At 36.7% G+C, this 144,179-nt stretch overlaps 1 protein-coding gene across 25 annotated transcripts; it reads left to right on the top strand.

Annotated features, from left to right (window-relative positions):
* Positions 1-18,660: 18,660 nt before the first annotated feature.
* C2CD5 (C2 calcium dependent domain containing 5) lies at positions 18,661-115,830 on the top strand. 25 transcript variants are annotated; one of them, XM_053555567.1, is made up of 30 exons: positions 18,666-20,655; positions 20,832-20,950; positions 28,610-28,696; positions 37,598-37,769; positions 40,375-40,470; positions 42,096-42,251; positions 42,923-43,121; positions 48,474-48,625; positions 53,462-53,547; positions 54,178-54,210; positions 59,749-59,857; positions 73,078-73,192; positions 76,106-76,201; positions 79,870-80,061; positions 81,761-81,947; positions 85,236-85,400; positions 88,867-89,007; positions 91,087-91,150; positions 91,505-91,566; positions 91,788-91,886; positions 92,668-92,757; positions 93,235-93,322; positions 94,748-94,834; positions 99,171-99,260; positions 103,655-103,705; positions 104,594-104,695; positions 104,967-105,020; positions 106,058-106,248; positions 109,441-109,587; positions 114,530-115,830. In XM_053555567.1, the coding sequence occupies exons 2-30, from the start codon at positions 20,861-20,863 to the stop codon at positions 114,659-114,661; spliced, it is 3,333 nt and encodes a 1,110-aa protein (XP_053411542.1). In that variant the 5' UTR covers positions 18,666-20,655; positions 20,832-20,860; the 3' UTR covers positions 114,662-115,830. The 25 variants fall into 25 exon arrangements, with proteins under 25 accessions (XP_053411564.1, XP_053411542.1, XP_053411545.1 ...); XM_053555570.1 differs by lacking the exon at positions 99,171-99,260 and having other exon boundaries at positions 18,667-20,655; XM_053555571.1 differs by lacking the exon at positions 99,171-99,260 and having other exon boundaries at positions 18,667-20,655; positions 104,624-104,695.
* Positions 115,831-144,179: the final 28,349 nt, after the last annotated feature.

The raw sequence follows: 144,179 nt of genomic DNA on the forward strand, positions 1-144,179 counted from the left end.
AATGTCCTAGACTCCAGTATGTCAGAATATGAACTTATTTGAAAATAGGGTCATCGCAGATTTAATTAGGTAAGATGAAGTCATATTTGAACGGGATGCTCCCCTAATCCAATGTGATGGTATTCCAATAAAAAGAGGGAATTCTGAACACAGACATCTGGACAAGGGACATGCTGTGTAAAGGTAAAGGCAGACACTGGGGTGATGCTTCAATATACCAAGGAACACCAAAGATTGCCAGTAAACCACCAGAAGCTAGGAGGGAGGCAAGGAACAGATTCTCTCTCACAGCCCACGGAAGGAACCAATGCCCCTGACACCTGTTCTTGGAGCTATACCCTCCAGAACTATGAGACAATGAATTTCTGTTGTTTACGCCACCCACTTTACAGGTACTTTGTTATGGCATCCTTGGAAGACTGATAAGATGTACATCAATTTTTTTTTCCAGTTCATTGTTGCTAAAAGGGCTTATTATGAAACAAAAACTCATTACCAAACAATAATATAAACAATTGTATGTATGAATCATTCAATAAATGACAAAATACTGTACCAAAACTTCTCAGACTTCTCAATACACTTGATAGCAGGACTATGCTGCCTCTATTCCCTGCCTATACCTCATGTACTTCAGCAATTTCTCATGTTTCTCACTCATCTCCAGAGACTGGTAGCCAGGTCAGTCTGTGCGTCTTGCAGGCTGAAGCACGGGCTGGGTGTAGGTCACGACACAACTGGCTGATAACCTAAGTGGCTGTGCTAAATACTTCTTTCATTGCTACCTGAGACCAAATTTGGCTGACTTTAGCCACTCGTGTTTGAGTGGTGTACCTTTTTAAATCAGCAAATCCCCTGAATGCTGCCTTAAAAGGTAGTGCTTGTTATTTCATACCTGGAAAGGGTTAGGAAAAGAGACAAGTTGTCGCTGATTCTATTTAAGATTTAACGTGTTGTTTAGCTGAGGACTCTTTTTAGTGCACACACATCTCACACAACACTAGCAGAGATCATGGCAGAAGCTGGAAGTATGAAGGGGAGGCTTTCCAAAAATATGTATGGATTATAATAGTTCATTTTAAATCATGATCACACTTCATTTAAAATGAAAAATTCAGGAAGATGCTAAAGTGAATGGGATGCCCAGTCCATGAGTACACATAGGAAATGTTGTAGGGAAAGTAGGGTATATGGTCACCTATTTCATAAGCCTTTGTTGTGAATTATTTCTGTAATGGCACCAAGTGAACCATGCCACTTTGTATCCATACCAGCAGTATACACAGAACATTTGACACACAGAGCAATTTCTTAAAAAGCCAAAAATCACTGGTGATGTAAAAGAAACCATCATTTAATGTCCACCTTTGGCACAGGTGTGAGTTTCCTGTTACTGACTTTACATGAAGTACAGCAAGTTTTTCTAATTTATAAGCTTAATTGGTTATCCTTTTTATTTCTCTTTTTTTCTCAGCGATGTTTTTCTCAATTATACCTTTGATTATTGCTTCTGTCCCAGTTGTTCTCTTTTGCTTTACAGGCCATCCTGCCATCCCATCTGTATCAGACTAGAGTTTTTATTCACTGTCCTCCATCCTCATCATTGTCTTTCTCATTATTTTGATCTGCTTTTGTCCTTTTCCTCCCTCTGGGAGTTTTCCAAATCTGGCTTCTCTAACACAAATCCCATTTTTTTTTTTTTAATGACAATTCTGTTCTTTACTACTTCTAAGTAGACTCACAAATAAAAGATAGTAGATCCCACCTCCAGAGATTCCAGTTTAATGGTCTGGAGTGTGGCCCACATAGTTTTTACAAAATTGTGGTAAAATATACATAACATAAAATTTTTCATTTTAACTTTTTTGAGACAGAGTTTCACTTTGTCACCCTCAGTAGAGTGCTGTGCCATCATAGCTCACAGCAACCTCTAACGCTTGGCTCAAGTGATTCTTTTGCCTCAGCCTCCTAAGTAGCTGGGACTACAGGCACCCACCACAACGCCCGGCTATTTGTAGAGGTGGGTTCTCGCTTTGGCTCAGGCTGGTCTCGAACCTGTGAGCTCAGGCAATCCACCCGCCTAGGCCTCCCAGAGTGCTGGGATTACAGGCCTGAGCCACCATGCCCAGCCCATTTTTATCTCTTTTAAGTGAATAATTCAATAATTCAGTGGCATTAAGTATATTCACATTGTTGGCAACCATCAGCAACATCTACCTCCAGAATTATTTTTTTATCTGCCAAGCAGACAGATCATTTTTAACAACTCCCTCTTCAACATGACAAAATTATTCTCAGAAATAATCATTAAATAAAATGAATTATACTTGTGGCCAGAAAAGAAACATAGTAAAAATTTTCTTCTATTCAACTTTTACATGGTCATGCCAGTAAAAAAATATAGAGAAAATATACAATTAAAAACCACAACTGGGCGGCGCCTATGGCTCAGTCGGTGAGGCGCCAGCCCCATATACCGAGGGTGGCGGGTTCAAACCCGGCCCCGGCCAAACTGCAACAAAAAAACAGCCGGGCGTTGTGGCGGGCGCCTGTAGTCCCAGCTACTCGGGAGGCTGAGGCAAGAGAATCGCTTAAGCCCAGGAGTTGGAGGTTGCTATGAGCTGTGTGAGGCCATGGCACTCTACCAAGGGCCATAAAGTGAGACTCTGTCTCTACAAAAAACAAACAAACAAAAAAAAACCCACAACTATTTGTTTTATGGTTTTTAAATCTACCTAACAATTTAAATGTTGATCCTTCGGGTTTAGTTAGATGTCATGCCACTTTATGTCATCAATTGCCTAATGACTGAATATCGATAACACTGACATGCCTACAAAAGGGGTAATTTAGACAACTAGTACATCATTAATGTTTCTTTTCTCAATTTGCTCTTTAGCTTTAGAACAAGAAGTAACAATTCTTAAAGGAGAATATGATTTTAAAGATGTTCAAATTGAAGAAAATAGTTCATGTGTAAATTAAAATGTATACTTGTCAAATAAAAACACCTTATCTCACAGTTAGTACTGTTCACTCTAATTTTAAACCAATAAGAATTCTAACCAGGCACACAGTGTGACAAAGTTGAAGTAACAAGTACTGTTCCTTCATCTTTGCTATCACTTTGCCATTGTTTCTTATTTAGTATCAATTGTACAAATCCAGAAGTGGGTAATACCACAGGGAGTGGAGACAGAAAGTGTGATCCAAAGAAGCTCAAATTATTCATAAACGTTACAAATTTAATCTTGAAACCAACACAGGCAGCTGAGGCTATGTGCGTTGAAAGTGACTATATAATTAGAAGTGACGATATAATTAGCTACCATGTATAATAAAATGCTTATTTCAAAAGTAATAAAAATGTGGCCAGGCACAGTGGCTCACACCTATAATCCTAGCACTCTGGGAGGCCGAGGTGGGAGGATCACTTGAGCCCAGGTGTTTGAGACCAGTCTGAGAAAGAGCGAGACCCTACCTGTACTAAAAATAGAAAAAAATTAGCCAGGCATGGTAGCATGTGCCTGTGATCCCAGCTGCTCGGGAGGCTGAGGCAGGAGGATCACTTGAGCCCAGCAGTTTGAGGTTGCTGTGAGCTAGGCTGATGCTATAGCACACTAATCTGGGCAACAGATTGAGACTCTGTCTCAAAAATAATAATAATAAGTTAAAAAAGTAATAAATTCAACCATATATAGGTTAAAGACAGTGTCTGTACCAATTGTTTAGAACTTAAACCAACATAACAATTTCTTAGGAAGGAGAATGTTATTGCTATTGTTTAAAATCAATGGCTCATGGTGCCGCTAACAATCAAGCCATCATTTTATAGGTTTTGTTTCAACATGCTCAATGAACAGTATGTTCCTTTAGTCCCTGCTCCCATTGTCCCACCCTTGACACACCACCAATCTGCACCTTGTGTAGACCCCTCTACACTGACTCTAGGCTTGGCCCTGTGATTTGTTTTTCTCTCTCTTATAGCCTTGAGATTGCCCTGTCAGGAAGCCGGAGTTAATCTGCTTCATGCTGGCACATAGCCCAACCAACAGCAGCACTAGCCATCAGGCATTTGAGGGGGTTCTTCCTAGGCAATTTATCCCCAGTCAAGCTACCAAACAATTTCAGTCACATAAGTCACTGCAGGCAAGACCAGCAAAAGAATCTCTCATTTAAACCCCACCCAAATTGCTCTGACCTGTGAAATTATGAAAAAATAAAATGGATTGGTATTAAGGCACTAAATTTTGGGGTTGATTTTTATGCCTGCACTATAACGGTGGATACCTTATGAAACTGGTAGTTCAACTTATGCTATAATTCATCCAAGAGCATGGTTGAGAACATGTGTTTGATTTTCAGCAATTTCAACTCTGTGGCTATAGGAGAGAAAGCTCCACCTTAGGGCACACCTAGATTCTCTTATGTCATAGTGCCTGAGCTAGGAATTTAAATCCCTGAGCTCATCCCTTTCTTCCATCACTTTATCCAGAGACATTCAGAGCAGCCAATCAATGCCAAATTTCTTAGTTTTCCATCAGTGTTTAAAAGTATCATATACAGAGTTACATAGCTCCTGGCCCTTTATAAGTGGTTGACTAGGACCATCCAATGCAAATACTTTGCACATTTCTATGAATAGTTCATACCGTGGGCTATCAGTACTTTCTTTACTACTGAAAATGGGATCCTTAGCATCTTTAAATCTAATCAGAATGAAGAGAAAATTTCAGAAACCTCAAAACAATGTAGAACATTCATCTTTAAAATTCTGTTCCCCGGGCGGCGCCTGTGGCTCAGTGAGTAGGGCGCCGGCCCCATATGCTGAGGGTAGCGGGTTCAAACCCAGCCCCGGCCAAACTGCAACAAAAAAATAGCCGGGTGCTGTGGCGGGCGCCTGTAGTCCCAGCTGCTCGGGAGGCTGAGGCAGGAGGATCACTTGAGCCCAGCAGTTTGAGGTTGCTGTGAGCTAGGCTGATGCTATAGCACACTAATCTGGGCAACAGATTGAGACTCTGTCTCAAAAATAATAATAATAAGTTAAAAAAGTAATAAATTCAACCATATATAGGTTAAAGACAGTGTCTGTACCAATTGTTTAGAACTTAAACCAACATAACAATTTCTTAGGAAGGAGAATGTTATTGCTATTGTTTAAAATCAATGGCTCATGGTGCCGCTAACAATCAAGCCATCATTTTATAGGTTTTGTTTCAACATGCTCAATGAACAGTATGTTCCTTTAGTCCCTGCTCCCATTGTCCCACCCTTGACACACCACCAATCTGCACCTTGTGTAGACCCCTCTACACTGACTCTAGGCTTGGCCCTGTGATTTGTTTTTCTCTCTCTTATAGCCTTGAGATTGCCCTGTCAGGAAGCCGGAGTTAATCTGCTTCATGCTGGCACATAGCCCAACCAACAGCAGCACTAGCCATCAGGCATTTGAGGGGGTTCTTCCTAGGCAATTTATCCCCAGTCAAGCTACCAAACAATTTCAGTCACATAAGTCACTGCAGGCAAGACCAGCAAAAGAATCTCTCATTTAAACCCCACCCAAATTGCTCTGACCTGTGAAATTATGAAAAAATAAAATGGATTGGTATTAAGGCACTAAATTTTGGGGTTGATTTTTATGCCTGCACTATAACGGTGGATACCTTATGAAACTGGTAGTTCAACTTATGCTATAATTCATCCAAGAGCATGGTTGAGAACATGTGTTTGATTTTCAGCAATTTCAACTCTGTGGCTATAGGAGAGAAAGCTCCACCTTAGGGCACACCTAGATTCTCTTATGTCATAGTGCCTGAGCTAGGAATTTAAATCCCTGAGCTCATCCCTTTCTTCCATCACTTTATCCAGAGACATTCAGAGCAGCCAATCAATGCCAAATTTCTTAGTTTTCCATCAGTGTTTAAAAGTATCATATACAGAGTTACATAGCTCCTGGCCCTTTATAAGTGGTTGACTAGGACCATCCAATGCAAATACTTTGCACATTTCTATGAATAGTTCATACCGTGGGCTATCAGTACTTTCTTTACTACTGAAAATGGGATCCTTAGCATCTTTAAATCTAATCAGAATGAAGAGAAAATTTCAGAAACCTCAAAACAATGTAGAACATTCATCTTTAAAATTCTGTTCCCCGGGCGGCGCCTGTGGCTCAGTGAGTAGGGCGCCGGCCCCATATGCTGAGGGTAGCGGGTTCAAACCCAGCCCCGGCCAAACTGCAACAAAAAAATAGCCGGGTGCTGTGGCGGGCGCCTGTAGTCCCAGCTGCTCGGGAGGCTGAGGCAAGAGAATCGCGTAAGCCCGAGAGTTAGAGGTTGCTGTGAGCCGTGTGACGCCACGGCACTCTACCGAGGGCGGTACAGTGAGATTCTGTCTCTACAAAAAAAAAAAAAAAAAAAAAAAAAATTCTGTTCCCCTAGAACCATTTTTGTTTCCAAAATCTGCATTAGTTAAGGTTTCCCAGAGAAATGGAATTGATAGAATATATAGATATGTAAGAGGGAATTTGTTATGGAAGCCGGTTCATAAGATTATGGTGGCCAAAAAGTAGTATGATAGTGCTATTCCCAAGCTGAAGAACCAAGAAAGTTAATAGTGTAATTCCCTCTGCACCTGAAGGCCTGAACCAGGAAAGCCAACCGTATAACTCTCAGTCTGAAGGCCTGAAAACCAGGGAAGGGCGAGAGTAGGATGTAGGGGTAGCTGCTGTAAGTCCTGAGAACCTGGAACTCCAATGACCCAGGAGGGGAGAAGATGGACGCCCCAGCTACAAAAGAGAATGAGAAATTCGCCCCTCCCTTGCCTTCTTGTTCTATCGGGGGCCCTCCAGTGGGTGCTGGGGCTGATGTTCACCCACGTTGGTAAGGGTGGATTATCTTTACTCCATCTACTGATTCAAACACTAATCTGTTCTGGAAACACCCTCCCAGACACACCCAGAAATGATGTTTTACCAGCTAGTGGAGTATCCCTTAACACAGTCAAATTGACACAGAAAATTAACCATCATAGCACTGGTTGAAGAATGTATTCTAAATAAGTGAAAAAGTTCCCACTTCTACTGAAATAAGAGGTAGTAAACAAAGACAACTATAGGCAAATTTGTAGATTCAGCAGCAGGAAACTGAGGGAGTATCAATCTAATGGCTTCTATTTTCACTTTGAAGTAGGAGTGAGGCATCTGTGGAACTGAAGTATTTGGAGGCTTAGAAGAGTGGACAAAGTGAAAGGCTGAGGGAAAAAAGGAGAGAGAGCTGACTAGGAAGGTTTCCAGGTATTGTTGACTTTCCAGGTGGGGCTAGAAATCATGAATGTATTATGGCACCAATCTATATAATTGATGGATTTTCTTCAGCAAATATTTAACAGCCCGGGTGTTAGTAGAGAGAAGGTACACTGTAAACCTGCTGGACCAGGGTTAGGCAAAAAAAGACCCAGATAGTACTTATATAAGATAAAGTGAATGAAAAAAAAAAAAAAGGGCTAGATAGTACACATGTTAGGATTTGTAGGCTACTGTGGGCTACATAGTCACTATCAATGCTAGTCAACTCCACCTGGGCTGTTAAAATCAGCCATACACAATATGTAAACAAATGAGCATGGCTGTATGCCAATGAGTAATTACTGATGCTGAAATCTGAATTTAATTCAATATTCATGTCAGAAAATATTACTCTTCCTTTGATATTTTTCAATTGTTTAGAAATGTAAAAGCAATTTTTACTTTGTGGGCTCTACAAAAAAATATGTAACACGTGGATTCAGTTTGTGAGGATGAGTTTGTGAACCTCTGCCCTATCTTCCTCTAAGTAGAAGATTAGAGGAAGGTGCACCTCTGGAATAGACCCACCCAAGGACTGAGTAAAACTTGAATTTGTTTCCATCTGTTTCCTTTGCAGAGTGTTCTTTTAAATGTACAACCTGCTCCTATGTTTTTGATGGTCCTTGCAGATTTGGGTCTATCGGGTGGTATGACAACAGGAAACAAAGTGTGGGAAGTGAGGATATTGGCACCAAAAAAGGTTGAGGTGACGTGTCACTGCAGCATAATCTGGATGGTGTGGAAGGAAAGGTGCTGATGGACATCCAGTTGAGAGGGGTCAAGGGCCATTAAGTAGTGAGGAGTTGAAGGAGTGACTGAGTGAAAAGTTGGAGGATTAAAGTCCTGGAGTGGTATTTTTGAGATCCAGGTAAGAATAAGAAACAGTGGGTGGCTTATCCAGGGTCAAAGTCTTTGAGGAGAAAGAGGAAATGGCCATGTTGTCAACAAGTGACAGTATCCACAAAGATTAGGAGTTGACATGACTGATGATATGAACCATAAAGGAAATGATGAGAGTGAAGGTGTAATGATCTGGAAATGGTTCAGGGACAAAGTCAAGATCCATCAATTTCTCTACCACATGCCTGATACTCTCTGGTCCTCTCTCTTCCAAAAATCAGCTCCCAACTTTTGTTCCTACACCCCCAACTTAGGACTTTTTAGATCCTTTTCCTTCTTCTCAAAGAACTGGTCTGGTAAGGAATAACAGTGAAAAAATTTAGAGGCTAAGAGATAAGGAACAGAAGAGCTGGAGCTGATGCTTCATTATACGTCTATATTTCAGCTGCAAATTAGAATCTCCTGTTGAAGGTATGAGAGGCTTCTTGAGCTCAGTTTTCACTTGGATCACAGAGCATCCTTTTAACAAACTCCCTAATAATCCTATCTCTATTTAAAAATTTCTTAAGTTGTTCATCATGGATTTGGGGTCATTAATTTGATTTTCTAAAATACTGCCTTACAATATCATTTATCTTTTTTTTTTTTTTGAGACAGAGTGTTATTCTATCACCCTCAGTAGAGGTAGAGTACCGTGGTGTCACAGCTCACAACAACCTACAACTCTTGGACTTAAGCGATTCTCTTGCCTCAACCTCCCAAGTAGCTGGGACTACAGGTGCCCACCCCAATGCCCAGCTATTTTTTGTTGCAATTGTCACTGCTGTTTTAGCTGGCTGAGGTCGGGTTTGAACCCACCACCTTCAGTATATAGGGCCAGTGCCCTACCCACTGAGCCACAGGCACTGCCCACAATATCATTTATGTTGATTACTGTTTTGATGCCTCTTTTAAGTTTTGCATAGAGAAAGCAAGTGCTTCCTTCACTTCATGCTTATCCCAGCCCTGCTCCCTGACTCCATGATCTCTCTCAATCTTTTTTCCATTCAGCAAGAATAGTCAACAAAAATACTTATGTCATCAATCCACATTCCCTTTTAAAATTCAACAATGTATCCCCCTTTGCTTAATCCAGTAAGATCAGTCCTTTTCTGGTCCCTGCTTACTTCTCCAGCCTCTTTCCTAGATTTCCTCTTCTTCCTCCTTCATTGGTCATCACAATGTCTAATGTTATTATGTTCTGGCACAGAATGAACACATAATGTTCTTAGAGCTGTCTGTGATGAGGTGATATAGATACTATTATATCATTTTATTTCTGTACCATTATTTTCTTTAGACATGAGGTCTCACTACGTTACCCAGACTGGAGTGCAGTGGCTATTCACAGGGTAGATCCCAGTATCGATCAGCAGGGGAATTTTGACCTGCCCCATTTCCAACCAGACTGGGTTCACTTCTTAGGCAACCTGGTGACTCTCCACTCTCAGAAAGTCACCATATTGATGCCAAACAGTGTAGACGCCTGATAGTACAGTACCAACACCCTGGAACTCCTTTGCTCGAGTGATCCTTGTGCCTTGGCCTCCAGAGTAGCTGGGACTACAGGTGCAATACCACTGCTCCCAGCATTACTTCTGTATTAATTTATAGCCACTGAGCTATACGGTTCTACAACTCCCTTCCTCTCAGTGATTTAAAGCCTTTTCCATGTTTCCTCACTTAGCAGACTCTGTTTTCCATCCGTTCTTACTTCCTATGGTAGGGTGAATAATGACCCTCTTAAGACGCTCACATCCTCATTCCCGCGAACCTGTTACCTTATATGGTAAAAAGGCATTTTGCAGATGTGATTAGATTAAGAATCTTGAGCTGGGGAGACTATTTTCAATTATCTGGGTGGGTCCAATATAATTACCAAGTTCCTTAGTGAGTGAGGCAGGAGGATCTCAGTGAGAGAGACATGGTAACGGAAGCAGAGAGATCAGAGTGATACCATTGCTGGATGGGGGCTGTGAGGAATGGTAGGTAGCCCTTAGATTAAAGTTTCAAAAGTTAAGGTTCCAATTCTGCCCTGGAGCCTCCAGAAATAACATGACCAGCTGACACCTTGATTTTGGACTTTCAATGTCCAGAACAGCAAGTTAGTAAATTCATGTTGTTCTAATTCCCTAAATTTGTGGTAATTTGTTATACCAGCAATGGGAAACGAATATATATTTTCTTGAATGCCTTTCCTAATCTCAAGCTGTGTTAGATGCACTTCCCAGAGGCTCCCACAACTTCCCGTCTTTGTGTCTCTCCCCTACTGGTCCGGCTGCACTGCATTTCCTGGTCAGGAGCCCACCTCCAGCCCGTAAGTTCCTCAGACAGGGATCATGCTGTTCTTTTGTATCTCCAGAGCTCAACTTAAAGATACACAGTTGGGACTCAAGAGATAATTTGCTGTATGAATAAATGAGCGTGAATTCTCAATCAAAGAGGATTGAGATTATGGGTTTATACCAACATTATGTGTAAAATGATGACTTTTAAGTTTAAAGTGCAATTGATTTGTCTTTCTGTCAAGGAAAAAAAAACGTAAAAAGGCACTGAATGGGCTTTTTCTAAATATCTCATGAATATGGAAGAGGGGATTTACCTTAACAACACCGGGAACCTGCTTTCTTCAGAGAAACAAAGGGAAAAATTAAGCAAGAGAGGGTTAAGTAATGAAGAAATTTTGAAGTTTAATACAAGTTTCCAGGTGTTTTACACAGTAGGGTACTTAGAAACGACAGGTTTGACTCATGACAATGGAGGCTTGAGTGTCACTGTGGTGCTGGTTGCTACAGAATATGACTTCAACAGGAGTCAGGACCATATGACTTTTTGTTTTGTTTTTTTCCTTCTGTCATAAAATTTTGTAATGCTTGCCCTGTATCAGTCCATTCAGCTGCTGCAGCCATAAACTGGATGACTTATAAACAACAAACATTGATTTTTCACGGTCTGGAGGCTGGAAAATCTAAAATCAAGGCTCTAGCAGATTAGATACTCGGTGAAGGGCCACTTCCTGGTAAGCTGCGTGTTCCTGGAGGGGAAGGGCAAAGAACTCTCTGGGGCCTCTTTTTCAGGGGTATTGATTCCATTGAAGAGGGTTCCACCCTTCTGACCTAGTCACGCCCCCAAAGGTGATTAGGTTTCAACACATGATTTGGGGGGTGGGGCTGGGAACACAGACATTCAGACCATAGCACCTTAATTTCACTATGTAATTTTCAGTATACTTCTCAAAGTTAGAGGTCATTACAGAATCATCTTGAGCTTTTCTTCCCTATTCTCTACCCCACCAGCTGTTCAGAAGCCTGGCATGAAGTGGCTGGGTTCCCTGCTCATAGTTTCACAAGGCTCTAACCAAGGCGTCAGCCAAACTGAAGCTCTGGGGGGTAAGGTGGGAGAGGATCCCCAGATGTGTGTTAGGGGTGCAGTGGACAGAATCAGTTCCTTGCAGTTGTAGGGCAGAGGTCCCTGTTTCTTTGCTGCCTATCAGCTGGGAATTGTTCTCAATAACTAGACACCACAGTTGTTGCTTCACAATATGGATTCTTGCTTTCATTTTAGGCTGGCTGAAGTACAGTGTTCAAACTGCCTCTTCAGTGAACACCCAGGAAAAAACTCTCTTTTAAACTTTTTAAAGGGTTTATATGATTAGCTCAGGCCCATACAGATAATCTTCCTATCTTAAATTCATCTCTGCCATATTACATGACATAATCACAAGAGTTAAATTCATTGTAGTCACAGCCTCAGGGACCTACAGTCTCAACATGTAGGTGGAAAATCTTCGGAGCCATTTCAGACTTGTGCCCGCCATACGGCTACCCATGAAAAAGTTTATCAGAATTGGGGAGTGTATTTAAAAAACAAAACAACTTAAGGTTTTTCTTAGTATTTTCTCTAAATACCCGTAGAAAACTATGTCTTTAACAGAATTAAACTTCAACAATTCACAATCATATATTTACTTTCATTCAATATGATTAATATGACTAATCAGATTATTCCAGCATGACTCTTAACTTCAATTGGTTACCTGATTGCAGCAGGTAACCAGCCCATGCAGGCCACCCCTGCTGGCCAATGAATGCATCATTATTTCTTATAATTGCATATGAGTCTCAAAATTTCATCTCAAAATGAAAGTTTGATTTTAAAACTATTCATTTTTTTGGTGGCACATTAGATCCAGATGGCAGATGGAAGTATCTGAAACCTAGGCATTACTTTTGCTCTTTCTAAAAAAAGAACCACGAATAGAAGCAGGATAAAAGCTTGGGGAGAGTGGAAGGAGGTTGGAACAACCTAAGTGTGGAATCTAGTAAGAGGCTCAGTGAAAGATGAACAAAAGCTTTAGACAAATTCTTCTGTAGCTAACCTGGCAATTTCTAGGTTTCCCTGAGAGGGCAAATGGGTTTTCATATTTTGAACTTTGTGCCTTATTTAGAATGTCAGACATCCAAAGCTTTTACTAAGTTTCTATTACATTATGCAGAATGATATTTTAAGCAAAAACATTGTGACTTTATGATCACTTAAAAGAGAATGATTAATAAAGATAAAAGCCCCCAAGGGAGAAGATGCTTTGTTCTTCCTAACCACCATGTCCGTGATTCTACTCACCACCATGAGACCACCAAAGCCCAGCAGTGCGTTCTTCTCTAAAGATAGATTCTATCGAGGCAAAGTCTGAAGAGTACTGAGATAAGCCTTTGCTCCCTAAATTAAGATTTCTGCTGTGAAAGTATTTAGAATAACAATTTTAGCTTGTTACATAATGACACACCTAAATAAAAGTATTATGTTCTGTGATTGGCTTCCATTCCTAACTTCCTTGCTTTATTTACCCTAAGTAAAAACTTTCCAAGTTCTAGGTGCCATCCATGAACTATTTTTCATTATTTCTTAGTTCACATCTTGTTAATATAATAATTGAGATCATTGATTAAGGTGTCATCACTCTGATCATCTGCTTATTTTTCACAAAATTTCTAATCTTTAATGAATATATCAAACCATTGTTTTTATTTTTTTTCTTTTTTTTTATTAAATCATAACTGTATACAATGATATGATTATGGGGCATCATACACTCACTTCATAAGCCATTTGACACATTTTTATCACCAAACCATTGTTTTTATGTCTAAATCAGAAAAACAAAACAAAAGGTAGGGAAAGTTGTGGATGGACTCTTGAAACATTAAACTTTAACACGTCATGTCGCAATCTCTCCTTAACCAGTAAATCCTGGTGATTACACCATTGTCATATGTATATGTGTTCTTTATTAATTTTAAGCTGCAAATTATTCAAATATGCAACATACTAGTTCAATTAGTTTTTTTTCTGGTGGAGATATGCAACTGTCTTTTGCTATTACAAAGAGGGCTGCCATCAATAATCTTGTACACAGAATTTTTTTGTGTTTTTGTTAGTGTTTCCTTGGAATAGGTTCCTAGAAGTGAAATTACTGGGTCAAGCACAAATCCATACTTAATTGTTTAGATATTGTCAAATTATTCTTTATACAGGGTATATTATTCTGCGTTCCCAGCAGCAATCTATGACAAAGTATGTTGTCAAACGTTTGGATTTACACCCGATATGTAAGAAACGACATCTCATTTGCATCTTTCTTATGATAGTATCTGTTCATGTGGTAAAAGATCTGTTTTTTTTTTTATTATGGTAAAAGGTCGTTTAACTTTGTTTTTCTATTTATATTCCTTGTCCATTTTTCAAAACAATTTTAGCTGTTTTAGAAGTTCTTTACATGTCAGAGCTATTAACTTTTTCCCTGTGATGTAAATTCCAAGCATTATGAAGTGAGGAACACATTGAATTATGTATTTTCATATACCTCTACAGTTACTCTGGTATCAACTATTAAGAAATAGAACATGGTGTGGCGTTTTTGCAGTTGAAATATGACCAGTGTAGTTGGAATAGGGCAGTTGCATAGATAATTGCTAGAAATAAAGCTAGAAAGTAGGTAATGTAGACCATAAGACTCTATGATCTGAAGGTTTTATTGGTTTTTATTTTAATAACGGTAGACAGACTCTGAAGAGTTTTAGGTAGGTAAACAGTAGACAGACTCTGAAGAGTTTTAAGCTAGGTAGTATGAGTCAAGGGATATTTGAGCAAAACCTTTCTCACCTTGGGGTGGTGATGGTGGATTTCTTTGCTCAAGCTGGAGGCAAGACATAGATTAGTTACCTGGCAGCCAAGCCACAAGGGGGAGCAGTAGTGACTAAAGTCCCAGGGTATCACCACGCTTTTCACAATGGCAAAATAAATACGGGATAAATCCAAGTATCCCTCACCAGGGGGAGCAGTAGTGACTAAAGTCCCAGGGTATTACCACGCTTTTCACAATGGCAAAATAAATACGGGATAAATCCAAGTATCCCTCACCAGATGAATGAATAAAGAAAAGGTGGTGTACATACACTGTAGAATATTAGCCGTAAAAAAAATGAGATCACGTCTTTTGCAGCAATATGGATGAAACCGGAAGCCATTTTCCAGAATGAAATAACTCAGACACGAAGTCAAATACCTCATTCTCACTTATAGGTAGGAGCTAAGTGAGATGGGGCCATGGAGAGTGGAATAATTGATTGGAAAGTAGAAGAGATGAAAGGGCAGGAGGGAGGGAAAGGGATGTGAGATGAAAAATGACTTAATGAGTACAGTGTACACAATTTGGGTGATGGTTATCCTAAGAGCTCCAAAGTCACCACTACACACTGTATCCCCCAAATATACAAAAAAAAAAAAAAAAGAATTTTTTTTTTAATGTAACTTACTTTTCTTATTCTAATATGGTGCCAACAAGTACTGCTACTTAAGGCTAAAATTTCAACTCTACCTCATCTGAATTACAGTAGGTGCCTGCGTGCATGGTACCTATAATGTGGTGCTACTTATTCCTGTGTGTAGCAACATAATCTATGCCAAGTTTAGAAACTTCTCATGTGGCTGTCTGGAACAGACTGGATAGGTACCATATCACATAAACAGTACAGGGAAATAGCTATGCACACAGTTCACTTTCCTTCCTCCTGTCAATGGCAGTAACCTGTAACTGTCCACCTGTCAGTACTTCTTTAGACCAGGCTAGTCTACAGTGAGTTCAGCTTGGGAATTGTGGTATACTGCTCATTACAGATTTAGTGCATGTCTACCTTTGCTTTCCAAGTGTACCTTGGATACATTGTTACCACGGTCACCAATCCCTGGGCTAGGCGCTGTCCACAGCCTGTGAGGAAACAGGCCACAGAGCATTACAACCTGAGTGTTGCCTCTTGTCCCATCTCCTCAACACTTGTCTGTGGAAAAATTTTCTTCCATGAAATCAGTCCCTGGTGTCAAAAAGATTGGGGACTGCTGCATTATTAGGTGGCTCTTCTAACAGGAAAAGACTGGAAGTTAACAAATGAGTTTGGAAATTATGTGTCAACTTAATCTAATTGATGTTATAACTAGTGCCTCTGTGAAGATAATGACCTATAGGACTATAAAAACTCTAATTATTAGTACTCCTTAATTGGCAAAGGAAAAGTGTAAGAGGATATTTGTACAATGTTGGGTTAATTATACATATTGGGTAAACTGGAACTTTCTTCAGTTCGTAGACAATGTTAAAATAAAATGGAATGATTTAGCAGTAGGAGAAAAGTTAACACAAGGTCCATTAAAGAAATCCAACAAGGCAAACATAAAATAAAAAAGTGACTCTGACTGGTGTGTCTCTTGACTTTCTGAACTTTTAGTTTTATTTTTTTGAGATAGGTTCTTGCTTTGTCTTTCATGCTAGAGAGCAGTGGTGTAATCGTTGCTCACTGCAGCCTCAAATTCCTGGGCTTGAGTGATCCTCCTGCCTCAGGCTCCCCAGTAGGTGTGCAACATGATGCTCAGCTAATATTTCTATTTTTTGTAGAGACGGGTCTTGTTCTTGCTCAGAATGGTCTCAAACTTCTGGCCTTGAGCTATTCTCCTACCTCAGCCTCCCAAGTGCTAGAATTACAGGCACGAACCACTGAACCCAATCTAAATTCTGAACATTTTAAGTACTTTCATATAAAGAAAAGGTCAGACAGCAATAAAGGAGAATCTCCTGGTCTTTGGCAAAAAATTCTCCTAGAACAAGTGCTACAAGTTTGCTATTATTTTCAATAACATATTTTGATTGACACACAGTAGATGTGTAAATTTCTGGTATACAAGTGATATTTTGATACATATAATCAAATCACTGTAATTGGGATATTCATCACCTTTGATATTTATTCAAATTTGCTTTTTAAAAATGCTTGCTTGGGCTACTTTGTGGTGAATGCATTACAAAAAAAGCAAGAATTGGTAGTAGGGGTATTAGTCATCCGGGTGATAGATGATGGTGGAAAATAGATGAATTTGAGACATCTTTGAGAATTGTAAACAAAAGGATGTGGTGATTAATTGGTCGTCAGGGCTGAAGAAGAATCAGAGTTAAAGATAGTTATCTTTGTGGTTAGAGTCTTCCACGAAGCCTTTAAGTAGACATACGTGGAAAGTCTTCACATTTTGCAGCACAGGTACTAACAAGGGAAGCTTGTCTTGGTGCTGGCACAATAAGAAAGTACCTGCCCGTGATACCTGGGTACCACCGCTCACTGAGTGCACTGATGATACAAAGCAATGTGTTCTATTTCAGTTATCTTCTAGTCTGAAGGATATCTTATTCAATCTGGCCTTTATCCCCACAGTACATCAGGGATGCCTTCATGAGCTAGGAGAAAACCAATGGGAAAATGCATCTACCTCGCTGCCTACTCATTACATTTTCAATTTTAGCACAGCTAATTTACTGCTTTGGAAGCAAATCAAAGCAAAAGTAACTGAAGTGAGTCCAGGTTGTCATTTCTATCTACCTTCAAACTTAAATCAGTGAGCTTTTGGCTTTAATGGATTACATCGTTGGTGTTGCCACTGTTGAGGTGGAGAACACAGCAGAAGGTGGTTAGTATTTTTGCTGTTGTGGTGATTGCTGCTGTTGTAGCTATGGGGAAGATAAAAAAATCAGGTTTGTTTTGGACATTTTAACTTTGAGGTCGCTTTGATACTCCAAATGGAAATAGGAACTACAGAATTACATGTATGGTCAAGATCCAAGAAAAAAAGAGGCTAAAGACAAAACCTTGAGAGTCCTTCCCTAAACAGATGGATGTTGAAATTATGAACACAGATGAGATCACTTAGGAAGAGAGTATAGCTGGAAGAGAATAGGGCCAAAAACTGAACCTGAGAGCAACACATATTTAATAGGTAAGGGCGATGAGTAGGCTGAGAAGACAGATGTATACACCTGGCTAAGAGAAGCACGGTATCCGAATACCAAGAGGAAGAGTATTTTCAGGAGTGTGGTTGATAGTGTCAAATGCTACTGAGTCATGTGACATGAAAACTGAAAAGTGTCCATTGGATTTAGCAACTGGGGATTGTTAATGATTAATGAAAGCTGTTTTTTGTAGAGTGATGGTAGCTAAACACAGATGGGAGTGCTTAGGAGGTGAGGAGAGAACAGCAAGTACAGAACCCTGTGAACAGTTTCATCTAGCGAGACCAGAGAAAGATCAGGAGGAACACGTTAGGAAACGGGAAAGAAGAGAGAGCAAAGAAGTGAGGGTATCGGTGGTAACTGTTACTCAGTATAATTCGACAAGTATTTGTTGATTGAACGAAGGACACAGGGCAAAGAACTGAGAATTGAGAGATACATGAGAAATAATCTTTTCCCTCAAGGTCCTCAAAGTTTAGCAGGGGAGAGAAAGATGAATAATTACCATATGAAAGTGCAATAATACATGTATTAGATTCAGTAGTAGATAGCTGACAGTGGAGGGTGGAAGTTTATTAGGAAGGAGATCAGAGAAGATGGAGAAGTGACTTTGGAACTGAGTTATTAATTTATAAGTGTTTACTAGGATGACTACGCACAAGATATTCTACTGTAACCTGTAAAGAGCATGGGTTCTTGGAATCACATTGCCTAAATTTAAATCCTGACTCCAACATTATCAGCTCTGTGATCTTAGGTAATCACCACAGCTTTGCAAAGCCACAGTTTCCTTATCCATAATATGAAAGCTGATAATTTCTATCTCGTAAGATTTTAGGGAGGCTTAAAAGCTGGAAAGCACAGAATTCAGTAGATGGTACACAGCAAGCAGTATGTCAACTCTTGTTGTTACTGTAGAATTTAAAATGCAAAAAGAAGGAGGGGGCAGGATAAGGTACTTAGGATTCAGATGATGTTTTCAGGAAATTCAGCACTCTTCCCAGCATTAATTAAAACAAACTAGTACAATTATTAGGAAACAGTTAAACTAAAATTAAGCTTAATTCTACTAAAAACAGCCTTCAGGAAGCATCTTAATTATAATCTCCTTTTGACGAAGCCTAGGGCAACAGGTATGTACAAGTACCTTACAGTCTACTAATTAGGAAGCTGAGCGCTAACCTCTAATTGTGCAATTTGCAAATATTTTCTACATTACAACATCTTGTAATACACTGCATTATCTTTTATTAAGATTAATGGTAAACTTCATTTTTTTAAACTAGTTTTTCTTTTTACATTTCTGAATTTAAAAAACGAAACTGGTAATGCGCTAATACTTTAATTTCTTTCTTTCTTTTTTGAGACAGTCTATGTTGCCCTTCGTAGAGTGCTGTGGCGTCACAGCTCTCAGCAACCTCAAACTCTTGGGCTTAAGCAATTCTCTTGCCTCAGCCTCCCAAGTAGCTGGGACTACAGGTGCCGGCCACTTCGCCCAGCTATATTTTGTTGCAGTTGTCATCGTTGTTTAGCCGCCGGGCCGGTTTCAAACCCACCAGACTCATTGTATGTGGCTGGCGCCATAACCACTGTGCTACCGATGCCGAGCTGTAATACTTGAATTTCATTAGAAAAAGCTATTTCAGTCCTACCACCAATACAAAAAAAAAAAAACACTTATCACATATTGTAGCCAATCTTCAGAATTTGGCAAGGGCATTTTAAGGGAAAGGTCAGGCTCCAGAAAAGGCTGCAGGTGGAAATTTGCATGGGAACTATGGCCTCTATCTTTTTGACATAGTTTGGATAATGGTTTCTCTAGTTCAAAAAGCCAGCAATTTATCTTTTTAGATTTTTATTTTGAGGAAGTCATTTCCTTGTTCTTTTGGTTATGGTTTCCTTTACTCTTACATCTGTGAACCATATTCCTTCTATAAAAGGAATTTTTGCCCTGCAAAGGTAATTCTACATCACTTTGCTTGGAGTAAGCTACCCTGTTGATACCACACTGGCATCTTCACTTGGAAATTTTTCATTCCTGCCGATTCCAGGGTTACAATCTTTCCACCCGCACTGTGAACGCTGATTTTGGCATTTGGTATGGGTACACCACGTATTGTTAATGCTGGCTTTTAAATTCGGTTTGGAGTGCTTTGTGTTACGTCCTTTGTTTAATTTCCCTAATCCTTTTCAGATAGTCTGATCTTATAGATAATGCCTCCTTTTAGCACATTTACCCATATATATCTGGGTCAATTCTTAAAAATGTTTAATGCTCTTCGGATTCATTTCTTGAGGTTTATTAAACTTTCCTACGGTCGGAGACCCTGAACTACCTCTGCCAGCAAGGTAGGTCTTATCTTTAAGCCTGTAGTTGCTTAATAAGCACAATGAGACAGTTTAAAAGTTCAAGGGCCAGTGACTTTGGATTTCAAAAAATGCACAGATCAAAAGATTCACTAAATAACACTTAATCCATTATCCGAGATGTCCCTCATACTTCTCACACTATTTCGTAGAAAACAAAAACCATCACACGCACCTGTACCCTTCCGGGTAGAAACCAGGCAAATTGGTTTTGAGTCAATATCGGCTCATTAAAGGCCGACTGAAAACATCCCCACGTCTGCTGCTTCTGTCACAACCCTTCCAACACGCGGCGCTCGCGGCTCGGGAGGCCCCAGCGGAGTCGCTGCCCTGAGGGGAGAGCGCGTTTGCCAGCTGGGCTGCAGCACCGCACCCACCCCCTGCCCCCTAGGTGGATGATGCAGGACTCGACCCACTTCCCTGTCCACCAGCTTCCTCCAAGTTAGTCCCGCCGGCTTCAACCAGTTTCGGGGAATTTACTTTCTCCCCTGCTAAGTGGGCAGAGCGCCGAGTGATCGATGCTTCCTCCACGCCCCGAGAGCCGCCATTTTGGGGGGAGGAGAAACACTAGCTGGGTGGCCGAGGCTCCACGGGATGCCGCCTGGGTTTGGCTTCTCTTTCCAGCACGGTGAGGCCAGAGTAGAAGAATCCATCTGGGCTTTTCCTCCGGCCGCTTCTCCGGAATGAGGTCTCGGCGCCCGCGCGGGACGACCCTCCTTCTCCTGGTAGACTCACAGTGAGTGGCGCCCCGCGCCGCGGCATCCCGGCGTCCGCGCTCGCCGCCGCCCCCGCGCGTCCTCGGCTGTCAGTTACCCCGCGCGCCCCCGCCGGCGCGCGCCGCCCTCCGCGCGCCTGCGCCCCATCCCCGCCGGGCCCCGCGCTGGGCGCAGACTCGTTTGTTTGTTTCTGCAGGAGCTTAACCAGAGGCCGAAGCCGAGACGATGCCTGGGAAGCTGAAGGTGAAAATCGTGGCCGGGCGCCATTTGCCTGTGATGGACCGTGCTAGTGACCTGACTGATGCCTTCGTGGAGGTTGGTGCAAGGTCCTGCCCCTCAAAACACAGGGAGCGCCAAGCCCTGTGAAGGATCTACCACCTCGCCCCCAGCCCCTCGCGCACATTTCCCTTTCCACTGTCCTCCCTGCCTGCCGTGCTCGGCCAGCTCTCCCAAGAGGGGTGACCGCTGAGACCTCTGCCTATGTGTTGGGCGCACGGCTGCCCGGCGTCCGCGGGGAGCTTCTTGCTGTTCTGCATGCCAGGGTGACCCTGATGTCAGGACTCATTAACGGGCCACCTGCGGGTCAGGAGAGCCCAGGGCGTGGCCGCGCAGCCACGGAAACGCACACCTGCACACAAACACACCCAGGGGGTGATTCCTCAACCCCGAGTGGTGGACATCGTGTTTAAGAACGTACGCACAATCCTTTCTGGGCAGTGGAGCCCTACCATTGGAGGAGATTCTCCCTTAAGCCTAATACTGTTTGAATCATCAGTGTAAGTTCTAAAACACAACTGTAACACTTTCTGCTCTTGTATAGACTGGTAGGTCTGATGAGCTGTTTTGGGTAATTTAGTGCCTTGAGGTAGAAAGTCAATTAAGTGCCATTGGTTTAAATTGCAGAATTGCTAATGACTACTTTAAAAGTCATGCAAATTAGCACAGGCCTAGGGCCCGGAAAGGGAAAGTAATAACACAGAACCTGAAAGAAGCCAAATAAAAATTGTGATGAGCCAGAGCATTAGAGCAATAATCACTTGAGCTATTAATGCTTAGAGATGATAAATGGTAATGTACAACTTGATTTCTACTCAAAAAATATTCTTGATGTTCCCTAAAGGTTCTCTAACTTAATAATTGCAGTTCTTCCTGTCCCCCCAACACCGCCCCTCATACTGTCATCATGATTCTTTAATCCCAAATTTCATTTTCATTTGAGAAAAATCCAAGTGCTCTTGTGCCAGATGTTAGGTAATGGGGATACACAGATAACCAAAGGTTAGTTTATACTTTCAGGTCTATTAAATCATTTCTTTATAGGATGACTGGAAGGGTAATATTATTGATGGACTGGACAGATGAGAAGTGAGGCAGGGATCTCACTTAAGGTGGTAAAATTATTTAAGCAATATATGGGAATGGATTAAAAGAGAAAGTTTCAGGGAGGCACCTGTGGCTCAAAGGAGTAGGGCGCCGGCCCTATATGCCGGAGGTGGTGGGTTCAAACCCAGCCCTGGCCAAAAACTGCAAAAAAAAAAAAAAAAAAAAAAGAAAGTTTCAGAGATGTTTCTTGAGTATTTAAAATAATTAGGTTTTGATAACTAAGTGGATTTCGCTGGAGAGGAAGGGGAGCATTCAAGAATGACTCATTCTTTTAACAAATTGCTATTTGCAGGGCTCTGTGCTCTAGTCACTGATCTAACCAATGTATATAGATGGTGAAAATGACAGGGTTCCCACTTTTATGGAGCTTATATGTTAGTGGGAGAGACAGGCATTTAAAAAGTAAGAAATGATTAAATATGTGATTACAAATAGTGATGAGTGCCCTGAAAGAAAGCAATAGAAAGTGACTAATAGGGAACATCTTTAGGTTGAGTAATCAGGTGAGGCCTCTGAGAAAGTGTCAGTCAAGCACAAGACCTGCTGTTCGAGAAAAGAGGCAGCTGCTGAGGGAGTGAGTGTATCTGTGTAGGGGCAAGGGTGAGCAGAGAGAGGCTGAAGAGCTTGGCAGCAGAGGGAAGACCCTGAGGAGACATGGTGTATTTTAGGAAGGAGAATGTACTCGGCAGCATGTATGTAGTGAGTGAAGGAGAGGGTAGTGTAAGATGAAGGTGGAGAGATAGTCAGCCAATTGGGCAGGGCCCCTTACAGGCCACGATTAGGAGTTTGAATTTTACTCCAAGTTCAGTGGGAAGCAGTTCAGATGAGCACTTCCGTTATGTGGAGAATGGATTAAAGGGGACAGGGAGGAAACAGGCTGGTTAGGAAGTTTTATTATTGTTCAAATAACAAGTGATAAGGGCTAAGATGATGGTTTTGGTGGCGGAGAGAAGTGGATGAATTGCAGATATATTTTGAAGGTAGACTCTAGAGAGGATTTGTTGGTAGACTAGATTTGGGGACCTGGAAAAGGAGACTAAAAGATGACTCCAAGCTTTCTGGAGTCATCAAGTAATTTTCTGAGAATCTAAGTGGATGGTAGAAATTGAATGAGGAGAATTGATTTCCCCTGGAGCTTGTTAGCGATATCTGTAGGACCTTTAATTGGAGTTGTCAAGAATGCAATTGGATTTGTGACTTTGGAATTCAAAAGAGAGGTCTGAGTTAAAGATGAGCTCATGCAGGCCCTGATTTCTCACCTCTGTGAGACCTAGCACCCCCTGTATACAGGCATTTTGAAATCTACCTTTTTCTATCCTGGCATGATGTTCTTTAGCTAATATAACCTATCTATACTCAACCAATAGAACAAATCAACATAGTGGTTAAAATACCTGAAGTAAAGGTATTTTTTGTTATTATTTCAATATGGAAGTACTTGTTCGTGACCACAGCGTAAAACGTGAGGTAACAGATTGAGTTGATGATGAGTATTTTTGAGTCTCTGTATGTATCAGATACTGTACTAGGATGAAGATACAGCAGTGAATAAAACAAAAATTTCTTCAGTCCTGGAACTTAAATTTTAGTGGGAAAAGAGAGTTCAAAAAAGAAGACAATTTAGTAAAAGTATACTAGATAGTAAGAAGTGCCTCCTGTGGAGAAAATAAAGCTGGGACACAGCACGGTGCCTGACCCCTATGTAAAATCATGTGAATGAATAAGACTGCTCCTCACATATAGTGAGAAAGTTGTGTAGTTTTGGTGTCTCAGATCTTCATTGCCATTGGTTATCAGATTTCCCCAAATAGTCAACCCATAGGAAAAAGCTTACCTCTGGATTTACTTGATGGTTATAGTTCTTAACAATTAATGCATATTGAAATCCCATCATGATACTTTTATCTGTAAAACTGAGTTAGGGTCTAGGTAAATTTCTTGCCCACATGACTATTTGGTGGGACATTTTAAAGTCTTAACATGGGAGTACAAATCTTCATTGTTGGGGACTCTGTTATTGTAGGATACCTAGCAACTCTGGCCCTTCATCACCTAAATGCTACATATTAATGTTACTTATAAATAATGCCACTATTTCCCCCCGAAACACTGGTAGAATTTTTTAAAGCTTTTTGGGAATTGGTCCTATCCCTTTTGCAGACCTCTGACTTAAGGGGGGAAAGAGAGAGAGGAGGAGGATAGATTCTTGAAAAAACTTGACAGCAAGGGGGGAAAGAGAGAGAGGAGGAGGATAGATTCTTGAAAAAACTTGACAGCAAGGGGGGAAAGAGAGAGAGGAGGAGGATAGATTCTTGAAAAAACTTGACAGCAAGAGGTCTGTTAGAGGAAGAGGAAGTCTGCCGGAGGGAAACTGAGATGGTGAGCCAGGAGATGGGAGAAAAATGGAGAAAGTAATGTCTTGGAAGGCAAGAGGGGGAAGTTTCTGAAGGAAAGAAGCCCTCAACTATCAAATAGCACGGAGAGAGGTCAAGTATAAGGACAGAGAAGTCACTGATTAAATACTAATGGGTATTTTACTAATCCTGACAAGAGGCATAGTGAGGAGGGAAGCCTGTAATTAAAGAGAGTTAAAGTAGGCAGAAATGAGGAAGTAGAAACAGCAGAAGCAACTGCTTCAAGAAATATGGCTATGAAGGGGAAAAAAAAAATTGTGCGGTATTTGAGAAGTATATAGCTTTTAGCACTTAAATAAATTAGAAGATCCTAGAACATACTTGTGTAGTAATAGGAATGGTCTGTTAGAAATAGGAAAATTAAATCAGGAAAAGGATAATGAAAGACAATTCAATATAGGTATAAATTGGTGTAGACTAGTATTATAAGCTCATAGGAGAGAGAGAGAATGAAGCTTATGCTAGTCATGAGAAATCTTTTGGCTGGGCTTGGAGAATGGTAAAATTTCCATCGGCAGAGAGAAAAAGAGGTGCTTTCAAGGCGAATAGGATAAACTTTGTAAAAGCAAAAGGCAGGATAAACCACATGTAATTGAAGGGAGGGTTCTTGTTGAATAGAAGTGGGAATTAAATCTAGCTAGGTAAGGAGGATACAGATTACTGAGCAACTTGAAAATTAGAAGTCTGTATAGCTGATGCTCTTAACCAATTTCCATTAGCTGGCTTGCCGCAGTCCCCAGTGCTCTGTATTCCTCCCATAACGCATATTCTCAAATACCCCTATGACCTGGACTACTCTGGTGTGCCTGGAGTCTCCCATTAGTTGGCTGATACACTTTACTAAGAGGCATTTATTTTTATTTCAAATCTGCATATGTCAGCCATATTTGTTACTCTAATCTATGTAAACCTTATAGTATAAGTTGATGAAATGAGTGGGAAAAGGAGGTTAATAATGCTATGTAAAGACTTACAGAAAGAGTCATTAAAAATTGCTCTTGAATTAGATGGAGAAAAGATTGTAAAAAATATAAGATTCTTTGTTCATATTTTTTTATAAGTGATTTTAAGTACTGTCACTACATCAAACCGAAAACACAGATGATACTTCATGAATGTGGTTTATGTAAAAAGGATACAGTACTCTTTGTCAACAGTGGACCCTTACTGAAAGACAAAGTCTTAAACTTACCTTAAAAGAGAAAGGAATTTTTTTTGTTTTATCTTAGAATGTTTATGGTTTACATTTTTTTTTTTTTAATCATTTTTTGTTTTAGTCAAGCTATTCTATTAACTGACCTAAACTCTGGTCCCAGTTGCACTGGTTGAGAGAATTTTTACTGCATATGATGTGAGGAATTTAAGGAGGCAGGGAAGAGCAAGTCATGCTTAAAAGATTATTTTTGCAAGAATCTCTAGGATGAATAGTATGGGGTTCTGTATAAAGGAAGTATTAATGAAACTATATCTCAGTATTAATGTGTGTGTTACAAACTGGCTGAATTACGTTGTCACTTTGTGTTTTTCCAGGAGTCATTGAAGGAATAGGGAGAAGAAAAGAAATGAGTATTTAATGGGTATTTTCTAGGCGCCAGCCATTTTGCTGGGTAGCTTTATATGTATTATTTCAGGTAATGCCTTCCACAGTCCTGCTTTTCAGAGGAGGAAACATTTAAGTAAGTTGAATAACTTTCTCCGAGTAATTTAGCAAATGAATGGGGAAAGAGAAGGCATTGCTTTGCTGGAGGAATCTTCATTAAAATCACTGATGTTCTTTAACAGAGTTGTAAGGCATTAATTGAATTACTGAGTAATAAAACTTACTTTAAACAATACCAAATGAACTGTGATTCTCCTTTACTAGATGGGAAACCATTACAATGTTGCCAAAATACACTCTAGCCTTTTTTCTTTTTCTAAAATACTGTTTTTTTGTTTGTTTAGTGAGGTTTGGGGGCTATCCAATCTTTACTATAGCTAGAATGGACAGCTGACCCCCAAAAGGGCACAGTATAGCACAGCTGCTATAGTGTGACAAAAATGAAGAGGGTTCTGAACTTACAACTGAAAAATGATGTGTTGCTTTGGCAATTGAGCCAAAACCTTTAAATCTATTTGCCTTTTGAATGGTTTTTGAATTGTTTTATAAATCCCAACATTTTACTTCAAATAGAGCGGTTTTAGATAAACAGTTCAGTGTTTTACTTTAATATGAAAATGTAATGAGAATTAAATTAATAATTTATTAAATTATTCTGAACAAGAATCTCTCTTCCGTTTCTTTTCTGTCATTCAGTTTCATTTAACATTGTGGTTTAGAACAAAACACAAGTAATACACGAATACTTTCATTTTAAAAGATTGGAATACTCAGGAGTATAACTTGAAAGCCTTGCTTCTTTGTTACACTGTCCTGTATTCCCTACACTCTATTAATCCCTTCTTCAGAGATAATTGCTGTTAGTTCTTTGGTTTTTATTCATCTACTCTCCCTCTCCTCCTTAAAAAAAAAAAAGAAAAAAACAAACTTATGTGCATTTTATTTTTACAAACAAATAGAATCATAGTTTATATAATCTGCTACTTTTTCAGTTATTGTGTGATTGATATCTTCCCATAATAGTACATATGATTACTTCATTCTTTAGTAGGGTTGCATCTGATTTATTCACTTACTTTCCCGTTGAATGACTATTTAGGTTTTTACATCATTTTGGGAGGAAGGCTTCTGTGGGTTAAATTCCTGGAAGTGGATCTGAATTCTAGGACTTGAATCAAAATAAAGTTATTGCCACTTGAATTTTATTTTAATTTTTAATTTTTTACTTTTTTATATAGAATTTGTACATATATTTCTCTTCATTTGCATATTTTACTCACGATTTTTTTTTTTTTAAGTAGAGACGGTCTCTTTCTCTGTTGCCCCAGGCTGCAAAGCATTGGTTGGATTATAGCTCATTATGGTCTTGAATTTCTAGGCTCAAACAGTCCTCCTGCCTCAGCCTGCTGGGACTACAGGCATGTACCAACATGGCCTGCTAATGTTTATTTACTTATTTTTTTCTAGAGAAAGGGGGCTTGCCTAGGCTGGTCTCCAACTCCTGGCCTCAAGTGATCCTCATGTCTTGGCCTCTTAAAGTGCTGGGATTACAGGTGTAAACCCTTGTGCCCAGTCAAATTTTTGATATTTTTGAATTTTAAAACAATACATTAAAAAATAGATAAAACATATGTATGGTTCAAAATTCAAAAGCTACAAAATGAGTCAGCCTCCTTTCACTGCCCTTCTTTAACCAACCTCTTTTATATATTCTTCTAGAAATAATCTGTGACTATTTAGCCACATACCTATTAGATCTGTTCCAACTTTTTTTCATTTTTCTCCTCCCCAAGGAATGCCATATACACTGTTCTGCAGTAGAAAGGTGTCTCTTGGATATTGCTCTTCATCAGTGCATGAGAGTCGCTTCAATCTTCTGTTAGCGTTGCTTTGTGTTATTTTATCACGGTTAATTTAACTAGTTTGAAAGTGATGAATGGGTCATTTTGATATATATCTTTTGCTTATATAATGCTGCTTATGTATGTCATTGCAAACTTCCGTGTGATAAATTCTAAATAATAGAATTTCTGGCTTAAAAAGGTATGGGGATTTAGAATTTTGATATGTTATCAAATTGCTTTCCATAAAGATTATTCTAGCGTACACTCCCACCTACAGTGTCTCACCAATACTATTTTCAAACCTTTTGATACTTGCCAAACTGATAAATAAAAATAAAAATGTTTTAGTTTGCATTTCTGTTGTATGAAGCTGATCGTCTTTTGATATGGTTAAAGATACTATATTTTTGTTTCTGTGACATACTTGTTCACATCCTTTACCCATTTTTCTATTGGGCTGTTGATCTTTTTCTTACTACTTTAGGAGCTTTTTAGAAATTGTGGAAATTAGCTTTTCATGAGCTGATCAAGCAGAACAGTGATTAGTCCCTTATTTCAGGTATATTCTACAAACTTACCTGGACCCCTAATACTTTTACCCTTGTCTCTGAAGGTGACAAGTCTTTTCTCCCCCTCCATGGTTAATCCTTCTCCCATTGATTGGCCAACATTAAAGTTTACTTTAATTCACATTTTTCATATTTATATTTGAATAATTTCTTATCTGTTGTAGGTAAAATTTGGTAATACTACCTTTAAAACAGATGTGTACCTCAAGTCGCTCAACCCTCAGTGGAACTCGGAATGGTTTAAATTTGAGGTAAGTCTTTAAATGTCAGCATTATTGATTGTATTTTTTTGAGGCAACCCTTTTTTTTTGCTCAAGAATAATAGGAGTATGTTTTATTTCAGTTATAGTAGTTTTTCTACACCATAAAATACTTCCTTTCTGCTTAATCAGGAATACTGAGTTTTTAAAATACTGAGTTTTTCTTACAGTAAAGAAAATATAATATTTGATAATACAGGTAAAAAAATAGACATCTTTAAATGTATTACATTATTATTGTAGTTTTTTCTGGATTTTTGCATATAACAAAAATTATGTAAGGACAGTGTTTTGATTTAAAAAATTTAAAAAATATTATAAGATGTATATCATAAATATTGCCATTTTAATCATTTCTAAGTGTACAGTTCAGAGGCATTAATTATATTCACAGTATTTTGTGACCATGATGAATTCCGAAACTTTCTTTACGCTTAACAGCCATATACCCACTAACCAGTACCTTCCCGTTCCTTCCTCGCTCCAGATGCTGGTAGACTTTAGCCCACTTTTTGTCTCTTTGAATTTGCTTATGCAGAGAATTCATATTCATGTTTTCAAGGAGGTCCATCCTTGTATCAGAATTTCATTCCTTTTTCTGGCTGAATAATTTTCCATTCTATGTATATTCTACATTTTACTTACTTTTAATACATTATTTTTCTTTTTAATGTTGAGTTGAAAAACTTTTTTATATATCCTGAATATTAACTCCTTCTCAGACATAGCATTTGGAAATATTTTCTCTCATTCAGTAGGTTGTCTTTTTACTTGAATATTTCTTTTGATGAACATAAGTTTTTAATTTTGTATTTTATTTTATTTTTTATTTTAGACAGAATCTCAAGCTGTCGCCCTGGGTAGATTGCCCTGGCATCACAGCTCACAGTAACCTCAAACTCTTGGGCTTAAGCGATTCTCTTGCCTCAGCCTCCCAAGTAGCTGGGAGTATAGGTGCCGGCCACAACACCAGCTATTTTTTGGTTGTAGTTGTCATTGTTGGCAGGCTGGGCGCCCTAGCTGCTTGAGCTACAGATGGCGAGCCAAGTTTTTAATTTTAATAAAATCCAATGTATTTGTTTTTATTTTGGTGACATATTAAAGGATTCATTGGAAAATATGAGGTCATGAAGATTTACTGCTATGTTCTTTTAAGAGTTTTATGGTTTTAGCTCTTGTATGTAGAGCATGATTTTTTTTGAGTTAATTTTCATAGTTGTGTGAGGTAATAGGCCAATTTCGTTCTTTTGTGTATTGAAATCCAGTTGTTTTAGCACTTCCCCCCCCCACCCCCCCATCGAATGGCAGTGTGTTGATGGGAGGTGGTTTTATCCAAACAGCTCATGGCTTAGGGATCTGAGGAGACTTCTTTTAGCGGGGGCTTCCCACTTCCTCCCTCAGGTCCCTTTTCCTTCCTCTCTTCTTACTTGTTCTTCCCAATCAGGCCCTGATGCTTCCTCCTTTGGGTGTTCTGCCCTCCCAGGCTCTCCCCGTATGCTGTCCTCAGGAAGTCTGTTTCGTGTTGTGCCCAGCCACCACTCTGCAGTTCCTGCCCTTTTTCTCTGCACATGTATTAATTGCTTATGATTTAGTCTGTCAGCATACCCAAATTTTCCAAAAGATCCCAGGCACTGTACTTGGCTTTGCAAACAAGAAGATGAAATATATAAAAAAAATACAGAAGGCTGAGATGGAAGGATCACTGAGGCCAGGAGTTTGAGACCAGTTTGGGTAACATAGTGAGACTCTGTCCCAATTATATGTATTTAAATTAGTTGGGCAGTGTGGTGTATGCTTCTGTGGTCCCAGCTACTGAGGAGGCTGAGGTGGGGGGATTGCTTGAGCCCAGGAGTGTGAGGCTGCGGTGAACTATGATCATGCTACTGCATTCCAGTCTGGGGGTACAGCGAGAATCTGTCTCTAAGAAAGCAAATAAAGAGTTCTCAATTATAGAACACTTATAGCCCAGACGCTTGTAAAGTGCTTTACATGTATTACCTCATTCAATTGTCACAACTCTGTGAGGCACTTTCTCTTGTACTGATGACTCAGAAGTTCAACTCAGAACTAGCTAAGTTGTAGAGTAAGGATTCAAGCTGACATCTGACTTCAAAGCTACAGAACATCATACCTCTGTCTTCTACATTACAGCTTAAAGAAGTGTCTTCCAGTCTTTCTAGCCCTCTGCCTCCTAAAATTAAACATCCTTGTCACTTGCTGCTTCCTGGGCCGGGAATGTCTTGCCCTCTTTTGGGGGAATCTTTTTCATGGCTATATTCTTAACTCCTAGAGGAGCATGTTATGGGCTCTCAGCAAATATTTATTGTACATATTGCCTGTCTTTGCTGACATCATTTCCTTTACCTCTCTGCTGGAAGCAAGTTTGTCTTCTTTGGAATTTCCACTAGTCTACTTAGAAACCTTGAGAGAACCACTTTGCTTTTTCCTCCCGTGCTGTTTTCATGCCAGCCCTTTATTGGGCAGCGTTGTTGTGGCCCCTGTGCTTCCTTTTTGAAGCTTTCATAGCCATTGTGGAGCCTGGGTAAAGTTTAGTTCTTGCAGGGTAAGATGTGTTCTTTAATGAGGAGAACAAGGGAAGGAAAGCATTGTTTTGCCAGATAGATTCTTTGATCATGCTGGGGAACCTACCAAACTCATATCTGAAGATGGAAGAAATGACACTGGGATTTCCAGGCACTGCGTTGTTCTTGGTCTCCATTAGGAGAGTAACAATTCTTTTATTGCTGGAAGGCACGTTACCTAGTGGTTGGGATACAGAAATGGCCTTTTGTTTGAAATGCTTAGCGGTCTGGAAGATAAGAGAAATTTAAGTTCTATTACTGAGGCTTGCTGATTTGCAGATGACCTGAGACAGCTCACCTTATCATTTTGAAACTGTTTCTCCAGACGTAAGTCCTTCTCAGACGAGTAATGAGGTCATTAGTCATTGTGTATGTTTATTTATATAAGTTGGCACTATAAAAAATGGAGTAATGTTTTAAAATCACACAGTTTTGGGATAGACACTTGGGATTTGGCAGAAAGTCCATTCGAATATTGATTGGTATTTTGGGGTTTATCTTGTGTTCTTAGCTAATGTACTTATAGAAGTCTGAGTGGTGCATGTGCTAAAAAAAAATAGACTGCAGTTTGAAAGGTTTTTGTTGGAAAACTTAGCTTAGCTTACGTAAGGAAGGTGTGTGTCATCTGTGGAGTGAGAGCATTTGTGGGCAGTGGGCAGCTTGTATTATCTGTGTGTAATATAACTGTATCTCTAAAGAACTACCTTATCACGGTAGCTTGGCTGTGTCTTGGTGTTCTACCAGAAGGATTCACTTGTAAAAACTTTTATTCCTAACTTCCGAATAGTTTCCATCTGGGTTTTCAACCAGATGTATCTCCCTAAGGAAGATAATTTCTAGTTTCTATTAATTCCAGCTCCTTGAAAAATGGAGTTCCATGTTATCTGCTACAACATTGAGCTGGAAGTCCATAAATTTTTAAAAATTACCTTCCAGGTAAGTTAAAAAAATCAATTGGACATAATTCAGGGGTGTCCAGTTTTTTTTTTTCTGCCATATGTTGGAAAAAGAAGAAAAGAAGCGTTGTCTTGGACCATACACTAACACACTAAATATACAAACACTAATGAAAGTTGATTAGCAAAAAAAAAAGAAAAAAAAAAATGGTCTGTGCATACTTTTTGTGATATCCAATGCCACAGATAAGCAAAAAATGTCCTTACAAAATCAGCTTGAGGTCTGTGGGCCACAGGTTGGACACCCTGAATGGATTTATTTCTGGACTCAGTTCTATTCTGTTAGTCTGTGTATCTGTCCATAAGCCATTAATACTGTTTTGGTTACTATGGCTTTGTAGTGAGTTTTGAAATCAGGAAGGGTGAATCTTCAAATTTTGTTCTTTATATGTTTAATTGATTTCATAGTCATGAACAATTTTGATATTCTTCTCATTTTGTTTTGTGTATATGTAAAGATTTTTTTTTTAACCATTTCTAAAAAATGCTGTTGTATTACTTTGAAAAGACCCATTGTTCCACGTGGTTCAGTCTGTTGTGCCATTTTTTTTTTTTTTTTTTTTTTTTTTGTAGAGACAGAGTCTCACTTTATCGACCTTGGTAGAGCGACTCACAGCAACCTCCCATTCCTGGGTTTAGGTGATTCTCTTGCCTCAGCCTCCCCAGTAGCTGGGACTACAGGCGCCCACCACAACGCCCACCATTTTTTGTTGCAGTTTGGCTGGGGCCGGGTTTGAACCCACTACCCTCGGTATATGGGGCCAGTGCCCTACCCACTGAGCCACAGGTGCCGCCCTGTCACGCCATTTTTAACTGCCTTAAGGTAAAAATGTAGAATATGAATCTGAAAAAGTAATCAGAGGTGTTTGAACTAAAATTACTAGCCATTTCCCTTAAAATTTAGTAAGTTATTGTTTTGACTAGTACTCTAAAGGTACTGTATATGGTGTGAAAATGTGCTTAAACTTTGTGCTTATGGTTAACATTGGTTATGTATTAATTGTTCTTTTTCCAAGTGTGTTTATCAGTTGTGAATTACATTCAGTTGTATATATTGTGAACACTCAAATACATGTCTTAAGCAAAAAGGATGTCTGCTTTTCTCTCATGTAAAAGAAGTATTGATCCAGGCTTGGTAGGGTAGGGTGGTAGCTCTGTCCAGTTATTTGTGACCTGAGCATTCATCTGTCTTTTTTCTTCATCATCCATACATAGTCTGTGGTTTCTCTTAAAATGACTGATGGTCACTTCAGGCTCCAAGTTAGCAACTGCAGTTCCCAGTGATCATATCAGGGTTCCAGGCTGGCAGGGGAAGTTGAGGAAGAGGGGTTGTGAGTTAACATAACACTTTCAGGCAAGAAAACTCCTTTTAGGCAATATTCTCCCTCTAACAAGCTATATATAATGATTTACGCTTGTATCTCATCAGTTGCAAGGGAGGCTAGGAAATGTGTGTGGCCTGTTAGCAGGGCATGTGGCTATGTAGTTAACAAATTAACCATTCAGGGCAGCGCCTGTGGCTCAAGTAGGGCGCCAGCCCCATATACCAAGGGTGGCGGGTTCAAACCTGGCCCCGGCCAAACTGCAACAAAAAAATAGCTGGGCGTTGGGCTGGGTGCCCGTAGTCCCAGTTACTCGGGAGGCTGAGGCAAGAGAATCGCCTAAGCCCAAGAGCTGGAGATTGCTGTGAGCTGTGATTGCACGGCACTCTACCGAGGGCAACAAAGTGAGACTCTGTCTCTTAAAAAAAAAAAAAATTAACCATTCAAAACATTTCTGAGAAAGTCTTAATTTATTATATTTCATGGTTTGCGATTGGCTTACTTCAATTTATTAAATATATTCTTTATTGGGCGGCATCTGTGGCTCAGTGGGTAGGGCGCCGGCCCCATATACCAAGGGTGGTGGGTTCGAACCCGGCCCCAACCAACTAAAACGGCAATGACAACTGCAACAACAACAGAAAGAAAGGTGGCATTGTGACGGGTGGCGCCTGTGGCTCAGTCAGTAAGGCGCCGGCCCCATATGCCGAGGGTGGCGGGTTCAAACCCAGCCCCGGCCAAACTGCAACCAAAAAATAGCCGGGTGTTGTGGCGGGCACCTGTAGTCCCAGCTACTCGGGAGGCTGAGGCAAGAGAATCGCGTAAGCCCAGGAGTTGGAGGTTGCTGTGAGCTGTGTGAGGCCACGGCACTCTACCGAGGGCCATAAAGTGAGACTCTGTCTCTACAAAAAAAAAAAAAAAGAAAGGTGGCATTGTGGTGGGCGCCTGTAGTCCCAGCTACTTGGGAGGCTGAGGCAAGAGAATTGCTTAAGTCCAAGAGTTTGAGGTTGCTGTGAGCTGTGACACAACAGCACTGTACCGAGGGTGACAAAGTAAGACTCTGTCTCAAAAAAAATATATATATATATAAAATATATAAAAAATATAAAACAAATATGTATACATATATAAAAACAATATATGTATATATATATATTTTGAGACAGAGTCTTACTTTGTCACCCTTAGTATTAATTACTTCATTATAATTATTGAACTTCTCTGTTTGGATTACTTATATTATTAGCTATTTAAATCATAAACTATTTCTAATCCCTTAGCTGATATAGAATCTTCATACCAGGGAAGGGATACGTTAGGGTGCCATGAGAAGAGATAGTGATACCTGTTGGGGAACTTTAGATGGTTAAATAAGTACACAGAGAATATTATTAATAGAGTTAGAAATTGGGGAGAATGACTTTGGAGGAATAGTTTAGGGCTTGGTTTATGACTCTTTCCTTTTTATTAGATGTATAGATAACATGATAGTAATAAAGAGAATGCCATTAGATGGCAGATGGTTCTAATGAATTGGGATTCAAAGTGATTATTTTATTTTAATATTTTGTTATAGAAAATTTTAAGCTTGTACAGAGATAGAGAAATTAGAATATTGAACTATCAGTCACCCACCATTAGCAATTGTCTACATTCTGCTGTTCCTATTTGGCTTACTCCCCTCACCCCAGTTTTTTGTATGGGAATATTTTAAGGCAAATTTAAGATTCTTTTTTCTAATCTGGATTTTCTCATAATTTATTTTCTCTTTATGGACATTCTCTACTTAATAAGACATATTTGCAATTTCATCTATAAATTCCTAATTTTGTATCTCTTATAGGGAAGGATTCCCTTTTAAAAATAGGATCTCAGGCTTGGCGCCTGTGCCTCAAGCAGCTAAGGTGCCAGCCACATACACCTGAGCTGGTGGGTTGGAATCCAGTCCAGGCCCACCAAACAACGACAGCTGCAAACAAAAAATAGCCGGGCATTGTGGTGGGCACCTATAGTGCCAGCTACTTGGGAGGCGGAGGCAGAAGAATCGCTTGAGCTCAGGAGTTGGAGATTGCTGTGAGCTGTGATGCTACAGCACTCTACCCAGGTCGACAGTTTGAGGCTCTGTCTCAAAAAAAAAAAATAGGACCTTAAATCACATCACACTTACAATACCAACAGTAATTCCTTCAGGTACCTTAATTCTTAAAATAATCTTCAGTGGCTGAATTGTTGGCCTGAAATCAGCCAATTAAACAGGATAGGGAAAGACATAAAGTTTCGTATTTAAGTTTAAAAAACTAACCAAAGTATAAGGATTGCAGAGTATCGCTTCATCAAAACATATGAAAGGATAATACAGAGATTTTAGTCAACCACAGGCTCAATCTTAATAGTATGATGTGTCTGATGTAAAGATGAACATTCATGGACTGCATTTAAAAATTATAATATTCTGATTGTAGGAAATAATCCTTTTGTATTATTATTGTATTAAAGCTATAAGCCTTAGTCTTATTAGCTTCTTTTTTTTTTTTTTTTTTTTTTTGTGTAGAGACAGAGTTGCACTTTATGGCCCTCGGTAGAGTGCCGTGGCATCACACAGCTCACAGCAACCTCCAACTCCTGGGCTTAGGCGATTCTCCTGCCTCAGCCTCCCAAGTAGCTGGGACTACAGGCGCCTGCCACAACGCCCAGCTACTTTTTTTTTGTTGTTGTTGCAGTTTGGCTGGGGCTGGGTTTGAACCCGCCACCCTCGGTATATGGGGCCGGCGCCCTGCTCACTGAGCCACAGGCGCCGCCCAGCTTTAATATTTTCTATTCTAGCCGCTGTTTTATTCGATGAGGGGTACTGGCAAATTAGAAGATGGCATAATAGCCTGAGGATGGCAGGTAGGATAGTCAGAGTGTCTTCATGAGGGAGAAGTTGTTTCTGCCATGTTCTCCATCCTAGTCCCACTACTGGCACATGATAAGTATTTTTTTTTTTGTAGGGACAGAGTCTCACTTTATCGCCCTCAGTAGAGTGCCATGGCGTCACACAGCTCACAGCAACCTCCAACTCCTGGGCTTAGGCGATTTTCTTGCTTCAGCCTCCCGAGTAGCTGGGACTACAGGCGCCTGCCACAACGCCCGGTTATTTTTTGGTTGCAGTTTGGCCGTGGTCGGGTTCGAACCCGCCACCGTTGGTATATGGGGCCTGCGCCCTACTCAGTGAACCACAGGCACCACCCAACATGATAACTATTTGATAGTGACTGAACAAAAAAAGACAGAGCAGACATTTGTTTTATAAACTTAGATGGTTTTTTTTTTTTTTGAAACAGAATCTCATTATATCGCCCTTGGTAGAGTGTCACAGCTCACAGCAACCTCAAACTCTTGGGCTTAAGCGATTCTCTTGCCTCAGCCTCCCAAGTAGCTGGGACTACAGGTGCCCACCACAACAACCCAGCTATTTTTTGGTTGTAGTTGTTGTTGTTGTTTGGCAGGCCTGGGCTGGATTCTAACCTGCCAGTTCCCGTGTATGTGGCTGGCAGCTATGCTGAGCTGTAGGCGCTGAGCCTAGATGTTTTTTTCTTACATATAAAGTTAGTTTTGCTTACAGTTTTATTCTCTAAAATTGCTTTTAGAAGTTATGGTGTCATTGTGCTTATTAGCATTTTTACTTTGTAGAAAATATATGAACTCTCTTATGGCATTACTTAAGCATTTTTGCTGCATAATAGTAAAATATTGGACAATATGTAAAACTTTTTTGTGTTAATAATCATCCTTCCTTTGTGCTTGGAGGTGAACTATGCTCTTTTTTTTCCTTCAGAAAGATGACATCTTGTGTAGAAAACAGTGTTACAACTTTCTTTGTTGTGTATTAATCTCTCTACCTTTGGGTTTAGAGATAAATCTATGAGGCTTTTCCCCCCAGAAATAAGCTATCGTTTTCATTTGATATATGTATGTATATATTTTTGTGTGTGTGTATGGTAATTAAGATCTTAAAACTATGTAAGATTTAATTTTAAGGTACACTTTTAGGTGGATGATGAAGACTTACAGGATGAACCACTGCAGATCACAGTTCTTGACCATGATACTTACAGTGCAAATGATGCCATTGGTAAAGTGTACATTGACATTGATCCCTTATTGTACAGTGAAGCTGCAACAGTCATCTCAGGGTGGTTTCCAATTTATGACACCATACATGGTAAGGACTAGGATTTATAAATTATGATCTTTTAAATTTACTCTTGAAGACTTTTTGTGGTACACTTGATGGTTTTAAAGTATGTATCTTTAAAGCAAGCAAGTAGTAGTGTTGCTGGTAGAATTGTTACTTCTCTGAACAGAATTTGAAACAATACCTACTAAATTTGTGCAATATAGTAAGTAAATGTATTATTTAAAAATGAGCTAGTATTGATATTCTGTATTTCTAAAACACATTTTCAAAGTGCTAATACTGATATTTTTTTTGCTTAAAATTTCTTCAGAGAATTTTTGTTGCCCAAAGCACGGTTTTCCAAGTATGGTCTGGGAATACATAGGGGGCCCAGACAATGGGCCCACTAATTTTTCTGAAAATTTAGTTATTTTTATTAAAAACTTTGCTTATGTTAACATGAATGAGTTTATTATCATAACTTTAAATGAAGTAATAAGTATGCATTTTAAAAATGCCGTATTTTTAAAATCTGGTAAATATTTATAGATAGATATGACTGGATAAATAAAAACTGTTTGAGGCCCGCAATTATTTTTAAGATTGTCAAGAGGTCCTGAGAGCAAAAAGTTTTAAGAACTGCTGTCCTAAATGTATAATGTCTCTTTAGAAAGGCAGCATGACCCATTCCGAACTGGCCTTCTCTCCCCAGCTTTGCATCTCTCAGCCTTTTTTACTTTTTTGTCTTGGCAGTTCCACTGATGGTAGCTGACTGAGATTTATGTATGTTTATTGTGACATTATTTATATCCTAATATGTACTAATGTTTAAAATGGTAAAACAAATTGAAGAAAAAGATTTACTTAAATAAATTATGGTATATATAGACCCTGAGTCAGGAAAAAATGGTATGTTTGCAGAAAACAACATCATAGGAAATTGCATGATTAAAGGAATGCAAAGTTCAGGTTATAAAACATACGATCAAAAATTGGTTTAGAAGTGGAATTGAGTATTGCAATATCACTGGAAAAATTGGTAGAACACATGATAAAATATTTGTTTTTATTTCTGGATCATAAGTTTAATTTTCCTTTGTCCTTTTTTACCTTTTCCTCTGTTTTCTACAAGGTATATGTATTTCCAGGAAATACAGTCCATTGAAATATTTATTATGTTACCAATTAAAAAGAAAGATGCTGCGGAACTAATCTGAGCTTGAATTAAAAGTGACTATATGAATGAATGCATTTTTCCAAATATATTAAATATTGCTTTTAGGTGGTCTATGATATTTATGAGCCCTTTGTTAGAAACATAATCTTTTTAAAAAATTTTAATAGGTAACTAGTAAGTCACTATTCCTGGAAGTGCTTCCAACATAAATGTAAATTTGACATGAATTCAGGACAAATGAAAATGTTTAGTAGATGTTTAGAGATAAGGGGTTGGGTCATTTTTATTGGAGTATATTCTGAAAACTTATTCTTAGAATGTTTTAGTTAGCTTATTTTAAATTGTATACATTTGAATGAATAAGATAACCTTCTTATTAAATCAGATTTTTTCATTATTTAGGGTATATATTCTGGGATCATAAAGATCTGAATTTTAATCCTGGCTTTATTAACTACTGACTCTACGTAAATCATTTAACTTTTATTAATTAAATATTAATCTCTTCTTTTGTAAAATGAGGATGATATTACTACAGAAGTTAATTTATTGGATTGATGAGATATGTAAAACATTTAGTGTATTGTCTACCGGGGCCGGCAGATGTTCCTGTCATCATCATTATCAGTTTAAATGAGACTCCATTCTCGTTAGTTCTGGTTCAAATAAGTGAAGACTTGTAGTAAAAACGAGAATGGTTCTCTAATGCATATGTGTTCTACTTCAGAAAAAGTAATCAAAAATTATTGAGAATGAAAATAATTAGGAAATAGTTAACATTAATATTATGATTGATGGGCGGTGCCTGTGGCTCAGTCGGTAGGGCGCCGGCCCCATATACCGAGGGTGGTGGGTTCAAACCCGGCCCCAGCTGAACTGCAACCAAAAAATGGCTGGGCGTTTTGGCGGGCGCCTGTAGTCCCAGCTACTCGGGAGGCTGAGGCAAGAGAATCGCTTAAGCCCAGGAGTTGGAGGTTGCTGTGAGCTGTGTGATGCCACGGCACTCTACCGAGGGCCATAAAGTGAGACTCTGTCTCTAAAAAAAAGAAAAAATATTATGATTGATAAATTACAGCTTCCCCATGACTTATGGTAGGGTTTTGTCCTGATAAAACCCACCTTAATTTGAAAATATCATTAAGTCAAAACGTATTTTGTATACCTAATTACCAAACACCATGGTTTATCTTAGCTTAGTCTAACAGTAGACAATTACATTAGGCAAAATTACCTAACACAAAGCCTATTTTATAATATAATAAAATGTTGAATATTTCATAATTTATTGAATACTGTAGTAAAAGTGAAAAGCAGACTTTTTCCACCATGATAAAGTTGAAAAATTGTAAGTTGAATCATTGTTTATATTTTTTTATAAATTGTTTATATAATTATTGTCATTTATTTGCTTTGTTATTTAATTACACATTATTTTCTTAAGATAGAAGCTTGATTTTGTTTTTGAATTTGTAGGTATCCGTGGGGAAATCAATGTAGTTGTCAAAGTAGACCTCTTCAATGATTTAAATCGGTTTAGGCAGTCATCGTGTGGCGTCAAATTCTTTTGCAGTAAGTAAATACATTGTATTCATTTAACAGAAAATTTGATAATTGTTAAATGTGGGAAATGAAATTAGTATTTCAGAAGATTTTGTGCTTTGGGTTTAATGCCAAGGAGAAAATCGGTAATCTTCTACACAGTAACTCTGAGACTATTTATCATTGAAAGAAAAGGGTATCTAATTTTTACATGTTTATAACAATTTTTGTTAGAAAAATTCAGCTGTAATTTTACAGGGCAGTGAAAGATAGGAGCAGACCTCTATAGCTAAGCATTAAAGTAAGCTGCCGCAGATTACACAGGCTTCTATAAGTAGGAGACCTCAGAACTCTGTGAAATGCATGCGTCTGAATTAGGCAAGTCTATTTGACTCAGAGCCAGTCTCTATTAGGGTTGAAAACCCCTAGGTTGTTGAGTTAGCTTCTATTCACAAATGTCGCTTTTAAGAGAATAGTTTGGTATGGATGGTCTCAGGTTTTTGTCTTTTTTTTTAGACAGAATCTTAATTTGTCACCCAGGCTGGAGTGAAGACGAGCATCATCATAGCTCACAGCAGCCTGAAACTCCTGAGCTCAAGTGATACTCTTGACCCAGCCTCCTCAGTAGTTGGGACTACAGGCATGTGCCACTACACCCGGCTAATTTTTTTATTTCTTGTAGTGATGGGGTCTCCCTCTTGTTCAGGCTGGTGTTGAACTCCTGACCTGAAGCCGTCCTCCTGCCTGGGCCTCCAAAAGTGCTAGGTGTACAGGCATCAGCGACCATGCCTGGCTCCCTTTTTAAATCTGACCATATCTTATTTCAATCCAATGGTATTTGGACTTAAGTAAGTTTTATTATTTAATGAGTCTTATTAAATGAGTTTATTAAGTAGCTTAGTGTCTATTGAACCAGTTAGCATAAGGCTATGGATTATTAGAAACTTCAGAGGTATTATGAATCTAGTTATGTTGGAAAGGTAATGGTGTGATTTTTGAGGCTATCGTGTGTGGCATATAGAAGTACTTTTGCAAAGGACTTTGAATAAGATATTTCTTAATTTATTATTTGCTTTCTAACTATGTAATTATCGAGCTAATTTTTTTTGAGACAGAGTCTCAAGCTGTCGCCCTGGGTAGAGTGCTGTGGCACCATAGCTCATAGCAACCTCTTGGGCTCGGGGAGTCCTCTTGCCTCAGTTTTTCTATTTTTGGTAGAGACAGGATCTCGCTTTTGCTCAAGTTGGTCTCAAACTCCTGAGCTCAAGCAATCCACCAGCCTCCACTTCCCAGAGTGTTAGGATTACAGGTGTGAGCCACTGCTTCTGGTCTTATCTACCTAATTTTAATTTTGATTTTATAAACCTTTGTATTGAATGCTATTTAAGGTAGCCTATAGTTTTATAATTGTATTTTATAAAAATACAATTTATGTTTACAATACGTAAGAAAGGTGAGAGGCCTCATGAAAGAAAATTATTGCTAAGAATAAAATGGATCTTAGAAGATTGATTAGATGTGTTACTATAATTCCATTGAGATGATCACAGTGAAAGACATTCTATATTTAAAAGATAAGAACTTAGATGTACATTTTTTAAAAGTTGAATTTTACCTTTTGATACAGAAGCATAACAGATAATTTGTTTTAACAGCAACATCTATTCCAAAGTGCTATAGAGCTGTGATAATTCATGGATTTGTAGAAGAACTTGTGGTTAATGAAGATCCAGAATATCAATGGATTGATCGAATTCGCACACCAAGGGCATCAAATGAGGCCAGACAGAGACTCATTTCTTTAATGTCAGGTATTAAAAAAAGTAACTTTATTACTGATTGACTTAATACTTCACATTTTTTCACTTTTCTTTGACATGCTACCGAAATTTTACAATAAAGGCTATGAATTATAAGTGAATAATTCTCTGCACCAGGAGCCATCCTCCCGCACACACAGACATTGACTCTTTTAACAAGTTAGAAATCTGAATCAGAAGCTTCTTCCTAACTAGGTGGTAAAAGGACATTGTGTTCATGGAATGGTGTAGTGGAAAGAGCTCTGAGCAAGGAGGTTTAGAAAAGAGCCTTGAACATCAGGAAAACGGGTTCTAGTATTCCTCCATCCAGCATTTATTTCTGGTCAGAGCTTAGGCAAATCATCCATCTCTCTCTCTCTAATGCGTTCTGTTCAAATGTTGCCTTTCCACAGTCCTTCCCTGAGAACTAGTGCATAGCATAGAACCCAAAATTGCTTGGTAAATGAATGATGAATGAGTGAACCTAACTTGCCACATCCGGAAAATGCTGAATGTAGTGTCTTAACTTCCTTGAAGGTAGGACACTGAACCAGATAATTTTCCAGGTTCCCTTTAAGTTCTAAAAGTCTGTTTTTGAGTTTTTTTTTAATCCCTATCATTACCAGCTTTATAGTATATAGAGATATGAAGCAAAAATGAGTCTTTTTTTCCTTTTTTTGTAGGTGAACTGCAGAGAAAGATTGGCTTGAAAGTACTTGAAATGAGAGGAAATGCAGTTGTTGGGTACTTACAGTGTTTCGATCTTGAGGGCGAGTCTGGGTTAGTGGTACGAGCCATAGGAACAGCGTGTACTCTGGATAAATTAAGTAGCCCAGCAGCATTCCTTCCTGCATGTAATTCCCCATCTAAAGATATGAAGGAGTAAGTATGAGTCAATTAAATTGATTTTATGGAGATTTTTACCTTTTACCTATGCATTTGATTTGAAATATTTTAGCAGTCTGTTTCGACATACATTTTTTTCCTACAGTGATATTTTCTTATCAGAAATGACTGCCAAAATTTAAAACTTAAAAATAGATTTTTCCTGTTTCATTTAACTGTCTTGATATGAAACTTCAATTAAGTAATACAAAATTAAACTTTTTCAGCCAGGTGTTGTGGCAGGTGTCTGTAGTCCCAGCTACTTGGGAGGCTGAGACAAGAGAATCACTTAAGCCCAAAAGTTAGGGGTTGCTGTGAGCTGTGACGCCATGGCACTCTACCAAAGGTGACATAGTGAGACGTTGTCTCAAAAAAAAAAGTAAACTTTTTTCAGATCTTTATATATTGGATAACTAAAGCATTAAATGAATGAATATACATGCATTATGTGGAATTTTACTTATTTTCTGAGGAATACTTGAAGCCCTCTACTTGATAATTCAATTATGTTATTATTGGCAACACAGTACAGAAAGCAAGGAAGTTTGACTTTGCGGGAGTCCCAAACATGATTGTCAGAGGCCAGGCAGTTTATTTAAATAAAATAATTAGGTATCATTAAATAGGGAATACTAAGGTCTGTGTAAAGCTGAAGTAGGCAAACTTTTTCAGGCCAGATGATAATGTTGTAGACACTGGCCACACAGTCTCTGTCTTTATAATAAAAGGATTTTGCTGATCTCTGAGCTAAAGGAATTTAGACTTGTACATTTTTTAAAATTATGTATGATCCAACAAAATACTTCTGTTGTCTGGATTTGGCCTGTGTTTGTGTCATTGTGTCCAAGGACCAAGATTTTCAACACAGAATATTTGAAGCAGGATTTTTCTGTCATAGTGATTCTACACAGGAAGGGACAAGAGTGAGCATACAGTAAATCAGACTCGTTCCATTCTAAATGCCATAGTACTTTCATTGAGGACCAGTGGACAGGGGTCCTCAAACCGCGGCCCGTGGGCTGCATGAGGCGGTGTGATTGTATTTGTTCCCGTTTTGTTTTTTTACTTCAAAATAAGATATGTGCAGGGTGCATAGGAATTTGTTCATAGTTGTTTTTTTTTTAAACTATAGTCCGGCCCTCCAAGGGTCTGAGGGACAGTGAACTGGCCCCCTATTTAAAAAGTTTGAGGACTTTTGGTGGTTCTGTAAATGAACAGATGGTATGGGTAAATAATTTAGTTTTTGCTAACACTATTACATAATTCTGCTGTTGTAGTGTGAAAGCAGGAGTTGAACAGTATGCAAAGGATGGTGTATGACTATGGTCAAGTAAAACTTATTTATTTACAAAACAGATGTCAGGATGGTTTTGGCCTGTAGTTTATAGTTTGCGCACTCCTGTTCTAGATAATCAAGGAGTCAGAATCCTGTACTCAGAAGACCTAGAATGTTGCCCATTTCAGCATTAGTTAAGAGAGGTTGAATAGAAAGCAGTCATAGTCTTTTAAAAAAAAAAAAAAAAAAAAAGGTTTTTCTACAGTCTTTTTTAAAATGAGATTTTCATCTTTATCTTAAGCTTATTCTTTTTATTTAGCCATTTTCTTTATCCTGTTAGTTACTTGGATTAAGTTTAATTCACAAGAGAGACCAGTATTACATATTGCCTAATTTTGTTTGGAAACACATTGACAAATAATTGTTTTTTAAAAATTGCAGAATGAATTTGTTTTACGTTCTGTTTTAAAATAGCTCCTAGAAGGACATGAATCATCAGCTGCTACAGGTTGAGTCAGATTGCAGATAGAGATTTTTGAGGGAGAAAGATCTATTTTTTCTCTCTTCGCAGAGTGAATTTAAGTAAATACTTAATAGCAAATTTAAGTAAGTCACTTAGTGGAAAGAGAAAGACAACGCCATACCACTTATTGGTTTCTTAGAATGAGAGAGAGATAGCAGGGGAATATGTTTTGCATGTATTCAGGAAGAATTCCATTAATGTAATCCTTCTGGGATTGTGTAAGTTTTCTCCTTTTCTAATGTTTTAGCCATTTGCCTTAAATTATCAAACATTTTTACACCATGATGAATTTAAGTTGCTTTGTTAGGATTTTCCGCAAAGCTTATTTGTATGGAAGTCTAGTTATTTAAAAACATAAACCCTCAGTTCTTAGGCTGCTTTATTTCAACCAGCTTCATTGTATTTTGATAATGATTCAATTGGGGTGCTGTTTCATAGCTTATTTTATGATTCAGCTGATTATAGCTATTTTGCTATTTAATTATCACGTAATATTATTGATTTTAGATAGGAATTTGCTAAAAGTTAGTTTAGATTACATTCCTGTCTGAATGGATTTAATATTAGGCATACCACAAGGACGATACTATGACAGACTTTCATGCCAGGAGACTGATGGCAGTAAAACTCAAAGAATACATGATGGTGATGCTTCAGTGTATTTTAATTCTATTTTTATGTCACAATTAGAACATTTTACAATGTTTGTTTTATCTTATTCATTTTACTTATGTTAATGGTATTTTCTACTTTATTTGTTTTTTCCTTTTAGATTTTTAGTGTAATGCACAATATAAATCCTTTTGGTGTTTTCTAGCTGAACTCTTTTTGTGCTAAAAGTACTTTGAAGTATGATTTATTGCTTCTCTACTTTAAGAAAAAGTGCTCTGGCCAAGCGTGGTGGTTCACACCTATAATTCTAGCAATCTGGGAGGCCAAGGTGGAAGGATTGTTTGAGCTCCAGAGGTCTAGACCAGCCTGAGCAAGAGCAAGAACTTGTCTCTACGAAAAATAGGAAAACTAGCCAGGCATTGTGGCAGGTGCCTGTAGTCCCAGCTACTTAGGAGGCTGACGCAAGAGGATGGCTTGAGCCCCAGAGTTTGAGGTTGCTGTAAGCCGTGACACCACGGCACACGACTGAGGGCGACAGAGACTCTGTCTCAAAAAAGAAAAAGAACATGCTTTCTAAGAGATTTAAGCTGTAAATTCTCCTGTGTAGAGGATAGACTCTTAGACTTTTTCAGTCTAACAATTTGTAGACTTTTCTTCACTTCATCAGAGAAATAAAAACAAAGCCTCATTCAGTTGTTTTATGAAAATATTATAGATATCAATGAGATGTTTGATTTTTTTGACAGTCATAATATCTTTTTGATTCATGTTAGCAACAGAAGCAGAAACATTTGTCCTATTGTAAAATTAGCAGTATTTTCAGAAAATAGGCTATAGACCCTAGGAAAGACCATTATGATTAATTAATGATAGCTCATGTCCGAACCTTGATAAATCATGGCTGGGAGAAAGTTCTCTGGGCGGTCAATAGTATAACAATGGAAAAGAAAAAAGATCAGGAAAACTTGGGCTCTTGGCCTGCCTTTAACTTGAATTCTAGAAAATGGGGATGTGATCGTTTTTCAGAAGGGATATAATTCTATTTCCTTCATGTAAGCAAAGACATTGCACAGTGAAATAGTTGCTAATATGAAGTTCAAGAGTTCATTTATGTCATATACTTTTTTACTCCATTCAGATTTCTTCTTGAAAATTTTAAAAGTCATATATGAATATACACTTAAACACTTGTGTATTTGATCTAAATATATATATATACACACACATACACAGATGTAGTCTGTTGTAGGATGTAAATTGATATCTTATGAAATTTCAGTTCACAATGTAGTTTATATAATCTGTATGAGAGCCAGGTATTCTTGAGAACCCCTATCTTGAGATGCTAGACAGAAGCAGCTGTTAAACTTTCTTTACAGAAAAATACAATTAATTATATCAGCCATTTGTATCTCATTTTCAAAGGTAGTATGAGAACTTTATTTTTGACTTCTCAGTTTGATGGATGTCCTCCTCATTCCTATAAATACTGTACAGTAAGTTCTACTGTGGTCAAAATAATAACAAATAATGTGAAAGTACCTTAAAACCCAAATCTCAGTCTTTTTCTTGTTTAATTCCATTGGCTATTCTGCTAGCTATTTTTTTTATTCACAGTCCTAGTTTATTAATCTGAGCATTTAAAACTATAACTGTAGCCTAACAAATTAATTTTTAGCTTTTCTTTTTACCTCTAACTTGTTTTTTGCATGTTAGGGTTTAAGGAAAAATAAGTTCTCTTCCCTAACTTAAACCTCCTTTGAAATTACTTTAACATAACTTTGCAATCTGTTGTATATATTGTTTTCTTTTCTTCCACTTTGACCACAAATTCCCTCAGGTCTCCGCTGGTTCATCCTCCAAGCCATGGATGCCGCTCGACTCACAACAGCCCAATTCACACTGCTACTGGCTCACGACTTACTCAGAACTTCTCTGTGTCTGTTCCCACTCTCATCTATACTGGTACGAGACTGCTCAGACTCCAGAGATGGGGAGAGGCAAGCCACGGGCAGAGTGGCTGCAGAGGCAGGCAGGCAGGTAGCGTAGGCAGGTACCACAAGTCTTTGCTGCCTCCTTCGTTACTCCCAGTCCAGCTGCAGTGAAGAACTTCTGTATTTAGCTGCCACAGAGGCTGTAACTATATGGGAGTGAAAGTGTTCTTCAACTTCCAAAGTCTCTTCCACAGATCCTCTAAGAACCCTTTCTTTCTTATGTGGACCGTGATTTTTGAGAATTCTCTAGTATGTATTTTTGTGATTATTCTTGTATTTATTTAGAAATAAGATTGGTGACTAGATTTTGAATGAAATAGTTGCCAGAGCTTCCAATTTGCTTATTTTCTTTATGTATGAAACCCATTAGAGTAGATTCTGTTTTGCTCTGTGGAAGACAGCTATTGGAAAACAGGTAAGCAAGTTTTCTGCATTCAATATGATGTTTCTGGATAGCTGTATTCATTTTTTTCTCTGCTGTGTTTTTAGCTGTGGCACTCTTGATGCTATAGGATAAGGAAACATTTTTATTTTAAAGTTATATATGTGTGTGCAAATATAAGAACAATTATTAATATTTACACACACCCTCTATAGTTCATTTTTTCTTTTGTAACTTCAGAAAGCATTGTTTATTTGAAACTATTTTATCATGTACTTATTTTTATTTCTCCTTTTAATCTGTTTTACCTCTTAGTCTGTCATTTCATGCTTTTTTGCTTTTTCACTTGGCTTATTAACTGTTTCAATGCAGATAATATTCAATGCAGAGAATGATGAATGGTTAAACAGTAATTGGTTGTCTTTGGCCTCATTCCCAGCTCCACACTTAAGAAATGACTGCTGGCCCTGCCCCAATACTTTTCTGGTGTTTGGATCATGCTGCCACCGGCCAAGCCCTTTGGCACATGATTACTTAATATTTCTCCACCTTCTTCTGGCAGGATTCCCTTCAATGAAGATCCCAATCCCAATACTCACTCATCAGGACCCTCAACCCCTCTGAAAAACCAAACTTATTCCTTTTCACCTTCCAAGTCCTACAGTCGACAGTCCTCTTCTTCTGACACAGATTTGAGTTTGACACCCAAAACTGGTAAGGCGCTTCCACCCACCTTTGTTTTTTCTTTTTCAAAAATTTGTTTCTATTTCTTATTAGCTCTCCATCAAAATCTTTCCTTCTGTTTTTTGGCATTTAAGTTAAAGATAATGTGGATATTGGTCATTTTAAGTTACTACAATTAGAATATGAAATATAGTTCAGAAATTATCCTGTTTGGAGGTCTACATTTCGTTGATTTAATCATAATGTACTGTAGATCAACTCCAAGATACATTTTTGCATGTAAACATTTTTTATTTCATACTCAAATTAAGAGGAATAACATTTCAAAGCATTTGAATAGAAGATAACCCTAGTAGCTAGCAATCAAATTCCTCATGGAGTAAAGCATTTTTGAATTCTTTGTTTCTGCCTATTTCTGAATGTAATTTTAAGATTTTGTTATGGAAAAAAATCTTAAGAACCACTGAAATGGTTATATTGGAGAACGTGTATCTACTTACTGTTATTTAAAATGTTTGGTTTTATTATTATTTTCTAGGTGAGAAAATAGCATTTTTATTTTACTTACCTTTGAATTTTTCTTGCTTTATTACATTTATAATTTTCTCTCTCCCCATTTGTATTTTGATGAATAATCTTTGTGGGTTTTTAGGGATGCGTTTTATGATAAAAAGTTCCTTACTCAAAATAGAATTAACTTATTTGAATCATTAAATTTTTATTTTTAAGAAAAATCACAAATTAGTAAAAATTTTTATGAGTTAATGGTTTCCAAATTTATAAATAGTATTTGTCTGGCAATTTTCTCACCCTTTTGATTAAAACATAGTTCTTGTTTGTGTTATTTTTAACATACCATCTTTAATAATCTTATTTTTATGTTAGAAAAGAAATTTATCAAATCTAGATTTTGTGAAAACGATGAAAAGAATTTTAATTCTAAAGCAGTGCTACTTCTAAAGAAAGTGCATTTAAAGAAAGTCTATAGATTTAATTTCTATTTTTATAGATTTAGGCACAAAATATAAAGAAGATAATTATGCATACCTGTTTCTTTGAAGATGCTAGCTTTATTTTATATATACATAATTATAAATAATGTCTAAAAATAATATAGTATTTGATAGTAGTGGGTACTTCAGAATGTGCCCTCTTAACCATATTTATGCCATAAAATTGAACCATTCAAGTCGTAGTGGAAACAATTTTTTAAAAACAAAGAATAAGAGACTCTGGCCTGAAAATTGATGATAGTAGAAATAGGAAAGCTTTAGGATGGTTTTTGAAGAATAAGTTTTAAAAAATACTTAGCTCCCTATGGCTTTGAACGCCTAGGCTCAGGCAGTCCTCTTTCTTCAGCCCTCTAAGAAGCTATGACTAAAACAGGTACCACAATACCTGGATATTTAAAATAGTTTTTGTAGAGATAGGGTGTGACCGTGTTGCTCAGGCTGGTCTCAAACTCCTGGCCTCAAGTGATAACTCCCACTTAGGCCTCCCAAAGGACTGGATAATAGGTGTGAACCACCACTCTCAAGGATTTTTGAGACTGTGGTCCACTGTGTAGATTCCTATTTTTCAGTGCTCTTATCTATTATTTTTCCTTACTATCCCAGAGAAAAAACTTGAGTATTTCCTTGGTATTTTTCTTTCTTTTCCTTTAGTTCACCAAAAAAGAAGATTGTCAACCAGTAAATTAACTGAGCCAGACTTCTCTTCTCTTAGCTTTCTGGTAGGCAGTCAGTTGCATTATCAGTGAAAACATTTTTATTTTATCCTCCAGCTCCAACTTTTTAGTTTTTAAAATAATTTGTGAGATATTATTCCGTATTTCTGTAACTCCCTCTAAATAAATTATTTTTATTATAATTATTCACTACCTCTGTAGCTTATGTATATAATATTAGTAGTTTTTAGTTGCTTGGTTTTCTCATGAGTCCTTAAATATCTTTGAATAGTCCTAAAGAGACTTCCTCAGGAGACTTAAAATGGCAAAATTATGATTGTTCTCAAAATCTCCTGAGGAGAATTCATGGAGATTTAAAATGACAAAATTATGATTGTTCTGAAAATCTCAAACGTCATTCAGCATGTATTTCATGATTCTCTGCCTGTTAATTTACCTGTGTGCAAAGTCAATGTCTTGAGAAATAGTGGGATAGGTTAGGTGACGATAATTGACTTGTTATATGTGGACTGAAAAGCCAAAAATAGAATAAAGTTAAAACGTAGAATCTTTTTCTGTTTATAGTTAAAGCTATTGTCAGTTTTTTGGTAGGTCTCTTTTAAAAAAGTTATATTTATTTCTGCAGATTCTAATTTTTACAAGGCTTTATTTTTATATTTTTCCCCCAAGTACTCAACAAGAAAGAATGGAGGTATGGATTGCTATTGTCAGGATATTGATTTGACACCTGACAAATTGTTACTTTCTTAGTCAGGTCTTTAGGAATGTATAATTCCTGTGATCCTGAGGTGCTCAACTCTCTATAAATACAAATAGTACTGTGATCAGATTAAATTATTAAAAGTTTTAGAAAAAAAAGAAAAGTATTAATATACATTTCAAAACCAGACAGAAAGAAGTTAATGTTTATTTAAAATTAATAGTGACATCTGTCTGCTAATCTGGTACTGTTTTTTAAGACTATTCAATTAAAATACTTAAAAATGTTATCTTTTAGTTAGTAACATTTGAAGTCCTATACCTTTACCACTTTAAATAACTGTTTATATTTGAGGCAACAAACTTCTGTCTTTAAAAGTTTGAAAATGTGGTACATTTTAACCTTACAAATTCTTAAGCAATAAAGGCTGGTAACTTAAATATCTCAAAGAAGTCAGTTAAAAGTGATTAGAGTGGCATAAAATCCTAAGTTAGTGATATAAAAAATTTTAATGATTACAAAGTTTATAAAGATTTTGTTAGGTTTTAGACTGTACCTTTTATTTACATTATGCTGGTGATTTTGCTCGTGACTTTTCATCTGCCTAGTGTAATTTGTCTATACGTTTTAAAATTCATTTTTACTGTTACGTTTTGCTTCATCGTTGCTTTCCTTACCCTGCATTTTCTGGTCATCTTCTGAACCTGCATCTTTTCTCTGCTACTTTCCTCCACAGCACCTTACCCACAGAGACCTGGGATTTACCTGTTTCCCAGCTCCCCCTCTCTCTCTTGTGATTCCCTTCATCTTAAAAAGTCCTGTCTCCTCCTCTCGGAATCTAGCCTTCCCCCTCATCCTTCTAGCCTTGTCAGCCCAGTTCTGAGGAAAAGTGTTTCTTTCAGTGAAGAGCTGTTCCTGGCTGCTTCTGGTAGGACCATATTATGTCAGCTTTTTAATCTCTGTATTTTTATACTAAAAAGAATTATTCAGTATTTCAAACAGGATGTATTTCTATTATTTTTCTTACCAGTAGAGACTTAAGCAATTAAAATTATCATAAGGATACAATTGAGGATTACGTGATGGATAATTAGGAGTATGCTTCCAAATTATTTTATATATTAAAAGTTATGTCTAAGTATATAGATCTGGACCTTGCCAGTAATTGTGAGGTTCTTTTATTACTAGAGTTTGTGTTTTAGATGTTTTACTACCTTTCTTTTCTTGCCAACTCCATTCATACTGGACCTCTGTCATCATGTTGCTAAACCATATTGTAACATTAGTAAATTATTCTGTTTGAATCAGTTTAAGTCTCATTTTGGTGATATTCTTTTATTATCTATTTTTTTCTGTTGCATTAATTATCAGATTATTCTGCTATATTTTCTGATATTTTGCTTATCACTACAAATTTCCATTTTATTTTGTGGCTTTTAATATAAAATCTTAGTTTCATTTCAAGGTTTAGTATTGTATAGTCTCTGAAAAATGTTTGTTACTGTAACAAAAATTAATTTTTTTTGTATTTGAAGAACAGAATGGGACTATACACATGCTAACCTTTGTTTCCTTATCCAAGAACAGCTAAAAATGTAAAAGTGAATTTGTTTCTTTTTAAGTCATTGCAGTAAATATGACTGGATGCATCTTCAGTTTTGAAAGAGGTGGGGTTAACTTGAGTCTGTAGAGCACTGGCTTTTCATCGGTCCCTTGTTTTCTATTCTCGTTTGACCATAGTTGATCTATTGGTACTATCAAAAAAATAAAATGAGGTAGGGAAAGAAATTTAAAATTAAGCCTTAAAAAATACATCTAAGAGTTTGAGAAATATTCTTTCATCTGTAACTACGTGCATTTGTGATATGTCTATTATGATATGTCTTGATTTTTAGTCTTTAAAAAAATTATTGATTTTTGCAGGTAAGTGTTGACAGTTATGAAATAGCTATTTATTGTGATGTTATATTTAGAAATGGGAAGTCATCAGAAAATAGATTTGACTATATTTCAAAATTGCCTGAATTACATGCTCTTTAAAGAATTTTAGAATATTTTAAGTGTGCACAATCTATGCTTTTCTTCTCTATATTTTATTGAATATATTATATTTCTCTTAATTTTTAATATTTTTAAGTTATTTACATAGTAATTATTATCTTGATTATTTTTTTATTAGAAGATTAATTAAAAATGGAATATTATACATAGATTCATCACCTTAATGTAATTTCTCTTAAAATTTTTACAACAAATTAAAACTAGCTGTGGTTAGTAGGATTTTGACATCTTGTTTTCGAAAGAAAATTTTGTGAATAGAGTAAAATAGTATGTATTTTAGTTGTTATCCCAATGCTTTAAATGTTTGGATCTTTGTATCAGATCTTAACTTATGGTATTTATGAAGATGAATGCAATTAAACGTTCTGTTTCTATAGTTGTTTTTTTTGGTTGTTGTTTATGTACTGATGTTCTGTAGGAATGGGAAGTGGTAGTGCTGGAAAAGAAGGGGGGCCATTTAAAGCTCTTTTAAGACAACAGACTCAATCAGCATTGGAACAGAGGGTAAGATTTACTACACATTCTTTATTCTTACACTATTAATATGATTTTATTTTATGCTTCTGTATTCTTACATATTTTAATAAATCATTTTTGGTCACATCTGTAATATTGTAATTTTGAAATCTAAAATACATTTAAAGTATCAAAACAATGTTTTTATGCATAATTACTTTCATGAGGAATGAGTCGGTAACTTTTCGTTTTGTCCTCCAGTTTATTATAAGAAATGCTCTTTTAGGAAATACCTATTGAATGCGGAAGTTGTTTTTCATTAATCTTATAATATAGGAAAGGAAATGGTAGAAATTTTTATAGAAACAATAATTTAGTAGCATTGTATTATATTAAAAATAATTCTTTAATAATATATTCACATATTTATTTGCTGAGATTATTTTTATCACTGGCCAATCTCTTAGGGATAAGAAATATACAGATTCAGATTCTGTATTTCTACATGTTAATGTAAATAATGTGGCTATTCAGTGTAATGCAGCTCCCTGTATTTTAATTATTGTAAGTTTAACATTTAGTTACATTTGTTGGGTAGGAAAATGAATAGTAACTAGTTTTTGGATGATTTCTCTCTCTCTCTCTTTTTTTTTTTTTTAAATAAACTTCATTGCTAAGGGAGGATCGCCTCATAGGTTCTGTAGAAGGCGGGTATGTTTCTGAACATGTGTGAGAGCCTATTTCTTGTATTGGAAGCTTTTGTAGTTTTAATTCTGGTCATTTAAGTTTTATTTAAGCTTTTAGCAAGTGTTGCTAGCTTTTTTCTTTTCATAATGCTGTTTTATTTTCAATTTAATAGCACTATGAGGCTCATGTTCCTTTTTCTACTAATACAGTGCATGATTTTGTGTGTCATGTTACTTTTTTTAAGACACAATTCCATAGCTTTCATTCTGTCTGATTTGGAAGCTACATGTATTTTCAGAATCTTCTTTTACATGTTCCATTCTACACCAGGATTTGAGGGGAAAAGAGTGAAACATGGTAAACTTTATAAAACAAAGGTATTTCTCTTACAAAGGTTGGCTCTTTTGAGAACACTTTTTCAGATCCTGTTAATACAAATAATAAAACAATTTTATTTTTCCAAATTTTCATTCCTGAAAGTGTCTGTGGATGTATTGTTTGCCTTTGAGACAAGGCTGGAGGGTGTAGAGCGTAACTAAGCAGAGCAATGCGACTTCAGCTGTGTCCCTTCTTTGCTGTTCATCCTGTCAGGCAGCAGTTACCTTTCAGCCACTCTCATACTTCACAGGCGTACCAGCGACTGTGCCCACAAGGCCTACCGAAAAGTTCCCATTATCTGTTAAAACCAGGTCGTGCAGAAGACTAAAAACATCAAGGGTCAGAGTCAAAGTGCATGTGCCTAGTTACTATTTTTTAGGCCAGAATGTTCTTATCTCTCCCTCCTCCCCATTTTTACGTTTTCTGCAGAACCCACACACTAGGAATATGATTGCCTGTAATCTAATTACGTAATTCCAGAATGTCTTAATACTTCAGCAGAAAAACTTGGGTCCTTTTGAAATTTGATATAATGGGAGATTTTTGCCTCTATGTTGTGCCTGTGTCCATACTAAGAATCTTTAAAACCAGGTCACTCTCAGGGAAAAAAACGTTAATGAAAATCATTTTGAATTTATTTTTTCATATGTCTATAGGCCGAGTTTGGATAAAATTTATGTTTTCAAATATGTTTTTAAACATTCTTGAAATTTTGGAGATTAATACCTTTGGCATGTATTACTAGATAACGTTCATGGAATTAACAGGAAAGAAATAGAGAATTATACTTGTCATTGACAACTGAGTTTATGAGACTGCCTTTTTTTTTTTTTTTTCTTTGAGACAGTGTCTCACTTTGCTGCCCTGTGGTGCTGTCACAGCAACCTCAAACTCTTGGGCTCAAGCGATTCTTTTGTCTCAACCTCCCAGGTAGCTGGGATTACAGGTTGCCTGCCACTACACCCAGCTATTTTTAGAGATGGGGTCTTGGCTGTAGCTCAGGCTGGTCTCCAACTCCTGAGCTCAGGCGATCCCTACCTCAGCCTCCAGAGTGCTAGGATTCCAGGCGTGAGCCACCGCGCCCAACCTGGGACTGCCTCTTGACCACTTCTCTATCCTGTGTACATAGCAAATAGCAGCAGCATTATTATCTTTAGCTTTCCTGTTCACTGGTGGCTTCCATTAACATGGCTTTGAGGAAAAATGTGTATAAAATGATGAAGAATTCTCCCCAGACATGTTCCAATACGCCTTAATTTTGCATTTCAATAGTCATTAACATGATCTACTTTTACTTTTTTAATATTTTGTTAAATATTCATCTTACCCCTTGCTAAATATTTGTTAAATATTCATCTTATCCCTTGCTAATTATCTGGCTTTTTTTTCCCCTTTAGGGAAGACACACTTTATTTGCTCAACCTCTTTTATTTAATGGATTATTCAAGTAGGTCTTCTCAAAACTAAAAGAATTACTCTTTTTTCTCACAAAAGCATTAAAAAATAATTTGGCAAGATCTTGCAAAAGGTGCCATGTTTTGGGGCGATGAGAGAGATGAAAGTTTTATTTGGATTTAGGTTTGACTGATGGATTATTTGACATAGTGTAGATAGGTTTATTTTTCTCAGTAAGTCTCTTGATTTATCTATAAGAAAAGTGGAAATACTTTTCCGTTTCTGGGATGTATACTGGAAACCTAGTTAAATTAGGTTGTCCTAGTATTTCCCCAAAATTAATATCTGGGATGGAACCTTCCTTTTAAAATAGCTGTTAGTAAAAAAAATAATAATAATAATAAAATAAAAATAAAATAGCTGTTAGTGAGGAACACAACTTTTGGAAACATTCCTATAAAGCAAACTCTTTTGATGAATTATAATCTTTTATATGTAGAGGTAAAATTGTAATTAAATCATAGTAGGAATTTGATATGGAGCTTTATAACTGAAGTATTTACTTTGGCCTTTTGGAATAATAAAAAGGTTACTTAAAAAAATCAACTATCTTCTAAGAAAAATTCCATATAAATATCTTTTTAAAAGAATATTCCCATTGTGTTCTGATGATTTTTAATTAGCCTGTCATTGAGCAAACTGATACCCTGTTTCCCTGAAAATAAGACAGTGTCTTATTTTAAGGTGTGCTCCCAAAGATGCGCTTGGTCTTATTTTCAGGGGACGTCTTATCTTTCCTATAAGTAGGTCTTATTTTCGGAGGATGTCTTATTTTCGGGGAAACAGGGTATTAAATATTGTTATGCTGCATGCACTTGGTTTATATGTAAGCATCAACATAGGAAGTCCATCTAGGTTCCTATATATTTTTTGTAGAAAATTTCTTGGCTCAGCATCCGTAGCACAGTGGTTACGGCGCCGGCCATATACACCAAGGCTGGCAGGTTAGAACCCGGCCCGGGTCAGCTAAAGCAACAATGACAACTGCAGCAGAAAAGTAGTAGGGCGATGTGGCGGGTGCCTGTAGTCCCAGCTACTTGGGAGGCTGAGGCAAGAGAATCGCTTAAGCCCAAGAGTTGGAGGTTGCTGTGAGCTGTGATGGCACAGTACTCTACTGAGGGGGGCAAAATGAGACGCTGTCTCCAACAAAAAAAAAAAAAAAAAAAGAAAGAAGGAAAATTTGTTCCACAGTTTTGGACATCCACATCTAGATGTTAAATACTGTGTGCTTGATCTGATCTTAAGGAAGCTTCCTTTTCGGTGAAAGAAAATCTGTAAATTCAGGTTTGATAAAAAGATTATTGATAAAAATTGAGTTTTTAACTCAGAATGACAAACCAGATAAAGTTTGTTGCCCAGAAAGATCTAGAAATAAAAGGTCCTCTTCAGTTTTTCACATAAAGAAGTGGAGATGATAATACCTCCCTCTCTGTGGTGTATGGGAAAGGTTATGAAACACAGTTGTCAAATAGTATCCTCTGGGCCAGGCACATGTGAAGTGCTCGAAGTCCCCTGGTGACGTTAAGTCCTTGACAGTCATTAGATTTCAGCAGTAGCTCTTCTAATTAGAAAATTATCTGAAGCTGGAGTTTTGGTTAAATGACAGTGACATTTTTGTTTATTATAGTTTAAATTTTGTTTCAAAGTGAATTGGGGTGCCTGTTAGGTGAACTAGGGATATATAAGATGGAGTTGAGGTTGGCAGAATTGGCCTTCGCCTCTGGCATTATTGCCCTATGTCTTTCTGCACCAGTTTTGGTATGATGCTTTCTCTCTTGTTACTTTATCCAGTTTCCCACAATTTGGAGAAAAGAATAAATAATCTCAAATAAATCATTTTTTTTCATACTTACCTAAAATCTTACATGCAGTTATTGTCTTGTACATGAATTTAACTTATTTATTTCTTAGCTTTAGAAGGAGCTACTGTTTTCCATTTGGCTTACACAGATTTTCTTTCTACTGTCTCTTATTTAGAGATTTAAAAGATTTAAGTTTAAGGAGTGCAATTTTTATTCTATGGGACCATCAGATATTTTGAGGAAATTTTAACTTTACGTGTTCCTAACAGTGGGGAAAAAAATCTTAAAGACCTGACAAATAACATAAGCTCACCTATACATTTCTCATTTAAAACGTAAGTTTAAAAAGTTCCAAAGGAAATAAGGATTCATTTTGACCATACAGTTCATAATACAAGTCACATTTCCCGGCTGTCCCCTTCTTCCTTTTCCTCTACCTGTCTGCTGGGCCAAACCTTACCACTTCCACAAACTGGAACTTGGGTTTCTTACATAGCCTAGATTTTTTTCTTGCTCTTTTTAATTTATAGGTTATTTCTAAATTCAAGCTGAGTCTATTTCTGAATACTGCTTGTGTGTGTGTGTGTGTGTGTGTGTGTAGATACACATACACATGTATTTTTTTACACTCAACCTTCATGGGTTGCTGGGCAGCTGGACTGTTTGCTTTTGTGCTAAATGATTTCAAGTTGTTATGCTTTGTGAATTAAGCTTCTGCGAGTTTTATTCTCCATGCTTTATTGAATCAACCAGTCAATAACCTTGTTGCTTTCGTGTGCCTGCTTCTAGTAGTAGTCTGTATCTTTTTCTTGCCCAGCTTTTATTTGTTGTCTTCAATCTACTATGGTCTAGAAAATAAGATACCTAATTTATGTTCTTAAAATACATGTAACTACTGTGTATCATAGTATAAATATGAACTTTGGGTATCTTCTGTGAATAAAGTGCATGAGCATAACAGTTTTTGACTGTGGAGAGCCGTGTGCTGCTTGTTTTTCATTTCTCAGTTACGTTTAAAATAGCTGAGGTAAGTGACTTCTGATTTCATGAGCTGCATCAGCCTTAATGCCAGACAGGGCAGTTGCCAGGCTTCCCGTAGTTGCTTCCAGCTTGTACACCGAGAGGGGTCTCTATGTTTGCACAGCCATAGGGGCTTCCTTTTCTTCCTATGGGCTGTTTCTATGAATTTTCTCTCTCTGCTTTATCATTTCTACTGTGTTTCTTTTTGTCTTTTAAATTGATGAAATTTATGTCCTTAAGAGAAAAGGGGAGAACGAAGCTTGGAGGAACTTGTGGCATTTTATTGCCTCCCTAGCTCTTATCCACACACCTTTCTCCTTTCCTTAATACACCTTTATGTACTTGCATTTGCTCTTGCTGGAGAGTAAATAGTCCCACACAGCAATTCTCTACCTGCCTGAACTTGATATTTGCCCTTATCCTCTCTCCTTTCTTTTAACCCACATTGCTCATCCTTTCTACTCCTCTTCCTTGATCCCACCTTTTTAGATCTCTTGCCCCAGACCTTTGGAGTCTTTACCAATGGCTTATTTGGGTACATAGGTGAAGGGGCATCTATCTATACCCAGAAATAGATAAGGGGAGTCCGCTCATTTTACTGCAAAGTTATATCAGAGTAAGAGATTGAGAGGAAGAGTATGTTCCAAGTATCTCAAATAAGAACTCCGAGGACATTTTTTTTCTCATTAAGAATTGATAAGGATGTTTATGTTCTGTATAAAATTGAACCTGTGGGAAAATGGATTTGGAACTTTAAAACTTCTAAAGAAACTTTTAATTATGAAGTATACATAATGTATAATGCATAGCCTTGTATTTTGAAGGATAGAATATATTTCCTTTAACAAGCAAATTTTTCATGCTTTACACGTGGTCAGTTGTATTTTCCTCCCATTCTTTCCACTAGGAATTTCCGTTTTTCACCTTGACGGCATTTCCTCCTGGATTTCTCGTGCACGTTGGGGGTGTTGTTAGTGCACGTTCTGTGAAGCTTTTGGATCGTATCCATAATCCTGGTATGTCCTTAAGAAATTTGTTTTCAATGTTTCCTTCATTTAAGTGGTCATTATTAAAATAAATTTTTGTAAAGTTTTTTTAAGCCAAGACTATCTGAAATGAGAAATGAAAAGAAAGTATAAACTGGTACATGTTACTTTAAGATATTTTAGTAGTCTTTAAAAAAAATAATATATTTGTTGTAGTCGTAATTAAAAATAATTGAACCAAGTAGAAGTGCATTTTAGTAATTTTTCTATACAAAACAAAGGGATCTTGGTGTATTTTAGACCAAGGTATCACTTTGGGGAATTCTTAAATAACTTTTGAGTCAGCTATTTTCTTTGACCCAAATTTTATAATTTGACAATTATGACCATTAATTTAAGGTGTTCATTTTTATTTATTAGTAATAGCTTCTTAAACATTATTTAATCTTCTTGTTTTTAAAAGAGGTAATCTTTTATTTTATTTTATTTATTTATTTTTTTTGGCCGGGGCTGGGTTTTGAACCCGCCACCTCCGGTAATGGGACCGGCGCCCTACTCACTGAGCCACAGGCGCCACCCAAGAGGTAATCTTTTAAAATGTAATTGTAAAGCTGGATATGTTGGTGAGTGCCTGTAAATTTCAGCCACTTGGGAGGCTGATGGAGGAGGATCAGTTGAGCCCGGTGTTAGAGGCTCTAGCACACTATGAATGGGGCCTGTGAATAACCAGTGTACTTCAGCCTGGGCAGCACAGTGGGACCAGCGTCTCAAAATAAAAAGTAACTGCAGACATCCTTAGATTATCTAAGAATTAAACAAACAAAAAACCCTCTGGTTCCTCATTTTCTTCTATATAGCTATTTTATATAAGTAAACAAGTAAGAGTAGTAGCTCACACCTTTGAAACATTGGACTGTAATTATAAAAGAGAATTGTATCAAAGCCCCAGTAATAAATTGTATCAAAGCCCCAGTAATATCAGGCTCTTGGATTAGAAACACTGTGTTGATTTTTAAAGTCTAAAATAAATATGATAAATGGTAGAAACTATCCATAAGAAAATATGCTCTTGCATCTCTCATTGCCTAGATGCTCATCAACTTACCCTAAACCTGAATTTATATTAGTATTCTTATTTAGCTTATATACATACATACCTGTTTTTGAAAATTATTGTCACTTCGGTAACCTCTCTGTGAGCCCCATAGTGACAGCTTGAAAAAGATGAGTAAAATGCTCTGAAATAACTGGATGGAAAATATTGTAGAAGTAATTTTGAGGATACAGAGCATTACTGTTCTTTAATTTTTTAAAATGTATACCCTGTGTTTTAGTGTCTTTTGAGTTTATTGCAGAAGAATGGATTCTTCTGGCCTGAATGAGATTTCAGAGAAACAGTGTTAGTCAGGGTTATTTAACTCTGAAGCTGAGCAAATACTTGTCTTGTAAGCACCAGTCTTCTCTTTTTCTTCTCTGGTTTATTTTTTTCTCCTGTTTCTTATTTTTCTGGTCAATTTAAGATCTCTTCTTCCCTATAGTATTTATATAATCTGCAGTTTTTAAAGAAAAAATCAGACTGATGCCAGTTTAATGATTGAGATCTGTGCCAAATTCTGTATCTATATTTAGGAACTTGAATTACTTGGAAAGTCCAATGAAATACTGAGTTAAGATAACTTGATGTTAACCATGTGACCCATGGATTTGTGTTTCTGTGGACCATAAAACATTTTAATGGCTGCCACCCCTGATCTGATAGCTCCATGAATTTCAGGAGTATATTTAATTGTTGATAATGTCTTCTGCTTACTGTAAAAATGCTGATTTTATTTAGTTGCTTCCGTGTGCTCTGAGTAAGCTATAGAGTTTGGGAGAACAAATGAAAGTTACATACATAAGATTAAGTAGAGAGCAATATTTAAAGTGTTACTACTTAAAAAAAAAATGCTTTAGGATTTATTATACCCGACAGTTCATTATAGCTGTGTAAGAAATATAAGTATCCAGGCCCAGAGAAGAAAAGAGGAATTCTAACTGTATTTTGTGTAATGTAATGACAGGATCATCCATTTTCTCCCTTTCTTCCTCCTCCAGAATATTTTTTTGTTTGCATGTAGAAATTCTTAGTTATTAATGGATTATTTCCACAGCAAGAGGTTATGGGCACATGCACTTAAATGCTCTTAATGGTTTATGAGTTATATTTTCATTTTGTTTTATTTCAGTTAAATATGTATTAATTATATATTCTAATGATTCCAATGTTATATTATTTTGATTTAAAATAACACATTCTTTGGATTGTTTTATGTATTATTATGCAATAAAATGGAACATTTCCTAAAGAACATTTTTTAATCTTCAGTTCCCTTAAATAATTGTGAGAATATTTAATTTGTTGAAAAAAAACTGAATGTTAAAATGAAACTAGGTTAGCTTCTACCATAATGATGATGTATTAATTTTGTGCCCCTGAGTTACTCTGCAGAGAGAAATTTATGATGGATTGAGATGCATGTGCTAGTGTTAAAAATGCTTTTTTGTATTCTCAAGTGAATTTTCCAGCTATTTTTTGACTAGTGAATATGGGAAGTTTTTATTTTATTCTTGCTATGGAAGAAAAAAAATCTCATTTTAAAACCACTACCACCTGCTAACTCTATGGGCTATTATTTTGGAGGGTTTTAAAAAAAAATTTCCTCCTTTGGTAAATGCTAAGCAAGCAGGAGCATACAAGGTGGTTTTAAAAACCCAGGTAATTAAATAATCAGATGAGTTAATGTCTGATAACTGTAGCATGCTCCTTCTTCCCTTTCTATCTCTACTTCTTATTAACTCTGCTGTCTGTCTTTCCAGTTCCTGTCAAGTGGTGTTATTGATTGTGTTCTTGTTTGTAGTGTTTTTTTTTTGTTTGTTTTATTCCTACTATTCTGCACCTAAAACTGATCTACTAATTTGCTGTTTTGAACTCAGCCTTTGTCGGAATTATGGGTAACACAAGATCTTACAAACTGCTAGACTGGAATAGTTTCAATTCAGGTATTTTAATGGTCATTCAGTACTACATATGCTGACAAAAATTATGGCAGCTCAGTGAAGTTTTTAGAAATGTTCTACATTAAATAGGCTTAATGTCAACTTAGTCATCAGATATATTCTGCAATATCTATGCAGTTTCTCTTGTAATTTCCACAGAAATGCAAATATAAAAATGTGTTAATTAGAGTGAATTACTCCAAACCATTCAGAAAAGCCATGAATTAACCAATGACTTCTTAGGTGATTAACTTTCGGAGTGATGATTTTAAATTTATATGTACTATGTTTTGGATGCTTGTTTTTTTATCAGGTAAATGACACAGACATTAGCTTTATGATTAAGCAAATATAAAACATTCAGAAGTATTTTAATATTTGATAAATTTTTATGTATATTTAAATTTAATTGCATATTAGATTTGAATAGAACATATTAAGAGTTGTATAAAATACTATAAGTGTAACCGTTAGCATTTTTATATATAGGTCTAGAAGTGTTCCAAAATTTGGTAAGAAAGAGCAGATTTTGGGGGGATTAACAGCTTTTTAAAGCTTTCCTTCTTCCACATGAAAATATAATTTTTCTTCTTAAATTAAAAACTACATAAGGATGTAGTCTGTAGCTTTTAAAGAAACCAAACTAAGAAAACTTTACAGCTGATGATGTGGTTTAAAGTCAAAAGCCAGTTAATTTTTCTTCATGATAAAAGAAGATTATCTTGATATAAATTTTTAAATTTTTATATTAATTTTAGAATTAAAAATAGAACCATTTTGATTGCGTATCAGAAGCTGTTTTTTTGCCCAAAGAAAATTTTCAGTTCTTTGTGTCAGAAAGTATAACTTACAGAAAAGTATAAGCACCAAGGGGCTCAGCATTTTAGATAATATCCCATAATCTTTTCAATATTATAAACTTTTTTTTGTTCTTAGAAGTTCAAGATGTAAGTTCCAATGTAAGTAATGCATGTTTGACCGTGTAGTAACTCATTTTCATTTTGCAGATTTACCTAAATTCATTCTGGTAAACAATCTGGTCAGGTCCAACCTTTACAGATGTAGACTGATATTTTTTGGTAAATCGTTAGGGAAATTAACAATATTTCCTATCCAAGTCTTTGCTGGCATGCTGTCATCGATTAAAATTAAAGTTATTTTTAGTGTAGTATTTTATAATTGATTTTAAGTGAGAACTTAAAAATACCTTGATAGATTCATTTCATTAAAAAAAGAATATTTTTTTAACACATAGAAAGATTAGCATAATGGGAGGAGAAAGGCTGTGAAGAAAAAGGACATTGAACTGGGCACATGCGTAATTACAGAGATTCGGGAGGCAAAGGGGCACCATCACTTGAGCCCAGGAGTTTGATATCTTGTGTCTAAACAAATAATGAAAAAAAAAAAAAATTGAGTGGGTGGTTCATGCCTGTAGTCCTGCTACGTGGGAGGCTGAAGCAGGAGGATCTTGAGCCCAGCAGTTAACCCACTGCATTCCACCCTGGGTGATAGAGTAAGACCTTGATTCTTGAAAAGTAGAAGAAAAAGGATGTTGAGAGCAGACTGATGATTCATAATTTCAGGAACTGAAATCTTGTCAAGGCAAAGATGTTTGGGGTGATGTGTGTGTTGATCAGATGATAGAATAATCTTGGAGAGAGAAAAAGGCAATAATTAAATCTTACATAGTAGATTCTCTGTAAGTTGACCACCCAAGGGACTGTAACAAACTGGTCAACATAAGGAACTGGGCCTACTGTACTGATAAGTACATGTTCATGATTGGGCTATGAAAATTAGGTCAGCTTAAGGAGGTGCTCAGTGTAGGGATGTGGTCATCTGTGGGGTTATACTGTATTTAGGGCATTGTCCCATGTAAGCAGAATTATAGAGTTTGGCCAGGAGAAACATGGTTGAGGAAGCAGTATATCTTGCCATCATTAAAATAATGTTAGATAGAAAGTGTATAAAGAAAAAAAGGTGGATATAGGTTATGGAATATTATTAATAAAAGAACATAAAAGATGATACTTTCAGTTTAATGTTCTCATAGTACTATGCTTTTGATTAAAGTATTCAACTCTTTCAGGTAGTTAACATAGTACATCTTCAGAAGTAGAGCTGATTATTATATTAGTTTAGGAAAAATAACTTGATAATTCTGAAGAAAAATGTGATAATTTTATATATATTTAAATAATTTACGTGTTCTTTGTAATTTAGGAATATTTAGCCATTGCAGTCAATATTACTATAGAAAATAAAGATTTGACCTCATTAATAAGAAAAATAATTGGTGGCATCGTTTTCATTAAAGCTGGAATTATTCACTCATACTGTATTTTCTGGGTCTGGGGGCACCATGTGTTATATATGATGCATCATCATTTTAATAATAGCTTTCCAAGAGCAAAGAGAAGCACTGCCATGTTAAACATACTTAGTATATTTGTTTGACCTTCTTATTTCAGAAACATTGAGAGTGGAAAGATACAGATGTTATATCAAACAGTAATGTTTTATAAAGTATAATATATCATGTAAGCATACGTTAGAATTTATTTTGTGCCATTCAACTTGCTAGATAGTAGGATGGAAAAATTGCCAGTCCCTCTGTCTTCATGAAACTCATATTCTTGGAGGATAGAAAAGCATTAAATGTTTTACTTTGTGGTATGGTATCATATAAGATATAGAGTTAAGGAGGAAGGCAGGGAAGTTTATAGAGGTAGTAATTCTTGAGCTCAGATTTGAAAGATATGTAGGAGAATCCTACAGCTTTATATTGCAACGCGTGGGGACTCTAGTTTTGAGTGGGTTCTAAAAGTTCTAGCATTTGCAAAACAATAGAGATACCCAGTGCTTATTTGATAATGTTCACGTGGTTACTTCACACCTAGTAAGTGAGTTGTTTGCCACTAAGTACAGAATGTTAGTTTTTCTGTCTCCTTTTCTGCTGCTTTTTTGTCTTTGTGTTAAGACAGGGACAGAAAATATTTTTGTAGGGCAGGAAGAATGGAACTCAGTCTCTGAAAGTTTATTTTAAAAATACTATATTACTTTTTCTTTTCTTATCTTACATTTCTGGCCTGGTAAGAGACTTTGGGAGAAGCAAGGTGAATCTTGCTGCTCAGAAGGAAGATAGAACATTTACAAATCCTGTGTGTCACATGTCAGGAACCAGGAGTGCATAGGAATAAGATAGGGTGGCCCATCGTCACTTTTGTGTTAGATTAATAGACAATAGGATGGAAAATGGATTTAAAGGCAACAGAATTAGAGACAGGGAGACCAGTTACAGACTGTGCGGTAGTCCCAGCCAAGTAAGTGACCTGGGGTTTGGTAGTGATGAGAGAGTTAAGATTTATTAAGGACTTACTAAAGGACTTTTCTAAGTATGTTAAAATAGGTTAATAATCTGAGGCAGGTACTACTTCCATTTTGTAGGTGAGCCAAAGGAAAGAGCTTTCCTCAAGATGAAAGTTAGAAAGTGTCTGAGCCACAATTTGAACCTGAATACTCTGGCTTTAGGACCTATACTCTTAACTCTAAATCAATGAAATAAAAATTGGCAGGACTTTGTAACTAGTGGAATATGCCTAATGAAGCAGTCTCTTACAGTTTTCAGCTGAGAGAAAAATATCCCATATACCTACAAGTCTGAAATTTCAGTTAACTAATAAGTCCTATCCTTTGGAAACTCACGTTTATTTGAACGTTTAGTTGTACAAAATATTTAAAGAAAGAATACATTTTCATAGTCCTAGCTTATTGTTTTTTAAATGAGTATGATCTTTTTCTTTTTCCCTTGAGTTACCACTCTCAGTATTTCTGAATAGCTCATACATACAATTTTTAAATCAGTGATGGTCTCAGTGTAGTTGAGGAAAACATGCTATTTTTTTTCTGTATAGTATACATTTCAGCTTAGAGTGTTTTTTAGGAAGTGGCAAGAGAAGATACAAAGTAGTTATATAATGTGGTTTGAAAATGCTTGGTGCCTGGCGGCGCCTGTGGCTCAGTGAGTAGGGCGCCGGCCCCATATGCCAAGGGTGGCGGGTTCAAGCCCAGCCCCGGCCAAACTGCAACAAAAAATAGCCGGGTGTTGTGGCGGGCGCCTGTAGTCCCAGCTGCTCGGGAGGCTGAGGCAAGAGAATCACGGAAGCCCAGGAGTTAGAAGTTGCTGTGAGCTGTGTGAGGCCACGGCACTCTACCGAGGGCGGTACAGTGAGACTCTGTCTCTACAAAAAAAAAAAAGAAAAAAGAAAATGCTTGGTGCCCATAGCACGGTGGTTACAGCGCTGGCCGCATACACTGAGGCTGGTGCTGGCACGTTCGAACTCGGCCTGGGCCTGCTAAACAACAGTGACAACTGTAACACAAAATAGCTGGATGTTGTGGTAGGTCCGCCTGTAGTCTCAGCAACTTGGGAGGCTGAGGCAAGAAAATTGCTTAAGCCCGAGAGTTTGAGGTTGCTGTGAGCTGTGACATTACGGCACTCCACCAAGGGTGACATAACAGCACTCCACCAAGGGTGACATAATGAGATACTGTCTCACAAAAAAAAAAAAAAAAAGAAAGACAGAAAAAGAAAGAAAATATAGTTATAAATTGTTGGGAAATAGCTTCCAAACTTAAATGATACTTTTGAGTTGATACTTTTAAATCCTGAGTTAGTAAAACAAGCTTTTAAAAACTAGATAACTTTTGTTTCTGAGAATATTTTTAAAGATTTTATTTCATATGTTTTAGATAGATGATAGATTTTCAGACATTTTATACTTAAGATTTTCTCAATCTTGTAATAAACTTTTACTAGTAATAAAGCAAGCTTTAGATTAGTAGTTGAAAATTAGAAAATATTCTTTTTGTTAGCCATTAGAATTCTAGTTGTTAAGAAAATTCATTTTATTTTGGGAGCAGTAATTAATAATTAAAACCTATAAAAATTATTACTTAACAAAATATTTTATGATAACATAACATGATTCAACTAATATATAATGAAATATTTGTACAATGTTGCCATCAGTCTACTTATCTAATTTTTTTTAAAGTAAAAACCTTTTATTCAATGGATGATTATGGAGTACCTACTGTTCATTGAACACTGTTGGGTACTGGGAATGCCATGGTTAAGCCAGGCGGACCCCTGCCCCCTCCAACCCCCCCAGTTTATACACCCAGTCTAGGATAATTGGTGTGTGTGTGCGTGTGTTTGTTTTAGTTAAATGGTGATAGATGGCAGGCTCTCTTGAACTTGAATTCAACTGATGATCTCTGAAATTATTTTTACTTTGAGAGGAAATCATGAACAGATGTGTAAACAAAGTCTAAAGAAGTTATGTGGCTTTTTGTTTTCATTATTTTAATAAGGTTTTTAGGAAGTAGAGCATGTGTAATATAGGAACTTTTCTATTTTAGTAGTATTTGGAGTAATGAGTATCCAGTTATAATATATATAAGAGTGAAATTTTATAAGTAAGGAGTAGACTATGTACTTGACTTTCTTAAATTTACGCATAGTAAAGGCTCCAGTTTGGTCCGACATGGATTATATCCTAACTACCATCTGGACATCCCAAATAACTAGGTCTTGATATTTGCTCTGTATGTGTACAGAACTTCCTTTATAGTGAGGATCTTTCTCCTAGTCTGGTACTGACCCCTACCCAGTTTGAGGCTATGTACTCCATAAACCTGAATCCTTTTATTTCTGTTTCAGTAGGAGAAACTTACCTTCTTCTGGGGTTAGCCAGGCATGATGGCACATTCCAGCTACTTGGAAGACAGAGGTAGTACTTCAGTCTAGCAGTTCTGTTCAACCTGGGTAGCACAGGTCTTTAAAGAGAAGCCATCTCTTAAAAAAAAAAAAAAAAAAAAAAAAGAACACAAAGTAGGTTATAATTAGTTGCGGTATTACTGTTAGGTATTTGGGAATATAACTTTTCTTGCTGTTCATTAACAAGGTAGATTATCATTGCATGAAAAACCTTTATTTAAAAAAAGGCATATTATGTTCTTTTGTTTATTTAAAGATTTGATTGAATAACTTTACATCTCCTTAAAAATGTTTTAATGATATATGATATTTGTATATATTTATGGGGTTTGTGTGACATTTTGTTACTTGCATAGAATGTGTGATGATAAAGTCAGGATATTTAGGATATTCATCACCTGAATATTTACTGTTCTGTGTGTGGGGAACAATTCCAGTCTTCTTTCTTAGCTATTTTGAAATACACGGTTGTTAACTATAGTCTCCTACTGTGCTGTCAAACATTAGAATATCTTCTTTTATATTTCTATCCAGATGAATACATTTTCCAGGGCAGAGTTATTCTGTCCCAGAGCTATCTAAAAATAGACTGAATTTAACACTTCAGGTGGGCAGTGTTTCAGTCAGTGTGTGATTGCTTAAACTCTCAAAAGGATTAGGTTTAATGAAGGCGTATTATGTTCTTGAGTTATTCATATCTTTATTTTCTGAGATATACACTTTCATTTTAGGAATCTTTAGCAATTTTACTTGGCACTTCAGAAACAAAATAAAATGCTAAAGAGATGGCAAGATATCAGCTGTGGCCATGCTTTAGGAAAGTAACAGCAGAAACATGCATTGGTTCTGTATCAACTGTGTGCCACCCTTGCCCCGTACGAGGCATAGGTGAGCACTGATTTCGAGCTCAGTTCATGCCTGTAATTGAAAGGAGATATTAAAAGATTTGTGATATTATCTATAAAGGTTTTGGCCATAGAAGAAAAACATAAAATAGTGTGAAATATGATTTGTAAATAATTAAATTTTATTTCTCATGAAATATCTATAGATTATTGGGAGGAGCATGGTATTTAAAATGAAGAAATTGTTTTTCCTCCACATCTTTGAAATGTCTATTAAATGTGACCTCACATCTCAGCTGTATGTCCTTCAGACAACTAAATTGTATCCAGTTTCACTTGTGGCATGTATAGTTGCCCTGAATTTGTAAGGCAGATTCTGTTTTGCCTTTTATGTAAGTATGGTAGATCCTCAATTTTGTACTTTTGTAGAGTGAATAAAATTATTCAAATTCACTAGTGTATTTCCTATGAGAATGAAGTTAGCAGTTTTTAAATCTGAAAAATTCTCTTAGGGTTTAGTTAGGCTGAACAGCGGTTACTACCTGAGGATTCTCTGACTCATGTCTGGCAGAAGTATAATACAGACTTTGAAGATAAATCTAATTTTCAGTAATACTAAATAAATTGATTAGTCTTAATTTAAATTAAACAATCCCTAAATCGAATAGCCAAAAGCAACCTCTCCTTTAGCTTCTTGCTTACAGTTATAGATAATTATTGTTAATACGATTACTAGCTTGTGATTAAATGCTCCCCACTGTATGCTTGCCTTGCTTTCACCTAAAGTCTAGGGCCATTACTTTCTGTGACCATTTCAGTGAGCTGCCATAGTTTTCAGTCTGTACTGTCACCTGATCCAAGCATGCGCCAAAATACCCACTGTCTCCGGCTCCTGTATGCTGAATCTGCTTTGCAAGCCCTTCGTTCTTTGAGCTTCTGCTTTAGCCAAAAATCAGATTTAAGAAATTCTCTGGAGTGTGGACATGCCATTTGCTTCCTTAGCTCCCATGTTATGTAATCCTTTAGTTTTTTCTTAAACTTGTGTATACTTTATTAAATACAATAATGGTATTTCCATGTGCAGTTGTGTGGCTCATGTGTCAAAATAAAGGCTGCTTGTGAATTTGTCCGAAGAATATGAATGCTCCACTTGCTGCATTCAGCTTTTTGTTTTTTGTTTTTTTTATATCAGCCACATATTCTTTCATAGTGCTTGGTTTAATTATTTGATTATTTTATGTGTTATACTAAGGTAAGTTTGATGTAAATAAACTTTGTATTCTGTGTGGTGATACGTATCTCATAGGAATTGTGGTTACATGTATCTCATAGGAATTATTATTACATACTTTCATGCAGGCCATTTCTAAATATATCTAGGACTTAAGTAGCTTCCTCTTTTTTTATTAATTTTAAAAACAGTGTTATGGATTACTTCCTATAAAAGTCATTTTTAAAATGATGAAGCTACCATGTATTGCTTATGCTGATAGGCAAACCCAGTGTGAGAAAATCTGTAACAGGTTCTCCTAGTGAGTTAAGAAAAGTTACAGTTTTTATTTCATGTTAATTTGTCAGGAAAATAATTATTTTCTAAGCTGAGAAACATTTCTATTATTTGTAGTATCTTTTTTTTAAGAATCATAAATAATTTGATAGATTAGAGCAACCACTTGAATAATAGTTTGTCTTTTGATACAAAAATTCTCTTTTAGAGAAATTCTCCTTTAGGAAAAGATCATGTTAAATGGATGTTCCTATGAGTCCTTAGCATGTATGTCTTAGAAGAAAAAGAGAGTATGGATTTAAAAGTGTATTTGTGCTACTAATGTATACATTTCAGTTGGGAATATGAAGGCATTGTAAAATATATTTTATAGGTAAAATTAGGCCACCTAATTGTTTCACACATTTCTTAATTTGTAATATTGATCACTAACACCATATTGTAGTCTTTTCTATTTCTCTTCCTTCTATATTTTATCTTACACTTTGATCTTTTCCTTGGTTTCCTGAAGTCTGTATTTCTTTTTTTTCTTCGGAAAGAAAGTTTCAGGGTAGCTCTATCTTGGATCCAAAACTTTAATTCAAGACTTGGCTGGCATCATTTGTAGTTCTGGCTTTTGTCTCCTTTCCCCTTTTGGTGATCTCCTCCCTGTGGAGGAGACAAATTCACAAGCCTCACTTTGCTTTCTTTACTTTGCTGTCTTCACTGTTTTACTAGTGAGTATAATTCTACTTATTCCATTATAAAACATTTTCAAAATCGGACATATCTTGCAACTTGAAAATAATGTTTGGATTATTTGGTTTTTAGTTTTAATAATGCCTTTCATGTGGAAAATTTACAATAAGGGCCTACCATCATATTTAGAATTTACTTTTTAATCTATCAAATTGTTCTTAAATAGGAATAAGCCACAAAAAGAAAGAAATCAGGATATGCTAATTATAGACTGTTTCCGTTTTTAACATTTTGTCTGTTAAAAGTTACTCTAATTTGCAGCTGCTGTCACCAGTAGTTTGCAGCTAAATGCAAGTGATTAGTATGTGTGACAGATGCCCCATTTATAAAACATCTTACAAGGGTACATGTGAAACTTAGTAAATGTAGAATATAAATAACTTAGTTAACACAATAACTAAGAAAATGCCAGGAAGGCTATGTTAACCAGTGTGATGAAAATGTGTCAGATGGTCTATAAAGCCAGTGTATGGTGCCCCATGATCGCATTAATGTACACAGCTATGATTTAATAAAAAAGAAAAAAATAAAACTCCATTACAAGCAGTAGTGGACTTCCCTATCGTAATAAAATATAATTCTGTGATTCTAAGCCATTTTTAAAATTACAGAGCCATACATAGAGTATTATACCTGTAATTTGTCCTTATATACCTTAAATAAATTATTTGTATTGATCTTTTAAGTGTTTCCTTTCTCCTCCCTCTGCCTCTCTCCTCCCTCTCTCCTCCCTTCCTCTCTTCCTTCCATTCTTTCTCACCCTCTTCTCTTTCCTTCCCCTTCCCTTCTCTTTTTCTTCCCTTCTTTCCAATTAGCTAGTCCCTTTATTTCTTATTACTTTGAATAACCACACCCCTGTAGAAGGATGGCTACAAATGGCTTTCTCTCTTTTAAAATTGACCAATCTTTGCCTTGGAAAGAATCTAGAATATAGTGGGTTATATAGAACAGGTGCCAGGAAATGAAACCAAAATTTAAATTCATGGTTATGGCACGTCAGGTGTTCACACAGGTGAGACATAGGATACCCTCTCAGTTAAGGTTGAAAATCTGGAGACTCTGGGTCTACATTTTAAATTCCATCTAAAAATACATTTCTGTAGATGTCCCTTAAAGTAATAGTGCACATAGAGCTAGGTGCTTTGTGTTCCAGTAATAAGTTTAGAAAGATAAATCTTACACTTTTGGAGAAGTATCACTTTAATGATGTGAAATTTGAAAATCTGCCATAGAGCAAAACTTCTTTACCTCTCTCATAGTATGTTTATTGTTAAACATTTCTTGTTCATAGAAACAATGTGCTATTGAGTAGTAAACTGATTTAACATTTATTTTTCAGATGAACCAGAAACTCGAGATGCATGGTGGGCAGAAATCAGACAAGAAATAAAATCACATGCTAAAGCATTAGGCTGTCACGCTGTAGTGGGCTACAGTGAATCAACTAGCATCTGGTAAATGATGAAAACAACTTGATTTTCTAGATGCCCTAGGTTAAATTGTTGTCTGAAAGGGGAAACGGTTAATGCATATATAATGAAAGGAGAACAGTGAAGTGGTCACGCTCCAGTCCTCTGAGCCTCAGTTAATACATTAAAATGGAGACAATACCACTGATCATTTAATTAATTCATTTAAACCAGGATTAAATGAGAATATATAACTGGCACATAGCAAATGTTAAACCAGGATTTAAATGAGAATATATCACTGGCACATAGCAAATGTTAAACCAGGATTTAAATGAGAATATATCACTGGCACATAGCAAATGTTAGCTGGAGATCTATTTTACTTTAATTTGTGACTGCTAATTCCTTCTGCTGGTGGAGGTTCCTTGGAACCTTTTACCTGTCCTGAATGAATTGCTATGTGCCTTTGAAGTTTGAAATTGATTCTGCTTCCTCTTACTAAGTGTAACGTGACTTTCTCCTGCTAACAAATCATCCTTTCTGCGTCTGCCAGGTTAGGAAGGTGCTTTCATACTCCTGCTTCTCAATTGCTTTTTCTCCTGTCTTTCATTTGAACAGCTTCACATTTCAAGTAAATGTCTTGCAGACATTCTTCTGCCTTTCTTACTTACTCTGTCCTGTCTCCTCTGGTTAGATTTGATTATCTTGCTTCTGAGCCTGCATTTTAGTCTCTCATTCTCAAGTCCTCTACCCTGCTTGGCTCTCAGTGAGATTTGAACCTCATTGTCACTCGAAACTATGTTAAAATTTGAAAGCTATAAAGTTTTACTGTCAGATTACGGCTTAATGTTTCTCCACCAATATCATTTGTTCACTTATATCTGTTTGGACCCTTATCTTAACCAAGTATTTTCTGAGTTACTTACTTAGGTTCTGGCTTTACTTACTATTTTGCCATCCTTGAACCTTAATTTCAGCCGTTTCAAAGGTTCGTAATTGGTATCATCTAGAAACTGCTTGAACTTTTGCTCTTATTTTTCTACCTTCTATGCTTGGATAATTCTTACTGTTAGATCTCTGCTCTTGTGGTGATCATTATTGTTAGAAAGAAAAAATCATTAGACTGCAGTAAATATGGCCATTACAGAGCCATGCTATTTGATTTGTTATGGGCCTTTTCTTTTCCTTCGTAGACTATGTATTATATTCTTGAACTATTCTATTCTACTATATTTTTTTTTAGACAGAGTCTTGCTCTGTCATCCCAGAGGGAATGCAGTGGCATGATCATAGCTCATTGCATCTTCAGACTCCGGATTCAAGTGGTCCTCAGGCCTTGGTCTCCCAGAGTGCTAGAATTACATGCATGAGTTGCCATGCCTGGCCTTTGTTCAGCTTTTATGAACCACTAACTTTGTCATGCTTATCTTGCCTTGCTTCCTGTTAGATCATTTTGCCTCCTTCATGGATTTAGTGTCATATACTTTCAGGTCCCCTGGGGATATGGTTTTAAAAGATAGTTCTCCCTATCAGATTTATATTCTGCAAGAGAATTAGAAGTCAATTCTATGATTGTGATATACTACAATACTTTGGGATCCCAGAGGACTGCAAGCCAGTTGTAGGATTGAAAGGAAGTGTCAGTGAAGTAGCTGATCCTTGAACTGAATCTTAGAGGATGAATGTGAACAATATAAATAAAGAGGTGTGGGGAGAGTGTTCAAAGCTTAAAAGAAGCTTGTGAAGGAGGCCACAGGGTGTACCCTCAGCATGGCTGAAGATAAGTCACCGATGAAAGAGTCTACAAAGGAATCCAATTAATTTACTTAAAGTTTGAATTATCTGGTAGCTCCCCCCCCCACTTCAAAAAAACTTTGTGTTTGAATCTACATTTAACCAATGTTTTCTGTTTCAACCCAGGCTACTTTCTGGGTTAAACTCTCTGAAATGTGCTCCTGCCCTTCTAACTCTTGATTCAAGACTTCAGCGGCTCCACTTTATTCCTTCTAACACCCCTTACTGCCTGCTGACCTTTGAAGCCTGGTCTCCCTTGATTCACTGACAGTTCAAGTGGCTCTTTCTTCTGTGTTCTCTTAATTTTTAGCTTTCAAAGTGGGTGATACATAACAAAGAATGTCAGGCATTATTTTGAAAATCAGTTTTCTATTGTATAAAGATAAGTTTAAACTTCATTTAGTATTATTTTGGATACTGTTTCAGGTACTTTTATAATTATTTAAATTTAGGTTAAGCTATGTAAGTCTACATAAATGTAGATGTTCATATAATAGTGCTTTTAGAATAATTTTAATAAAACCACATAGGCATTTAAAGAATATTTTAATATGATTTACTTGATTAATACTGGATTTAATAATATAGTTATTACTGTTTATATTTTGAGATAGTCTATTCCTTTAGTCTTACTATATTTTACAGGAAGTGAATGTCATTTATATTAACACCTTCTCCTTTTTTCAACTCTTAAAAAAATTCAGAATAATATGAGGGTGCAAATGATTAGGTTACACTGTTTACATTTGTTATTTAAAGTTCAAGTTGTCATTGCTCCCTTCACTCAGGGATTGTGCTGTGTACCCTTAGTGCTTATTAGGTAAGAGCTTACCAATCGCCCTTCCTCCCCCCCCAACTTCTTTCCCTCCCTCCCATCCCTTCCACTTGAATTTAATTGTGTTTTTCTGTCACATGGAGGTATAGTTTATAAAGAATTCTAACGCTCTGCATTCTGATAGTTACGTTATTTCTGTTTCCTATTCTGATATAGTTATTTCTATTTTCTATCCTAGAGTTAGGAAGTAATCTTGTGATTTTACCTGATATTTAGTAGAATCTAACTTGAATTTAAATTGTCATGTTATAATTATTTGATATTTAGCATTTTCCAAAGTTACTCCATCTGAAAATATTAACTAGCTCCTCTTTTTCCCTTTATAGTGAAGAGGTCTGCATTTTATCTGCATCCGGCACAGCAGCTGTACTGAACCCTAGATTCCTGCAGGATGGCACCGTGGAGGGCTGCTTGGAGCAGAGGTTGTCATGGCAGCCTGGCTTGTTTTTAATAAGGGCAGGGAAGAGAAAGTTTCCTTTTTTTTTTTCTTAGAGCTGGGATAATTCCTTGTGAGAGTGGCTTTCAGTGGCACAGTACAGAAATCAGGACTAAGCGCTTCACTGATTTTTTTTTTTTTTTTTAACTAACCCAAAGTAACAGTGAAGTATTGGATTCTGTACTATATTCCACACACTTTTCCTAGTATATTGCTAATTGAAGAGTTTCAAATATAGTGGTTTTTTTTGACTTTTCACAGTACAGAAATGTCTTGATTTTTCTTTTACTCTTTTCCTTTTGTCTCACCTCCCATAATGGAAAGAGGTCATGAAACAATTTTCATAAAGAAGATTCTTAATTTACAAAATAATCAGAATACTATGTTATAACAAAATTGTATACATAGAAACTTCATGAAAAGTGAAGTGTGACTATATCACGTGAAAGAGAAAGTCAAATACTTAGATGAAATGTGCTTTACTTTGGTTTATTTAATTATTGGTCCCTTTAAACTTAAACTAGAAGCTTCCATGAAGGTCAAAAATGTTTTCCATAAACCAATGAAACTATCAAATACCACACATATAGAGTCATCCCCTGGTATCAATAGGATATTGGTTCCAGGACCCCTGCAGATAACTGGAATCTCTGATGGTAGAGTCCTTTGGGTAAAATGGGATAACATTTGCATATAGCCTGTGCATACCCTCTTAGATACTTTAAATCATCTCCAGTGTTATCTACAATCCCTAATACAATGCCTACATTTCATTTATTCTCAGCCCATAAGTTCTCGGCAAATTTTGCTTTATGGGGCTTTTTTTTTCCTTGAATATTTTTGAACTGTAGTTGGTTGAATCCATAGATGTCAAAGTGTGGATACAGAGGGCTGACTGTATATTTAAATTTCCCTTCTGAACTTTGTCTTCTTGCCAAGTTTATATATATATATATATAAATTAGTTTGGTGCCAGTGTCTGCCTGGGTAATAGTAGATTTTACTTGCTAAGTTTATATATATATATATATATATATATATATATATATAAATTATTAGTTTGGTGCCAGTGTCTGCCTGGGTAATAGTAGATTTTACTTGCCAAGTTTATATATATGTTTATATATATATATATAAATTATTAGTTTGGTGCCAGTGTCTGCCTGGGTAATTAATAGTAGATTTTAATTACCCCCTATGTCAAACATGTATATGGCTATACATGTTTCCTTCCTACCCCCCCCCCCCCGCACAGTATTAATAAGTCTATATTAAGGAAGAAAGCACAAAAATGTTGTGGTCAGATTTATTATCAATTTGCAAGTTTCTATATAATAAAGATATTCTAGTTCTGGGAGTCACAAGAAAACCTCAGTCAGTTTCTTTTGTCAGTATTAAAATGGGTCGACTATTATAAATTCCAGGGTCTTAAATAAATCATAAATAAGTAAAAGTAAGGTATTTTGAAGTGTATTAAACAACTGGAATATTCTACTAAGAAAACTGCCTTAGCGGGTGAGTTTTCCCAGTGCTGCATTATAGTTCTCACGCATGTCTGTAGATTTCATTCTTAAGAAGATAGAAAGCTGGGCGGCGCCTGTGGCTCAGTGAGTAGGGCGCCGGCCCCATATGCCGAGGGTGGCGGGTTCAAACCCAGCCCCGGCCAAACTGCAACCAAAAAAAAAAATAGCCGGGCGTTGTGGCGGGCGCCTGTAGTCCCAGCTGCTCGGGAGGCTGAGGCAAGAGAATCACGTAAGCCCAAGAGTTAGAGGTTGCTAACTCCTGCCTCAGCCTCCCGAGTAGCTGGGACTACAGGCGCCCGCCACAACGCCCGGCTATTTTTTGATTGCATGTGACGCCACGGCACTCTACCCGAGGGCGGTACAGTGAGACTGTCTCTACAAAAAAAAAAAAAAGAAAAAAAAAGAAGATAGAAAGCATAATTTTGAAAATTACCTTTCCCATGCAAATTGGTTATTTCTGTACTGTGACTTAGAAGGCTACAGTGTATTCTCTTAGGTGGTAGTCCAGTACAACAGATGCTGCCTCTTGTTAAAGAGGAAAAATGTTCTCTCTTTGTGGATTATTCTCAGTAGAAAGAATACTGAGCATGTAGGAGGTGGATGGAAGAGAAGGCCCCTGTGATCTCACTATTCAGGGGTAATCCCGTGTACGTTTCTTACTTCAAATGCTTTCAGACATTTTAGTAATTTTATAGTTTCATAATGTTTTATGATGTTGCACCACTAATGTCCAAATATGTGTGAAGTGTTTCGTTAAAATTGCTTCAATTTTCGTCCTTTTGTGACCCTTATAACACATTGGCTTTGAATTGAAGCATGAGGTCTCCTACTCAGTATTGGTACTTAGCATAACTTAGCACGTTAGTATCTCAGTTTGGTTTCAGGCTAAGGGGAAACTAGTATTTGTTGCTGTCTGCTAGGTATAATATTGGAGGAGGGGATGTGTTTAGCTATAGCTTTCTTAATCGTTTAAAAAAAAAATTCTGGATGGATATTCCAGTTTTATAGAGGAGGCTCTGAGAAGTTAAGTAACTTGTTCAGGGTCACACAGTTCCATTTAGACATCTAACTTCTCTGTTAGTTTTAATATACCAGAATGCTATTTCTACAGTAAAAGAATAATATTGAGGAGTGATTTAATGTGTTGTAGAGGGTTATTGTGAAGACTCAGTGAAAACCTGTGTCTAAAGAATTTGCAGAAAGCTCGTCCCGTAACATATGCAATATGGTGTGAGTTTTCCTTTCCCTTTTTAATTTGTCTACTTGCCAAGTTTCAGCTGCTAATGGTTTGCTTTAGATTAGGGACAACTGAAATTCACTTCTTTCCAGAATCCTAGAAGATGTAGCTAGTTGAAAGAATGGAGTTCTCCCTGGAGCTTCTGTCGGTTTCCATCCCTGTTGTGACTTCCTCACATTCAGTGAATGAAAAATTATTTTTAAATGAATTCATAAACATCATAGTACAATAAACATTTTACAATGAATAGGGAAATTGTACGTGTTTCATTTAGTTTATTTTATATATGTATGCCTTTTATGAAAAAGGTGTTTTGCTTTTTCAGAAATGTTGAAACAAGTCATTGGAAGTTAGAAATCTTAAGAGTATGCCTCTTGGAAATTAGAAATCTTAGACTGTGCCTATTTTTGACTTTTCTTTTTAAATCGATAATAATTTCATGGCCATTTGTAATTCTTTTTTTTTTTTTTTTTTTTTGTAGAGACAGAGTTTACTTTATTGCCCTCGGTAGAGTGCCGTGGCCTCACACAGCTCACAGCAGCAACCTCCAACTCCTGGGCTTAGGCGATTCTCCTGCCTCAGCCTCCCGAGTAGCTGGGACTACAGGCGCCCGCCACAACGCCCGGCTATTTTTTGATTGCAGTTTAGCCGGGGCCGGGTTTGAACCCGCCACCCTCAGTATATGGGGCCGGCGCCCTACTCACTGAGCCACAGGCGCCGCCCCCATTTGTAATTCTTAAGAGTCCTAGCAGTACCCTTACAGCCTTCTTAGGTAGAAATGGTGTGGTTTGTGTGCAACTACTGTGTATGTAATATCAGTTGCATATTGTGTTTGAAAAAATTTATAGATTTTTTTCAAGAATGATTTTTTTCCCCCTTAATATATTTGTATAGGCTTGAAGAAAACTTGCCTCCAGGCTGTGGATTTTGCCATATACCATATGATGAATTGAATATGCCATTTCCAGCTCATCTCACATATTGCTATAACTGTAAGAAACAAAAAGTTCCTGATGTTCTCTTTACAACCATCGACCTCCCATCAGATGCAACCGTTATTGGGAAAGGTTGTCTTATTCAAGCAAGGTATGTTTGTGAAAACAGCATTTAGTGTCCCTGAAAAAGTATGAAGTAGAGAGCCATAAACCTGTTTTCAAGTATCAGCTCTACTGTTTTCCACCTGCGTGATCCTGGACAGACTGGGCAGTTCTCTTGGAACCTTATATTTTATCACATGTAAAATTGGGAGAAAAAAATGTCTGTGCATAAAATTCTAGTTTATATGCAAAAGAAGATTTTAGCATTATCTGCTACAGGCTGGGGATGTGACTAATTACTGATAGACTGCTTTGGTGGTATTACATATGTAACACATTTTACAAGTTGACCTTTTTTTTTTTCTTATAAAGAATGTTGCTATGTAGTGTTTCTTTTACTAATTCACATAGCTGGTAAGAGTCGCTTTTAAAATACAGTGGAGTAGGAAATCCTAAATTGTGGCAGGCATACATACAGCAAACAGCAGTGTCTGTCTTGGTCACCAATGAGTGCCAGGGCACCAAATCCAGGGCAGAAATGCCTTCATCTTACCTGACATCTCAGCACACAAGTAATGGGTGACAGTGACACAATTGATTATTTTCTCCTACTTGAAATTCCTTTGACTCCACAATGCCACACTGTGTTTCTCTGCCTCTTTGAACAGTCTTCAGCCTCCTTGCTGATTTTTCTCATTTCTTGATCTCTGATGGGGGACCTTCGTCTCAAATGTCTCTTCTTTTGAACTCATGAACTTATGTGCATCTACATGCTATCTGTATCTCTATGGCTTCCAAGTTTGTGACTGTAGCCGGACTCGGGTAACAGGTCTGTGAGTCCAGGCTTCGGACTCAGGCACCGTCTTCTTCACTCCTCATTTTAGTGCGTCATAGGCATCTCGTACTTGTTGCTGGTTTAACTGCTGATTTTCTCCATTTCTTTCTTGTCATTAGTCTTTTCTGTTTCAATAAGTGGTACCTTTTTCTACCCAGTTCTTCATACCAAATTTGGTGTTGTTTGACGCTGTCCTCTTTCTCATCCTCTCCACATCAAATTTATTACAAAGTCATACTGATTTTTCTTCTAAAATATTTTTCTAATCCATTGACTTATTTTCCCTCTTGGACCTGAGACATTCTATATGGCATTGTATTTCTGTTACCTAAATATCCACCATATTTCTTTCAGTGGATCTGCTGGTGGTGGTCTGTTTTTTTTTGTTGGAAAATATTCCTGTTTTACTTTTATCTTTAAAAAATATTTTGGGCTGGCAGTTTTCTTTTAGTACATTGACAATACCCTTTCACCACCGCCTGTTGGCTTTCATTGCTACTGTTGAGAAATAAACTATTAGTCTCATTACTGTTGCTTTGAAGTTAATCTTTCTGGCATGCTAAAGTAACTTCTGTGTGTTTTTTTTTTAATAAGTGAATTAGCTTGTTTTCTTTGCTATCCATCTATCATAAAATACATGGGTTTGTGAAACTTAAGATTTTAAATTATATTCTTTTGTGATTAGTCATTTTATTTTTAGAGATTCTGAGATTTTTCATTTTTGTTCATGGACATATGACTTTCAGTGAAAGTTTATACAGTGACAAAAATTGGAAAAAAAGATTATTGATACAACTTAATAGGCTTATTAGAAAGTTTTATTAAGCACACTTTCAGAAAGTTTTGAAGATTGGAAATTTCTTAAGGTTGTACCAAGAAGACTTTCTACTGTCTAAATTATTTTCTTGAACAGGTTATGTCGCTTAAAAAAGAAAGCACAGGCAGAAGCAAATGCCACGGCTATCAGTAATCTCCTGCCGTTCATGGAATATGAAGTGCATACTCAGCTAATGAATAAACTGAAACTCAAAGGAATGAATGCTTTGTTTGGACTAAGAATTCAGATTACAGTGGGTGAAAATATGTTGATGGGCTTAGCGGTAAGTTTTTGGCTTAGTTTTGTGATTTCTATAGTTGTAGATTTTATTTTATGTGATTGAAATAGTCTTTTAAAAGACATATACAAAGAAACTAACATCAACTCATTTTAAGGGATGGGGACTTTTTTTTATTTGCAGTTTTTGGCTAGGGCCGGGTTTGAACCCACCACCTCCGGTATATGGGGCCAGTGCCCTACTCCTTTGAGCCACGGGTGCTGCCCGACTTTTTTTCTTTGAGACAGAGTCTCACCTTGTCACCCCACCCCCACCGCCTCCCAGTAGAGTGCTGTAGTGTCATAGATGACATCAACCTCAAACTCTTGGGCTCAAACAGTTCTCTTGTCTCAGCCTCCCAAGTAGCTGGGACTACAGGCACCCGCCACAATGCCCAGCTGTTTTTTAGAGACAGGGCTCACACTTGCTTAGGCTCGTCTCAAACTCAAGAGCTCAGGTCATCCACCTGCCTCAGTCTCCCACAGTGCTAAGATTACAGGCGTGAACCACTTGTGCCTGGCCAGGATGGGGACTTTTTAAGAAGTGAAAATTCTGATGATAGGTATTCACATATTTTAAAGGGACTGTGATCACAACTTCAATGGTCCTATTTCTAGAAATTATTATTTATAACTTGTTTAATAAGTTGGCCAACACTGTTGTGGATGTTATTATTCATTCATTGCTAAAATAGGGTTTTTCTATCTTGGTGTAGTTGACCTTGGGGTAGGATAACACTGTTGCCCGGGGATGTCCTGTTTGTTGTAAGATGTTTGTTTGATAGCATCCCTGGGCTTTACCATTAGATGCTAGGAGCATCCCTCCAGTTGTGACAACCAAAAACTGATTCAGACATTGCCAAATGTCCCTTGACTGGGGTTGACCCTAGATGTGGATCACATGTCAGACAATCTTTAGTTTTAATGGATAAAATAAAGCAAAACATGTGAGACTCTGCCTATTACTGAACAGAGAATTTAAGTTTCATCATAAATGTGCACCTGTGCCAGTGGTAGAAAGCTTAATAAAATATGTGTATTTCTTAAGTGTTGATAAAATATGAGATGGGGGAAAACTCTCTCAGAGCTTCACGTTCATCATGGCTGGTTGGAAAATGAGTTCTGACCAGAAAGATGTCAGTGGGGTAAGTCAGTGTTGCCTCTGCAAGTCGCACAGGACTTAGAAATGTAGGTGCTTGCCAAATACATATTAATCCTGTGGAATCTGATCAACAATCTATATGGAAATCCTTTTAGACTCTATATACTTTGCTTGCCTGTATTTTATCTATGTCACTGGCAATTTTCATATTGAAAAATTCTCTTGCCATCTTTCTGAGACGCGCATAGAAGTTTAATTTTATGGAATTTGTGGAACTTGGATTCTTTGTCTCAGTATACATTTGTGGGTAAAATGCAGAATTGCCTCCTGCTTCATCTGTTATTTCTGTAAAAGCAAATATGTAAATTTCTATCTGTAGTAAATAATTGTGTGATGAGGAGAAATTGATGAGGTATCACAATTTGGTAACAACAGAAATTTGTAATAATGGAAGTAATCTGGTTTTATTAAAATATTTGATACTTAGATTAACTTGGGGAAAAAGTGTTTATTTAATGGACAAAATAAAGCAAAACATGCGAGACATGTTTTCAGTGGCCTAAAAATTTGCATGCTTAGTGAGGACATAGCATAAATGTATAATTTGGACTGAGTACAAGACTGTAGTAATTGGTGGGGGCCTGCGGGAACTAAGAGCTGTGTTCGGATTCAAAGGATTAAAAAACATTGTGCTATTTCTGATGGTTGAACATCAGGAAACTAGTTTATGCCTGTGGTATGACTCTGGTATAATTCTAGACCTGCCCCAAATAACTGCTTTTCTGATTCATACTAATCTGTTCCTCCTTGATCACTAGTGATACTAATTACAAATGCTTTACATTTCTGTCTTTGTGCTTTGTTATAGTTTGTGTACTTACATCTCAAGGTTCAGGAGTAGCTTCTGTGATAGGTAATCTCTAATGAGTGCCAACTGGGCACTGTTCCAAAAGGGATATACTATTACCTTCCCTTTACAGGAGAAGGAACTGCATATTGTAATAGGTTGAGCCTCCACAACGATGGGGTTGTGTGAGTCAGAAGGCATCTAGTTCCAGAGTCATGGCTGTTGCCTCATTAAGGAAGGGAGATAAGACAGTGTTAGCGATGGTGTGCTGAGGCTTCATACTGTACAGGTTGGGTGGTGGGTTTTGTGGTTGACCATCAGAGGCTGGGGTCATGGGTATAATGACGGACACTACTGAACAAACCGGGAGAGAGCAATCCTGAAGATAAATTTAATCTGTTGTGCAGACTTCAGCACCATAGAATACCATACCCTTTTTTGGATGGACTTTTACAAAATTGGCACTTGATTAATTAAAAAAATAATAGTAACAGTTCAAACAATTAAATATACAAATAGCAAAAGTTGAAAAGAATTATCTTCTGTCTTTCCCGTTCCTCTTCTTTGATGTTAACAATTTGATGTTTATACTTTATATTTAATATTTACTTACATATTTTCTTTGCTTATATTAGCATATTTAGACATAATAAATATTACATATTTAATGTAATATATAAATTTTATCTTTTTGTATTCCCGTACTAATTTTCCAGTACCACTGGTATATAGTATTGTTACAGAGTTGGAAATTAATAGCAATTTAATTAAATATTGAAAAGTATCAAGTAAAAATTCTTTTCTTGGTAATTAATGAAGGTAGGGTGATAGATTTTATCCAAGATAAAAGTTCTTGGATTTTGGCGTGAGAAACCCTTAGATTTAAGTCTTTTCTCCACATTTGCTGACTAGGGTCTTGAGTAAGTTTCCTCCTGTTCTTTCTGAACTTCAGTTTCTTCACTTACCTTGCAGAAGTTTCCCTTTTACTTTTGCCACTTTTAAAGGTAGATTGTCTACTCATTTATGAAAATATTTTTTAGCAACTTTTTGTTTTTGGCTGAGCAGTTTTTAAATTTTAGTTGTATTTTTTAAGACGTATAATTGGCTATACAGTGAAAAGTAAATCCTTCTTTTGTAATTGTCCTGCACCTACCTGGGGTCGTCCCCAGAAGAATCCACCTGTTACCAGTGATGTTTTTCCATGCCCTTCCAAAAATATCCTGTGCACACACTGATGCTTTATTATTTTTTTCCTACTGAGCAAAGACCACTTTCCTAAATATGAAAATGTAAGGACCATTATTCTGTAGATAATTTTTCTCATTATTTCCCATTATTTTTACAAGTCTGCCACAGGTGTTTATTTAGCAGCTTTGCCAACTCCTGGTGGTATTCAGATTGCCGGGAAGACTCCCAATGATGGCTCATATGAACAGCATATCTCACACATGCAGAAGAAGATAAATGACACAATTGCTAAAAACAAAGAGTTATATGAAATCAATCCTCCAGTAAGTAAAATAAACCTGCACTGTGGATGTATCAGTTATTGTTTATTAGTTTATTAGTATGTTTTTAGTTTGTCTAATTTTGGCTATAAAAGATAGTTTGGGTTTTTTGTTTGTTTGTTTTCCCACTGCTTAAATTAGCTGTCCTTATTACTCATTTTTTTACTTATGTCTTTGCTCAAGTGTCTCCTTTTTGGGGTAGGTTTGCTCTAACCATCCTATTTAAAATGACAACTCCCTTGTCTGTTTTTGGTACTTGTTCTCACCCTTCTTTTAATGTCTTTTATAATTGTGTGTGCGTGTGTATCTGTAGAGAAAGGCTTTTTATTTTTGATCTATTGTCTACAACAACTAGTATGATAAAGCTCCACAAGGACTGTTTCTATAGTCCTTGCTTATAATAGTAGCCTCTTAATAAATACTTGTTAAATGATAAACTGAGTGCTTTAAAATGTTCTTTTTTATTAAAGAAAAAGACTATTCATCTATGGTAAAAAGGTGAAGGAATACAGTTTTTCAGTTACTGTTTCCTTCTTATTTTTCTACTAGTCATTTCTAAAATCAATCAGTTATTTTACTAAGTTTTCAGAGGTATTATGATGCTTCCTTTTCTACAGATACCGTATAGCCATAGTCTAAATTGAAAGAAAAATATATTGGAGTTAGGATGAAACTGTTTGTTTCTATGAATTTGTGATAATTAAGTACTTTCAGAAGGGAAAGGGTTTGGATAACATTATTATTGTTGTTTTATTTTTCATAAATACTGTGAAATTTTGTCTGGTCTTCTGAAACAGTGCATCTGATTCTTGTATCAGGCCTGTAGGTTCTATCATATTATTCTAGCAAAACTGCTAAGCTGGGAGGAATTTTCAGGATATGACGTGGAGCTACACACTATTCTTTGTGGTAGCCACTGGTCACACCTGATTCTTGGGTTCTCGATGTGTGGTTGGTTTGAATGGAGATGTGCCGTAAATATAAAATACACTCTGCATTTTGAAGACTTAGTATGAAAAGAATTTAAAATATCTAATGAATATTTTGATATTGACTACATGTTAAAAATTTTTTCTTTTGGATATAATGAATTCAATAAAATATTTTATTGAAATTCATTTTATCTGTTTTTTTTTTTTTAAGGTCATTAGCTATGTGGTTTGCTTTATATTTCTATTGAATAACTCTTATATAGAGCGTCTTTAAGTTGAATAAAAATTTTGATGTGTTAATATATTAATACTTAAAAATAGATTTGATAAATGCTCTCTGTTTTTATGGTACATTATTTTTATTTAATAATTATATTTGTTTTATGACTACTGACTACTTTTTATGGTACATTATTTTATAATTGTATTTTGATGTTTGGACATCTACTTATAGTGTTTACGCCAATCAGGGAGAATGTTTGGTAAAGCTGCAAGTTAGGGCTCCACTTATTCTTCATTAACTCTTGTACTAAAAGGTATTTATCACCTTTGTAAATCATTCTGATCTCCCACAGGAAGAATTGATTCTTCCGCCATTATGTTCCTTTTGTATCTGTATCTGCTTCAGTGCCTGTTACATAATATTGTACTTAAGTTTTATATGTCTGTCTTTAATGTGAGCCCCTTGAAGAGAGGGATGTATTTAAATATGAGTGTGAGTTAAGTTGTTCAGTTCTTACTGAGTTGGTACTGTGTGTCACAAAATTTCCATTATGAAGGAGGTAACAAATCTATTATGATTTGTAAAGTTTCAGAATATATGAATTTCATGTGTTTCCAGAAAAGGACTCACCAATTTATGACTCTTCTAATACGTCTTTTTTTATTTCAGATGCTGACTATGCTAGTCTTTAGCGTAACATCTCAAACTTGCTTGACAGAGTTAGTGCAAAACATTAATTACCAGGCCACTACACACGTTATAGTTTTGTGTTTTCAATTTGTAAAGCACTGGAAATGGGAATCAGAGGATTCTTTCTTTCTCTTAGGAAGATAGCTTTTAGCTGAAGTAAATGCTCTTCTTTGAATTTTTCTCAGTACATTGAAAAATGTTGCTAATGCAGAGATGTAGTATCATTTAATTGAACTTTATGGAGATAACAGGTATCAATATAAGATGCAGATCTTTTGGAATAACAGTACTGGTAATGAAACCCCATTATGGACCTAAAATATATTAAATACCCTTTTTTTAGGTCTGGTACAGTGAACAGAGGCTTACCAGAATTTAAAACTACTGTAAAATTTAAAAAAGAAGTATAGTAGTTAAGGGGGCAAGCATTGCACTCAGAGTCAAAAGAACTGACCTAGATAGATTTCATACTTTAGTTTTCTTACTTTGTTTTGCTTTATTTATTTTAAATTTTAATTTAAAATAAAATTTAATTAATTTTTAAAATTTTATTCTGACCTATTCATGTTCCACACTTAACCTAGTTTTTATTTTCTTTTATTTTTTCTTACCATTCGACTTTGTAGTAATATATTTACTAGTTTTCAAACCCATGCAAACTACTTTACTCCTGAACTGCAGCTCTTTCTCATTTTGTAGTCATCAGCATGTGCACCCTATCAGATTTACCTAAGGCAAGTTAATTTGGAGTACAAATAAGATACCTGGATGTGAAAGTGCTCCATAGATGATTATGCTGTGAAATTGTGCAGTGCTAGTCTTTTATGTAAGGTGTGCACTAGCAATGAGCATTTAAAACTATCGTTTAAAAAAATTTCTACTTATGATTTCCTTATTTTTTAAATAGGTAACTGTTTCACCAGCAACAGCTTATGCCTTCTGTATGTGTGCTCACGTGTCTGCATCCTTCTGGGACTCCTTTTGGCTAATAAAAACTTAGAACCTGCAGTTGGTGCTGATCTTTGGCTGTGTAAAAGGGGAAAGTTCACTAACCCATATGGGATTGAACCATATACTCCCCTTAAAAAGATCATTATTATAACAACCAAAGTTTATTCAGCTTATTAAGTTATACAGATAATACATACATAACACATTCAAACATATATACACACACACACATTTATCATATTCCAGGTTTTATTATGTAGAGCTTTGGGAAATTACCGGTGCATAGGAAAACATATAAATGACCGGAATTCATTCTGGGGATATAAATCTTTAAATCTTCATGGCCTGTTAGAACTTTTTAAATGTTGAGTAGAGTCCTGGAGGTGCTGGATTTCTGAACTTGAAGGACTGCCAGTTCCATACTCACTGCGGTGTCTTGTCTGTGCACTAGATGGCCAGTTCTACCTTGTTATGTCTGTGACTATTAGATCTGTGTCTCTGGATTAGTGTATCAGAATAAAAGGAAATCCTTTTATATCCTCTACAAAAGGTTAATTACAAAGGTTCTTCAGACTTAATTGAGTATATTTTACATGCTTCTCTATAGTTAGTTGTCTTTTAATATATGTAAAACCAGTCTCATAAAATATAAAAGCAATTTTATTTCTTTTAGGAAATATCTGAAGAGATTATAGGATCACCCATCCCAGAGCCTAGACAACGTTCAAGACTTCTGAGATCTCAGTCAGAAAGTTCTGATGAAGTTACAGAATTAGACCTTTCACATGGGAAAAAAGATGCTTTTGTTTTGGAGGTAATATTAGATTGCACTTACTTTTTAAAGGCTTTGAAAAATAAACTTTTTTTTTTTTTTTTTTTTTTAGCTTGGCACCCGGAGCTTAATGGTTGGGGTGCCAGCCACAGACACTAGGCCTGCGGGTTTGAACCAGGCCAGGACCTGCTAAAAAACAATAATAACAAAAACAGCCGGCCGTTGTGGCAGGCACCTGTTCCAGCTACTTGAGAGGCTGAGGCAAGAGAATTGTTAAGCCCAAGAATTTGAGGTTGCTGTGAGCTGTGACACCATGGCACTCTACCGAGGGTGACAAAGTGAGACTCTATCTCAAAAAAAAAAAAAAGAAAAAAACTTTTTTTTAGTCACATGCTAAATTGATTGATACTTTTGTATCATTACAACTGTTAAAAATATAAAAGGTTATTACACAAATTGCAATAAACTTGAAAATATCAGAAATTGGTAACCTATTTTTGGTTGAACACCAGATAACAGATACAGTAATGCAGGTGCTTGTGAAAATAATTAATGTATGGGTTAAAATATTAAAATAGTATTAAACCTTTGGAGTTACTTTCATAAACTTGAATGAATTTAAATAAGAAATTGAAGTTCTACAACTTACTATAATTATTACCTGCTTATATTTTATTACTATAAATTATAACACTTTTGCATGTAATATGCAATAATATATGCACTGTGAATTCTGAGTGTAGTATGTTCTCTTACTGAATTCAGAAGATACAATCTTTCTTTACAAAAAAATACTGAGAACATTTTAGTAACTTTCTTGGAGAATAAATGTGGCACAAGAGATTTACAGAGCTTCTTTCACAAATCTGTTGCCTTCCCTTATAGAATGGTTATCCTCTAAAGAGATAGGAAATCTTCCTTTTTATATTGAAAGAAAAGAAAATAAATGAGGATAGTCAGAAATCCAGTAAGGTACAAGTCAAGAGAGAAAGGAAAAAAAAAATCAGATACTTTGGTCTCTCTGAAGCAGGAAGCTCGTGGTAGAATTGTATTGGGATAGGGGCAGATTCAGTAAGAGGGGACAAAGGGATAATTGGAGAATGTGTGAGGTCCTGGGTGTGGAGCATTGGGGGAATAGTGAGCTGAGGTCTGGCCACGCCTTTGCTGGGAAGCAAAGACGAAGTGAAAGATGAGAGTGGTGACATGAGGGGAAGTTTTGCGGGTCTGTGAATCAGGACTCAGACACCTGATGTACAGATGACTGTTAATACATGTCCAGCTGGATATTTTCAGCTGGGATATTGTGGTATAAGAAAAATAGGATTTAGACTTATTTTAGATATGTATTTATATTAATCTCTACTTTATTCAGTTGTAAGCAGTACTATATTTTTAGTGAAAGTTTTTTATTATAGTTTATGAATTTTAACAAATTAGGATAATGATTACTTAAGAAATCTTTGTGGGTCTTTAGAAATAGTGCTTTTATAAAGGCTTGAGCAAAGGCCTTTTTCTTTGTTTTGTTTTTAGCCACAGAGCCTTGCTTTGTGGCCCAGGCTGCAGTACAGTGCCACATGCATAGCTCACTGTGGGCTTGAACTCATGGGCTCTGGAGTCCTTCTCACTTAGCTTCCGGAGTCGCTGGTGCACACCACCATGCCCAGCTAATTTAAAAATTTTTTTTTATAGAAACAGAATCTTGCCATGTTGCCCGGCTGACCTTGAACTCCTGGCTCAAGCAATTCTGTCTAGGCCTCCCAAAGTGCTGGGATTAGAGGTGTAAGCCTTGGTACCTTGCAAGGCTAGAAGGTTTAGAATGTGTTTTTTCATTTTTCTGGTCTTTCTTTCTTTCTTTTTTTCATTTTAAAATAAACTTAGTGCAGTTTAATGTGTAAAATATTTCACTTAGAAGTGTTTATAATTATTATAGTGGAGCAATTTACTGATAGTGGAATTTTTTAATGTTCTGTATTTTAACTTAGGGGAAAATGGCTGTACTTTTTCTTGACTCTTTAGTATTTTTCTTTACTATTTAGTAAATAAAGCCAATTTTTATAAAATTTGAAGTAATTACATATTTACTATTTAGAGTATTAATGGTTTTAATTTTTGTATTTTCAGATTGATGACACAGATGCCATGGAAGATGTACATTCTCTACTTACTGATGTTCCTCCCCCTTCAGGTGAACAGAAAAAGCTGCTTTGAGATGAAACTGGCTTTACATAACAGTATTTTTGTTTATAATTGTCACAGTACTAACTTTGAAGGTTTCACCACAATGCCGGCCATAGTCTGTCATGGGCTTTGCACAAGGCTGAAAACACAAAATTTAAAAATACTCACATTAGAACGTACGTGGAACTGATTTTCAAGGTTTTGGGAAAAATCTATGATTATTTATGAGGATGGATTAAAATCTCCTGAAGATATAATTTCAGGAAAAAAGATTTTTACAGTTAGAACTTCAGTAATAATTGAAAAATACTATTTAACACAAAAATTAATGAAATATTATGTATTTTAATTATTTTGACAGGATTTTATAGTTGCAATACAGAAATTATGCCTGGTATAAATAATTGGACATCTGAAATACAGGTAAATCTTTCATTCTTAATTCTAAGCAAATAAAATTTGTTTATAGAAGTTACTTTAATAAATTTTATCTAAATGTTTTTTTAATGACCTTCTCATTGCAATAAAAATGCAATTTTTCAGACCACATTACCTATTTTTAATTATTTGGCAGTTTTATCAACTGTTATAATATTTATTTAAAAATAATAAAATGATATGTTTTTATATCTCCTCGCATTTAGATGTTTACTTCAGTAAGAGTAATCAGATTAAGCAGCCTTAACCTGACTAATCAAGCTCTCAATAAGAACTTTAATGATCTCTGTGAAAATTTGCTCAAGGTAGGAACCTTCTAACTAAATTTTATTTAAAGCTTCTAAGAATCATGAAGTTTTAAAAGTGCCTATATTATCTATAATATTTTACACATATGTGGGCTGAATAATTCTTATTTACTTATCTTACCTCTGTCATCAGGGGAGATGTCCTGTCCCTCCTAACATACTGTTAAGAGAGGGCCGGGTGCAGTGTAATCCTCTGCATGGGCTCTCGCATGTAATCCTCTGGGAGGCCAACATGGAAAGGTCCCTTGAGCTCAGGAGTTAGAGACCAGCCTGAAGTGAGATCTTAACTCTACTAAAAGTGGAAAAATTAGCCAGGTGTTGCGGCAGGTGCCTGCAGTCCCAGCTACTCAGGAGGCTGAGGCAAGAGGATCTCTTGAACCCAGGTGTTCAAGGTTGCTGTGAGCTATAATGCCAGGGTACTCAACCCCAGGGCGACTGGGTGAGACTCTGTCTTAAGAAAAACCTTCCAAACCCCCCTGAAACCCCAAACATACTATAAGAAAAATATAGTTTAAGTTAGTTAAGAGTTTTAAATTTCAAAACATCTAGTATATATGTGCAGATTTAAAAAACCTTATTCCTTATATTTTTGGATAATTGAATCTATTGTCTGCTTAAATACTGAAAATATATTCTTAATGTAAGAATAGACAAAAGTGGACCAGCTTTATTTTAATCGTTTTAACTTTCCATTTGCTCTAATGCAATGTACATTAAGAAAAATCAGCTTCATACATTCTTAAATTAAAAAAGTGACATTAATGTTTCTGTTCTGTAGAGCTTGTATTTTAAGCTGCGATCTATGATCCCCTGCTGCCTTTGCCATGTGAATTTTACAGTATCTCTGCCTGAAGATGAATTGATCCAGGTAATTAAGTCTGTTATTAAAGATCTCTAGCCTTTATCTGATCTATTTTTTATTATAATTTTTCCATTATTAATTAAGAACGTATGCTTATCTCAAAATATTAAAAAATATATATTAGTATGGATTAGGACATGTGTTTTATTTTGTTTTTTCATTGAACTGTAGATACTTGAAGGTATAATCACACGTGTGCTCAGCATATATACAGTAGGATCTGTACTCATCACTTGAGATTTCAACATTTCTCATTTTTTAAGAGAAAGTTTTTGAGCTTTTTCTGGAATATCTAGATTTAGTACCTATGTTGGGCATAGTTCTAGTTTGCATATCTTTATATATAATTCCAGTTGAGGATCTTAATCAGCAAAGGCCACTTGGCCAATTGGTATAGGTTGTTCCATGGTTCTGGAGAAGATTTGTAAGAAACTTAATTTTCACAGTGATTATTTTGCTAATCATATTGTTCTGTAATTCTAGGTGACAGTCACAGCAGTTGCAATAACTTTTGACAAAAATCAAGCTTTACAGACCACAAAAACACTTGTTGAAAAGTCATTGCAAAGAGGTAAACTTCTGATGGATGGAAAATATAGTTTGTGTTTATCTATATTACGGTTCACTGGTAAAATATAAAGGACAGTAGATGAACTAAATGACTGACTTCTTGAAGAGGGCCTCCACTGCTTTTTCTGTTCATCTTCATCAAGATAACTACATTGATAAGCATATGGTATTTTCTCACTTAACTAGGTGGTATTTGACTGTTACATAGGGAACTGCTGTTTTTTAAACTTAGATTATAGCATATTAATTCTGATACTTTTCACACATAGCTAGGTGGTATTTGACTGATATTTACATAGGATATGCTGCTCTCTTTTAAACTGAGAGTATAGCATATTCAATTCTGCTGTCTTAAGAAAAACCTTCCAAAACTCCCTGAAACCCCAAACATACTATAAGAAAAATATAGTTTAAGTTAGTTTGTTAATATAGTTTATAAGTTAACTATAAGAAAAATAAAGTTAAGTTGGTTAAGTAAGGGTAGAAGGGATGATGTCTTCAAGGAATCTGAGAAGCTACTGATATAGTAACCAAAATAGTGTGCCTACATATTTTTCTCAGGTAAAGTCCCATAATACAGAGGGTACTAAAAATTCGTATACACATTTTAAGAAGGGAATAGACCATATTAAAATTGTAATACTCAAGTCACACATGACTTCTGCAATTACAAAAGGTACAGGATATAATAACAAACATTATCAGTAATATTGAATATTACAATTTTAATATAGCTTTTACCTTTCTTAAAATGTGCCTACATTTTTTTGACACCCCATATTCAAAATATTTTCAGTGGTGTCCTTAATCTAATAAAATTTAGGGAGTACTATTTTTAATACTATATGTATTCCAAATAAACTCAAACTATTGGAAATGATGTGTTCTGAAAAAAAAAGGAGGAATTGTCTACTTTCTAAAGTTTAAATGACTTTCTAGCTGAATAAAATATCCATGATTAGTCTAAAAGTTGATTACATTCCACACATGATATTCATAAGATTTAAGCATTAAATTAATGTCAATAGGTGCATTAAATGATTCTGTGTTCAGGTATATAGATAACTTGTTTAAGTATCATAGAAACTATTAATAGTAAGGTACAGAATGTTGGATATTAATTGTTATTGAGCACTTACTGTTTGTAAGGCACTGTGCTAAGTGATTCATAGTTAGTAATCTTTTAAAACCTCATAGTAGTCCTGCTAGGGGAAGTAGCACCTCTCACTATTAGGTAGATGCAGGGACCTCATGGGAGAAACCAAGGAGAAAATCACCAGAATGAATTGGGGTTGGGAGGTGGAACTGGGAATGCGAATATATATATGTGTATATATTTTATATATTTTAATGTATTTTATATTTATACATGTTATCACAGATTCTTAATTAAAAACTCAAACTCATGTTTTTCTTGCCTTTCTAGCCTCTACAGATAATGAAGAACTTCTGCAGTTTCCACTGGAACTGTGTTCAGATTCACTTCCTTCTCACCCTTTTCCACCAGCTAAAGGTTGGTTAAGTAAGGGCAAAAGCAGACACAACTTCTAGTTCCCAGTTCCTTTCACTTTCATTATAGGCAATCTTAACCTTGAGGCAAAGATTTAATCTTCATTCCCTCATTGTATGTTTCTTCATGTTCATAAAGGGGAGAAAGTAATCTTGTGCTTACTTTAATTTTTCAAGTAGTTTCATCATAAATTATCCAGGTAACTTTTTTAGATGATAGTACATTCTCATATTGCAAATGTATTAACGTTTTATTTTCAAAGACTTAGATTCACACATAGTATATTTGGATTTTGTATTATATCTGGTAAATTTTTTCTAGCAACAATCAAACCTTCACAAAATTTTTAGAAGGCAACAGAATGCTTGTGCTATACCAGAAGATATATGGAGAGATTTTCATTGAGGGTAATACAAGTGAAGGATGAACTTCCTATCTTTTGTGTGCCTAGGCTATATTGAAGAACATCGTTATATACTTGGCCATTCTTTTTTTAAATGCAGAATGATTGCCCATTAATTTAATAGCAGTAAATCTAGTTTGAGCTGTATGATCTTTGGTGAAAAGTAGGAGGTATTGTTTTTCGTTTATCATCTGATTTCAGTGTAAGTTTTATTATGTATGTTCTCAGAATTATAGTACTTTATTTTGTAGCATTACATATTGGATGTATGTGTTTTTTCCTAATATTTTTTATTTTGAGAAATGACACATATGTTACTTAAAATCAAATCAGCTATTCTAATTTTTTTTTTATTATTAAATCATAGCTGTGTACATTAATGCAATCATGGGGCACCATATACTGGTTTTATATACCATTAGCTATTCTAATTTTTGCAATTTATAATACGAGTGAAATTATTTTATGATTCCTACTTGTTAATTATTTTATCTGATACCAAATTGTGTATAATAAAGAATATATTGTTTTTATATTTACTTTGTATATACATCAATAGAATCTTTACTAAATCGATGTAAGGCCTATCTGTGTAGATAAACAGATAATGTCTCATATTTTGAGGGTAAAAAGTAAGTTGCTTTCAGATTCTGAACTTTCTAACATAGTAATTATTGTTCTTTTTCCTTTTTGTCTAAAATTCTAATTTAGAACCCCATAGAGAGTTGTAGCATATCTCCATGTCCTTGAAAGAATAGACAAATCAAAAGGTAATCTGAATTCAGATTTATGAATTAAATATATCTTCCAGAGAACAGAGAGCAGAAGTGTCAGGAGTCTTCCTTGAACTTACTAGACAGCAAGTGTTTTTTTTTTTAAACACCTGCTTTATACAGAAACTTGTGTTTATGCACAGTTAGTTCCAAGTCACTTGCAAGTTCATTTCGTTGTCCTTATCCTGCAATAGGAACAAAAACAACAACAAAAATGCCCTGAAACCTTATCAACAACGAAAGATTTGACCAGTTGCTAATGTGTAGGAGTAGATATTTGTGGATTTGGGGTCCCTAATAAACAGTTCAGTTTTGCCATGTTATTAATACTGAATTCTGCAGATTAGATTTAAACTCTGTCAATTTGCACAGACTGTGCGTGTCTGCAATAGCATTCAAAGTGTTTTCAAAGGTAATTACAACTAGTATTTATGTGGTCATCCATATGTTTTGTGTAAAGTGATACTTTGTGAACTAAAGAACATGAAAAGAAGAATTTGAGCAGAACAAGTCATATTTGAATAGTTCTTAAAAAATATTTGCAACTCATTTTAGGGAAGAATGGAGAAGGGACCAAGCGGTAAAAATACAACAGACTTGGGTTCTTTCTTCATTTGTGCCACTGATGAGGTGTGAGAATTTGGGCCAATTTCTTAACCTCTTTAAGCCTCAGTTCCTCACACATAAGTTATGAAAGGGTTAAGATTCCCACTAGCCTTTAAAATTCTGTGATTCTTTGAGTTTCTCAAGTTTATGGTTCTTCAATTATTAACATACTCATATTATTAGAAAAGTAAATCAGAAGCTAAATTAGTACTGAGGTCACACAGAACTTTTGTAATTAAGTTAAATGCTTCCAAGAAACTTGTAATCAGTTAAACCAATAATTTTCAAATTCTTCTCCTCCAAACTCTAGGGGTTTGTTAGAAGTGCCTCAGGGCCTGCTGGGAGACTGGGTGAGAGGGAGCAGAGGAGGGTGAGGGTGAGAGGGTAGGTTTCTGGATCCTACTTCTGAACCAGATCAGCTTCAATTCAGTGCATTTTTTACCTGTTGATCTTTTGTATGTGTTTTACTTAAAGAAAGGGTTTCACTGAATCAGGTCATGACATTGTTATCATCATCATTGTCAGTATCATCACGTCTAATACTAATATATGTAAAACGTTTTACACAGAATGCTTAATTGCAAAAACCATGTGCTTTCTCTTGAATAATTTTTAAAACCATCAGTCAGCACTTCAAAGTACATATGTACCTTTTTGTAAATAGTTCTGTGATTTGTATATTGTGGTTTATGTTGCATGTTTATTTATTGTTGTTGCTTCCACAAGTCTTTTCAGGAGGACATGAGTGAAATGTATTTTTAAAAGTTATCTCAAAATATTTTGGAAAATTTGAGGATAAGATGGATTTTGAAAAGGCCTAAAGAATATGTTATGGTAATAGAGTTTTATAATATGAATGGATAAATGAGTGTTCTAACATGATAGATGGCTTGGAATAGAGGATAGAAATATCTGGTAAATTTAGGGGTAGTGTATTAGAGGAAATAGGCAGAAGAAAGAAAGGTAAGAGTGTTAGGAATAAATGTTCAGAAGACTTGTCTGCTTTCTTATATACAACCACAAGAGGTTTGAAAGTCAGCTACTAATACTGACAAATAATAAATGTATAGTTTTTGTTGACTGGTTATGTGGTTAGCTAAGCTGATAGTTTTTTCTTTAATTTTAATAACTTTGAATTCTAGTTTATATTTCATGTTCTTACCACAAATAGGATTTGTTAAAATTTTTATTTTACTTTTCTGTCGACAGGGAGAATAGTTCCAAGAGTAGTATGTTTACTGATACTTCCATCTTTTCACTTGTAGATAAACCTTTCATTATCTTTTTGAGCATACAGTATTATTGAAACGGGTGAATGTCTTATGAAGAAATGCTGCAATTACATGTACCCTAATGCACTGTGCAGAGTCAGCCTGGGCCTGAATTGTCCATCCATGTTCAGTTTTTTTCCTTTCATTCTTTATTATATTTGTTTTTCAAGGTAACTAAATTGTTTGATGTATTTCTGAAATTTAAGCTTGATTTGGTGTTACCTTGCCAGTTGTCTTGATTTTTCTGATTTTGAAATATTAAAAGTTGCTGAGCTTAAATAATTTCTTAAAGGATATTAGCATGTGGAGGCCATCAAAATTCTTTGATGAATAGAGGAACAGGGATGATGAGGCATAAACATAAATCATATATGTTCCTCTGAGGTTGGGTTAGGAGGAAAAAAATAGCAAACTTTTTATACCACTTTCATAAAGTTTTTTTCTTCATCATTAATATCCGCACCTCATTTTTTTCTGAAATGGTTTTCAAGAGTCTTTAAAAATGATATGCATAAGAAAAAGAGTGAGAAAATATACCAAAAATGGGAAGCTTGGATTAAAAGTTAAAAACAAGTCAGTAAGATTTTTCTCATAGACTACAGTTGATCTGAAGAATTTATGCATGTAATTTCTGGAAAAGATTAACATTACTTTAGGTAAATGTTTAAAGGCCTATGTAAAGGCCTAAATCTAGAAATATTAGTTACCATCTTGTAGGGCTTCAAAAATTAGATTAGAAAAGTGTGTGTGAATCATACAGAATAATATACCACTTTAAATATATTTCAAGTACTTTATAATAGGATAATAGTTTTTATTAAAATACTGATAGTTTTAAGGCTTTAAAAAGGTTTGATCAGGTTAATTTTAGTTTTTATATACTATTCAATGAAATTCTTTCTGGAACTTTCTTTTTCTTTTTTCTTCTTTCTCCCCTCCCCTCCCCTCTCCTCCCCTCCCCTCTCCTCCACTCTCATCTCCTCCCCTCCCTTCCCATTCCCTCTCCACCTTGTTTTCTGCTTTCATTTTACTTTATACTGGGGTGATTTCCTTATGATTAATGACATAAGCTATAGGCTGGCAGGACGACACTTTACTTTTCATTACATTTGCTACTGATTAATGTGGCGCGCATTGGTTAAAATCTGTATTTCAGTATAAAAGAATATACATGGCTTATACCCACTGAGATATTGTATGCCAAAATTAGGTGTCCACATCAGAAGGGTTTTTTTTGTTTTGTTTTGTTTTTTTAAGACAGGGTCTCACTCTGTCACCCTACCTAGAGTGCAGTGCCTTCATAGCTCACTACAACCTCAAACTCCTAGACTCGAGAGATCCTCCCGCTGCAGCCTCCTGGATAGCTGGAACTACAGGTGTGCATCACTGTGCCCAGCAATTTCTCCATTTTTTATAGAGACAAAGTCTTGTACTTGTTCAGGCTGGTCTGGAACCCCTGATCTCAAGTAATCTCCTGCCTTGGCCTCACGCTCTAAGTTTTTATCTTTATTTTACTGGAGACTGTAAGAATTACTTTTGGTTTTGTTGTTGTTAAACCAGATGTAATTTTAAAAAATAGTTTAACTGTTTCAATTTAATGAATTACCTAACATAATTTTAAACTAACAATTAGAAATCTATAAAAAGTTAGCTTTTTATATTTCCTGTCAACTAATGGTTTAAAATCTTACAATTTATAATTCTTTATACTAACTGGAAGTGTCTTGGCACATTAACAATTCATTGCATGGACGGTTCTTTATTTTATTTTATTTTTTTAGTGTATTTTGTCACTGTGACCAAATGGTAGCAATAATTAAAAACTGTCCAAAGTTCTCCGTGTTACTGGATGATCAAAGAATTAATGGCATGTCCTGAAAGGAGAAAGATGTGGAGGGGGGACAGAGTGAGGAAAATAGAGACTAGGGGAAAATGTGTGAAAAACTCATCCAGAAGTAAGAAGGAATGAAAGAAACAGAATTGCCGGAGAAGTAAGGATAATCTTTCTCTGTAGCTTCTTTAAGGCAGTAAAGGACAGTGAAATTCAGAGTCAGAGAAAGTGGGAATAATAAGCAGAGAAAAATTGAATTGGGTTACTGATAGAAAGGAGGGATTATGTGGAAGAGAAGATACAAAGGATAGGGGTAGTGGAGTGGATGCCTCAAAATGGAAGCAGGAATTGCAAGGAGATTGAAGAAGAAGAAAGGCACCTGTTGGACCCCTAGTGTTTTGTACACCTACAGTTGGCAACTTAAATGAACCAAATGTTGACGTTAATTGTCTTCATCATTTAGTGTATGTGTTACTTGTATATTGCAGTTCAGTTTTTTCCTTGAGAACTATCCAAATTGAAGCTATTTCTGTCTTTCTCTGTGCCTTAATAATTTATAACTATACTATGGCAATTTCACTGTCTGTCTATAAATGTTTGAATATCATTATGGATAAGATTTGTACTGAATGTCTAGATACCTTTGACTCAGTCATTAAGGCAGATTTCAAAGGTACATGGCATAACTAACCGATGCGTTACTGATTGACAGAAATTCCTAAAGGAACATAAAATCCAGTTTTGACCATAATAACTTAAACTGGGAATGTTTAAATAGGGAAATAAAACATACATTTTAAAGACTCCAGATTGCATATGTTATAATCTGCCAAAGAATCTTTTCCAAATTCTTAGGAATTTTTTCAGTTTTAATAACTTTTTCAAGATGTCAAGAAAGGTTGTCTCAAATATTTTTTTTATTATCCAGATCAAAGACAGTCTGTAAATTCTAATGATACAGAGTGAATAGATGGAAGAGGTAGTGATGAGTATACAACTTTAGTGCAGCTGTTTTAGTTTGGTGCTGCCATGACAGAATACGTGAGACCAGAAATGCATTGGCTCGTAGTTCTGTAGGCTGGGAGGTCCAGTCTCAAGGTACTGGCATTCGATGAGGATGTTCTTGCTGTGTCATCACATGACAGAAGGCCAAAAAGAGAGCAAGGGGGGTTGAACTTACCCTTTTATAATGACACTAATCCCACCCATGGGGATGAAGCCCTTTATCTTAATCACTTCTTCCAGTACTATTACAGTGGCAGTTAAATTTCAACATGAGTTGTGGAGGGACATATGTCAAGACATAAGAACAGTGAATCAATACCTTTGTATGGGTTAAGACAAATTATTAATATTTAGGAGAATGGAAAACTCTCAAACTTCAGAAGCATTGGAGAATGTCTAGCTGAAGGAGAAGTTGTCCTCCTTTTTGTCATCAGTAGACTTACCTCCACTAAGCTGCTTTTAACCTGGGTTTCTTAACTTCCCCATATTGCTGGACACAGCTTGGTAAATATTGCTAGAGTGCTCTAAGGGAATAATAAAACCGTCCTCCTATTTGCTTTGCTAAGTTTCTAGGATCATTTATTTGGGGGTAGCAAGGTTATTGCCTAATGGTGACTTTAAAAAAATAATCTCTTTCTTGCATTATATGGGGAAGCAAATTTTAAGAGAAATAAACTCCTACATGGCTTGGTCAAGACTCTCTTCACAGCTAGGCATCTAACTTAAAGTGTGTGTTACTATGAAACCTTCCACATAGACACACAAATGGCACAACTGAGCATTAACTCCTCAGTCAAGCCTGAAGAACTTTCAGTGAGCTATCTACCCTTGAATAATGAAATCTGTTGTCCTTTATTTCATACTGGCCTAGGGATTGCATGGATGTTTGTTTAGTTCTTTACAACCAGAATTAGCAGTTTGTCAGTGAGCTAGTAGGCTGCTTATGTTGTAGCACCTTCTCTTTTGAAAAGCCCATTTGTTACCTGAAAGCCAAATTATACTCAGCAGAAGCCGAGGGAGTGAAGGTTTAAGGTCAGTAGACATTTGAGGTATTCAGGCCCGTTTGAGGTGGCGGTGTGTTCATCTGTTGCCAGGGTTAGAGGGCCTTTTAGACTTCTTGGGCCTTTTCTCTGAGAGAAAAAGTAAGATCACACAAGTGTGTTAGAAGAAGAACCTGTTTTTCTTAAGTGTGATTAAAAATCTTCTCTCTCCACCTGTCCCTGAAGAATATCTCCAAAAACTTTGTATTTTCACATTTTAATTCAAGTGCAGAGAGGCAGATACTTTTAACAGCTTATTTTTGCAAAAATACCTTGTTCATCATTTTTTAAAAAATACAAATATTTTTCAGATCATTGTTTTTTTGTTTTTTCTTGTTTTTTTCCCACTTGGTATAGCTTAAGTTTACAGAATCTCTTTCTATTTACATTTGCTATTGAAATCATATACAGTTGCTAGTAGGGAATTCTATATTATCCAGATAATATCAAGGTCCAGAAGAGGATATCATCTTAGTGATTTTCAGAAAATTTTTAGCTATTCCTCCTTCCCTGCATTTAAAAAAATTTCACAGAGTTCTTAATGCCCAACTATACTTTCTATAACTCTACATCCACAAAATCTATATTGCAAAAGACATGTGAGAGCCTGGGGTAGAGCCTGTGAGAGCCTACTTTCATGGGCACTTTATGGACCCCACCTTGTGATCTTTTATTTATCAGCTTTCAGGAATGTCAGCCATTGTACACTTTCCAGTATTAGCTAGTGGGTCACTTGTTTTATGAAAATCTCAGGGAATGGGGGAAGATGCTTCCATTGCCCCAATAAGCAGAAACATTATGTACAAATAATGTTTTTGAAAAGTTTAACTTTTATTAATTTCTGAATTTTACCAAAACAATCAACACAGTGGAGACACAATCAAATAATGAGTAAATATATGAGGGATGTCCAGAAAGTATCCCGTCATGTAATGTGAAAAATAGTGACATATATGGCTGGATATTTTCCAGACAGCTCTCGTGTTTACTTAGTTTACAATTTTTTAACTGACTGGAGTTATTCTCAGTGTTTCCCGTGGGTTATTTCTAAATTGTCAGCGCTATTTTTTCATTTACAAAATTCTTTGAAACAAAATTTCAAATGATGTTAATGTGGGTAGAGCATGAACATTATTATGTTCATAACTAATAGATTATGAAGATTTTTATAGTGCTATTTAAATTTGTAAAATACTTTTTAAAAATACCTGTAATAAACATAGAACATTAGAGAAAATTCAGGATGCTACTTTCATGAGGTTATTGGAAATTGAATGAACTTAGTTTGGGATTCCTTGTTATTTCTGTAGGGATCAGTCACTTTTTAGTTCCACGAAATCTTGGTACCACTAGAGGGAGCTGTTGATAGTGGAATCCTTGAACAAAGATTTTTGGTGATGAGCAGGAGGGTTAAGACTAGGAAGCAGCTTGTGTTGATCTGTGAAGCATCAATCATTACCTTGTCTGTAATGTCTTTATTCTCACTGGCTTTTACTGCGCCCCCCCAAAACATTTTGCTTCCATATTTCATTAAAGGTATTCTTCCTAACACAGTGACTCTTTTCTCTGCCTGGTCTTCTCACATCCTGCTTTCATCCTACTAATATTTGTTACTGTGTTTTCATTTTCTTGTGACTATAAAGTTTCTGAAACTTTTTGTGTTACAGTAAGCAAAATAGTTTTCCGTGGCATGGTATTTATGAACTTAGCTAGCTTTTATCAATCAATGGAAATTGCATTTTAAAGCTAAATATTTCTGTTTGGTTTGCTTTTACAACGAAGCCATAAAGAATTCCTCCTATTCTGGCTTATAGAAGGTACTAACAACCAACAAAGAAGAGATGCTGGCTTGTACTCAGCATCCAAGCTAATGTTGTTCATATTGTCTTATTAGAACACCTGGAGAGTGCAAGTTCTAACTCAGGTATACCAGCTGCACAGAGAGGTGAGTTTGTCTAATTAAGCAAATAGTCACCAAAGGTGTGAAATTCAAGTTCCGTGATGCATAAAATTACAGAAATCAAACAAATGCACTGGACAGTGGAATAGACACCAAAATGTGGCTTTATTACAGGTAGAATATGGTCTTTAATAAAAACATTAAACTAATATTTTAAGTATTTTTAGAATTTTAATAGTTTACCATTTTCTAAAAATAAAATTTTACCTCTTTAACATTTTCTTTTTAACTTAGCAGTAAAAACAGTTACTCTTCTTAAAAGGGGAACTTGTTAGGCTCACACTTGCCCCAACCTTCATATTGTCAGAGGCTTTGTTGCCAAAAAAATCAGACATGGAAACAAAATATTGACAAAAATAACCCTTTGGTTTTCCTGTTATTAATGGTAGAAAGAAGATATTTTAATAACAAATAAGTCAACTAGTGATTTTTTTTCCATATATTTTTTAACATTTGATTCTCATTTTTGTTTTTTAATTTTAGGATAAAAATAGGGAAGAGAATATTTATAATTGAAATATTATAAATAAAATATTTCAAATAAATTTGAAAGAATGGGAAATAAAGTCATTCAAAGCACAGTTTGTGGTCCTTTTGTTGATATTTAAATTTGACCCCACTTTTGCTCTCCCTAAGAGACCACTTACAATTACATCACCAGAAACGCTCAGCCAGCTCACTGAGAACTTGGTTTTGGACAAATCAGTGTCTCTAAAGCTTGACTCTTTACTGTCTCTCATCTGATTTGAAAAGGACCATTCTTTTTCTAAGTTACAGTTAAATTACATCATCGGAAGGAGTGTTAAGACGAGTAAGAGACGTCATCCATATTTTTTCCTTGTTTTTTCTTTTGTTTTCTGTCTGTGTTTTCAGCAACGTCAGTTGATTACAGTTCCTTTGCAGACAGATGCAGCAGCTGGATAGAGCTCATTAAACTGAAAGCTCAGACCATAAGGCGTGGATCAATTAAGACAAGTAGGCGGATGTTTCTACCACATTATGATGATCTGAGAAGCATATCTCTGATTTCCCAGTGGTGAAGGCTAGACCCCATTACCCAGTAATAACATTGCCAATCCATCATGTATTGGAGTGTGAAAGCTGCAGACTCTAATGGTCATTTAGGAAAAGTTATTGAAAGTCCTTTGGATTTTAATTAATTTTAACTATAGAATTGTGTTTTTTAAATTTTACTTTTTGTGAAGGTATTCGTAAAAGTATATAAATAGATATTATATCCTTCTAGATGGAAGGAAATCACCAGCTCTCTTATTGAAGAGATATTCTTCCAGGACCCAAGGTACTATTCAGCATATGGCATCTATCAGATGGCATCTATCAGTTTATTCAGTGTGGTATCCAGAGGGCTAAATGAAAAAAGTATTTCTGGAGAGAAAGTAGTTAATTTTTACTGCTAGAATCAGATCAGTAGTTATGTTCTTTATACCCCATGTGTTTTGATAGATTTTGAGGTAAATATATTTGAATAAAAGAGTTTGTAGTACATTAGTACATTAAAAGGGAATGTTAGAGGAATGAACATGGGATATGGAACCAGTCAGATCTGGTTTTAATCCTAGAAGTGACATTTTAATAGCTGTGTGACCTTGGGCAAACTGTTTAACTTCTCTGTAAGTCTCATTTTCCTCATGCACAAAATGAGCATGATAATAACCTATGTTGCTGGTTGCAAGGATTAGAAATATGTATAAATATGTATGTATTAGTGTATATATATATGTCTGGCTTATGGTAGTTATTCATTAAGTAGTAGCTATTATTTGTTACTTTATAAACAATCAACTTTTAGGTAGCCAAGGTCATTTGTTAGGTTTTTTAAAGTAAGAGTTTTTTAATCAAAAATGCTTGGAAAGGAAATCTATTACAAGTAGGTAACATAAGGTTTATCTACAAGTTGACAATGATGAAGTTGTCTGACAAAGATGGAAAACTGTACTGGGAAATACAACAACTTTCACACTCTCCTTGTAATAATTTGTTTCTACAGCAGATAATTTTAATGCTCTGCCGCTTTTTCTTTTCCTTCACTTTATAACCAATCATTTTGTGTGTGTAGCTGTACTGCATCAACATTTTCTTTTGCAGGAATGCCATTTTTCTTCCAAACGAATTCCATTCCAGCATCTCATCTCCTCTTATATTTTTCTTTCTCTCCCTTTTGTAATTGCATGCAGTGCATGATAATTTCTTTTCTCTCATTCCATGGCTTAGCCTCACAAGCAGCTGAATGTTGTCACCACTTATTTGGAAACCTTAGAGAATAATCAAGTTACCAGCATCTGCTCTTAATGTTTTCTCCTTTTTCTCTAATTGTAGCTGTGACAGTTGAAAAAGCAAGTCCAATGGGTGAAGGGAATTTCCGGAATCGTTCTGCTCCACCTTGTGCAAATTCCACAGTTGGAGTTGTTAAGATGACACCTCTTTCTTTCATTCCTGGAGCAAAAATAACAAAATATCTTGGGATTATCAACATGTTTTTTATTCGGGAAACCACTTCTCTTCGTGAGGTAATTTTATAGAGATTTTCCTTTTTTGCATTTTCTCTGATCGAAAATTTAGTAACAAAACCAAATAAGTTTCAAATTATTTTTTTGCCAAAATAACTTTAATCTATACTGTATTTATATTTATTGATATTTTAATCAAAATTGATTCTAGGTTATACTTATTTTGTATAATATCTAGTATTATCACAATAGTTGTATTATGTTTAAAACTATGGTTAGAAGGCCAGGCATGATGGCTCACACCTATAATCCTAGCACTCTGGGAGGCCGAGCTCACAGGTTCGAGACCACTGAGCCAGAGCTAGACCTTGTCTCTAAAAATAGCTAGCTGGGCATTGTGGCGGGCACCTATACTCTCAGCTACTTGATAGACTGAGGCAAGAGCATCACTTGAGCCCAAGAGTTTGAGGTTGCTTGTGAGCTATGACACCACAGCACTCTACCGAGGGTGACGAAGTAAGACTCTGTCTCAAAAAAAGAAAGAAATCCTAGATCCCCATGGTAGAGTAAATAAAACAAATAAATCTTTATGTTTGATAAGGGTTTAAAATAATCCTGAAAGAACAGTTTCATTTTCTTAGTAGTTATTTTGCCTGAGATGTATTTAAATAGCAAGTTGTAAGGGGTCACATTTAGAAATAGTAGGAAACTATAAGTAAAGTGTCTATGGAGATATCATATATAATTTAGCTCCTCTGAAAAAGGAGTGAGGCTACTTATTTTTCACTCTCTCCAGCAGTATAAGATAGTGCCATTTCTTTAAACTCTTATCTCACACTTGGCATCATTAAACTTTAATTTGTTTTTTAAATGACAGAAGTTATAATATTTTACTTGATGTGGTTACAGTTCCGAATTAGCCAGCCCATTATTTCTTTTATAACATGGAAATTTATACTTAAGAAGAAAAATTATATTTAATATTTATATTGTATCTTATGGAATACAGCTGCTAAGCAGATTAATCTTGTGAACAGGGGAATTTTAAAATTACTGAGGTATGAAATGCAATAATCTCTTCAGATTTTACTTTAGCAGTTTATATTTTTAAAAAGTATATTCATTATAAAGATGAATTAACTGTGCCTTTTCCCCCCATCGTTACTAGCAATGTTTCTGTGCTTTCTTAGCAATTTCAGGCTGCTTACTATCTTTAATATCATTCTCAACTGTCCTACACCCAGGCACACTGCCTGGTACAAAGTAAACACAATTCCTTTTTGTATAAGTGAATGAATGCCTTCTGACAGATTAATAAATTAGATGTTTCCTTTAAGACAATTAGTTTTTTAATTCATACTCTAATTGTGTTGCTCTGGAGAATAAACTGTCAAGATATTCTCAAACCTTTCAATAGAGAATTAAAATAGATAACTTTTAAGGTGATTTAAGTTTGATGGAGAAGTCTTAGTGTGAGAAGGCGGCCTGGGATGTGGATTAAGTTTTTATAGTTCTCTTGGTATCACATGATGATTGTACTTTTTTGAAACTACTGAATTTTATTTCCTAAGTTTTCTCTACTGCATAAGCTCCTATACCTCAAAATACTGCTTCATGGTAGATTTCCCTTTAACAGAGATTTGTACTATTCTCAGTATGTATGGCACAAATTCCAAGTGGATTCATTGTGTGATGAGTGATTTTCTTAGAGTCTCTTAATGTTTTATAAAGTAACCCTCTGAAGCTTATGATGTAATAGGGAGGAAGAAACTGATAAAAGAGAAAAATGGACTTAGTTGTGATTAAGTTGCAAACAGGCCGAAACAATTCTCTTAGTTCTTTGATGACAAAAAGAAAAAAAAAAAGAAAAAAGTCACTGTCCAGGTGCCAAAATCATAATCCCCCCCCCCCCCAAAAAGAAACACTTATACAAGATTATATGTAGGATCCTCTGGCATTTCAGAAAGTTGTAATCTAAATGCTTTTCTCACATTTTCGTGTCCTATAAATGACAGTTTAAAGCTGGAAATTTTCTCTTAGACTGAATGGTTCTCAACCTTCCTAATGCCACGGCCCTTTAATACAGTTCCTCGTGTTGTGGTGACCCCCAACCATAAAATTATTTTTGTTGCTACTTCACAACTGTAATTTTGCTACTATTATGAATTGTAATGTAAATATCTGATATGCAGGATGTTCTTAGACGACCCCTATGAAAGGGTCATTCCACCCCCAAAGGGGTCGCGACCCACAGGTTGAGAACCACTCTCCTAGACTATGAATAACCTCCAATAGAATTTGTAGAAACTTAGGTTGTATACATAAACACATTAAGATATTGACTAATCTTTGGTTTCTGTTTTGCTTGTTTTTGAACATGGAAAAATTCTCTGAACTACTAGATTTTATTCTCTAACAGTTATGTATGGAATATTTATATGCATCTCTTGAACTAGGTGTTAATGGATAGTTGTGTACAAAACAGATGCAGTCCCTGACCTGATGGAGTTTACAGTCTAGTGGAGTTGGAGTATGGCAGACATTAAACAAATAATCACAGAATTAGTATGTACTTGCCAGTGTAACTACTAGTGAGAGGAAGTACTATAAAGAAGGCAGACAGTGACAATCAGAGAATATAACTGGGGGACTTAATCTAGATTTGAAAGTTAGGGTGAGAATCTCTGCGGAGGTTTTGTATAAGGTGGGACCTACAGGATTGAGTAAGAGTTGCCCTTTTTGAAAATTGGATGAGGTGTCTTCAGGAACAACAGGTACCCTGAGGCAGGAAAAGAACGTGTACATATGAGAAACTGAAAAAAAAAAAAAAAGGCACACGTAATGATGGTTCAGAGTGAGGTATGTGGATAGCAGTGAAGTTTTGTTCACTTTTATCATCAATTTATTGTAACAGTGATGAGCAGGATCTGATAGAGATGTTGAGAATAGAGGCACAATTTGAATTCTTGCTGTGCCATTTACTTACTAGCTGTGTGATCATAGTCATATGCAAGTTAAAATTTCCCTGAGCTCCAGTTTTATCATCCCGTAAAGTACAGTAAATCCCTGTCCAGACACGTTTAGTAAAGATGGTTGTATTTGTTCATGCAATAAATCCCCATTATAAAGGAAATTTAAACGATCATCGTCATGTGAAGATAATATAGGATGTTTTAATGTATAATGTATTCTTTGACATTTTGTATATGTTCATACAGTACAGATTTCTTGTGCCTTTACCTTGTTCTTCAGGAAGGAGGAGTCAGTGGTTTTCTCCATGCTTTCATTGCTGAAGTGTTTGCCATGGTGAGAGCTCATGTGGCTGCGCTAGGAGGGAATGCTGTTGTCTCCTACATAATGAAGCAGTGTGTCTTCATGGAGAATCCAAACAAAAACCAGGTGAGATGCAGTTGCAGATCTCTGGGGGAAACTGAGAATTTCTTTCGTGGCCTCTTCACTCCAAACCTCCTCCAGAAGAGAATATCTCTTCATCAGTGTGTGATTCTAGACGATTAAAACATACTATAATGGGGGTGGCACCTGTGGCTCAGTCGGTAGGGCGCCGGCCCCATATACCGAAGGTGGCGGGTTCAAACCCGGCCCCGGCTGAACTGCAAACCAAAAAATAGCTGGGCGTTGTGGCGGGTGCCTGTAGTCCCAGCTACTCGGGAGGCTGACGCAAGAGAATCGCTTAAGCCCAGGAATTGGAGGTTGCTGTTAGCTGTGTGATGCCATGGCACTCTACCGAGGGTGATAAAGTGAGACTCTGTCTCTACAAAAAAAAAAAAAAAAAAAAAAAAAAAACATACTATAATGAATTCATTCATCACCATGGTCTTATCATTAAAACATACTATAATGAATTCATTCATCACCATGGTCATATACAGCTTATATTCAGTTCTCACATCAAGGAAGAACTACTGTTATTCTTAACCATTTCTGGAATTTCCGCTTCTGAGTTATTGATTCTACCATCTTTTTGTTGGGGCTTTGGGATACATAAAGCCTGACTTGTAACGGGTGGTAATTGGCCCTGGGTTTCTGGCCCAAAGTCTTCCCCTGAGGGCTGGGAGGTGTGGGTTGGGATCAGTATTTCAGCATAGGCAGAGTTTAAGAAGTTCTCATCTAAGCTGATTACTCATCATATGAGTAGGAGTAAGAAGGAGTAGGTGTGTGTATGTATGGATTTTGCTCCCAGCTTTATAGCTAGATAGTTGTAATTGAAGACAAATCATTTAAATTCTTAGTACTCTTGTTTTTTCATTGATAAAACTTATAGTGAAAGTGAGATGCTGTTATAAAATGTAAGCAGTTTGAAAAGACATTATAGAAATTCAAAATAGTTTTAGCTTAATGTATTTATTTTTACAAGCTGGAGGTCTCCCTAAGTTGCCAAGACTAGACTCCAACTCCTGGACTCAAGTGATCCTCCTACTTCAGCCTCTTGAGTTGCTGGGACTGCAGGCACATGCCCCCACACCTGGCTAGTTTTAGCTTTATTTCGGAATCATTAGGTTTAATAAATTTCATCAGAAGTACATTTTATTTACTAAATCCTTTTCAGCCTTTTTTGATGGACATTTTTGTTACTCAGGGCATAATGTACTTCATTAATAGATGCTGAAGAAGAAAAATGGTAAAACTACACTATAACATTCTGATACATTTTAGCAATGACTGACACAAGTTACAGGGCAAGGGAACCCATGAAACATCCTAGGAGAATTTTTGATAGATAGTTGCCTCATATCTAGAGCTTAGTGAGATTTCTAGACTGAAGTTCTTTCTGTATTTGGTATCTGCTTATTGATAAGATTTGGAGCCAAGGAGATGGTGTAGAGTGGTCAAAAAAGGTACATGGAGAAGAAGAAAAGAGCCAGAAAGGAGAGGTAGGAAAACCAGGAGAGGCTGAGAACTACCTCAGCAGAGATAATTTGAAAGTAGATTTAGAGTAGAAACCAGACAAAGCGCATCCTAATCAGATTATTTGCTGTGAACAGTTTGATGTATTCTGGTGACAGAGAATGCATCTGGTAGATCTTGAAATTAACCCATTCAATTGGACACATCTTTGTAATAATTTTATTTAACATAATAGGATTTTTTTTCCAGTTCTGTTCAAAAGATTCTTTTTTGTTCCGTTATTTCGTATTTGAGATTGAGATTCGTAGTTTTGGATTTTTTCCTGGTATTGGATTTATATGATTTGTTCACTAGTTAATCTAATCAGTGCCTTGACAAGTGCCTCAAAATCAGTTTATCCAGAACAGAACTTATTTTTGTGCCTCAGTTTCCTCATATGTAACATTTGGAATACAAACTGGGAATTAGAATTAAAATATGTAATGTGCTTAGTGCTCGGTGGTAAGTACTGTGAAAGCTGTTACTGTCTTTTAAATGCTTAAAAGTCTTTAATGACTTCTTACTGGGTAAAACTCCTGCTTCGTAATCTGTCATACAAGATGTTCCACACTTTCAGGTGCAGGGTCATCCTGCCTTTGCAGACTCCTGTCTTGCTTCCCAGCATGCCTAACAGATACCCTGTTCTTTGTGTATATTGCATTGTTTCATTTTCCACATGCACTGTGCCTTTTTTTCACTTCCAGATCTTTGTGTTGATGTTAACTCTGTTTTGTAGGTGAAAAACTGAGGCTTAGAGAACTCAAGTGCTTGGTATGAGGCTATAAACAGAAAAGCTAGGATAAAATTAGATTTCTTTGGTTCCAAATGCTATGGGCCTTTTCACCACCAGCCCCCTGTCTGTATGCCCAATTACTAACTGTCCATGGCTGATCACCACTGACGGGTGCCCCTATCAGGTGCTGATCACCACTGATGGGTGCCTCTATCAGGTGCTGATCACCACTGACGGGTGCCTCTATCAGGTGCTGATCACCACTGACGGGTGCCTCTATCAGGTGCTGATCACCACTGACGGGTGCCTCTATCAGGTGCTGATCACCACTGACGGGTGCCTCTATAAGGTGCTGATCACCACTGACGGGTGCCTCTATCAGGTGCTGATCACCACTGACGGGTGCCTCTATAAGGTGCTGATCACCACTGATGGGTGCCTCTATCAGGTGCTGATCACCACTGATGGGTGCCTCTATCAGGTGCTGATCACCACTGATGGGTGCCTCTATCAGGTGCTGATCACCACTGATGGGTGTCTCTATCAGGTGCTGATCACCACTGATGGGTGGTGTCTCTATCAGGTGCTGATCACCACTGATGGGTGGTGTCTCTTATCAGGTGCTGATCACCACTGATGGGTGTCTCTATCAGGTGCTGATCACCACTGACGGGTGGTGCCTCTATCAGGTGCTGATCACCACTGACGGGTGGTGTCTCTATCAGGTGCTGATCACCACTGACGGGTGGTGTCTCTATCAGGTGCTGATCACCACTGATGGGTGTCTCTATCAGGTGCTGATCACCACTGATGGGTGGTGCCTCTATAAGGTGCTGATCACCACTGACGGGTGGTGCCTCTATCAGGTGTTGTGCTTGATGTCCTTTAGCTTGTCTCTCACTTTTATTTGAGATCTTGCATATACACAAAAAATGTATAGAGAATTGCTTAATAAACACTCTTATCCCTAATACTCAGCTTAAGAAATAAAATATTAGAAATGCGGTTGAAGCCCCTGTGGACCTGTGTTTTCTCCCCACTGAGTGAAGTGTCCAATTTTGTCATCATTCCTATGCATGCCTTTATATAAATAATTATGGTTTTACTTTATATTTAAAATGTTCTTAATAAGTAGTACATGGTTCAGAATTTCAGGAGTGTAAATGGAAAAGTCTGTCCCTATCCTGTTTTCCTGCCAGTTTTCTTCCCCATATGCAACTAAAATTATTCATTTTTTTAAACATAATTTCTAGAAATGTAACACTCAAGAGCATGTGACAGAGGTTTTAGATATGTATATATAAGAAAATATACACGTATTCTTTTATTCCCCCTTTTATTATAAGTGATAGTATTATTGTACACACTATTCCTCAAATTACTCTTTCACTTAGTTTTAGTTTTTCTTGGCAGTTGTTTCATTTCGGGGTGTTAAGATCATCCTCATTGTTAGTTACAACCATGTAACACTCCATGGTATGGATCAGTCAGAACTTCTTTAACTGGTTCCCTACGGATGGACATTTAGTTTGTTACCAGTCAATATTTGTGCTATAAAAACAAGTGGTGAGACATAGCCAATTAGCACCAGTATATCTGTAGGGAAAATTCCCTGAAACAGAATTGTAGGTCAAAGCAGTACTTTGCATAGATACTGCCAAAGTTCTCCATCGAGATTGGTTTGCACACCTTTAAAATTTATATAATTACATAAATGGTTTCATATTATGCATATCTTTTTGCAAATTGTTTTTATTAATTTATCATGACACATAGGAGATTTATCCATATTGATAGAGCGTTAGGTCATTTATTTTTATTTCTTTGTAGTATTTCAGGCATGAATTTTCCACAGTTTATTTTCATTTCCCTTTTGATGGGTAGTCAGGTTGTTGCCAGTATTTTGCTGTTATAAACATGCTGCAGTGAGAAGTCCTGTATTAATCTTCGTATGCACATGTGCAAGATTCTCTAGGGAATACATGCACACGTACATAGTGTGCCAAAGAAATGTACACACACTTTAAGAAAGGAAAAGAAACTGTTAAAATTGAAATACTTGAGTCACTTTTGACTTCTGCTATTAGAAGAGGTGCTCAAATGTGACCTTGTATTCATCTTTATATTGGTATATATTGACTATTGCAATTTTAATACAGTTTTTTCCTTTAAAATGTGTTCACATTTTTTTAGCATTGTGTGTGCGTAATTGGTGGTGGATTATAGAGTGTGTTCTTTTTCTGCTTTAGGAGATATTTACAAATTGCTTTCCAAAGTGGTTGCACTTCCCCAGCAGTGTCAAGTGCGTTGCTCTTGTCTCATGTTTTTGCCAACACTGGGTAATATCCAACTCTTGACATTTTTTCCCCCAGTATACATGAAACGATTCCTCATTGCCATTTTAATTTGTATGTCTCTGATAAATAGTGGGCTTGAATATTTTTTCATATGAACATATAAAAATATTTAAAAAAATTTTTTTTCAGATAGGCTTTTTGTGTTTCCTTTTCTGCGAGCTGCCTCTTATCCTTTTCTTGTTTTCTCTTTTGGGTTGTCTGTCTTTATCCTAATGATTTATAAGAGCTTTGGTAGGAGTGCTTTTTGTGTTTTTTGGGCTGTACAACCAACACTTCCCTTGTGTAAAGAAGAGCATGAGCATGTTGTTGAGTGTAATTGAACTGGTTCTGTGTGTTGTTCTTATAGGCACAGTGTCTTATAAACGTAAGTGGTGATGCAGTGGTCTTTGTTCGTGAATCTGACTTAGAAGTGGTATCAACTCAGCAGCCTACTGCCAACTGCCAGCCATCATGTACTGAAGGAGAAGTTACAACCTGAAGATAATAGAAAGAAAGAGCTCAACCAAACAAAATTCATCTGTCTTCATTGTTTAGTCATTAATTACCTTTGTAGACTTAACATTGAACTTAATTTAAGATAATTAAGAATCGAGTAGATTTGATTTGTCTGGAGTCTCTTGGAGGCACGAGACTCCTCTAATCTTGATGCTTGACACTTGGTTTGCCTAGTCTAGAGAGACAGGCCCTTGGAATCTTAACCCTTCACTAAGTTGAGATAAATATCTAAGAGAACTGTAGCAAAGATGGAAGCTATTTATAATTTATGTTGATTTTAATAAAATCATAATTTAAAAGATGAAATGGGAAGATTATCAGGAAAGTAGGATAGCTACCCTAGCTTAACTTATAAAAACTAAGCAGGAAATTCACAAGTTGTTAATTAGTAAGCAGCCTGATTTGAGAAACATATAGGGAAAATGGAGAAACATTTTTAGAAAATGACTTTGTGGGTTTCTTAATGTGTTTTTTATTTTGATGGAGAATTCAGTAACAACTGAAAGAGAAAAGTGCTTCAGCCATCATTTGAAAAGAAGTTAGAATTCTGCAACTCTTATCCATACTACATGCTAGTACATAAAAGAAAAAGTAATTTATCATAGCCAGTGTCCTTTGATTGAAAGTTTTAATATCTCTAAGGAGGGAGGAAAAAATTAAACTGGCTACATTTGAGTTAGTATTGAATTTGTCTAGAAGAGGCTTGGCTTCATCTGGAAAGAAAATGTCAGTGAACTGTGTTGAAGGAGTAAAAATACAATTGATCTAGTAGGAACAAAAATTATTTTTTCATAAAATTATACTACTAAGTAAAGAGAAATTTAGTAATAATCTTAGGGATTTTTGATGGTGACTTAGACTGTATTTGGCATAGAATTTGAAAATGTAACTTGAATGTAAATATGCTGCAAAATGTTGAATGTATAATAGAAATACTTTTTCTGTCAACGCCAAATGCCCATTGTAAATGAACCTTCCATATTATTTTCCTCCTTGGCACAATACAGTTTCTTTATAAAACTCATGATTTTGTTCTCCCAGGACAACAAAGATTGTCCTCAAGATTAAAAATCATTTTCTTGTTATCTACAGGTGTCAATATTTTTCTGTATTTTGTTTATAATTTTATTTTTTAAATAAAAAGTTTATAAACTGGAATATTGCTAAATCTTTTTGCTTCCATGAACTAGTACTGTCAGTTTTCCGAATCACTTTCTGATAATCTCCATTCATTCTGTCAGTCAGCAAATATCTATCTGTTGAACACCTCTATACACAAAGGTCTGGACTTGATTTTAAAGATACATATGTGTGTGTATAAGAAATTATGGCACTTTTATTGTTTGGGGGTGGATAGGTATTCGTTCAACTATTTATTGAATGCCTGATTGCAGGGCACAGTTTTAGGCAGTAAACAAAATACACATTATGTTCTTGCTTTCATAGAACTTAACAGTCAGTGGCTACACAAGTAAATAATTTGTAAAATGTAGTATGTGCTATTTTAACAATTACTAATATTTATCAAATGCTTACTCTGCAAGTCAAAGATATTTTTGTATTAACTCTTTTAGTTCTTATTGAAGCTTTAAACATCATTTTATAGTTGAGTTAGCTGAGTAAGGAGTTTTGGGTAAATTGCCCAAAGGTACAAACAGAGCCAAGATTCAAACAGGCTGGCCTTAAAGCTAGTAAGTGAGAAAAATGTGCATGTAGTTTGGAACGGAGGTGGCTTCCCCAAGGAGATAGTATTTGAGCTCAGGAAAAATAATTCACTGGAATTGGCTATTTGTTCATAGGTTTATTCATTCATCCACTCAAGCCTATTCATTTATCTATCCAGCAACTACTTTATGATTGCATAGTATGTTCCAAACTCTGTTCAAGGCAAAGGAAGAGAATGTAGCTATCACTAATTTAGTGCTTGTTTTGGGCTATGCCCTGTGGACTTAGGACAACCCATAAAACAAGCAGGACAGCATTATCTCTGCGTTAGTATGAACAATTGTATACTCACGGGAAACCCTGACTGATTTCTGTCAAAGTTGGAATCTCTGTAACCACAGGACTTGCTGCTTGTTTGCTCCTACGGGTTGTCTTTAATCATCCCAGGTCAAAATTGGCTCCTTCCAGAAGGACTGATGTCACCCTGTGCCCCAAGAGCTGCGGCTGTTGAGTATGAATTCCCCGAGAAACACGACGAGCTGAAATGAACATGTTGGGACTTAACCGTTTTGAAAATACTGAGGCCAGTTGCAGTATTTAGAACGCCTATCCTTCACTGCTGCTCCAAAGGTAAACTACCCAGTTTAAGCAAGAATTGCTTGGGTTTAGTTTGCTAAACCCACTGTCCCACTTCCCCCTCCTCCACTCTTCCATAAAACATTAGCATCTGGCTTCCATCTTCTGCTCAGCCCCTGAATTTGAACATGGCAAGCATGTAAGTATTGGATTGGAATACGGCAGTACTGGAGAGTTGGCAAAGTTTTTTTACATGCATAGAATTTTTCATAAATGCATAAATGGGATCCTATGTACTGTTTTTAAATAGAATAGTTTTACTTTATTCCTGGCTTTCTCTTCCTTGCATCACATCCCTTCCCATCCATATTAGTACCTAGTATGCATGTAGACTTAACATTTTTTAAGCTGTTAGGTGTAATTTACATTCAATACAATTCATCTGTTTTAAAACGTACTGTTCACGTTTGACAAATCACCATGTATCCAAGATACGAAACATTTCCATCACCAGGAAAGTTCCCCTGCGTGCGCGTCCTCAGTCTCCTTCCCCTTCCATGCCGATGGGATCACGTGCTTGGCAGCGCTCAGCATAATGCTTTCGAGATACATCCACGCATGGACAACATCTGTGGCTAGTGTGAAAAATAGAGCTAGTTTTCATTTTGAGTTTGCACTTTATTTGCAAAAATTGACATTTCTTTCACTTTTTTCAGGTTCCCTCAGCTAAAATGACCTCCCTTCCCCCCTTGATGTTTTGGATATCTTGAAGGTTCACCAAATTCAGCATGTCCTGAATTACTCTCATCTTGGTGGCTCTCTGCCAAACTTGCTATCCTTCACTATTTCTCATTTTGATAAATGCCATCACCATTTTGCCAGTTTTAGTTTCAGTCAAACTTGGGAGACCCAAAGCCTATGCTTTTTCCACTGCACCACCCAGTCTTAATGAACAAGACGCGTAAAGATGTGGTAGCCTAAACATTTGTGGTGCCTGGAAGAAAAATGGATTTGCAAATAGGTCCTTTTGTAGGCCTCCAGGAGAGGGTCTTTTACTGAGTACTTTGAGTAACTGATCCATCTCTGGTCCTTTACCCTGAAAAAATAAGCATACATACAAGCTTTTGCAAACTACTTCAGGAAGTTTATTGAAATCGGGCTGATTGAGGAGCCACACGGAAGTAAATGTTAGCAATGATTGAGTATATGCTATTTTCAAGGATAAAGTTTGGCTTTTTTTCTGGTAGGAAAGCTAAGGCATTATACCAGCTTATATAGACTGTCCCCAAAGTTGTTGTACATAGGGGAAAATAAAGTGCCAACACAAGGACTACTTCATAATAAAGGTACGTTTAGCTAGTTTCCCATTTTCCCTAGGTATGGTGACTTTTGAACCACCCTGTGTATGTATTTAACTTTTCTAATGTTTTTGACATTTTTCAATTGACAAAAAATTGTCTGTATGTAGCATGTATAACACGTTTTGAAATATGTATACATCGTGGATGACCTCACTTCTTTGTGTTGAGACCACTTAAAATCTACTCTCAATAATTTTCAAGAAAACACTACATTATTAACTACCCACTACATTATTAGAAAGAGTCACCATGTTGTACAATAGATCTCTTGAACTTACTGCTCCTAAGTGTAATCTTGTATCCAGGATCAACATCTCCCCCAAAGACCCCACCCCTGGTAACCACCATCTACTCTGCTTCCGTGAGTCTGGCAGTTTAAGATTCCACATATACTCAGTGAGATTATGTGGTCTTTGTCTTTCTGTGCTTGGCTTATTTCACTTAACATCCATGATGTCCAACATGGCAGGATTTCCTTCTTTTTAAAGGCGGAACGGTACCTACCCCCTTGTGCATAGTACCACACTTTCTTTACTCACTCATCTGTTTATAGACATGTAGGTTGTTTCCGTCTTGGCTATTGTGAAAAACGCAGCAATGAACATGACAGAGTGGATGTCTCTTACACACACAGATTTCATATTCTTTGGATATATACCCAGTAGTGGGATTGTTGGATCATGTGGTAGTTCTATGTTTAATTTCTTGAGAAACCTCCAGACTGTTTTCCATAACAGCTACTCATTTGCATTCCTACCAACATCGTGCAGGGGGTCCCTTTCTTCCACATCCTCCCCAATAACACTATATTTTTTAAAATAAAGAATAAAAATATAAAACATTTCCTCTTCTCTTTGAAAGTATTATATCTGCATAAATCCTTTTTAAAAACGTGTTAATTGGTGTTTTTTAAAAAGGACTGTATTTAAATATTTTTTAAAAACCTTAACATATCTATGGTAGGCAGAATAATGGGTCCCTCAAAGTGTCTGCATCCAAATCCCGGGTGAATATTACATGACATGACAAAAGGGACTTTGCAGATGTGATCAAGGTTAAGAACCTTGAGATGGAGAAATTATCCTGGTTTACTTGAGAGAATAATCACATTAATCTTTAAACATGGAAGGAGTGGGGGACATAAGAGGTCAGAAAGATCTATGTGAGGAGGATTTCAAGCCCCATTGCTGACTTTGAAGAGGGAAGATGGGAGCCACGCGCCAAAAAATGTGGGTGGCCGCTAGATTCCTGGAACTGCTCTTAGCTGACAGCCAGAAACCTTGGTCTACACCACAAGGAACTGGATTGTCCCAAAACTTGAAATGGAACAGAGCCTTACCCGTGTCTATATTTTAGCCTGGTGAGACCGCGTCAGTTCTGGCCTACTGAACTGTAAGATATTAAATTTGTGTTGTCTGAGTCACTGAGGTCGTGGTAATTTGTTATGATAGCAATAGAAAACTAACCAGGTAATTGCGCTACTTGTGGTGACACCTAACAAAAAAATTTCACAAACTCGCGGTACACGTATAGCCATATCTTTTATTTTTCTGGATAACTTTTGTAGACCCACCTGAGCAATTAGAAGAAGTGCAGAATCTCCTGTCTTTGAGCTCGTCTTCACTTCTGGAATTGTCCTGGAAGTCCAGGGACTCCATGCAGCCCCAGCGGGTTCTTTAAGTTCAGGTGTTAGCGTGAGGCCACCGCCTGGTTTCCTGCTGCATTTGGTTCTCCCTGTCACGTGGTGTCGCTGTCGGAAGATGTTCCAAGGAGTAGGACAGAGCTGCTGCCCTCCTGCCGCGATGACGCTCTGCGCGGGTTTCCGGGATTTTGAAGCTATAGTCTTACATCTTCCCGGCTTACTGCAGCCATGGACGTCTGCTCAGCTTTGGTTTCTAGTGGTCATCCCAGCCCACTTAGTTGTCATTCACAGCTGCCTCCCAAAGGACCAGGAAGGCACAGGGTCTCCTATCATAACCGATTCTGGGGTCTGCCCCTTCACAGACCCTCCAGTTCTCCCTGGGGGCTTGCCCTTACTCTCCAAAGGGAGCCATGTCATGCCATTCCAAGGAATTCATACACAGCCTTATAAAGGGAGCTTAGCAATGTCAAGATGATTTTTCTGGACGGTACCTCTTATTAAATCATTTAGAACATAATTCCATTTTTCTTTTTTGAACTTTAAAGATCAGACTTATTTAGAGAAAGCAAAAAACCCACAACCCAAAGGATGATATTTTATATCTCAAGACATCTCCTCAGTGTTAAGCCTACAGATTACAAATAATTTTCATAAAAGATATTTTTGGATAAATTTTACATGTATTCAGCAGCAGGACATAAATCAATCCCTGTTTCTATTTTAACAGTAGAGGCAATGTAGGGGAGTGGGAAACCCAGCTTTTTTGGATACCACACTTTGGAAGAAGAGTGGATATGAAGAGGCCAAATCCTAGTTTTTCATCTCTCTTATTTTTCTTTATTTATTTTGAGATAGAGACTCACTTTCACGCCCTTAGTACAGTGCCGTGGCATCACAGCTCACAGCAACCTCTTGGGCTCAAGCAATTCTCTTGCCTCAGCCTCCCAAGTATCTGGGGCTACAGTGCCTGCCACAATGCTAGGCTATTTTTAGAGATGAGGTCTCACTTTGGCTCAGGCTGATCTGGAACTTGTAAGCTCAGGCAATCTACCTGTCTTGTCCTCCCAGAGTGCTAGGATTACAGGCATGAGCCACCTGACACAGCCCCTTGGGTATCTTTCTTTAAAAGCTCACTTCCTAGCTATTAACCAATCCATGCCAATTATTTAAAGTTAATTCACTTAAGGCATCTTCCATCCACTTGGTAAATTATTCATTATGTCCACTGTAGCAGCACACATAGCCAGCGCTTCTGCATGGCTGGATGGGGTCTAACCTGGGACTGATGGGGAAAAGTCTTGCAAACAAGAGACCAGCGTGTCATTTCTCTGCAGGTATTAATTACTACATCACCTGTAATGGAGAAGGATACCATCTACTGAGCTGACCCCTACAAAGCTGCACACAGAAAGAAGCAGACAAGTTTAGCGATTGTGCTGTAAGAGAAACCACGACCTTGTTAAATAGTTCTTTTCCATTATTGTTTATTCTCTCAAGGGAAGCTTAAAAAACACAACACATCTATGCCACATTATAGTCTTTTGTTGTTGTTGTTGTTGTTTGATTTAGCAGGCCCAGGCTAGGTTTGAACCACCAGTCCCGAAGCATGTGGCTGGCGCCCTAACCACTGAGCCACAGGCACCCCCTATGCCACATTATAAATCTCAGCTCTAGTGTGGGATTTCAGTGAAAAGAAGGAAACTTGAAAACAAACAAATGAACAAACAAACCCCAGTCAAGGTTGTTAGAAAGGCTCCCAATTTAACTGTCCTTCTTTATCCACCTTTACTTACTACCTGAGACTATCAATTCTAGAGTATTCTGATAAAAGGGTTCAAAGCAGCAGGAGCAGGCATGGATCGAGGGAAGGAGTGAAAATCAAAAGACATCAAGGAACCAGTTTGCTTGAGAAAAGCAGTAATTCTTCCTTTCCCAGCTCCTGGTGGCTGAGATATAAAATCCCCCAGAGATCAGGTATGTGACTGAAATAGAGCCTGCTTATTGGGAGGTGAGCGTAGCAAGAGGAACTTAAGACAGTGACAAGAATCTAAATTTTCAAAGCTGCATGCTTCCAACAGAATACATGTATTTGAATATATCTGGACTTTCAAAAAACGGCAGTACCAGGACACATGAAAGACTGAGAATTGTCACAACCCCTAAGTACTTCCTGCTCCAGGAAATAAACATTGAAGTGTTTATTGGAGGTCACACCATTTTCTTCTATTAGTTGGTGGAAAATGATTCATTGCTTCCTCAAAGCTTCTTTTCAAATCATGATTTTCCCATTTATTTTGGTTCCAAGCAACCTATTTTTTAGTTCCCATAGACTCCCAACTACCATTCTCCGATGGAGAGAGGGAATAAAAAATGAAGGAATTCCCCCTAGACTGGCGCCAATAACTCACAATTAAATAAGGGGAGAGACCAGCAACCTCCTGGAGACTAAAACAAAAGAGGCTAAATCTGCCTTTGTAAGGATAGAAAATAAATTCAGATTGTGTTTGAGAATTCATATATGCCACATAGAATACAAGAATTAAAAGGTAGAAGCCTCACAGTCTCCTTTCACCTCCCCTACTGCTCAGCCAGATTCACAACCATGTATCACTGTCACTGCATTTCTGCTAAATGGAGACCCCAGGCACTAATCACACAGGCAGCTGCATGGTGTGAAAAACTGTAGTCTCTTTCTCTGTGGCTACATTGGCAATTCTCCAATTACTTCAATACATTAAAGGCTGTAGCAGCATGCAAAAGAATTTCATTTCTTTTCTTTTTTCTTTTTTTAAGTGAGGTCTCCAGGACACGGTGAGTTTTATTTTTTCTTGTCTGGATAGAGGTTTGACTTGTTCTTTTTTTTTTTTGAGTATTTCTTTTTTTTTTTTTTTATTGTTGGAGATTCATTGAGGGTACAATAAGCCAGGTTACACCGATTGCAATTGTTAGGTAAAGTCCCCCTTGCAATCATGTCTTGCCCCCATAAAGTGTGACACACACCAAGGCCCCACCCCCTCCCTCCTTCCCTCTTTCTGTTCCCCCCCCATAACCATAATTGTCATTAATTGTCCTCATATCAAAATTGAGTACATAGGATTCATGCTTCTCCATTCTTGTGATGCTTTACTAAGAATAATGTCTTCCACGTCCATCCAGGTTAATACGAAGGATGTAAAGTCTCCATTTTTTTTAATGGCTGAATAGTATTCCATGGTATACATATACCACAGCTTGTTAATCCATTCCTGGGTTGGTGGGCATTTAGGCTGTTTCCATATTTTGGTGATTGTAAATTGAGCTGCAATAAAGAGTCTAGTACAAGTGTCCTTATGATAAAAGGATTTTTTTCCTTCTGGGTAGATGCCCAGTAATGGGATTGCAGGATTAAATGGGAGGTCTAGCTTGAGTGCTTTGAGGTTTCTCCATACTTCCTTCCAGAAAGGTTGTACTAGTTTGCAGTCCCACCAGCAGTGTAAAAGTGTTCCCTTGTCTCCACATCCACGCCAGCATCTGCAGTTTTGAGATTTTGTGATGTGGGCCATTCTCACTGGGGTTAGATGATATCTCAGGGTTGTTTTGATTTGAATTTCTCTAATATATAGAGATGATGAACATTTTTTCATGTGTTTGTTAGCCATTCGTCTGTCGTCTTTATAGAAAGTTCTATTCATGTCTCTTGCCCATTGATATAAGGGATTGTTGGCTTTTTTCATGTGGATTAATTTGAGTTCTCTATAGATCCTAGTTATCAAGCTTTCGTCTGATTGAAAATATGCAAATATCCTTTCCCATTGTGTAGGTTGTCTCTTTGCTTTGGTTATTGTCTCCTTAGCCGTACAGAAGCTATTCAGTTTAATGAAGTCCCATTTGTTTATTTTTGTTGTTGTTGCAATTGCCATGGCAGTCTTCTTCATGAAGTCTTTCCCCAGGCCAATATCTTCCAGTGTTTTTCCTATGCTTTCTTTGAGGATTTTTATTGTTTCATGCCTTAAATTTAAGTCCTTTATCCATCTTGAATCAATTTTTGTGAGTGGGGAAAGGTGTGGGTCCAGTTTCAGTCTTTTACATGTAGACATCCAGTTCTCCCAACACCATTTATTGAATAGGGAGTCTTTCCCCCAAGGTATGTTCTTGTTTGGTTTATCAAAGATTAAGTGGTTGTAAAATGTTGGTTTCATTTCTTGGTTTTCAATTGGATTCCAAGTGTCTATGTCTCTGTTTTTGTGCCAGTACCATGCTGTCTTGAGCACTATGGCTTTGTAGTACAGACTAAAATCTGGTATGCTGATGCCCCCAGCTTTATTTTTGTTACTAAGAACTGCCTTAGCTATACGGGGTTTTTTCCGGTTCCATACAAAACGCAGAATCATTTTTTCCAAATCTTGAAAGTACAATGTTGGTATTTTGATAGGAATGGCATTGAATAGGTAGATTGCTTTGGGAAGTATAGACATTTTAACAATGTTGATTCTTCCCATCCATGAGCATGGTATGTTCTTCCATTTGTTACTAGCCTCTGCTATTTCCTTTCTGAGGATTTCATAGTTTTCTTTATAGAGGTCCTTCACCTCCTTCGTTAGGTATATTCCTAGGTATTTCATTTTCTTTGAAACTATGGTGAAGGGAGTTGTGTCCTTAATTAGCTTCTCATCTTGACTGTTATTGGTGTACACAAAGGCTACTGACTTGTGGACATTGATTTTATATCCTGAAACATTACTGTATTTTTTGATGACTTCTAGGAGTCTTGTGGTTGAGTCTTTGGGGTTCTCTAAGTATAAGATCATGTCGTCAGCAAAGAGGGAGAGTTTGACCTCCTCTGCTCCCATTTGGATTCCCTTTATTTCCTTGTCTTGCCTAATTGTATTGGCTAGAACTTCCAGCACTACGTTGAATAGTAAAAGTGACAGAGGACAACCTTGTCTGGTTCCAGTTCTAAGAGGAAAAGCTTTGAGTTTTACTCCATTCAGTAAAATATTGGCTGTGGGTTTGTCATAGATAGCTTCAATCAGTTTTAGAAATGTGCCACCTATGCCTATACTCTTCAGTGTTCTAATTAGAAAAGGATGCTGGATTTTATCAAATGCTTTTTCTGCATCTATTGAAAGGATCATGTGATCTTTATTTTTGCCTCTGTTAATATGGTGGATAACGTTTATGGACTTGCGTATGTTAAACCAGCCTTGCATCCCTGGGATGAAGCCTACTTGATCATGATGAATGACTTTTTTGATGATAAGCTGTAATCTATTGGCTAGGATTTTGTTGAGAATTTTTGCATCTATATTCGTGAGTGAGATTGGTCTGAAATTCTCCTTTTTGTTTGGGTCTTTTCCTGGTTTTGGTATCAGGGTGATGTTTGCTTCATAGAATGTGTTGGGGAAGATTCCTTCTTCCTCAGTTTTTTGGAATAATTTCTGCAGTACAGGAATAAGCTCTTCCTTGAAGGTTTGATAGAATTCTGGAGTGAAGCCATCTGGACCAGGGCATTTTTTGGTTGGAAGATTTTTTATTGTTTCTTTGATCTCAGTGCTTGAAATTGGTCTGTTCAGGAGCTCTATTTCTTCCTGGCTGAGTCTAGGGAGAGGGTGTGATTCCAAATATTGATCCATTTCTTTCACATTGTCAAATTTCTGGGCATAGAGTTTCTGGTAGTATTCAGAGATGATCTCTTGTATCTCTGTGGGATCAGTTGTTATTTCCCCTTTATCATTTCTGATTGAGATTACTAGAGATTTTACTTTTCTATTCCTCGTTAGTCTGGCCAATGGTTTATCTATTTTATTTATTTTTTCAAAAAGCCAACTCTTGTTTCATTAATTTTCTGAATGATTCTTTTGTTTTCAATTTCATTGATCTCTGATTTCATTTTGGATATTTCTTTTCTTCTACTGAGTTTAGGCTTAGATTGTTCTTCTTTTTCCAATTCCATAAGATCTCTTGTGAGATTGTTGATGTGCTCTCTTTCTGTTTTTTGTATGTAGGCATCTAAATTTAGCGATGAATTTTCCTCTCAAAACTGCTTTTGCAGTATCCCACAGGTTTTGGTAGCTTGTGTCTTCATTGTTGTTATGCTCAAGGAAGTTAATGATTTCCTGTTTTATTTCTTCCTGCACCCATCTGTTATTCAACAGAAGATTGTTTAATTTCCATGCTTTTGGGTGGGGTCGAGCATTTTTGTTAGAGTTGGGTTCCACCTTTAGTGTCTTATGGTCTGAGAAGATACAAGGTAAAATTTCAATTCTTTTGATTCTGTTGATATTTGTTTTGTGTCCCAGGATATGATCAATTTTGGAGAATGTTCCATGGGGTGATGAGAAGAATGTATATTCTTTATCTTTGGGATGGAGTGTTCTATATGCGTCTATCAAGCTCAGTTGTTCTAGGGTCTCATTTAAATCTCTTATATCCTTGTTTGATTTCTGTTTAGAGGATCTGTCCAGCTCTGTAAGAGGAGTGTTAAGGTCCGCTGTTATTATGGTATTATCAGATATCATATTGCTCAGACTGAGTAAGGTCTGTTTCAAGAATCTGGGAGCATTTAAATTGGGTGCATAAATATTTAGAATTGAAATGTCTTCTTGTTGTATTTTTCCCTTGACCAATATAAAGTGACCATCTTTGTCTTTTTTGACTTTAGTTGCCTTAAATCCACATGTATCTGAAAATAAGATTGCAACTCCTCTTTTCTTCTGAATTCCATTTGCCTGGAAAATTGTCTTCCAACCCTTGACTCGGAGCTTTAATTTGTCTTTTGAAGCCAGGTGTGTTCCTTGCAGACAGCAAATGGATGGCTTGTGTTTTTTAATCCAGTCAACCAATCTATGTCTCTTCAGTGGGGAATTCAAGCCATTAACATTTATTGAGATAATTGATAAGTGTGGTAGTGTTCTATTCGTCTTACTTTGTGAGAGTCCATTTCTTTGTTTTATCTTTTACATCCGTGTGGAGGTTAGGTTCTGTCCTTTAATTTCTGAGTTCTTACTTTGCTGCTGATCCATTGTGGTGGTCAGTGTGCAGAACAGGTTGAAGTATTTCCTGTAGAGCTGGTCTTGTTGTGGCGAATTTCCTCAATGTTTGTATATCCGTAAATGATTTGATTTCTCCGTCAATTTTGAAGCTTAGCTTAGCAGGGTACAGAATTCTGGGCTGGAAATTGTTCTGTTTAAGTAGATTAAAGGTAGATGACCATTGTCTTCTTGCTTGGAAAGTTTCGTTAGAGAAGTCTGTGGTCACTCTGATGGATTTGCCCCTGTAGGTCAACTGGCGCTTACTCCTGGCAGCTTGCAGAATCTTTTCTTTTGTCTTAACTTTGGACAGGTTCATCACAATGTGTCTTGGAGAAGCTCGGTTAGAGTTGAGGCGACCTGGGGTCCGATAGCCCTCTGAAAGCAGTGTGTCAGAATCTTTGGTGATATTTGGGAAATTTTCTTTTATAATATTCTCTAGTATGGCTTCCATTCCTCTGGGGCATTCTTCTTCCCCTTCTGGAATTCGTATAACTCGTATGTTGGAACGCTTCATAAAGTCCCATAATTCTGACAGTGAACGTTCTGCTTTCTCTCTCTTCTTTTCTGCCTCTTTTACTATCTGAGTTATCTCAAAAACTTTGTCTTCTACCTCTGAAATTCTTTCTTCTGCATGGTCTAACCTGTTGCTGATACTTTCCATTGCATCTTTAAGTTCCCTAATTGACTGTTTCAGTTCCTTCAGCTCTGCTATATCCTTTTTATATTCTTCATATCGTTCATCTCTTATTTGATTCTGTTTTTGAATTTCCTTTTGTTTATTTTCCACTTTATTAGCAGTTTCCTTCATTGTCTCCATCATTTCTTTCATTGTTTTCAACATGTGTATTCTAAATTCCCTTTCTGTCATTCCTAACATTTCTTTATAGGTGGAATCCTCTGCAGTAGCTACCTCATGGTCCCTTGGCGGGGTTGTTCTGGACTGGTTCTTCATGTTGCCTGGAGTTTTCTGCTGATTCTTCCTCATGAGTGATTTCTTTTATCTGTTTCCTTGCCCTAATTTTCCTTTCACTTCCTCTTGCTCTTTAAGTTCTCGTGCCTGTGGAAGTTGCGGGCGGGTTTAGACAGATTGAACACACGCGACCACTTGCCGGTTTTCCACTGTTTTAGTCCTCCTCTTGGGATCCAGAAGTCTCTTGCTGACTCCGTGTATCCTCTCAGGGGTGATGATAGGCAGATCCCACCAGCCAGAGATGCCTGGAATCCTATCTCCCCAGACTCACGGTGCCCAGATGCAAGGAAGGTGTTACTCGGCTGCCAACTTGCTCCTTGACTTGTTCTTGAATGTGCCAGTGTGGAGAGAGACAGGGCCAACGCACAGCCTATCAAGGTCTGTTTGGGGTAATCTTCTCTCTCATTTTCATCTTCACCATCAGTGGAGAGAGCAGCAGACTTGCTTGTAGAACTGGACTTGGAGGCTGGATTTCCCTCAAGTTTCTCTGGCTCAGGTGCAGATCTGAAGTCTTGATCCTTTTTGCCATCTGTCCTATCTGACTCCTTCCAGTGGTCTTTGTTCTCCCATGAACGGAGTTCTCTGTTTGGCTTTTCAGGACACTCATCCTGTTCACTTAATTTTCATCTTTCCTGGGTCATCCTTCTTCAGGTGGCCAAGCTGGAGGTAGTTTCCCTCATCAGTGTGTCTGAACTTATAGCCAGAATTTCTCTCTGTGCCAGGTCCTTGATCTCAGGCTTCAAAGAATGAAACCATGGACCATTTAAGTAAGTAAAAGGACAGAGTTTATTGAAAGATAAAGAAATGGATTAGGAAAGAAGAGAACAGAACCTCCAGCAATGGAGGGGGGCCCCAGTAGGCAGCCCATGTGAGCCTCTGTCTAGGGGTTCATATACTGCTTTTCTTACCCTGTGGGAAGGGGGTTTGGGGGATTGTATTTCTGGAGCATGTCATAATTGGCCAGGGGCCTGCAGGTAGAAAAATAATCCTAAAATTAGCAAAGGAATTCAGTCCTCGGGGTCCTTGTGCCAGGCGAGGCATTAGGGTGTGGGCTCCCTATTCCAGAAAGAATTGCCCAGATGAGATACTCCCAGGCTGATTTTTTTCATGACCTTGCTTGGGTTCAAGAATGCATTCAGGAATATGCCTGTTTGTGCCTAGAGATGGGGGTCTGTGATGAGACTGATTTCTGAGCTCATCCAGGTTTAGTAAATGAGTATCCCTGTCCAGCCCTGAACAAGAGAACTCTGTATTAAGCTCTGAGATCTAGCAGCTGAGTTAGAACCCTGCCTCCCCCAAGTATTCTCTTTTGGTGGAGGGGCTGGCATTACGTTTAAGGGCCAAAGAAGTTTGGGAGGCTTAGAAAGTAAAGAGTGGCAGACTTTCTCAGTATTAAGTCCCATTTTCTAGAGACTTCTCACTCTCTCCCTTTAACACATTTCTGCCAGATGTGGCTGTGGTCCCAGTTTGTGATGACAGAGTTCCTGTCCTCAATCATCCATTCCTGAATTTCTTTACCATGTAGGGTGTCTTTCCCAAGGCCCACGTCCTAGTTTTGGCTATCCAGCAGTCTCTACATTTTCTTGTATTCTTTCTTTTTTTTTTTTTTTTTTTTTCAGTTTTTGGCCAGGCCGGGGCCAGGTTTGAACCTGCCACCCCCAGTATATGGAGCCGGCGTCCTACTCCTTGAGCCACAGGCACTGTCCTTCTCGTATTCTTTCTGTGGTAGTTCTTTTTATTTCTCTTTCTCTAGCAGCTGTGTCAATAGATTTTACCTTTCCAAAGATAGATGCTGTTTGTTTGAACTGGGAGGTGGGAGCAGAGAAATCAACTTCCTTAGGAGTACTCTGAGGTTTTAGAGTCAGTTTGGGTCTTTGAGAGGGTTCAATCGTCATGTCTATAATCATGTCAAAAGTAATTACATTTGGAGCTCTGTGATCTATCGTCCTATCTGTCATGTCAGTCTTTTTAGCACTCCCTGCTCCCTTTGTAGTCACCATTTCTGTGGTACCCACTATGTGATGCTCTTTTGCCACTGCCCACCCTGGAATCATAGCCTCTATCATAGTCTCTGTTGCCATGGTCATCTTAGAGATCCCAGAATCGCCCCAGGTCCTGGTGTGGGCAATCATAATACCCATCCCTATACCCACCATGATCCTGAGCTGAATCATAATGATCTGGTTACTTGTCTTCAAAGCTGTCATCACCTCTTCTGGGTGGGTAGAGCCTGTGGCAGGACAGGCTCTCCAGTCTGTATCTATTTTCTCAGAATTCCTATTTCTATCCCTGCCAAAAGAATGCTCATCCCTGTCTTTATTCTGTGCTTGAGTAGCAACATTCAGTAAAATGCTCCTGCTACCTAGAGACCCTTTGAGACCCAGAGCACTGAGCAGGGAAACCAGGGCCTCAAGCGCAGCGTAACCAAAACCATTCCACCTCTTTGCATTGCTGGATTCCCGTGGTAAATGCACTGTAATTTGCTAAAGAATCCCTTACTCAAGTCTTCTGTCACATCATAGGCCAGGTCCCCGAGAAAAGCCATATAGGGTAGCAATTTGGGAAGACTACCCTGGTTGATACTGGGTTCCCCCTCAGCCCATGTATCACAAAGTCAAAATATATTAAGATAACGTTTACATACAAGGTATTTTACCTTTTATGTATGTGTAGAATTCTACGAATTTTGAAAAACACTTGTATAGTTATCCCGACAATACATAGACCATCTCCATCTCATTCACCCAAAGGTTCCTTTCTACCTCTTTGCAATTAATCCCCTCCATTAGCCCCAATCCTTTGGCAACCGTTCATCAGTTTTTTTGTTCCTATAATTTTACCTTTTTAAGAATATGACACAAGTGATGCAGAATGCAGACTTTGAGTCCAGCTTCTTTCCTGCAGATACATTTGAGACTCATCTATGTTATTGTGCCCATGAGCAGTTCACTACCCTGCTGTTTTTTTCCTGAGTAGTGTTCTAGGGTGTGCATGAGCCACAGTTCATTTTTCCATTCACCAATTGCTGTACGCTGGGTTGTTTCCAGAATTTGCAGATTAGTACTAAAATCCTATAAACATCCATGTACAGGTTTGTATGTGAACGTAAGTTTCCATTTCTCTTGGATCAACACCTAAGTGAAGGATTGTGATACCATACGGCAAGTACATGTTTAACTTGATATTAGATTATTAAATCTGAAATGTCTGATTTGCTTAAGTACTAAGCTTGACAGTTGATATCCTGACATTTCACTTTGAACTTCATGTTTTATTTTTGTTGTGAAGGTACATTTTCGTTCTTTCAAACATATGTTTTGGCTTGTAATTATCTTTCAAAATTGTTTTTAGAGCAATTTTTGTGAAACCATGAATAAGTCAAAAATTCGTGTTGTGTTCTAATCTGAATCCCATCATAGAAACAATGCAATGCAGACAGACAGCTTGAGATATTAATAAAGTGTTTGGGGAGGATGTGGCTAATGAACACACAGTACATTGATGGTTTGAGATGCCCCATTCTGATCATTTTAATCTTGAAAATGAGCCACAGGAGAGACCCGAGACCAAGGTGGATAATGATGAGCTGAAAGGTATATTGAAAGCAAATCCATCTCAACCTACGTGTGAATTAGCAGCAAGGTTTGACGTTGTTATGCCAATAATACTGGACCATTTGAAACAAGTCGCCAAGGTAAGGAAGCTGGATAGATAGGCTCTGCGTGAATTAAATGAGCGTCAGAAAAGAAATTGCCTTTCTTTGCTGTCACCACGTAAAGGAGAACCATTTCTACACTGTATTGTTGTGGGTGATGAAAAAAGGACTCTTTCTGACAATTGCAAGTATACATTACAATGGTTGGATAAAAGGGAAGGGCTGAAACACAGTACAAAACTGAATAGTCATCAAAAGCAGCTAATAGTCTGCTTGGTGGTCCAGCACTGATATTACCCATTACAGTTTCACGAAATCTGATCAACCTATTGCACTAGATGTCATGCAACCAAGTAAATAAAATGATGGGAATGCTCGCAATTAAACGGCTGAGATTGGTCAATAGAGACTGGCCAATCCTCTTGCGAGATGACACTGTCACACAGACAACACTACTAAGCTGGACTTGGAAACAGTCTGTCATTCACTGTATTCACCAGACCTTGCTCCAACTGACTACCACTTCTTGCAGCTCTGGAACACTTCTTGCTAGAAAAAACACTGAATTCTCAGCAAGCTGCGGAAAACGCCTTTCGGGGTTTCACTACCACACCCTTTCCAGACTTCTTCGGTGCTGGTGTACACAAGCTACCGTAAAGATGGCAAAATATGTCAATAGTTTAGGCACATACTTTGATTAAAACTGCACTGCTTCTTTTTTGATATATAATAAACGGAACTTTTAATTCAAAATCAGAACTTTCAGATTTAATACAAAATTGCCAAACTGTTTTCCAAAGTAACTGTACCATTTTGCATTTCCACTAACAACGTCTGAGAGTTCTTGTTGTTTTGCATCTTTACCAGATCTTGATAGTCTCAGTTTGTTTTCAACTATCCTAGTAGATGTATCTCATTGTGGGTATCATTTACATTTTCCTTACAGTTCATACTGTCACGATCATCTTCTCATAGGGTCATTTGCTATCCATATTTCTTCTTTAGGGAAACATTTGCTCTAATATTTTGCCCATTTTTGTTCTTATTTTTTATTTATTTATTTTTTTTACTGTCTTTTCAGTTTTTTAATTCCAAAAGATTACGGGAGTACAAATGTTTTTGTTACGTGGATACCTTGTATAATGCTTAAGCTGGAGCTTTTAGTGCGCCCCTCACCGTAACAGTGTTCATGGTAGCTGATAGGTAAGTTTTACCCCTCAACCCCCTCTTACCTACCCCATTCATGTCCTTTAGATCTCTTTGTGACTGTGCATAGCCACTAGTTGGGCAGATGTACTGTAAGCATTTAACATTGCTGCTTTCCCGTCTCCGGCCTCATTGTTCTCCTGTTGTTTTCATTGGTGATCCAGTCTTGCAGAGTGAGTGAATGCCCTGCCTAGTTCTGTCAATAGCAGTGACTGTCAGCCTGAGCTGGCTTGAGGGTTGCTCCACTGAGATGCAGGCAGTGGTATTCGACAACCTAAACAGGCATGAGTGTAGCACAATTCATGCCCATAGGTAGGAGTGATTCCCACCCACGCTGGTGTGGGAGCTGCTTCCTTCAGATCTGTGGGTGGTGACATTTGTTGCCCTATGGGTCTTGAGTGCAACCCTGCCAGGGCCCTCTACAGGCAGTGACTGATGGCCTGTGGGAGCTTTCTGTCACTGACACATGCATCTGTAGCATTGGTTGGCCAGGTGCCAGCTCAAATACAGCCCCATCCCCACGGGCAGTGATTGTCAGTCCGTCTCGCTCTGTCAGTGGCAGTGGGGGGCATGCGGCTCCTGTCTGTTTATGTCTTGATTTCTCTCATCAATTTTTGATAGGATTTGGTAGTATACAAAGGTACTTTTGTTTATTTAAATTTAAATATTTCCTATTTCTATTATGTCTTTTCTTATTTTGTCTGTCTCGTTAGTGAACTTTTCATTTTTATTATTCCTTATTAAATTGGCCTTACTAACACTTACTTTGTTAAATTATTAAGTACAATATATAGTGGTAAGAGTGAGCATCCTAGACTTGTTCCAAATCTTAGGGGAAAGGCATTTAGTCTCTTACCACTAGGTATGATGTTGTCTGTGGAGTTTTCCAAGACATTCTTTGAATTTTCTCAAATATTTACATTCTATATCTATTGACATGATCATATGAATTTTCTTCTTTAGTTTGTTGATAGGGAGAATTACATTTATTGATTTTCAAATGCTGAACCAAATGTTCTCATTTATTTTATTTTATGGAAGAGTCTATAACTGATGCTATTTGATCCATAAATGTGTGATAGAATTTGCCAGTAAAGCCATCCAAGCCTTGAATTTTCTTTGTTGGAAGGTCTTCAATTATGAATTAATTTTATTAATAAACATAAGGCTATTCAAGTTATCCTTTTCTTTTCGTAAAGCTTTGATAGTTTGTATCTTTTAAAAAATCTGTCCCTGTTTTCTAAATGTTGAGTTTACTTATACAGAGTGGTTCATAATATTCTCTTTTTAAAATATCTGTAAGATCTATAGTGATAGAGCTGTCATCCCTGATATTAGTGATTTGTTTCTTCTCTCTTTTTTCCTCAGTTTGGCTAGAAGTTTATTGCATCTATTGAACTTTTCAAAGAACCAGTTATTAATTTCACTGATTTTTCTTTATTTTTTCTGTTTCCAGTTTGTTTCTGCTCTAATCTTTATTTCCTCTTTTATATTTTTAGCTTAATTTGCTCTTATTTTTCTAGTGTCTTAAAATGGAAGTTTAGATCATAGATTTCTTCTTTTCTAATATAAATATTCCCTTCCATGACAAATTTAACGAGACTGAAACACTTGGACATTGTGTTTTCATTTTTATTCAGTTCAAAATGTTTTGTAATTTCCTTTTTAACTTCATTTTTGACACATGGGTTAAGGAGTATTGTTTAATTTACAAATATTTAGGGATTTTCCAGATATATATCTGGTCTTGAATTTTAGTTTTACTTATGTTTCAGAGAACATAAATTTTTAGGGTTTCACTTCTTTAACATTAATTAAGACTGATTTTTATGGCCCAGAATATGACCTATCTTATTAATTTTCCATATGCACTTGAAAAACTATATTCCCTCTGTTGGATGTTTTTTCTACAAATACTAATGAGGTCAAGTGTCATCTTAGTCTTCAATGTACTTACTACCTTTCCACTTCTTTGAGTATTATTGAAACTGGAGTATCGAAGTCTAAAGAACATGGGCGGATTTGTCTTTCACCTTTCAGTGCTGTTTATTTTTCCTTCATTTATCATATTTTCAAGTTCTGTTGTTAGATTCACGTACAGGTAGAATTATGGTATCTTCCTGGTGAATCGAACCTTTTATCCTTATGCAGTGTTCCTCTTTATCCTTGGTAATCTTCCTTTATCTGAAGTCTACTTTGTCTGAAATTTGTATAGATGCTCCAGATTTTTTTTTTTTTATTAATGATGGAATGGTTGATCTTTTCTCTTTTAACCTAATTATATCTTTATATTGAAACTTGGGTTTCTTATAGACTATATATAATTGGTTTGTTTTGTTTCTCTAATCTGACAATCTTTGTTTTGTAAGCGGGTCTTTTAACTATTTATTTATTTTATTTATTTTTTTTAGACAGATCTTACTCTGTCAACCTGGGTAGAGTGCCGTGGTGTCATGATAGCTCACAGTCACCTGAAACTCTTGGGCTTAAGCAATCCTCTTGCCTTAGCCTCATGAATAGCTGGGACTACAGGCTTTTGCCACAATGCCCAGCTAGTTTTTTTATTTTTTTTTTAAGTAGAAATGGGGTCTTGCTCTAGCTCAGGCTGGTCTAGAACTCCTGAGCTCAGGCAATCTACCCACCTCAGCCTCCCAGAGTGCTAGGATTATAGGTGTGAACAGCTGCACCTGGCCTCAATCACTTATTTTTAATGTAATTATTGATAGGATTATATTAAAACCTGCTATCTTGCTCATTATTTTCTATTTGTCCTATATGTTCTTAGTTTCTATTTTCTCTGTTTATTTTAGATCAATTGCATATATTTTTCTGATTTCACTTTTTCTCTACTATTGGCTTAAGACACTTAGTAGTTGCTGTAGGTTATCAGCATATACTTTTAATTTGTCACAAACCCTTTAAATATATTACATCACTTCATACTTAAACTATAATAATTTCTTTGTGGTTGGAGAATATTTTTCTAATAGTTGCAATCAACTTATTATTATTTTATTTTTCTTCTTTTAGACTTTATCAGGTTTTTTTTTTTAAATGAGATAGAGTCTCACTCTGTAGAGTGCTGTGCCATCACCATAGCTCACAGAAACTTCAAAGTCTTTGGGCTCAAATGATCCTCTTGCCTCAGCCTTCCAGTAGCTGAGACTACAGGTGCCCGCTGCAATGCCACGCTATTTTTATTTCATTTTATTTTATGTTACTTTTAACCGTTTTTTCCCTCAGGGCTATTTTTAGAGATGGGGTCTGGCCATTGCTCAAGCTGGCTTTGAACTCATCAGCTTAAGCAATCCACCCACTTCGGCCTCCCAGAGTGTGAGGATTACAGACATGAGCCACTGCTTCTCTCTGGAACTTCTCATGTCATGCCAACAAGCCCTGACTAGTCTGCTAGAAGATGAGAAACTTTATGTAGCAGGGATACATCATGAACTTGAATTAGCTGATGTGTAGATATATGAATAACTATGGTAATTATTTTAAGCCACTGAATTTGGGGGTGGTTCCTTAAATGAAGGAACCATACCTATCCTGCACTTGACTTAGCTGTGTATAGATATATGTGCCTGTCCTGTACTTGAATTAGCTGATGTGTAGAAATATGAACAAATATGGTAATTATTTTAAGCCAGTGAGTTTGGGGGTGGTTCCTTAAATGAAGCAATAGCTAACCGATACCTAGGATTCAAGTTTTCCATTGTAACTATGTTGTCCATTTGTCTTTACAATTCCAGCACTTTTACTTTTTATGTTTTGAGGCTATAATTTTAGATGCATGTCAATTTATGATTTTGATATCATCTTTGTTGTTTACATCTTTTATCAATGTAAATGTGTTTTTCATTAACATTAAATGTGTTCACAATAATCTAGTTTTTAAAAATAATTTCTATTTTGAGAGATACAAACATTGACATGCCAGTTTGTGAGGGGTTTAATTTTTGCCCAGTATACTTTCTCCCAGACCTATTATGTTCAAATTCTCTGTGTTTCTTTTTCATTTGTTTGTTTTGTTTGGGTTATGCCTCTTACAAGTTATTTCCTATACTTTTGCATCATTTTTTTTTTCTTTCTCTGTTTTCTACTGAACTGATCAAATCCTTCTACCTTTTTCCCCACTTTATCCATTTGGAAATTTAGGCTTCAGGAAACTAATAGGTTAAATCCAACTTCCCCCCCAGGTGTTCTGAAACAACTGAGAGATACATGAGAAATTAAGGCACAAAATCAAATGCTGCCTTTAGTGCTAAAAAAGGGTTTGGAGCATGCAACTTTAAGTCCGTGATTTTTGAATGAGGCAGATTTCCTAGTCACCAGCAGGGACGAGTAACCACAGGACTCCTCAGTGATGAGCAGAATATATGTTCTCTGTTGACAAGCAGGTCCTGAGAAGAGTAAGAGGATGAGAAGGGGCTGGGCTAAGTGTTCATTCTCCAAACCATCTTTTAGAGAAGCCATTTTTGTCTCCACTGGGAAAATAGGAAGAAGGAGTTTCCTGAGAACCCAGAAGTATTGTTTTAATAAAAATTCAACCCAGAAACGTGAGAGGGGGCATAAGCATTCCATGAGAATGCCATAAATTCAGCATCGATTCTCTCAGGGACTACCCCACATTTTCAATATATTGTATTAGTTTCCTGTGGCTGCTGCAACAAACAACCACAATCCTGGTCATTTAAACCAACACACATTCACTCCTTTACATTTATGGAGGCCAAAGTCTGATAGCAGTATCACTGGGTTGAGATCAGGCATGGCAGACGTCCTTAGGATGTGAATCTATTTCCTTCTCTAGATTCTAGAATGGCTTTCTTTTTACTTTTTTTTTTTTTTATTGTTGGGGATTCATTGAGGGTACAATAAGCCAGGTTACACTGTTTGCAATTGTTAGATAAAGTCCCTCTTGCAATCATGTCTTGCCCCCATAAAGTCTGGGCTCATTGGTCCTTCCTCTGTCTTCAAAGCCAGAAAGAAGCTTAGTAAATTGCGTTGCATTGCCTGTCTTTGCTACTATCAAATCCTCTCCTTCTCTTTCATATGGACACTTGTGATTCCATTGAGGATCCATCTGGATAAGCCAAAATAATCTGCTCATCTCAAGATCCTTAATTTAATCACATCGGCAAAGTCTTTTTTGCCACATAAAGCAGTGATTTTCCAGCAGTGTGCTGTGGAAAAAAGGTTGAAAGCAGTGATATAAAGTAACATTCACAAGTTTTGGAGATGGGGACGTAGCTATCTCAGCAGGTTATTGTTCAGTTTACATATGTATGTTAAGGTGTCTAGCATGATATGTTTACAACGTATACGTATCTTGATATGTATAGACACAGTAAAATGGTAAGCACAGTCAAACAAATTCACATGCTGATTATCTCAGACCGTTATGTTTTTGTGTGTGGGTGTGGTAAGAGTATCTAAAATCTACACTTTTTGCAAGTTATTGGTATATTATATTATTAACTATAGTCCTCATGCTGTCCATTAAATCTCTAGCCTTCTTCATTCTACAATTTTGTACCCTTTGACCTACATCTTCCCATTTATTTTAAAATTTTATTTCTCTAACAAGACTCAACTTAGATTTCTATCCTCCACCAAATAAACAAGGACTTGATGTTTTTAAGTAAATATAAAATAATCAACATCAATTGAGAAACATTTCCAAAATACTTATTTTGGGGAAGAGGGAGAGGGAGGGGAGGGAGGAAGGAGGATGGGGGAGGGAGGGTGATTGGTGGGATTACACCTGCGGTGCATCTTACAAGGGTACATGTGAAACTTAGTAAATGTAGAATATAAATGTCTTAACATAATAACTAAGAAAATGCCAGGAAGGCTATGTTAACCAGTGTGATGAAAATATGTCAAATGGTCTATAAAACCAGTGTATGGTGCCCCATGATCGCATTAATGTACACGGCTATGATTTAATAATAAAAACAAACAATCAAAAAATAAAATGATGTCTATTTATTGAGCTTGATTAACTATTTTGCAAATGATTCAGAATATTCAATAAAGCTTATTTACTTCTCCTTGCTAAACAATAGAATCTTTTATTAAATTTAAAAATTTAACTGTTATCTATGGAACTTAATTATAAGAAGTAATAAAAAGTGCACTAAAAAATGTATTCTGCCATAGCAAAGATAGATACTGTATATTTGAGGTCCCTCTTCTAGTATAGCAATATAGTGCTTTCATTGTGGTAGTTTTTGAAGTAAGTTCAAGTATAGAGGGTTAATTGGAAAACTTGAGATTTCTAGAAGTAATGTTTTCTTGACAGGAAATTATTTATTTGAGATCGTTTAAGGGAATTGATTAGATTTCTAGAGAAGATGACATCTGAAGCTTAGACTGAATAATGACCCATCATCTGTAATGGTTAGAAGAGTTTTTCTTTGCCTTTTGCACTGCAGCCAGTCCCACACAATATTTCATCCTCACAGATAAGATTTTCAAGGAAACTGCTAGAGATAAGGTTGATGGAATGGAACTGATTCTTTCTGGCATAAGGATGAAGGTAACTATACTATATGTAAACACACACACACACTCTTTAATAGCAGAGTAGTTTCATTAAGTTATTCTTGCCTAGCTCGAGTGGTATTTGTTAGGCTTATTTAGAGACACTGCTCTATTAATAGATGTCATTTCTATCTCATTCTCACTGTCTGAAATTGAAGGAAAATTATTTCTATTTTTGCCTGGTCACACTCAGTTATGTCGGATGGACCACCTCAGAATTGTAATCAGTTGGTGTCCTCATCTGCCACTTTGAAATAAAGTACTTAGCTGTTGTTGACTCCCAGTATAGGTTTTATAAATACTTATTGGTCTATAAGGTTTTCCCCCACATGTTGGCATAAATACCTCATTTACTGAAGTGGTTATAATGATGGAAATTAAAGCTGAAGTATCAATTCAAAATGGATTGAAGGAGCTGGGGTGCAGCTGAATTCAGTAGATTGATTGCTGTTTGTCCTCTTGGGCATTTTCCAGAAAAGCTTTTCATATTTATTCTTATTATGTTACAGGGGAATGAATCTAATGGATCTCCCTTTCGTGGGTCTTAAGTAGAGACCAGTTTTCTTTGATATTCAATGGAATGGACACAGGCACCACTTTACTCCTCAGATTTTAGATCTTAACTGATTAATAATCTGTCTAGAGTGGCTTTGGATATTATTTTCAGCTGATCTTGGGGTCTATTAAGAAGAGTTTTACCACTATCAGCACAGAGATTGGTACATAATAAGTGTGTAATAAATATTCATTACATATAAAATGAATAAAAACTTAAAAAAAATGCTATTACTGAGACTTAGACTTTGAAGCCTAAAGCTGTTGCAGCTGAAAACCAGTTAATCCTCTTAATGCTTCTGTGTCTTTAATAGCTTGTTACATTTTAAGATCATCCTATTTGAGTTTTAATCTAGGCATTACCTTGTGTGTGTGTATGTTTTAAAATTTTACCGTTCTTTGTTCCCAATGTTTCAGGAGCTTTTAAAGTCCTATCAGTTATTTTGTAGGCTTCCTTTTGGAATCTTTAAAACTAAGGTCATTAGCCAAGAACCTTTTAGCTAATCCCTTCATAAACATCCTGGTTTTAAATACTTGCTATTTAAACATTAGTCAATCAAGGAAATTAATAAAATGATAAGAAAGTTGACATTGGGCGGCGCCTGTGGCTCAGTGAGTAGGGCGCCGGCCCCATATGCCGAGGGTGGTGGGTTCAAACCCAGCCCCCGCCAAACTGCAACAAAAAAATAGCCGGGCGTTGTGGCGGGCGCCTGTAGTCCCAGCTGCTCGGGAGGCTGAGGCAAGAGAATCACGTAAGCCCAAGAGCTGGAGGTTGCTGTGAGCCGTGTGACACCACGGCACTCTACCAAGGGCAGTAAAGTGAGACTCTGTCTCTACAAAAAAAAAAAGAAAGTTGACATTAAACAACACTTCTTGTTTTGTTTGTGTTTTGCATTTCACAGACATTTTCGAGGTTCATTCTCCCTGTCACTTTATGGCATCAGAAATTGGACATGTTTGTTACATAAAATATTAATACCATCGAAGACAGTTATATTTCCACTTAAAGTGACCAGTTGAAGTAATTTCCTTAAACGTTCACATTCACTTTGGAATGAGAATTATATCATGAGTGAAATAAAAAACTCTAAATAGGTTTTGGCACAATGATTGTACCATCAACCTGCTGAAGTTTGTTGGTGAGAACGTTGGGTTTGTTGGTGAGAATGTTGGTATTCGGGAGACTGACAGTCCTGACTCTTTCATTCATCTAGAACGATTACTTATTTGCTAAGTAATTGTTCAAGTCATCTTCTCCACAAAGAGAGAACCTTGACAACCCAAAGAAGCCATGCAGCCACTCTCTCTCATGTCACCTGCTGTTAAGTCTCTGTGAGGCACTCATCATTCATGACTGGGTATTTTTCTTCTTTCTTTTGATCATCCTCCTAGAATTTAAACTTCGGGGACTTTATCCATCTTTTTTTATTGCTGAACATCCAGAATTTAGAATAGATCACATCTAAGATGACATTGTCAGAGGCACCGTCACGTTAGGTATGTAAGACCATAGATTTATCGTATATCTTACTGTACACTGTGAAAATAAAAATACACTGTAAGCAAAATGAATTGGTTACGCTGTTCTTGAAACAACTTCTCATTCAAGTCCAGCTCTTCAACATTAATTTTTAATGAAAATTTGCCAATATGTGCTATTTCCTACACTGTATAATTGAGCTATCAAAGGTGTTGTGTGCAATTTAAAATAGTTTTCCATTGTATATTGCACACAAACGTTATGGATAACGTCATTCATAACAAATGATTGATTTACTGTAGCAACTGTTAAATGCATGTTAATATGCACCATCTAACTAAACATGTCCATAGGCCCTGCCAAACATGGCTACCTACACCAATTAATTTCAAGGGCCCCAAACTTGCTCTATAGATATATACCTGTGCTCAGAGGCTCTGTCTTGGGTACAGTGGTCTCCTGCGCATCAGTGAAAAGACAGAAACTAGAATAAGGAAAACTGGGATCCATTTCCCCCGCCCATACATTGTTTTGTTTTCTGTACATTATTCTGTTTCCTCCAGTACCTGGCTCTACTACAGTTCATTGCTTCCTGCCTGTTTCTTTCCCTAGGTTATGAGCTCCTCTACAGAGCCACGGAGTACATCAGTCACTGAAGTCAGTACATTCCTTGTTTGTTTGCTTGTTTGTTTTAAACATTCTAGAGCAGATAATTTATTGTACTTTGTTGGCTCAGAAAACATTTAATTTAAAAAAATTTTTTTTGTTTTTATATTTCTTTTTGAGACAGAGTCTTACTATGTCGCCCTCGGTAGAGTGCTATGGCATCACAGCTCACAGCAACCTCCAACTCCCGGACTCAAGTGATTCTCTTGCCTCAGTCTCCCAAGTAGCTGGGACTACACCACAACACCCAGCTATTTTTTGTTGCAGTTGTCATTGTTGTTTAGCAGGCCCAGGCCGGGTTTGAACCCACCAGTCTCAGTGTATGTGGCTGGCGCTGTAACCACTGTGCTACAGGTGCTGAGCCAACATTTCATTTTTGTTAGATGACAGAGAAGCTGTCTTAAACTTCGCTGAGAGCCTTCATATACCTGGCATGGTGCTAAGGATTCACTCTGATGTGGGAATCTTCTCTTCTCAGCAAAATTTAAATTTACACTTTCAAGTGAAAATCAAAGAAGGATTCGAAAGGAGTCCATTTCAATATTTAAAGAAGACTTTAGGAATACTTATTCCGTTATACTAGTACTAAATACATTTACTAAAAATGGTCAAGTACCCTGTTTTTATTAATAGAATCAAAGGTTCTTAGCTACTGATATTTCTGCAGCCACTTAAAATGCCATGCAATTATATACAGAATATGGTTTTTTTTTCCACTGAAACTGTAAAACCCCAGAGAGTCTGACTAATAGCCACCCTCTTCCGGATACATTATTCATTTTAAACTAGTATTCTAGAATCCTAGATTATAGAAAACTTATTAGCTGTCACATTTTAAACCATGTGCATGCTAATTTATTTTATGAGCATTTCAAGCAATCTTTTCTGTCAACTTTTTTTTTTTAATAACGGCACTGAACATTTTCTGTAATACTTAAAATTTTTTTTAAAAGAACAAATTAGGAGATTTTGACACATTCATTACTAGATGAATGACAAACAAGTACAATGGAAGATGGTTAAATGATTGATTTACTGTAGCGACTGTTGAAATGCAAGTCTTTATTGGGACTAGTACAGCAAGCAGCAGATGGGGGCAAAATGTGACTTACTGGTGTCAAAACACACGAAAAAGTCAGTGACTCTGGTCAGGGAAGTCAGATTGCAAGTGAGAATTTTGGCACAATTTTTCTGGAAGATGCAAAATAGAACAACTCAGCTAACCAAGATTTAGTTAGCATAAGATACAGAAGTTGTGTTTTGGGAGAACTTTGAGAATCATAGAAAACAGCTCTGCATTACAGGAAAAAGTCACAGGTCCTTGCACTGGAAAGTCCGTTGTCTCTTTAAGCCTCACTTGTGCAACAACATTTTCCATCAAGGTAACAATGAGAGCAGAAACCCTGAGCAAATGTAGCATTGACAGGAAGAAGAATTACAAGCCCATTCAGATTCTGTTTATACTTCTGTGAATGGAAGCCATTTTCTACAGTGAGTGAAAGTAAGCTCAGCCACCTCATTCTAGCTCCAACTGCAGCACATGGGAGCCAAGCTCCCTCGCAGAGCTCCCAGCCTCCCCTCCCCAACTTGTGATATGACAAAACATCAACAGAAAGCCCCTGCATGTATTTTACAAATCGCTGAAGTTCAGGTGTGAAACAAAATGGTTTAAGTGCACTCTCATCAGATCTCTGACTGTGATCACTTTGAGTCTTTTTCCACTCCTAAACAGTTACTGTTTTATTCTCGTGCTTTCTTAAAAGCTTTTGCAAGCAGCTATGTTATAACATTGCAAGACATTTATGGAATAGACTCTGGCAAATACAAGGTCCTGACAACTTTAAGGTCTTACCATTGAACTAGAGTTGTTCTTAGCTTTGCATGTGTATGACTGAAGCTAGATGATTTGATATAAATGTCAGTGAAATCACCACAACGGCTCATGTATGTACAACTTCGTGCCTGCTGCTGTGTGGGATGTGCAGAAAGTTTGCCGGAATACCCGGTGACATTGCCAGAGATATTCCAACTGTCAACCAGAAAAATCTATTAATCAAAACAGCCATAGTAGAAAAAAAGATATGCTGCTTCCATATCAATAAGTTAGGAATTGCAACCCCAAATCTTAGATCTAAAAGATCACAAAAACAAATTAGGGTATACTTT

Source organism: Nycticebus coucang, chromosome 12 (assembly GCF_027406575.1).
Source record: "Nycticebus coucang isolate mNycCou1 chromosome 12, mNycCou1.pri, whole genome shotgun sequence".
In the NCBI taxonomy this organism is placed as follows: Eukaryota; Metazoa; Chordata; class Mammalia; order Primates; family Lorisidae; genus Nycticebus; species Nycticebus coucang.

What these genes read in the sequence shown, in the direction of transcription:
- C2CD5 (XM_053555590.1), top strand. Translation starts at nt 20,861, where the DNA reads ATGCCTGGGAAGCTGAAGGTGAAAATCGTGGCCGGGCGCCATTTGCCT. An exon ending in TGGCGTCAAATTCTTTTGCA is followed by an intron (nt 40,471 to 42,095) that starts GTAAGTAAATAC and finishes TTGTTTTAACAG; the next exon opens with CAACATCTATTCCAAAGTGC. An exon ending in TGAAAAGTCATTGCAAAGAG is followed by an intron (nt 93,323 to 94,747) that starts GTAAACTTCTGA and finishes TTGCCTTTCTAG; the next exon opens with CCTCTACAGATAATGAAGAA.